The following is a 115,526-nucleotide window of genomic DNA, read 5'->3' as shown; positions in this document are numbered from 1 at the left end:
ACCCTTTTCTCAGCATCCCTTCTCCTCTCTGGCAGGTGTTTCAATTTGAGAGATGGGTCCCCCTCTATAGGCAGAAAATACATTTGCCTTTTGTGTGTGTAAACTGGAGCAGAGGCTTTGTTTGGAGTAAGAAAGCATCACAGCAGTCGGAGGAGATAGATTGCATATCTTGAAAGGTTGAGCCATCCCTTCTTAGAAATATCCACAGCCTAGCCTGAGCCCCAGCAGGCATGTACTTTATGAATTTTTCCTACAAATATTTAGACAAGAAACACTGTAGACAGGGCTAAAAGAAATTATCACTGTGCACTTACTTCTAAAGACCTGTTTCTCTACAGGAATCACCAGTCTGGCAAGATCAACAGTAGGACTGAAGGTGAGACTGCCACACTAAATAACTTTTCACCTACAAGACAGGCTTTTTTCTCTTTTTGTACTATTGAAAGGTGTTTGAAGTTTTTTCCAATGTATATTTCAAAGTAATTTTGATTCATTCATTGTGAAAAATCAGCATGTAGACTCCAGTTTTACCTGTCCCTAAGCCTTATCTTTTTATTGCTTTTTTCCTCACCTGTCATGCTGTTCTTATCTTACTAGTACTGTTGCAAACAGGTAGAGTGTACATACCAGCCACTTTCCTGTGCTCAAAGTCCTCGATGGGCCTTACACAGAATTGTTCTTATCAAAGCCTCCACGTTTTGTCCCTCAGAAGACATCTTTGCTATGATACATGCATACAGGCTGAGAGACAAGATACAGGCTTGCCTTTATTTGCACTGAGGCTTCTCTGTATGGAGATGGGGAGCTACAGAGACATCTGCACTCTTCGCTGTCATGCTCCACCAGTGGGGAAGGTAGTACAGCTTTCTGCAGCAGCACCATAGTACCTTTCTGCTTCTCCACTGCCTGTCAAATGTGATCTTTTTACATAGGTGAAACTGGCAAAGTCACTCTCAGTCTCTCTGACTGTGATTTTCTTTTCTTTGCTGTCTGTGCTGGCCATTGCAGTGAGCAAACTTGTAAATGCCAATCCCATGCCATTGCCACAGGACTCCAGCAGTGGTCTATGCATCCACTCAAAGGGAACAGGCAAGGCAGTCAACCCACACCGGTATTTTTTGTAAAACTTCTGGGATCCTGAGTTATAAAGAAATATGTAACAGCTGTGAGGTATGACATGAAAACAAATAACTGTTTGCTTACTTAATGGCCATCAGTCTTTATGGCTCTTCTAGTTCATTTATAGCTCAGGACTAAGATAAAGGTTGGCATTGACCATACAACAATCAGCTCTTGTATGTGGCCAATACAGTTGCTGGGGAACACAATGCCAATATTTTCTATGTTGACACCAGCACCTGTTCTGTTTCTTAAGCAGGGTGGCTTCCGTGCAAATAACTCCTGTGAGTGTTTGCATCAACTGGATTCCAGTTTGCTCTGTGGAACTGAGCATAACAGAGTAGTAAAAGAGATTTCCACATTCATTGAAAAAGAGCATCTTGTCCACGTAGATACCATATATTCCTCTTGTCTTATGGATTAGTGACTTTGGTACTGTTTTCCCATCAGTTGCTAATGGGGCCAGAAGAGAGCAGGAATAATTTGAAATTGAGAGAGGGTTGCTCATACTGTTGTGAGCGGCAGTGAATGCTTCACACACAGTTCTGACCTGTACTTTCTGTGGCATTTTGTTATAGTCAGTAAAGATCAGCAAACAGTAATAAGAGTTTATAGGGGGTCTTGCTCAAAAGCACATCTGATTGTTTTTCTGTAATCCCTCTGCTGATTGCACAGGCATAGCCCACTGCTGTAAATCCATGATGGGATTTAATGTGATGATGGATACATCCGCTTGTCTCTCAAATCTCCCCCCCTCCAAAGGGGATGGGGAAGCCACCAGTCCTGAATATGTCCCATTCATTTGGAGTATCACAGAAGATATGGTATTTTCAGCCTTTCCTATGTTGAGTGGCACAGAGGAGATATTTTAAGGTTACAGTAAGTTCTCATCTACATTCTAAACTGTGGTGTAGGCCTGCTTTGGGCTCCTGGCTTTCTCCAAAACAATGCTGCTGGCTAAAGCCATGTAAACCATTCCAAGTACAACAGCAGCAGTAACTACAGCTGGCTTTCCCCATAACAATTTTGTTGCTGAATGAACACACAATTTTTTACCCCTTGTGACTGAGTTGAAGAGGAAGAGGAAGACAACTTTTGCACGTGGAGAGATTGCTGTCGTAATAAACACCTGAGCAAACTTTACCATATCCTGTCTTGGCTGTAACTCTGCACATGTGCCAGAACTTACAATGCCAAGAATTCTATTAAATTTGTTCTTCCACCTTCACCCGGCCAAGATACATTCCCCAGTTCTCCCCCAAACCATTTGAATTTAAATAAGTATAAGGAAATCTAATCTAAAATGATGGGACCTCTGTTTTCTGAGAAGCATGGCACTGAAATCCTGGTGGGGAGAGATACCTTCTCTGGGTAATTCTGGCCTAAGCAACCGTCAGCCCTACCCACAGCTGCTCATATGTGCCCTGCGTCATCCCCTGCCTCGTGCTGCTACAACTGCTTCCTTAGTTGGATGAGGAACTAATCAGAAGCACAGATCCAGATGGAAAATAGCCCAGGGAAAAGGGGTGAGGGAAGGAGTTTTCTGCCAGATCAGTTCCTCCATCTCATTTCAAATGCGTGTGTTTACACCCTGCAGCAATAAGGGGAACAAATTCATCTGGGGAAGGGGGGCAGTCAGGGTGGTGACTGTTTAAACCAGTTTTACCACCCTCAATGAATAACAAGCTATTGCTTCAAGTAAAAGCTCCTCCCAAAGTTCCCAGTGTAAGGAAATTGTCTGATTGATTTCCCTACTCCCGCTTTAGTCTGTGTACTACTTCTTGCTAGAGCTTTGATGCTTGTCACAAGTGTGCCACCAGTCTGTCCCTGCCTACGCCTCTCCCTGCTGTCACCACTGCTTTGCCTTTCAAAGAACTTTTGTGGTCTGACTTGCAGAATAAAGAGTTTCTTAGGAAATAGCAAAGAGGAGGCAGGACGTAACACATAAATTGCCTATGTAATATGTGACTTCTCTGTGTAAGCACAAAGTCTTCCCAGTATTCCCCTCACCACTTTATTCCTCTGCCAGGCTGTGTTTGGGCTGGACACTTTGTGCAGCACTGGCCTGGTGCTGCAATTTGACGTAGTTTATTGCTTAACAGTTTCATAACCTCTTATTTTCACTACTGGGTAGAAATGAAGGGCTTTGATGAGGAGATTGCATTACAGGACCCGTTTTGTAAAGAAAAACAAAACTTGGGAATGAGGTTACACTACTACGTCTCATCCCAGCTTGTTTTTTACTAGACAGTCCTTCAGGGACATAGCGTGGCAGCGCTAAAGCCAAACGCTCTGCCAGCCTCTGTCAGAGGACATTCGTTGTGTCCCCTGGCAGATGCTGTGGCAATAATTGTGCGTGAGACTGACACCGATTAGGCTGCACCACAGGGCTCCCACCAGGCATTTCCTACAGCAGCCAGGGCTGCAGGATTGGGTATCACAGCAGCGGCAGTGATTGCTACTGATGGCTGTTGGGGCTCTTCCCGGGATAAGTCCGGTCCAAGCGTAGATGCCAGCAACTCCTGCTGTTTTGACATGAGCTTGATTAGACTGGCGCTACAGAGGATCACTAAGCAGTGCATGTGTGCCAGAGGCCATTGCTAACAGACAGGATAATAAGATCTCTTCCAGGGGCTAATCCAGAGGTATTATGAGCAGGTGTTTTGGTGTCCACTCCCCTGGCTATCACAGCCTGGTGGTTAGCTGTGCTATCCTTCACCTTCACAGGCCCTTGGCAGGCTTTCACTTTGGCCTGTCTATGCATAGTGTAGAGCAGGGCAGAGCCTGGTTTGAGACAAGCATCAGCTCCAGGCTGCTTCCTACCTCCCGGAGGGGCTTTCATGTCCTTCTCAGCCCTTTCCTTTATTGTCCTGGGGGTCTGGTCGCCTTTCAAACCTGTAGATCCGGAGTTTCCAGCCCAAAAGCTACACCTCTCAGTGGGGTCAGGAGACTGGCAGATGCAACTTGATATGCAAGGAGCCGGGGTCCTGACCAGGCTGCCGGACTGAGGGTCGAGTGGGTGGCTGGCCTCCCCACTGGCCTTGCTCTCCGCTTCCACCCGCCCGGCAGTGCAGAGAGGGAAGGGGTCTGCCGTGCCACACTCAGCCATCTCCCTGCCAGAGCCGGGAGGAGGCAATTCCCGCTCCTCTGTGCCGGCACCCCGGGCCCTGTGGCGGGGTGAGGAGCGTGCCCTGCAGCAGGGAGAGGGCCGGGGAATGGCTGCGGTTTGGGGCTGGCTCCGAAAGCGGCCCCGCCAGGCGCGCTTGCACACAGGGCAGGTGAATGCAAACGCTGCCCGGGGCGGCAGCTTCCCGGGGGTGGAGCTGCTCCGGCACAGGTGGCAGGGCTGAGCCCGGGGCCCTGCGGAACCTGGCCAGCCCTGCTGCAAACCCTAGCCCAAAGCAGCCAGCCTTCACCTGGGCAGGGAGGTCACCTTCCCGAATATCGAGCTATTGTCCCCCCTCCACCACCAGCAGCAGCACGCAAGGCTGTCCGGGGCGAGCATGGACTGTCCGGGGAAGGAAGGCACCGGGGGAAGGCTGAGGAATTTGACTCTGCTAAGGAACAAGCTGTACCTGGGGCAGAGGAGGAGGACGGAGCCCGTGGTGGAGAGCACCACCACCGCCGGGGACCACGGCAACTTGAGGAGGAGTCAGTCCGACAGGACAGAGTACAGCCAGAAACTGCAAGGTACTGGGGAAGCTTGTTCGGTGCTCTGCTGCCAGGGATGCTCTGAGCTGGGCTGGTGTCTCCGTGCCCTCCAGGCTGCAGGCTTCAGATAAAGAAGGGAATGGCAGGCACTGCCCCCCCTCCACACCCACAGCTGGAATGAGCAATGAGCAATGGCCCCTCTCAGCCTTGCCCCCCACCTCCTGGCTGTGACATGTTTCCCCTAATTTTTCTAAATGGTGTTTTGTAGACGGGACACGGAATATAATTGAAGGTTTTGATGAGTGCCTGCAAAACTCGTATGCAACCAAAACCTTTCTCATTCACCAGAATGCATTTGCAACACAAACAGTAATGTGAAAATAGGATGGCTCCATCCTATCTGTCTTTGGCTGTCTGGCTGTCGCATTAAGCAGGGTATGTGCCAAGTCATTAGAAGCATCAAGGACTTCTTTTTTTCTCAATTAAAAATATTGTGATCTATAAACTGTTGCATAGATTGTACAAGCCTGAACTAAAGTATGTCCAAATACATGTTCAGATGGATATACTGATGAAAATTATACCATTCTGTGATTATGGAGAGAGTTGCTTTGCAAATAACCAAATTGCATATGGAACACAAATTGTAGCAAAGTATGTCAGTACTGGGTTTGTCAATCAAAAATTAAATGTGATGCCACAAATTGAGGAAAAGCATGAAGAATGTGAATAGCAATTTCTGGGAGTGCTCTGGAACACCAACTGATGAATTGCTGTGGGTTTCCAGGGTCTTGAACAACAGGGTTTGAGTATTATTATACTATAAGTGTGTATTACTAATAGTGCTATAACTGCTTAGTGGCAGTCATTCTTGCAACCATAATCCTTTATGAGGAAATAAAATAGAAAAATACTTTGGATTGCTGTATTGTGGTTTTGATGCACTTAATTAGGAAGTAGCATTGCTTCAGAGAGACAATAAAAGCAGAAAATAAAATAATAAGCCTGAAAATAATAGGTGTTCTATGGGGACTGCATATGCTGAAACAGAGAGGTTCATCAATTGTGCTCTTCCCTACTCATGATAGCTAATCAATGAGAAGGTGAAAAATACTCAGATAGGTCAGGCCCACCATTCAGGAACCTGGCAGGGGTGTTTCAGGGCACAAGCATGGATGGCTGTGGCAAGCTCATGGCACAGTCCCATCAAAACAGCAGATTTTAGCTCCTAAATAGGGTTGGCCAGGTGAGGTCAAGGTTATCAGAGAAGTATCCAGCAAAAAGGTGTGAAATCTTTCTGTCCTGTGTCAGCCACGTTCAAGCCATGAATGTCTCCTGTTTAAAATCTGAAGCCGAGGAGGTGGGAAAGCCCAGGAAGTCATGGCAGAGCGTGAGGTTATGGTTTTGGCAGCAGTCCAAGGAGACAGTAAATCCAGCTTTACAGCTCCTGCCACATGCTGGGACTGCCATGGCCGCCTATTGCAAAGCACGGGCTGGTATCAGCTCACTCTGTTTGCTTGTGTTTGTTTGAGAAAAACAGTGTCGGGTTAAAAATGTACCTGCAGCCTTTGCATTGTATTAGAAGTTGCCTGTCCTCAGAGTGAAAATACAAAGGCAGTAGAAATTCCTATAAAGTATATTTGCAGTTGCCATAGAATTGCAGTTGTGTGCCCAGGCCTGACCTGGATCAATTTTTTTTGAGGAAGATGAGCCTGAACCTGATAAGGAACACGGATCCCGGACCTAATGTGCTGCCTGCCAACACTGACGCTGTGCTGTGGTTGGGCACCTTTGTGTTCTGCATTTTTCTCGTAGCACTTGGATGCAAAGCAGCTTATAGCAAGGAAGTGGTTTTGTTGGCACAAAGCTTTTGAGTTTTCCATTCTTGTTAAGAAAACCAGCAGCTCTGTTGGTGGTGACAGCTTTTCTGGTGTGTGTCACCCGGTCGGGACTTTCTGATCACCCTAGAGTGGTAAATGCTTTGTAAAACGATACAAATGGTAACTTGCACTTGCTTCTAATAGGAATTGTGGGAAAAGCTCTGTGTTTAGTTGCCTCTCCCTTCTATGGCTCCTGTTAATATGTTCTCTAACACATAATCTGCAGACCTGGGGTAGGTATTAGCACGGACAAGGATGTGTAAAACACAGAGATGCAACAGCAGCAAGCCCTGCAGAAGGAAATCTCCCATGAGTGGGGCGGGTTTCCAGGGGCTGCAGGACCCTGCTCTGTGCTGGTGGCAGGCAGCCTAGGCAGAGCTCCGGGACCACGGTGTCTTTGCACACCCCGGCGCCTGCATCAGCATTGCAGTCCATTTGTGCAGGGTGAAGCGCAGGCGGGGCACCTCCCAGTCCCTTCCAGCCCCCTGCAGACTCCGAAGGTTTCCCTGAGTAGGAACCGGGCTGTTCCTCCACAGCCGTTCCTAGAAGCTCTGAAGTATATGCTCAAAATGCAGCTCGGTGTGGTGGAAATAGAGGCCCTCAAATCAATGCCTGTGAAGAAAACAAAACAAAAAGCCCAAGAGAGCAAGCAGTCAGGCATAAAAACTCCTAAGAATTCAATTTCTGCGCTTGGATTTCTTTAAAGTTTTGTTTTATACAGTAGACCGATGTTTTCTATGAAGAGTGAGAAGGAGCCTTTCTCACTCTAGATCTCCAGGGTAATCGAGGTGGTTTGTTCTATCATTCTACAACAGCATTGCCAAAGGTGGAAACTTCTGCAAGTGTTTTTCACTTTAAAATTAAGGATTCGTTAAGACACAAGAAAGCATTTTCATGGTTAATGACTATTGTAGGTGCATCTATTCAATAGCTTATCTGGTGTGAATGGCCACGAAACATTTCCTGACTTTACTCTTTTTAAAAAGGAAATAAGATGCAAAGTAACTATTATATTCTCAAGGAGCTTGGCAAGCATTTGTGCCTGTACTTCAGCTCATCCTGTGAGATAACCAAATGCCTGCCAGCCCCATTTTAGATAGGGGAAAATAAGGTGATTGCCATCAAATACCAGGTTCATGATAAAACTATGCAGTCATTTAGAACTCAGATTCCGCTTACATACTTGGAAGATCCCAGGAATACCTTGATCAGGCCATTGATATTTCTTCCATCAACTGGACATTACTCTTCTGAAGAGGGAAGAGTGGGGTTGAGGAAGATATATTCACTAGCATCTGTGGTGGAGATGCAGAAATAATATCTAGGATCATTATAAGAGCTAAGGCAGAGCTCCTGTGACATTTCTATGCATTGCTCTGCTCTACATTCACTAGAAAATTCAGCAAGTATGTTCTTTCAAGAGGAATGAAGACGTTTCAAAACAAAAAGTGATATTTATCATCTCTACTTTCAAATGTATTATCTATAGCTGGTTAGCTGGTATGAATTATCTTTTCTAAAGTGAAAATTCATCAGTAGCAGCTTTAAAAGTAACTATATTAATATTTATGTATTGTATGAATGTTGGGATCAGTCTTTGAATTAACCCAAAGCTTCCAGTCTGTGAGTACCTGTGCATTTCGATAAAAGGGGTTTGCTTGGTGCAGTTACTGGCACACAAATGTTTGCAAGATCAGGGCAGATTAGCATACAGTGCGTCATGGGGATAGATGCTATTAACTAAAAAGGGCACACCATGAAAAGGCATTCGAAGCATAGTTCACTGTCTGTTAAGTTTTGGGCAGGTTGCTGTTTTTTTGTTAATAATTATATGCCAAACTTGTTCTTGCTGTGAAAAATAAGCTGGTGAAAGCAGTGAGTTTCCTGAAGGAATCAGAGATCATGTTTTCAGTGATCATGTTTTTGCTCAGCAAAACAATTAATGCCTCAAAAAAGCACCTTGTCTTACAAATTATTACATATTAACTCCCTTACAGCTTTGGCTGTGAATGGGTCAACTGCCTTGGTAAATGATTTGCACACACTTCAATTTGAAATGCATCAGGGACATACCTGTATTAGGTAGTGATTCAAATCACACAGCTACCACAATAGTCTGCCTCAGAGCTCATGTCTGAACCCTGAATGCTGTGTGTTTTCTCTGTCTAATGTAGTTATGAGAAATAACTAACACCAGATATTCTGCACCAGATGATTCAGAAACCAGCAAAATTATACAAATTCTTGAAAAGCTACTATCCCTTGGTGTACAAAAGCCCAGCCAGAGGCAACTCATCCACCTTTGCTCCATCTCAGGCAGGGCACCTTTCTTCATCCCATCCTCCTCTCTGCTTGCAGAGCACACCACCCCTTCCTGCATGGGCTGCCCATGCTGTCAGCTTCTTACACCTCCCACCAGGTGTAAAGATCCCCTGTGCCACTCCCCAGTTCCTTATTTGCTTTGTGTTAGCTTTCTATGGACTACAATGCAGATAATATCTTATTTCACTGCAGAATGTATTGATCCGTGGAGCGGCTGGCTTGCTAAAGTACAGTAAGGAGTAAAATTTCAGATTATTTCCTGACATGCAGGAGATGGCTTGATGAAAAGTCTTCCCCCTATGCCCTGGGATGAGAAGTCACGATCTAACAAATACTTCTATTTTCTCCCATGCAGATTTAGGCTCAGGGGATCTAATTCTGTTAACTTGTGCTGCAATAAAGCTGGAGTTATTCCTTGAACTTATTGCAGTGTCTGTCAGGGAAGTGAGCTCATCTTTTCAGAGCAGAATCCATTTTGTGCCGCAGTGTTTGCACAGCACTTAGCACAGCCGAGCCCTGCTGGGGCTGAGGACTCTTAGGAGCTCCCACAGCAGAACTGGGAACTGCAGCCGAAGGGAAGACTGGGACACAAGGAGAGTTATAGATCCTCCTCTGAGCATATTAGCAAACATTTTATTAATTGGGATACTTTGCTTTGTGGGCCACAGTTCATACAGCTAATCCATGCCAAATCCTGAGGTGCTTGTGTCCTGGAGGGAGCAGTGCAGGTACAGCCCTTCCTCAGTTCCTGCTCTATTAACGTATGAGCTCAGTGCCACAAGGGTGGTGTATTTATACCGGTGTGTGACACCCTGGGAAGGTTTATTTGTAAGTATTGGAGCTAACAATAAGGGCATTCTTCTGTCACCTGATGATAAGCTTTCTTCCCTTCCACCACGGTCACATGGGAGCTCTCTGTAGTCCTGTCAGCACACACATAATTAGAGCGGTCTGCTGTCAAGGAATTGAAGAAAGAACCTGCACGTTGAATGTAAATATTCTCTGTACCTTATGGAACAGAAAAATGATCAAAGATTGAATGACCTAATTGCACAGAAGTCTCTGATGCAGATTTTATAAGCAAACCTGTTGCCCAGGAATACGGGTGCAAGGTCATCCTGGTCCTGCAGTGTTTTCTTCCTGGGTTCAGAAAAGGGGCTTTTTGCATGTGTTACTCACAGCCTGTGCACAGCAAACCCGCTCCTGAACAATGCTGCTGGCATGAGTCTCTCAGTAAAAGAAAAAAAAAAAGGTTTTCCTCAAGTCTCTCCCAATATTTTTCTATTTCAATGCCTGACTTGGTCTTCAGTGGCCTAATTTGCACCATGTTTGCACCATATTGTTGCACTGTAAGAACTCTGGTGGGAACTGTAAGGACACCCCATGTGGTCCCTCACAAAGGGAGGGGCATCTGGAGTAAAACTCTGGTGTGTTATCTAACGTGATGCACTTCCTGTGCACATAGAGTCACACTCCATCTTTCCTCACTGCTTGTCCTGTTTCAGGCTCCCTCACTTCCATGGATCCCACTGTCTCAGCGTCCTGCAGCCTTCCCAGCTCCTGCAGTGGATGCAGGCGTGTAGAAAACAGAGCCAGAGCGACAGCATGAGGGAGGAGAGGAAAGCTGCCACGGCAGCAGTCTCTGGACTTGGCTGCCTGCATTTCATTCCCAAATCCAGCTGATAAAAGTCGGTGTACATTCCCTTGTGTAATTGCTAGGTTATCTGAGGGTAAAGGCTATCTGAGGACTTGCTTTCACAGAGGAATAATTTATCCAGGGTGATACAAAACTCATGTTTAACATGTGAAAACACAGTCATTCTGTAATTTGTTTGTTATACCTTGATAACTTATGCCTTCACCAGTCCCTTGTGCCAGGCAAAATCCTTGTATCTGCACAGTGTGAGTGTAGAACTCACCTTCCTTTGGCATCTTTCAAATGCTGCCTAGGTAACAAAAAGGTCTGTAAGTCACTCCATGCACCAGCATCACTGTACTTGTTCCTGTATTCTGTGCTAGTTCCTTTGGTTCCCCATGGGAACCACTGGATGGGGAGAAATCTGGGTCCCCACACCAAGAGCAAACATAATATGCAATCAGAGCATCTTACCTGGGAGAAAGGATGGATAGAACAGACCTCTTGGAGCTGCTCACTCTCTAGGCATGAAAACCAGGGAGATTTATGCACGATCTTGCAGCCCTGCTATGGCTGTGCCTCCAGTCGCTTGCTGTGGGTCCCTGTAGTCAACTAGTAAAATGTAAGGAATGTTTCTCCATTACCTCTTCTAAGATAAGGGTTTGAAAATTAAAGTATTAAGTTACCTTTAACAAAAACTTTAGAAACTGCTTTATTTTAGAAAATGAAGCATCCTGTTGAAAGTTATTCATAGAGCTTTTAGTTGATACATTAAGCAAGCAGCAGACTTTTGTTACACCAGAGCAGCAAGCAGCAAACTTTTTGATACGGCAGGGAGCCAGCCAATGAATTTTGTGAAGTGGATGTGACCATTGCCTCTTTCAAAACCCTCTAAAAAAAGCAAACGCCTAAGCTGTCACTGGGGGCTGTGCTGCAAATATCTAGCCAGTGCTGGAACCTTTGCTGTCTGTGCTGTCCTTCGCTGTCCTGGCTGCTCCAATGAGGCTGCCCATGCTCTCCATCCCGGTCTGGTCCTGCTGCTGTGGCGCTGCTGCCTCGCTGGGTCACTGGGCTCCTCTGGGAGAGGCTTCATCGGAGAAAGACCCACTGCATCCACGCGGATCTCCCCCATCGCACCCTATCAGCCAGCGCTGGACCCATGGTGGTGGTAACCCCTTTCCTGTGCTTCTTGTAATTATTCTGGCAGTCTCCTACTCTTTCTTCCCTCTGGTTTTCTCTCTTTCTTCCTTCTTTTATGAAAAATAAAGTCGTGTTATTGCTCTGGATCCCAACATTTAACCTCATTTGTGTTTTAATCTCGCTTTCAGGTATGTTTAGAGCCTGGTTCCTTTCTGCAGTTGTGGCTTGAGGCAAACCTGCCTCTCCTCCCTTTAAGCAGATTGGAACAGTCCCCCAGTACCTGCCCAGGGCCCAGAAGAGAGCTGCTGCATTTGCACATTGCAAGCTCTGTTCCTTCATGCTCTCACCACATTGTGGCATGTCTTCATCTGAGGGACATCTTTAGACTTCAAGCTTGCAAGAAATTGTTTTTGTAAGATATTTGGCTTCTTTGTCCTTGTCATCACATAGTGAACCTCTTGTTTCATGCAACTAGAGCCGTGTACTTCAATACACAGTTGAAAAACCTAAGTCATCTCCAAAGGAATGTCCTCCAGAAAGGCAACTCCTGCAGACAGCTGACATCACAAAAGCATTAATTACAAACTTTGCCTTCTACTTTTTATTCTTATGTCTAGTAAAAGTACCAGTTAGTTTTTTGTAAACTGGGCTTAAGACACAATGGTTTAACAATCTATTCAACAGACTATTTTTTCATTTTTCTATACCTGGTATCTCTGAGGACAAATGAGTCAAATTCTTACTGTAGCAGTTAATACTCAGTGATGTCTTTTCCTGCTAATCCTCTCTTCAACTATTCCAGGGCTGGTACACATTATCAGGTAGAAATGAGTTTGATTATATTCCAGATATGCTCTCACTGTTTGTGCATTCATTAAACTTGCATTTACTCCACAAGGATTTCAGCAAACTACTAATGTTCTCAAACTGGTCAAAAGCAATCAGCTGAACATGAAATCATATGTTTTGGCTGTAATCATCACTTCAAGACCTTGCTGTTGTGTTCTATAGAGACAGATATGCCTGAAATGAAAAAGTGAACATATTGAGTGAAAATGGAAAATTATATTACACTTAACTAAAGGAAACATTTCTTAAAAAACATGTTTTCTATAAGGAAACAGCATCTAATTGATATTTCCCATGATTACTTCTTCCTGTTGAGAATAATTTTTATTTCCCGGCATTATAATCTATCGTGCAATAATGATAATAGATGAGCCCTGACATAATTCAAGAATCAAATTTGATCAGGGTTATCTAATGACAAAACTGGAAGAACAGCCTCTCAAGAGATTGTGACTTCCAGCCTGAAGTGAAATACAGTGGCTTTATTTTGCTCATATAGTGGCCTCCCCTGCCACCAGTATAAAAGATTAAAAAGTTTTTTTATACAGCATCTTGTGTTTACCTTAAAATTCCATCTGATATCATAACATCTGTGTCTGAGACAAAACTACACTTCTGAGATGTTCCTCTCTGTGCTTTCTCAGGAGTTGCCCCAAACTCTTCACACAGTTACATGCATGCAAACAGTTTCACACCCAATCTCAAGAAAAGTCCTGCTTTTGGTGCAAAAGTGAAATAGAAATGGATTGCTCATATGGTTCCTTGTGAATTTATAAATGTGGTTGCATACTGTAAGTTTTTAGAATAAAAAGTACCTGCTGCTTTAGCACGCCAGCAGCAGGCAAAGTGGTCCTGTTCTGCAACCCTAGCAGTAAATTTCTCTGAGGGAGTTGTGGAGTGATACTGGTACCAGTTTTGCTCTCCTCCTCACTAAAGAGCAGAGTCTGTGATATTCAGCACACAGCACCTTTGGTGGATGAGCTCTGCAGCAGCACGAACTCATCAGTGCAAGGTTAAGCCTAAAATTCTTTTGATAGCCAAGGCCTTGCAGAGGAGAGACATTCTCTTCATGTTTCTGTTTCATTGTCTCTGTACAAACTCGAGGACAAAATGTGCATGCCTGTGTTATACACAAACTTCAAGGCTAAAAACTCCAAGCTGAAAAGTGTATCTAAATACAAAAAAAGTTTGAGAAAACAGCTCCCCTACTCCTTTGCCTTCCATTCCCCCTTCCAGATTTGTTTAGGTTCTTGGTCCTCACTGTTTAAAACTAGTGGTGTAGAGACCGACATGCTGTCCCAAAAGCAGCTATTTAAAACTATCTGTAGTCACATCAGTCTCACTTGAAAACCTGGTGGGAGAGTCATTAATAAAAACCTTTCCTTTCTGAGTATCACTGGTCAGCATAATTGTAGAAGGCATGGGCGAAGACGATATATTTGATTTATTGTATTTTACACCTCTTGTTGTAAGATGGCTCAAAGCCCTCTGTCCTGAATGCTGCTTGGCTCCCACAAGTCCAGCTATGGGCTATCCTCTACCCCCTTGGCTGGTGTTGTATGGGCCAGTTGTGCTGTTTGATGCACACTGGAGTGCCCATGACCTTACCCTTAACAATCAATTCAAATAACTGCAATATCATCAGTGAGCAAAGCACCTGATGCTGCTTTTTATTACCTCCTTCAGTACAGTCTGTACAAGAAGCTGACTTGAAGGTGTAGCGGTCTGATTGTCAGCAGAGATTCCCATCCTTTGCTGCTGAGCAATAAAAGCCGGGGCTGTCAAAGCTCAGCCTGACTGATGCAGACTTGAGCACGCTAATGATATGTCCATCTTTCTTGGTACTCTGCACCATCTTGTGGCTAGCAGAAAAACACCAGAATAGCCTCTGAAATCTTCCACTTGAGTCTTTTTTGCTTTTGTTTTTAGGTTTTGTGTGTGTGTTTCTTAATGAAAAATATGAATTGTCAGTGCCCTTTTTACAGCTGACATGCATCTCTGCAGACTGGCTTACAGACCAGCAGGTGGAAAGACCATCATTACAGATAAGTAGGTTGTGTGCAGGTCTTGTACATAAATTGCCCATCCGTATAAGAGTCCCTTGCATTTTCCTGTATTTGAAACAAATCAGATATCCTAGGTGTTAAGTACTGAAAAGCAGTGAAGGATGTCCTAATCCCAATGAACTCTCTTGTTCGTAGAAATGGTTGTTATTGATCATATTCTTCTTGAATTCCTTTGGCTCTTTCAAAAAAATATTTTTAAACAGAGCTGGAGGATTCATCATCATTGTTAGTAACATTGTCTTCACTTGAAAGTTTGTCATTCGGTACTTGCAGTCCTCAATTTCCCATGAATAGACTCAATGTTACATTGTACAGAACAAAGGTTATTATTGTGAAGCTTTTTTATGGTAAACATCCTTTTTCTTTCACAGGAGCACATTTTTTTTCATCCCCCAAATCATAATAGATGTCAGACCACTACTGTTTTCAGAGGAGTAGAAGGGCATCAGCTATCCTGGAATTTCAGTGTGACAAGAATTAGACTCTCCTGTGCTCCATAGAAAATTTCTGCCTGATACCAAACATCTAAACCAGAGGAGCCGGTGATGGATTATCCCCTTAATGCCAAATGGACGAGTTGCTTGGGCATACCCCTGTCCACTTTTAGAAGAAGGAGATGGGATGACACTCAGTCTGATTTGGGTTCACCATTTCTTATGCTTCTTTTCCTGCTTGCCATGGCTGTTTGTCCACCACCCACGGTCATGCAGGGCAAGCTGGATGAGCATGTGGAATTATGACACTCCTCACAAATCTTTTCCTTTTTTTACCAGAAAAAATGGCTCCACAGGCGGTGTCCTCAACCCCTGCCACCCCGCTGCAGGAGGACAAAGAGGAAGAAGAAGAAGTAGTCAGGCAACGCATGATGGCCAGGAGGGTGAAAGTCATCGCAGAACTCCTGCAGACTGAGAAAGACTATATCAGTGACCTGGATCTCTGCATCAAGGAAGTGATTCAGCCCCTGAGAAACATGCAGGTGAGTGCTGGGGTGGAGGATGAGGGGATGATGCCAAGGTCTCAGCTCAGCCATGTTCTGCTTGTAGACAACATCCATGCAAGCACAAGTGTCAGCAGGAGAGTGACTTGGTGCTGGGAGCGGGTCTGGAGCCAGTGCTCCAGGATGTGATGTGTCAGGGCTCTGACAGTGAGGAGCGTGGAAGGTCAGATATGCTCCTGAACCCTTGTGCTGAACTTGCATAAAGCCTGCATCGAGGTGCTTGTCCAGAGGTTAGCTTGGATATTATATCCCTGCCTATGGGCTGCAGCAGCAGCTTCCAGCTCTCCCTTCTCCTCTGTAGTTATAAGCCTTGTTACGTGCCACAGCAGATGCTTACTGGTACCTCAAAATGAAGGTTTTTCCCACAATAGAGACTGGAATGGCATGAACCTCTGCAGCAAGGTTAAATTCAATTGTTAAGACAACTTTATTCATCCTTTCAGACAGTTGTAGTGGATAAATACCATGCTTGACAGGCCAGTGAGGACTTGGGATATTTGTATTTCACACAAAAGAGGTACATTTAAGAAAAAAGGCTCATAAACTACCTTTCATGGAAAAGACTTTATTAGGCCAATGATACCTATTTTCTTTTTCAGTTGAGACTTCAAAGAGCACCTTTTCCTCAACAGTATTTCAATTTGTAGATGAATGGTGCTGGAAATAGAGGAGATTGTCCAGACAAAGATTTGTGTGTGTGAGGCCTGAAACCTAGCATCCAACAGAGGCTGCACAAATGATATCTGCTGCAGAAATAGAATAAAAATAATTTTAAACAGACGTTAACCCACGTAATCTTTGTGTAGGCTTTGTGGTGACAAAATACAGGTGCAGAGGCCAAAGTGTCTTCAGGTGACATTGGCAGTGCCTCTTAACCTGTGCTGCTGAAACTTCTGCAGGACATTTTTGCTTTTCTAAAAATGTGTCAGAATTTGCTCCAACCCATTCTCAGAAGAGCTGGCATCTGCTGACATAACTTTAAGGAGTTCTTGACTTCTTCTTCCTCCCTCACTCATTCATCCACTTAAAAGTAGTCTCTACTTGACTTCCTCCCCAGCCTGACCAGCACGGAGCAAGAGTATTCCCTGGTTGAACTTGCTGAGATTTTTGACAAATGTGCCATATTCTGTCACTCTTTTTCACCCAATGAAAAACATTATTTTGATTCTGTCCTTTGTCACTGCGTTAATGTGTGGAAGTGTCCATGCATGATGTAGTTCCAAATACTATGTAGACATGCTGGGAAGGAGGTCAGAAGTCCTGTGCTGGATGTATACAGGAAAAGTAATTTAGAGATTATACCCGTCTTAAACTAATAACCTCTTCATTTTTGAAAGGCTTTCAGGAATGTTATATGTTTTTAATGCTAGCTCTCCAATAAACTACCATATTGGAAGTTTATAATGTATTTAGAAAATTGGTCTAGGCAATGAATCTGTTTCATATTTCCAAATGGATAAAACATGTTTTAGTCCCTATAATGCTTATAAAGAAATTAACTGCATCAGTACTGGAAGTGTATTTCTGATTTTGTTACAATAGCATGCAATTTGATCCTCCTGGCATCTGGTAAGCTGCTATGTAAATCAGCAGCTCTCTTCCAGGAGAGGTAGGCTCAGAGAGTATTGATATGGGTGATGAAACTGGTCTTGTCTTTGTTCTCAGTATGAGCACATTACCACTGGTTATCTCCAACGACCCCCAAATAGTAACTATTGCCCTGCTGTGAAATGAAAAGTACATGTCCTGGAAATCTTTTACTTCCTGTAAGATGAGGAGGGACACAGAACCAAATTCTCTGTTGGTAGAAATGGATACAATTCACTGAAATCCATGTTGTGTGCCCAGGCTCTGTAAGAAGTTCTTTAGGTTGTATTAATATTCCAAATTAGAAATGTGTTTCTTTTAGTGGAAGTTATATGATCTTGACTTTGGATTTATAGAACAACTAATTTAAAATGGCAACAGCTATCTTGGAGTCTTTGTACCTGGTAGTTGGCACAAAAGTGCCAAGCTCTCAGTTTACGTAGTGGCCTCTGATAGTGAGTGGCAATCAGGGAATCAAACCTACTGCCAACTATTGTTTTCCCCAGTGGGAAAGTAAACAAACATTTCAAAGCCAGCTAAGGATCTTTTCTTTATTCAGATGATAATATTTATTTCCTTCCTAGGTAAACAGTTTCAGATTAGTGATAGTTCAAAATACAGTTAAAAACACTTGATAACATACACTTTGTCAACTGCGTCAACCATATTATACTAATGTGAAAATTGTGTATGTGTTCTTGAAGTCACAAGGAGGATGTTTATATGAGGTTTTGCAGAAGTGGTGCTTCCTGGAGTGTTGAACACTCAGGGCATAGCAAGAGAAGCTGTGTAATACACAATGTCCTTCTTTATCCTTTGTCAGTAGCTGCTTAATATTTGTATTCCATTAGATTGCTCGCTTTGACGTGGATGGCTTGTTTAGCAATGTTGAATTGGTCCATCAGCTATCAGCCAAACTGCTGTCATTGTTGGAAGAAGCCACAACAGATGTGGAACCACCCATGCAAATAATCGGTATGTTTACTGTCCTCTTGAGTTCTACAAAGCTACGTGAAAGAATAAACATAACACTCTCCTGTCCTCTGCTCTCATCAGACTTAGCTAGTACCCCTCTCAGAGGCTGGTGTGCTAGAGGCTGTCCAAAATGACACAGGAAAAATGACATGTGAAACCTGTCCACTTGCTGTACTGTACTTGTATGATTATGATGCTCTTTTTTTTCCCATACATCTGGGTGCTGAGGAGAAAGAAGGAAGGAGAAAATGGGTTTAGGATGAGTAAAACCTGTTGCAATGAGTTATACAAATTACTGCTAGGATCTGTTTCATCTAGTTTGATATTGCCTACCTAAATTCACTTGTGCTGACTCAAACTCCTATTTTGCATACTCTGAGTTGTGCCATTCACAAAAAGCATTAGAAATATTTGGAATAACAAGCATGTCAAACCTCAACCCCTCCCGACACTCTAAACATGTATCTACTGGTGATACAGTTCCTGTAGGAGGTGGTTAAATGTGCTTGACAGGGACATGGACAGCAGAGAAAGATGTAATGAATCTGAGGTGTGTGGGATTCTGTGTGGGAATATCTGTAGGAATCACAGGTATTTTCAGCAAACAGGTTGGCCCTGGATATGTCACAACAGTCACAAGTTCTGCAGGTCAGGTCATGAACATTAAGGCTGTGATTCATGTGACATTCTGGCACAGCTGGAGAGATTTAGGAAATTACCAGCACACATCAGCTCTCCCATGACTGCTTTGTCAGTTCAGAGTCACCTTAGGGTGAGCTACCTTAAGGGATCAGGTGAGAATTCTGAACTTGCTTCTGTGCAAGTCAGACAGTTTAGTTAAAAAAATTAAACAGTTCAGTTTAAAAAATTCCCAGCTGTGATTCAGAGGTCAAGAGAGGTTCTTTCTTTCCTAGCCTGACCACATACCACAGGTAACACCTTATTAAAAGCATCCCTCTTCTCTCAAATAATTGGGTAAAAATATCAGTTGCCACTTTACTAAGAAACAGGATATTAAAGCATAAGAGGCTTGGGAAAAGTATTAATTCTAGGACGTCTCAATCTGGTTTGCCAAGGCAACAGCTTAACGTAGTTTGATGCGTCTCTGTTGTTTGGCAGTATTTCAGTAAAAGTGCATCATGATGAGTCATACTCTTAATAAGCAATGTTCTATTCTAGCAGGAAGTGCCTTTCTCACAGCCAAGAGAATCATTCTATTAGTTCCCTGCCACATTCAGAAGTAAAGACAAACAATTTCATCCATCTATTAGGGTGTATTTCTCCAAATGAGACAAAGAACCATGAAAATGCATGGGATCATTGATCACAGAGTTGGCTAACTTATGACAGGAAAAAGGTTGTCAAGTAAGGTGTGAGACATTCTTCTGAAGGCTGAGACAAAAATAGGGAGAATAATTGCATCACTACAAGCAGTTAGTAGGTTTATTGTCCTCTGAAAGTACATCAAAGTAATAATTTTGTTTTCAGGATCTTCAGTGTAAAAGTTTTTGAAACCAGTCTATAGAAAAAGCACACTCATCATATTCTGTCATGTTTAATTTATTTAAAAATCTTGTATTGAAGTATCTTACTTTGGAACCCAGTCATGGTGAGGTTCAAAAGAACTGATAATTCACTGCTTTGAAAGCAAAACAATGTGGTTGTTCATAGTCAGTCTTATTTTAGTCTGTGTTCTCCACATTTTATCCTATGTCCACATTGACAAGTGATAATGTCCAATAGGAGGAGACTTGCAGAGTGAGAGTTTCTGCTAAGGAGATGGTATCCACACTATACATTTTACAAGGTCTTACTTCAGCTTGGCTGTAGCCTGTGCCTATGGATTGAGATGCCCCTTATGGCTGGACTGCATAAGATGTGCCCTTGGAGTGTGTCTTCTGGTAATTATCATCCTCAAAGGGATCCAGTTTGTATCACTGTGACTGCTCCACCACACAGCCAAGGCATGGGAGATGAGGACTAATGAGTGATTGGTTTCAAAATCCATCTCCTAATCTGAGCTAAAATAGGTTAAATACCTTTTGTAGTTCTTCCGTGATTTTTTTTCTCCTCTCTGTTCTGGATACATATTCTTCATATTCCTCTGTATATGGAGGAATTTGAAGACTTAGCTTTAGCTATTAGACTCCTTCCTCCCTCTCCTACTGCTGCCTGTAGTGGAAGCACCACTGAGAGCAACAGGGAGAAACTGCTTTGTTACTCAAGTCTTCCTCCTAGGAATCTCTCTTTGAGACTGATGACCAACTCAAGAAGAGGCCTCGAGGAGCTTTGCATCTCTCAGAGTACTTTTAAAGCTGTGCCAAATACAATGTGGTTTTAGTTCATAAAGCAAGCTCCCACACTGATATGCCCAAAACTCATCTGATTTGGTTCATACAGCTCAGAACCAAGACAGGCTTTAGGTTTTAGAAATCCACCTGCTGTTAAAAGGCCCTGTTAATGAAATCAGCACATGATTTTTCTCATCACTGAGCACCAATGGAAGTATCTTTCACTGTGGCACAATACTTCAGTGAACAGAACTTGCCCAGCTCTTTCCTTCTGGAGAAGCTAATTTTCAGCCTGTAGTATACACTGAAATGAGCTCTAAGGCTACATTGCATTTTTCCTACTGAAAATGTGACCTCACTTGAGGGCTTAGGATAACACAGACCATGCTAAGCACTTGGAGCTCTGCTTAATGTTAATGCAAATTGTGAGAGCTCATGATCTCTAGAATTGGGTGCCAAGCATGCAGGATCAAGGTTGAGGCTTGTTAAGGTTTCCTCTTAGGTTATTGGCTGATAAAGACCTGCATAGAGTTCATGGGAAAGCCAGGATATAATGTGCATTGTTAGCCATCAGCATTAGCAGTAAGCACAAGGCAGAGAAGACAGCTAAAGAGCATTTAACTGTAGGATGCTGGTGCTTTTCTGACTGTGCCCTTACAGTAACTAAAATGTACTGTGGTGGTCTTAGCTCCTCATTGTTTTTTCCCTTATTTGCACCCTGAAACCAACGTGCATTAGACAGCCCAGTTAACCTTCGCTGCCAGGGCAGAAAACCCAGGGCTGTGTTACTGTGGTAACTGAATCATTTTTCACTTGAAGATGGAGCAGTTCAATGCAATGTATTATGGAACAGCACACTCCGGTCAGGATGAAACATGCAGGATGCCTGACAGCTCAGCGCTTGCTCTGTGAATGAATAGAGAGCTCCCAATTAATGCAGTGTTCAGCTTTTAACTTTAATAGTCATTGCTGTAACTCAACAGGAATGTTTATAAACATCTATTTGGACTGGTTGCCACATAGATATAATTTTCAGTAAATGCCCGACAGGACTTCTCAGCATTGCTGTTTTTTATTACACACATTTCCAAAGATGCTGATCAGGGGGCTGCTGCAGAACTGTGTAAGAACTGAGCTAATATCTCAGCAGAAGAGAGGAAGCATGCTCTCCCTGCTCAGATTTCTTACATATACAGAACCAGACACAAGAGTTTTAGACTGAGAGAATTAGGCTCCAGAAGTAAATGGGAAATGAGTGTAGGACTACTTTAGTGCCTCTAAAATTCCCAACTGTTCTTTATGGGAAAACGGTGGTGTGGAGGACTGGAGATGGAGGTGTTCTCCCTCTTCAGCTGTATATAAACCTAGATATTATATAAAAATGGCTGTAATCCATGGTGGTTTCATTTAATTAGGGGGGGGGGGTTGGAGGTTTTTCTTCTGTCGTGTGGAGAAAATTCTCTATTCTAGGTTGTAACAATTGCCATTTCAAGGTTTTGCAAAACAGATAAAATTGAAATGGCTAATGGAAGATAGAGTCATTATTCCTGTTATTACCCATTTAAGTTCATATTCATGAAAAAAAGTCAAAAGGAAAGCTAACAGGCTTACATTCATCCCTCCTGCCAGCCCATGACACAAAAATGGTCTCCCTTTATTAGTTAAGCTCTCCTGTGTGTTTTCCAGCGAAGGGGTATTAAGCTGGGCAGTGAATTAGGAGGCTGTGTTTGAAGGGGTGTGAGGTATAGGGATTTCATGCTTTTCCCCTGAGGGAATTTTTGTGCATTAACACTGATATAATGGTGCCTGGCTATGACAAAGATGAGCAGCTGAGAAATACATGTAATAAATAATGCACATAAACACACAAGATCATTTCTAAGGGAAGTAAAGTGGAAGCCAGCCTTTTCAGCTCACAGCTAATGTGGTGGAATAATAAAACTCCTTCTGAGATGCTGTTGTCTGACTTGACATGCTTTGTTTTTCTCCTTAACAGGGGAAGTGTTCTTGCAGATAAAAGGCCCACTAGAAGACACATATAAAATCTATTGCTATCACCATGATGATGCACACACCATGCTGGAATACTATGAAAAGGATGAAGAACTGAAGCAGCATTTAAGAGACTGTGTACAGTCCTTAAAGTAAGATCTTTTCAAATGATGATTTCCGTCCATAGTCAGTTGCCTGGCAGGGAACATTTTAAATGGATGTAGATGAAAGGTCCCCTGTAAATCCGGAGTTTTATAAGGCTTGCTGGGAGCTCTGGCTTATGCTGCTTTCATGAAAAGATGACAAGCCAGGGGCCATGATTAGATTTTTTTCTCTCTAAGATGGCCAAAAATAGCACAAGAAAGGTTGCTCTTTCCTTAGTTTCAGTGCCCCATACTGGCAAAAAAAAAAAAAAAAAATTAAAAATTGCTGCATCATTTCATGGGCTATTAGGAACACCTTTTCCAGCTCCCAGGAAACTTGCTGCCCCCTGTCTTCAGCAAGTCTGCTCCTTGAATTGGAACAGGCTGTTATGGAGCTACTCAAGTGCACCAGCAGCTCTGGGCTGCTGCTACAAGGCCCCAGGGTCTGGAGCTGCTGTGTAGTTCCCAGCTCCTCATGATGGGGGTCTCTGTGAGAGCAAACAGTGGTGCAGCAAGCTGCCAGTTCCCACCAGAGGCAGGTGCTTTGTGCCATTGGCTCCAATGCCAGCCCCTTGGGAAAATGTGCAGAGAACTGGGGATGTTGCCAAGTAATGGATCCATCTGTCTTCCAGCACAGCTTCCTCCTGCAGCTAGTGGCAAGCATCAGCTCATCCACTCCATGGAGAGTGCTTCTCTTCCCACCCATAAATCCCCTTGCCCCTCACTTTCCCAAAATCATCACACAGAGCTGTCAGGAGTGAACATGCCACAGATTCAGACCAGAGGTCTGGCTCCAGCTCCAGGAAAGGCCCATGCTGCACGCTTGTACGAGAGATGTAAAGTTATCACAAATAAAGGAGTGTACAACAGCAACAGATATTTCAGCCACACCCTAATTTGTGATTGGTCTGCAGAGATCTGTTAAGATTTAGGAGATGGGAACTATGTCCAAGTGAAATCTGGAAAGAGTGGTGAAGGAAAATATTAATAACATTAAAAGAGAAGTGTTTGCTTTGAAGATAGGTTTTGTTGAAAATGAAGCTTATCTTGTGCAACATGTTTGGCTCTTAAATATATAACAAAGTATATGTACAGGGTTCTCAAGTTTTAGCCACCCTGGAAGTTGAAAGAAATAAATTTTCATATAAACTCATGCCTTCAGGCTAATGGATGGCCAGGTATTTCCCCTAAGTGGGTGTTTTGGTGCTGATGCCTACAATAATCTTTCCTGACTAATCAAGAGAAGCCACTACTGTCGTTCATTTATCCATGCTGCTGAGGCAAGGGGACATGGAAGGAAATAAAGATAAAAAATAATGTCCATGTACATCCTAGTGTGGATGTTACCACTTGTATCCCAGAGCTAGCAAGAGGTGCTTCTGCTCCAAAATAACAGCTGGGCTTTGTAAAGAGAAAGGATATTTTATGCTGAGCCACTGTAGCCTTTGCTAGAAGGAAGTGACAAGGACTTCCTTACAATGAAGCCTTGTTTTGCCTTATTCTTTCCTGATTAGCCTTTAAACAGGAGCCAACCATAAAAGCACTGGTGTGTTGTAATTTTTCCCAGTGCCTAAGGATTGCAGTCAATTCAACTATTAAGACCTGAAAGTGCATGCTGACATTCAGAACTGTGGTCATCTAAAACTGTTTCTACCCAGTGGAGAATATTTGCCCTAGGAAGAAAACTATGCAAGATTGTTACCAAATAAGTTACAAGATGTTTTCCATTGTGAGACATAACAAATGTGGGGGCTGGTGCTATCTTTGAAAAATGTTTACTTGTTAAAGAATTTTCTTTTCCCTTGGAAAGAATATTGTTCCACTTTAAAAAATCTTAAACAAGCTGACATTAGTAGGGGCTTCTGTGCCTCCACTGAGTAATATCTGACACGTGAAATACAAGTTCTATATCAGGAGCAATTTGAGAGTGGCACTCTGCACATCTGTACAGACAAATCAGATTTAATTAGCTATGCTGAGATTCCTGTTCCTTTTGACTGAAGAGGAAAAAATCCATCCCAAAATGTAGGTGTCTGCATTGGAGACATGTGCAAATCCAATTTCTGTAGAGTCCCGTGTTTCAGCAGTGATTATGCAAACTGGGGATGCTGTTTGCTAGCCTAGCCAAAGAAATGCAGCTGGTAAAAATGAAAGGATGCTGGCAACTACCTGCTCAGCTTTCAGCCTGAAGTAGCTCGGTCAACTATTACAGGGGCAGAGGGACGTCACAAGCACACAAAATGCTGACAGTGCAGAAGCAATGAAAGCAGCAGCAGCTTCCAGATGCTCAGCTAGGCACTGGGGGCCAGGAGATAAGAGTGCAGGCAGTCAAAAAAGTGTGGCTGAGGATGTGATGTCAGGAAAGCCTGATGCAGAGATGGACACGTTTGGGTCTCTTGCATTTGAGTTTATTCACACCATAAGAAAATATTCTATGCACAAGTTTGCAAACTACAATTTTAAGTCCCTGAAAAGGGACTTAAAGACTTTTGGTATATGCATCAACACCATTCTACTCCAGAGAGGTTTCAGTTATGTTTGGTCTACAAAAAACTTCACAGCTTCATTGACTCTACACCCTAAAAGGCTGAAATGTATTCTTTTTCTTTTAAAACTATATTTCTGTTTAAAGAGAGTGGACAGAGATGTATGTAAAGTGTAAGAATGACGTTTAGTTTTCCTTTTTGTATCAATGGCTTGATGTTACCTACAATTGTTAGCAGAGTGTCCAAACTTCCTTCTCTAACAGTGTGAGGACAAGGCTGGGTCTCACAGCCAAAGCAGGTTTCTTACAATCCTTTTGCATTTGGGGCTGTCCATTCAAAAAGTTACAGAGTCAGATTCACCAGTACCCTCTGGCTGCTTTGTGCAGTTCTGCTGACACACAGCAGCCATAAACCTAAGTTACCTTGCCAGTTATGGCTACCCTGTGTCACTGAAGACTATCTGAGAATCTCCTGGTCTGTATAAATCCTTTTAGGAGGAATCTAATGCATGTTTTGTTTTCTTCTCTTTTGCAGAAAGAGATATGAAGAAGAGTAAGTACTATGCCTTTTTTTACATGTAAAATAATCTTTAAACTATCTTTGATTTATCTTTAGTATGTTTAGAGCTGTACAGGTAGAAATTTTAAGAACACAAGCCTTTTGTGTCAGTATATCCTGGAGAATTTTCCAGGAAATATGCAGAATGCTCTGATTGTTTGTCAACAGCATAGTGTCAGTCTTTGGAATCCAATTTCCTGCTACAATTCAGGCAGGCTTTCAGGTAAAGCTATTTCTACGCTGGCAGCCCCTTCAGCATCCCTATGTGAGAAGCCCACTTTAGGATCTGCCCCCAACAGCGGCTGGAAGAATATCAGAAAAGAACAAGCTCATTGAAACTTAGCTAGGAAAGTCCCCCAGCCACTGATGAGTTGTGGTTAAGGGACTTCTGTGCCACATGTGACATCTTTGAAAAGCTGTAAAGGAGAATTTATCACAGCTGCAGCCTCTGGACATCCAGCATGTTGGCTGCATTGAAATGCAGCACTGCCTGTAGTTACCTGCAGTGAGAGGTCAGAGGAGGGGCTGTCTGAACTGAAGAGAAAGATTACAACCCCAGACCAAGCGTTAGGAGAAAGGAGGAGAAGTGGGGTCTATACTGGCAGGAGAGGAACAGACCTCAAGTCAAGTCAGACAGTTTGTTAATCAGTCAGTTAATTGCATGTTGTAACTATGATCTGCATAAAATACACTTTGAAAGATTTGCATGTTGAAACTCTGCTTTTGGAGGTTTCAAGCTTTTGTACTAGGAAATAGTTTCTCTGCAGTTTGTTTTGATAAGGGATATTCCTGTGTACCCCTGTCCCACAAGGAGTGTGACTCCAAGAGATACAAAATATCCAGAAGGTCACAATATGATCATGTGAGGCAGCAACACATACAGAAATCACCCAAGACTGGCTGTTCTGCCTTGTGTAACCCTAACAGATATGAAAGTCTAGTTTTCTCCTTCAAACAGTTTCCAGTGGAGTGTAGGAGACAGCTCACTTTCTGAGTTTAAAAGGACTCTTACAAAGCTGTGCAGAATGCAATAAGCAGGTTAGCTGTGGGACCCTCACAGGCAGGGCACTCAAGAAATCCCATCACCTGCAAATCAGAGGTTGCAGAGTTGCAACAGCCCTTGGGCAGGACTGCACCCAAAAATCTGATTACTCTTGAACTGGAAAATACAGCGTACCTCCCCCCAAATGGTCTGTGATGTTGCTGCTCCCAGACTGCTTTTCATTCAAGCATGATCAAGAAAACAATTACATAAATACCAGACAGTGCTGCCCTTTGCTAGCAGCTCAATGGGTTAAATTCTGCTTGGCTTAACAACCGTGCAGCCTCAGTGAGTTCCCTGGGTTTGCCTGAGAGACGTATGGCACAGTGAATTGTTTGCCCTACATGTCTTGTACTGAAATCAAGGCATGCATAGTAGACCATGAAGCCCAAGATCCTGAATCCTGCTGCAGCCTGATTCCTGCTCACCATCTCAGAACTGGCAGCTGCTCATCACACCAGCCTCAGCCCGCCTGGACCATGCTGGCTGTTGTGTTTGCCTCTGGACCAAGCTGCCTTGCAGTGACAGCAAATGAAACTAAATCCTGCCTTCCCTGCCTTTGTGTGGCTCACCACCATGGGCTTTTTAAACAAGTGGGAATGTGTCTGTGTTAGTGACTTTGTTTTGTTGGGAGGCAGGAGGGAGGCTGTGCCGTGGAGCTCACTGCAGTTTGCCAGCTGCATTTACTGCAGCGCTATGGCAATCATTTGCTGTGGGATTAGTACAGTTACATGTGGCTTAGAGTACTTGCTAAATTCAAAATCACGTGGGGGGAAGGCTGAAGTAGCATCACAAATGAATTACCAACTTAATTTTCTGCACAGTAGATGTCACAAGGTGTTACTCTCCTGCTTGAGTCATGTGGCAAGGCCATGTCCTGCCCAGCAGCCTGTGGGTCCTAACAGGGTGCACTGCAAATGGGACTGTCCAGGGAGAGTGGCTATCTCAGCTAATCTTGCTGGGGAGAATTAGATGAGTCAAACTTTGTGGCATTTAGTGCCCCAGGGAGTCATTATCTTCTAACAAACCTGCTATCTCTCACACCATATTGCAAGACTGTGTCATGCAGATACAGAACAGAGGGCTGTTTATCACTTGGGCAGCTGTCCAAAGTGCAACTATGTAAAGAGAAGACACTTGAAGATTTTTCCATTCATGAGGCAGCTTTTATAGATTTGCATTCATAGGGCTTTTCAGAGAAAACAATAACAATTTAAGATTTTTTTTTCATTATTGCTGCCAGAAGCTGAAAGAAGGAAAAACAGCTCTCTATTTAATGTAAGATACAGGGGAAATGAGGGGAATTGAAATGATGAGAATGTTTCAGGACATGAGGAAGCCTTAAAAGGCATCTACTGTTAATTTTTTTTCATGCAGAACTTTTTTACAGATAATGCCTGTTTGAGAGAGATGGTTTAAATATGCAGATGTCTCTTCTCAAAGGCATTCAAATTGTTAGTCAATTAGTCAGCAAGTAAGGATTGGCTCTTGTACTTTTTACACATATAAAAGTAGGAATGAAGGGTTTTTTTTTTCTTTTATGCTTTCTGTTGCACAAAACAATAGATGTCAGCCTGCAAAACCATGTGGCTGTTCCCTGTTTTTTGTACTTTCCTTCTACATTGTGTTATTTCATCTTTCCATATGCAGAAATCCTTCTTTGTCTACCCTTAACTCTTGCACAGTTAATGTCAGAAAACCTTTTCTGCTCCAAAAGAGCCTTTCTGGGCATGCAAATGGAAAGCTTGCTCTGCTTTACTGCCTTTCACACTGTCACCAGGAGCTCATGTTCAGTTTCAATGGGGAGGTGCCAGGTAGCTGGTGCTGGAGCTGTGCCTGGTTTGCTGAGGATTGTGCTGACATGAGGGGAGACCATGGACATGTCTGTCCTGCTGCTGGAACCTCAGCAGTGGCTGGCCCTGCTCTTGGCCACCTGGCGGTTGCTGTTACCTGTTCTGGGGAGACCCAATGTTTCTGGGGAGACCCACATGGAAAGTGATGAAGGCACATGTGACTCAGTCCTTTCCTGTTTCCTTTGAGGATGTTGTGGCAGCCCACAAACTGCACAGCCTCTCCCATTCCAGCCTGGAGAGTGTAAGCAAAGTCTGGAGCAGGGCTGGAGCATGAGTTCAGCTGGCCCAAGAGCTCAGGGGGGCCTTCATGGCCTGAGCCATTGAATGCCTGGGGATGCTGCTCTGCTGCCCCAGCCCAGCCAGTGGGGATTGAGCCTAGAGCCACAGAGCATCCCTGTGCCCATGCTGGAAGCTGGGGCTGTACTGCTCTCATCCTTCTGCCACCCTGGCCAGTTGCCTGCTTTGCCTTTATGTAAGGGAGTCTTCCAGCAGGTTGGATCAAGCCTGTGTGAATATCCTGTGTGTTCAACATTTCCCAGGCCAGTTTTGGTACTCTTTGGAAGCTGAGGCATCTTTAGAAATATGACTGGCAGCCAGCAAAGTAAAGCCACAGGTGAAAGGCTGTAAAGCTTAAGGGTCTCTGTGCCAAGTCAGGGGTGTTGTGAGAAGGGATGCACTGTGAACAGGCATCCCAGTTACCCACAGCATGGAAATGTTGCAGTTTTAAGCCTGAGGGCCCAGAGCAGGATGTAAAAGCCCTGCTCTCATATGCATTTCTCACACTTCCTGTTATTTGTTCTTCCACCTACATCTCCCTTCCTGGGTGTTGTGATGTGTGAGTTATAGCACATGCACCTTTAGACTGAGTGGGATGGTTTCAGAGCTGATGTCTGCTAAATTCTGAAAACAGAAAATTCAGAGAGCTGGGGTGTATTTCTCATTGAGGGGGCCACAGCAGGGTTTCGTTAACAACACCCCTGTTCCCCCACAGATGTATCTTATTTATATTTATGCAATTTTTTCTGCAATTACCACTCAAGTTTTTGACTTGAGTGGTAATTGCAATTCAAGGAATTTCTAATTTTGTGACAATTATTTTTGTGTAAATTACAGAGGAAAGCCAAATCTAATGGACCTGGGATCCCTGTTGATCAAACCAGTGCAACGGCTGATGAAATATCCCTTGTTACTCCGGGAGCTCTTGAACTCAACTCCTGCTTCTCACCCTGACCACGAGGCACTACAACATGCCCTTTTTACTATGAGAACCATTAATTGGAACATCAATGAACTTAAAAGGAGGAAAGATTTAGGTAAGAAAGCACAGAAAGTTCTTTGTAGGTTTGGGCTGGCCATTACAAGATATATTTCAGCTCAGATATTTCATTATATAAATTTTAGCTGGTGCCACGCAAGTTGTGTAATACATTGAGTTTCAAGAGGGTAACAATGCCTTAATGTCCCTTGTCCTCAGCCAACTATGTTACCTGACTGGTAACTCCAGTATGAAAACAGGGAAAGAATTAATGTTATAGTGTCTGTAATGCAGTTGCAAACACTGATAATAATTAAGATGCAGTAATGGCAATATTTTTTTTAGATTTACCAGGTTGAAGCCCTAACTTCGCTCTTCCCAGGGTTACTGTTGATAATGGGGTTTTCATCCTCTTCAGCATTTTACAAGATTACCCCAAATTACATCAAAGTGTCTGCTTTCAAATAGTTTCATATTTGTGTGCCTGTTCTGGTGAAAAGTCCTGTGAATACCGACTACTGATGTAATGAAATTCCTTGTCTGCAGTGCTGAAGTATAGGAAGAATGATGATGATGAAACCCTTAAAGAAAAGTTTGCCCGACTGAATATTCACTCCATTAGCAAGAAATCCAAGAGGGTCACCAGCCATCTGAAAATACTGACGAGGGGAGAACCTCAGGTACTTACTCATCCAACTGTAGATTTGCATTGACAGCTTCAGTTCTGCTTTTGCACAGGTTGTTTTTCAAAACCTGTTGGAAATGGAGTTTGTGGTGCTGCTTTTTTTCCTACCTAATTTATAACGTCATTTTCTGACTGTCACAGAAGACAGGAAAGATTATTGTGATTGAAATAGAAAATAATGTAATGTGTTCTCCACCTTTTCCTTTTTTACACAAGAGTTTCTCAAACTTCTGGTCTTCAGCAGAGAGGAAGTGAGAGCCTGAGGTCAGCATTTTGCAGATACCCTGGCAATAATTCTTGTCGGGGCTGAGAACGTTTTCAAGTCCATCTTGCTCATGTTGTAGCATTAAAGGCTTGGAATCCACCAAGGAAGATGAGCAATACCTCTAATTAGGAAAGGTCACAGGGTTTGCATCTACATGTGCAAAGACCTGGAACTCTCAAAACTACAGAGAAAAAGAACTCTGTGATGCGTCTGATGGGTGTTGGGTAGCCTAAAGTAAAATCCTCCTTCATAATTTCAAAGTTGTAATTCAAAACCTAGCAGGATAAACATTTTCAGGAAAGCTTAAATCGAAATCTCAAAGAAAATCAATTACAAATGACCTTGAAAGTGATATCCAGTGCACCTCACTGCATGAGATGGCTGATTATACAAGGTCACTTGCCTTTCTAGATGTGACTTCACAAGATACATGCCATTTTTTCCTGGTTTGTTTTTTATCAGTTTTTCTCTTCTTTCTCTGATCCAAATCACTCACATATATTCTTTTCTGTTCATTTACTTATACAGTGGAAATTTTTGTATTCAGAATGTGACAGACACCAGCAAGACTGTAAAATCAGAGAAAAAGGGAATTAAATTTGATTAAGAGGATATGTGATTTTTATTTTCCCTTTTATTTTCTTTAGAAACTTCTGTTTTATGTTTTTTTGGTTTTGTTTCTAATTAAGCTTTAAACGTTTAGGATCATTTTAGTATCAGAATGCATCTGTTAGAGATTCAGCCGCCTCTCCTGCCTAATTAGACTGAGAAAGTTCCCGACTCACGTCTTGAAACACGCTGACACCCCCACGGCAAAAACACTAAGACGTGACTTGAGATTTCTGAAGCCCCTGCAGGAAAAGACGGGCACAATTGACCGCGTTTTCAGGGTGGCATTAAGAAGTTTCCCGAGGCCATCGGCGGCTGCCGGCGTTTCCAGAGGAGAGGTTGGCTCGGCTCTGGGATAACAGCTCCACCTGCAGCCGGCATGCGGGAGAGCGGCTATTCTCCTCCGGAATAGCCATCCCGCCTTCTCCTCCCGAATATCCATCCCGCCTTCTCCTCCGGAATAGCCATCCCGCCTTCTCCTCCGGAATAGCCATCCCGCCTTCTCCTCTGCAATAGCCATCCCGCCTTCTCCTCCGGAATAGCCATCCCGCCTTCTCCCCTGCAATATCCATCCCGCCTTCTCCTCCCGAATAGCCATCCCGCCTTCTCCTCCGGAATAGCCATCCCACCTTCTCCTCCCGAATATCCATTCCACCTTCTCCTCCCGAATATCCATCCCGCCTTCTCCTCCCGAGTAGCCATCCCGCCTTCTCCTCTGCAATAGCCATCCCACCTTCTCCTCTGCAATATCCATCCCGCCTTCTCCCCTGCAATAGCCATCCCGCCTTCTCCCCTGCAATAGCCATCCTGCCTTCTCCTCCCGAATATCCATCCCACCTTCTCCCCTGCAATAGCCATCCCGCCTTCTCCCCTGCAATATCCATCCCACCTTCTCCTCTGCAATAGCCATCCCGCCTTCTCCTCTGCAATAGCCATCCCACCTTCTCCTCCCAAATACCCACCCCACCTTCTCCTCCCAAATACCCACCCCACCTTCTCCTCTGCAATATCCATCCCACCTTCTCCTCCCAAATATCCATTCCACCTTCTCCTCCCAAATACCCATCCCACCTCTTCCTCTGCAATATCCATCCCATCTTTTCCTCCCAAATATCCATCCCACCTTTTCCCCCCCCCGTCCTTTCCTCAGGTGGAACAACAGCACACAGGAAAATGAAGCATTTTGTCGGCCTTGTAGTAAAGCAACTCCCTGCTCCCACAAGGATTAAAAATGGAATTCTCTGCCCTGTTGCCCAGTGGTTTTGACTTTTCTTGAATTACAGCGGGAGCTTGGGAGAATTAGGGGTTGATCTGTTTTCAAAGGGAGGAGTTCAGGGATTTTTCTAGCAGCACTTTGGATGTTTGTTTCATTAGCCAGGCTCCTTTGGGCTGCCAAACTAACAGTGCAAATGTCTATTTTAGGTGAAAGATGGAACTTTTGATAAGGAAGAAAAGTTGTTTCAAAGTCTAGAGAAGACTGTGAAATTGTGTGTGAAGAACATTTCTCTCTATTCACAACATCTCCAGGTGGGTACAGGCCTTTTTGCAATCTGTGGTCACAAACCCTGTCCATAACCAGTTTGACACACATTTCTGCCTCTGGCTGGGCAACACCAAATTATTTATTAGCAGAGCTGTCCACATCAGAATATTAAATAAATAAGCTTTGCTGCCACTGCCTTACTGAGCCGATGGCAAAGAAGTTTAAAGTCCACAATTGTGCATTTTCCCCCTGACAGAGGCAGGTTCTGTGGAGACTCACAGGTGAAGAGAAGAAGGTTCTGTCTGGTGGCACAGTCAGGACTTTCAATCTCTGTGTGAAGCTGTCACCCCCATCTGCTGCAGTGAAGGACAAACTGAGATTGAACCAATCTTCTCATTAAAGATTGAAGAACTGAGCTGCAGCCACATGAATTAAAACATCCTGAAATACATATTGTGGATGGAAAGACTCCCTCCCTTTTCCCATGGTTATGTTGTGTTGAGGGTTAGCATTAGATGTGCAGAGTGCTCGAGTTCTCTAAAATGTCTTTGCTTCAACCCTCCTCTCCAGAGCTGAGGGTTGGCTTGTGATTTATCAACCTGCCCCTCCCATGGGCTACTTGCCAGCTTTGTAGATGGCATGAGGCCTGTCCAAGTGTAAGTGTGCCCTAGCCAGGCAGGGAGGCTGTTTGGGAGATAGGCAAGATCAATAGCCAGCTGGCCAGGGCTTATGGCAAACGCGCCGTGTTTGGTTCTGCAAACAGGGAAAGGCCAGGGAGCTCAGCCAAGGAGGGCTGCTGCCTGCAGTGGTGCTCACAGCTCCTGATCCAAATGGATCCACACTTCATTGAGATTTAAATTCTGAGTAACTGAAATACACCACTTAGTCCTACTTAGTCCCCCAAAAGAGATTTTTGAGGATGCAAGGTAAGCTGGCTTCTTGCTGAAGAGTAGCTGAATTCCAGTGGGATATTCATTAGTTTAGGGCATAATTCTTATAGTTGAACATTAACAGCTTGATTCTTAAGTAGTTTACACTGAAAATAGACAAAGCAGAGGAAAATATTATCACAGTAATCAACCTCACAATGACTGGAAACTGCACAGCAACTGCACTGATGTCGGAGATGGAAAATATTTCTGATTCCAGAAGTATTATTGAGAAGCTGCATGAGTGAATGCAGCATATTAAACCGGATTGTAATAGTTTCATCGTCCTACCATCTTTTCATTTAGGATTCTATACATCTGGCTGCCCAGAATATAGTTGAGCTTCAGGAAATCCTGCAAGATAAAGATGACAAAGTCAATGACTGTTCGGAAAAAGAGATCAACACTGCAAATCCGTGTGAAGACTTTGTAAGTTAATGCAATGTCCAGTGTTACACAGCTATCTGTATGTCTGAGAAAACAGCTGTATGTGAGGAAGACTAGGACAAAAAAGAGGAAAGAAAATCAGCCAAGGAATCTGTTGGGAAAGATGAGTGGGGGTTTTGGTTGAATTTATGTAGGAACTAAGATAAAATACAATATAAATGAATTGTATTTTCCTTAGAAGAATGAAAGAAAACCGGTCAAGCTAAATTCCTGGGTTTATACTAAAATCTTTGTGTTAAATTTGTATCACCCGAACAATTCTGTATTTGTTTCATCTGAACTTCAGCAAAGAGCAGCAGATTGTTGCCTTGCTACTTTTGTTACCAGCACTTTCAGTTTGAGTGACTTTTGTGATTGATATTGTGCTTAGGTACTGTTAGCCTCCTGGAATCACAGATCTGTAAAAATCTCAGATTTTTTAACTGGAAAAAAGCCTTTCAGGTCATCAAGTCCAGATATTAACATAGAGCTGTCAAATCCTTCATATAGGGAAACCACGTAAAATCCAAATATAGCCCATAGTAATTAATAAAGCAATTTAAAAAATAGTAATAATTTTTCAACTAGTCTTCTGCTTTCAGAATTAAAATGAACTCTAATGCCTGGCTCTAATAAGGTACTTAAATATCTTTTCAAAATGGGACAGGCTGCTTATTCAAACAGCTGCTCAAGCTGGAAAAATTCAGAGATGGAGGTGCATTTGTCAATAATGTATACCTTCTTCTCTCATTAGATTTTTGGAAAATTTTCAGGGCAGAAATTCCCAGTAGCCTCTTTTTAAGAAATCGGGTCCAGCAGTTTGGAAGAATTGTTTTCTTAATGCATCAAAAATTGGTTCACTAAACACAGCCCAGTTTTTCAGGTGGAAATAAAATAGGAGCTATTTAGGCAGTGTGCATCATCTTGGCCTTGGAGAGCAACTCTGGGGCTAAAATGGATCTGTCCTCAACTCTGCTATGTTTTTGAGAATGCAGAGGCAGCTGCTTTTTTACTCTCACATCCAACCCAACAACTTAATTCACACAGAATGTCCAAGGGCTTTAATCTGATGATGAATTTCACTCACTACCAGCCTGTGCTGTATTTGAACAAATTACTTACAAAAAGAAATTTTATTTCATGCAATATTAATCCCATGAGACAATTAGAGACTAATGGAAAAGTCTGAGGAAGACTGGTTTTTTTACCAGGTGTCTAATTTTGTTGATTACTAGAGATAAAACCAACAAGCATAACCTAATTTAATCAAATCAAGTGATTGTTTGTGTTTGCTTAAACAGGAATTGAGTTACAGCTGTTTCCAGGAGAGGGAAAAGAAAAAAAAAAAAAAAGAAAAAAGCAGCAGCTTTCAGAGAATCAAGTCTCCCACTTAATAAGACCTCATTGGCTTTAGACTGTATATTGATGTGGGCCTTCCAGCCAAGGAAATCCTAGTTTTATTTGACCACTTGACCAATCCTTGCTGTTTTCCCCAGTGGCAGCTCCCTAGGGGCAGTACCTGAGGCTGCATGCTCCATGGCACCCCTGCCATTGGCAGACACTGAAAACTGAAAAACTAACATCTAAAAAATTGAACATCTCCCGTTATGAAGGAGATTCTAAGTCATGCTGGACCCTGCTTGAAACTGCCTCTGGCAGCAAAGCTTTGTGAAGAGTGATTAACAGATTGCTTGATGGGCTGCCATCAGGCTCAGCCCCTTATGGCATCTGATGGACTGTATGAATAAGGTAATGAGTAGGTTTGGTTTGTACTTTCCAGATGGCTCAGCTGGACAAGCTCGTCTTGACTCCTCTCTCAGCACTGCAAGCCCTGTTTCCAGGCCCCCAGAAGCTCATCCAGAAGCGCTATGACAAGCTGTTGGACTACAACAGCTACATTCAGAGGTCAGCTGGAGAAGAGCTGGAGCTGGCAAAGAAAGAATATGAGGCTCTAAATGCACAGCTAGTGGAAGAACTTCAGGCATTCAACAGAGCAGCCAAAAAGATCGTGTTGAACTGTCTACATTGCTTCATCACCCTCCTCAGGAATATTATGTTTGCAGCACTTCAATCAAACTCTGCTGTCGTGGTGCCTGTTCCAGTAAGTACATTAGAAACTGGTGTGGCTGTGTCTTAATTTCTCTTTTCTTTTTTCTGTATGCTTTGGCTAAAGTTATGTAGGACACATATCTACAAAGCTACCACCGATTTACTGATTTTGTGACTTTGTTTGTTCTGCTGAGCACAGTTAAATTTTGTTTTTTTTTTCCTTTGCAAGCTCAGTACCAATTAAGTTCTTAGAATCGAAATGGTTTAGTTGGAAGGGATCTTAAAGACCATCTAGTTCCAATTCCCCTGCCATTAACAGGGACACCTTCCACTAGACCAGGTTGCTTAAAGCCCTATCCAACCTGACTTTCAAAGCTTCCAGGGATAAGGAACCCACAGCTTCCTTGCAGAAGCCATTTCAGTCACAGTAACCAATGTAAACCTGTCCTCTTTCAGTGTAAAGCCATCCCCCTTGTCCTGCCACTACATGCCCTTGTAAAATGCCCCTCTCCAGCTTTCCTGTAGGCCCCCTTTATGTACTGAAGGCCACAGTAAGGTCACTCTGGAGTAAGTTTTGAGGAACTTCTGTTCTGAACTCTTGTCAGACCCGTGTTTTTCATTGAGAATGATCCGAATGGGACTGTTCCTGCTGTTGCAGTGATAGTAATGGCAAGAGTATTACAGGGAGGCAAAAAGAAGGCAGCTGCAAGCATATCTTAGCATGTACTCTGACTAACCCAGAAAACACAGGAAATTATAAGAAAGTACATGAACACCTCCATTGCTGCTAAACTGCAGAGTCACAGATGACTGCAAAAGAGAAACGAGATCTGATGAAATAGTTTTTATGAAAATCAAGGTGCTTTAAAACCCAAATATGATGCAGAAACTCCTGCAGATATCTCTCAGCAGTGATGAGTAGCATCACCTGGAGGACTTGCACCCCCTGAGAAACACAGCTACAGCAATACCTTCCACACATACAAATCCACTCACCTGAACAGAAGCAAGGCTGCTTGGGAAACACACTCTAGAAGGCAATTCTGGAGTATTCCTTTCCATCAAGGCTGGAACAGAGCACATTATAGTAAGGGGCAGCTGAAAAATTAAGCAAACAAGGTCAGGATCAAAACATAGAGCTATGGTGTTTAATGAGAGAATTAAGGATTTTTCTGCATGAAGAAATTTCATCCCTGTAATTTAATGTTTTCATGTGTTGAAACCTGTTGTATTGGGCATTGTTTTCTGTGAGGGTCTAGCTACAAAATTACCTTATTTTTCTTTTTTTCCTGTTTACATCAGCAAATGCATTTGGTATTAGGCATATACAAAAATCACTTATTCAGTGCCACAGACAGAAACTCAGTTACCCAACAATTTTTAACCTGTTTGCAGCTCTCAGTTGCACAAACACACAGCTGTGGGATAAACTACTCCAAACCTTGTAGCACATTGGCCACTCTGATAGCTGCTGAGATGCCCATTTGCATGTGAAAGCAGGTGGCTCAGTAGTATAAATGCAAGGCTCTTCATTTTCATCACCATTTACAATATTTTTAATGATTTAACTTCAATTTCTATGTCTTTTAATTGTAATAGAGTCTATTAGAGACTTTCTTAAAGCAAAGACCTTTCTTCTTTTTATATCTCATATGTAGAGATTGCACTGCTTATGGGCTCTGCAGAAAATAGTCATAACTTGTCAGATTTCCTGACTCCTAGCACTCAGCAAATTAAATTAAATCTGCTCTCTCCAATTTCCCTCCCATTCTGTACATGAGATCTAACCCACATTTGTGTTTGCAGCTGTCCTCCTCAAGCATCTGTGAAGTGCAGAATCAATTGATAGAGGAGGTTCACAAGCTGAATTTTGTAAAAGAAAACATCAGTACAATCTTTATTGAGGGAAAATTGAGCCTGGAAAAAAAGAAACCTGTTCCTTCTCCGGTGAGTACTATACATCCCAATTGTGTATGAAGCATCCTCTTTTGATCACTTTTGAAACAAATCCATTTTTATGCTACCTAAAGGTTTGGGCTTTGTCTCTCCACTGTGACTCTGAATCAGGTTGTTGGAGTAAAGTTTTCATTGACCAGTAAGCTCTGAAGATTTTTCACATTTTTCATGTTAATATCTTGAAAATCCACTTGAAATTACCTCAAATTGCCCTTAGCCCTTTAAGCACATGGTAAGGCTAAGGTGTATTTCTGGTACTTCTTTTGTTAAATACTCTTACAGTGCATCTTAGTCTTCTAATTCAGAACATTTTTTTCCTTGTGCTCAGCTGTGGTTATGTGCACTGGTGTTTACACATATATGCACAAACATAGACACCCACAGCAGAAGAATCAGAAAATCCACCAGGAAATCTGTGTTCCCAATCTCATCAGATGGTTCTGGAGGTTTTAGGAGTTTAGTTTACAGTAAAATAAGGACTTGGGAGCAGCCTTGGGACAAGAGAAGCTGGGGCAGTTGTAAAATTCCTTTCAGCATCAGTGAAGGCACAGGTGCTCTTGCTTCTGTGCTATGTTAAGATCCCACTGATGTGCAGCACCCCCCTCCCTGCCCTCTAACCAAACCCTGAAATGAATATGCTTCCAGCAGGTAATGGCATCTTGCCCTCATTTAGAGAGGTAATTTCACACAAAAAGCAGCCATTTTGGGTACCACTGATTTTTTTTTTTTTTGCCTAATGCCTTATCATACAAGTTTTTATGTGGCCTTAGCACACCTCAGCCCATTTTTGGATTATGCTTTTTCTGTGATATTACATCAGAATACAAAGGTCATGGCTACGGAAAACCAATTAAGCAGGAGATAGTTCACATACAGAACAGCACCTCTTTGAGAGCAGAGGACAGACTAAGAAGTCTTTAATTAGTGAAATTCCTATATTTCTTTGAAATCTGCCCTTTATTGCTCACCTATTAATATAGCAGTGGGACAGGTTCTTCCTGCATACGCAGAGGAGATTTGGTCCCGGTGTAACTCTTTGGTCTGTGGGTAAAAACGCTGGGTCAGTTGCCACATGCAGCATTTTTATCCAGATTTTTACCTGGAAATGGCCCCAGCATTACTGAGGATGAACACCATGTATTTCCAGCTGGAGTCCCCACGGCAGACAGAGGAGCACAGGTCCAAGCTGCTGGCCACCTACAGCACCGAGTCGCTGTACCAGGCTAAGCGCAAGTGCAACGCCGCGCAGGAATTCGATATTGACTTGCAGGAAGGAGACCTGGTGGCTGTTGTGGAGCAAAAGGACCCCTTTGGAAGCACAAGCAGATGGCTTGTTGACACAGGAAGTGAGTTCTCTGCACAAATATCCCAATAACAGCTTCCCTTTGGGATACTGATTTCCTTTCATTCTGGCCCCATCTGTTTGCCTCTGTCATACTGACAGCTGCATAAAGCGGTTGGTTTTGAAATTATTTTAGCAGCGTTTTGCTGTTTATTTATTTTCTGTCTCTTTATTCTGGTTTCTAGTCCTCACAGGGTATGTGTACTCCTCCTTCCTGAAGCCATACAATCCAGCCAAAGCACAGAAGGATGCAGCAGAAAATGGCTTTGGTGATGATGATTTTGATGACATCAGCCTCTTTGTCTCTTCACGGCCCCCTGCTGACAGCAGCACAAGCAGTCCAGGGTACCAGAAGAGTGACAGCAGCTCACCTTTCCACTTCCATGAAAATCCTGCAATTAATGGCATGGGGACTGGTACTCTGCAGGGTATGGATGATCAGCAGGTACGTATGATACACACTGTGCCTGTCTTCTTGTTGTTCCTATTTAAAATCTAAAATTATACTGTTAGTAATTTAAATGGTTTCCTCTCATACCAGAAAAGAGTGGCACCAATCTGTCAGTGTGACATAGGAATTCATTATTCTCTGCTTTTAAATAGCTGTGAGGTAGGAAAAGAGAATCAGTTAAACTGTGAATTGCAGTTCTGTGTCGCAGAAAACACACTTGCATTATCCCACCCCATGTTCTCATGGTTCCCACCCCACGCCTCAAGGTTCTCATACAGAGCAGGAACTTGCAAAATAGCTCAGTTTGGGGGATTTTTCAACTTACTGGTGACAAGAAAGCTGATCAGCAAGGCACAGAAGTGACCCATGTGCCACATTTGAGCACAGGATCTTTATGAGAGGTGATTTTCCATGAGGAAACCTTGCTGAAAAATTCTTCATGCAATCCATGGCCACTTGATGTGAGCTGAAAACCTTACCAGTGTTGCAAGGTGATGAGGTCTTGGAGATTGGTTTGTTTGTCATGCAGAGCTCCCCAGATGCTTCAATTTTACTTTTTATTTTGGCCCTGTCTATAAATTGCAGGCCATGTAGTTGAACACTGGCTTGTACATGTTATTACATCTCTGTATACAGAACTGCTACTGATACACAGCTACACAGTAACATGTGGCCACACTTCTCAATTCTGATTTTTGTTCATGTGGCTTTCCTTTTTCAGATCTTCTATGCTGTTTTTGCATTTCAAGCTAGAAGTGATCAAGAACTCAGCCTTCAGGAGTACCAGAGGGTGAGGATACTTCGCTTTTCCGACCTGAGTGGCAACAAGGAATGGTGGCTAGCTGAAGCAAAAGGTCAGAAGGGATATGTACCATCTAATTACCTAGGGAAGATGACATATGCTTAGGAGGGGAAGGGCCTTTTGAGCCAGACTCTCTGAAGCAGACAGAATAATCATCTGTTAGGTTTGCTGCAAGCAAAGCAAGCTCACAAGTGATTGACAGAAGCCATGGTATCCAGCACACAGATGATACTGAGAACCTCCATTCTCCAAAAGCCATCACCTTGTCAAGACCTGAGGGAGGAAACATTTAACAGGAAGACTGATTCTGATTAACATGCTGAAGAGCTTGCTTTTCTATTACCCCATAATTTTCTCTTTTGTCAAAGCGTCGTACATCAAGACTCAACCTACAAGTACAAATCACAGATGAAATTACATTTTTCTTCCATGATATTTAGCAAATAATATTCAAGATGAAGAGAATTAGCCTTGAAAAAGGACAAATTCAGTCATCAGGGATACTGTAGGCTGAGTTGTTCCTGAACTGTTATCTCAGTGAACACAGACACATCTTAAAACTTGAGCTTTTTTGATTGTCTGTTTTTCTCCTCAGCTGCTTTTGTGAAGAATCTTTTTTCTCAATGGAGATTATTGGATTGGGAAAAGAAAAAGCGCTTTAATTTTAAGGAAACATTCCAACATTTAAGACACACCAAGTGTGGTGGTACCAGTGACTAGTCCCAGGGAAGAAGGTATGTTTAGTTAAAGATGGAAATGCAGGAAGGAAAAGAGGAGACACTAGAAACAGGTACTGTGACATGAAGAAGTTATAATTTTCAAATGAATTACACAACTGCTTCATATGGTAGAAACAGTTTGTAGCAATATGGAAGTGCCCCAGGTTTGAAATCCACATATGTCTTCACACTAACTGCTTTAGTGCTAGATATGTGTAGTGAAATGAAACCTGTGTTATTAGCCTTGGGAAATTTACTGGTTAAAAAAAAAAAAGGAGCCTTGGGAAATTTACTGGTTAAAAAAAAAAAGGAAGAAAAAAAGAAGAAAAGCCAAGTGGTGCCTTTCAATGAATATTTAGTGCCTCTCTGATTCCTTAAGTCAGATGCAAGGACCATAATATCTAGTCAATAAGTTTCTTCAGGTTCACTGACTGCAGTGATTCCTAGGTCAGGCAGTGCCCAGCTCTTAAGACAGACTGAATGGTGACTGCAAACAGAAAACCCTTCCTTGTGATTCTCATGGGTATCTGCGTGCTCGACACAAGGTATTTCACCACAGCAATGCTGAGGTCCTCTAGTGATTAGCCAAAACCTGGTGCAAAGCACTGCAAAAAGGAAACAAAAAAGTGATTGTGCCTGCTGCAAATAGTGTAACTGAAAGTAAACTCCTGTCAGGTATTTTCTGGTTTGCATAATTGCTTGTGCTGATGACAAAAATGACAACACTGTTACAATTAAGGGTGGGAGAGCAGGTAGTGTTGCTGATCGAGGGTAAACAGAAATTGTTCTAAAGCTTTTGTCTTTCTACTTCCCATAGTTTGAAGAGTGGGGTTTGAAGATGAAATGATTCAAAATGCTTAGTGAGATGTAATAGAAAATAACCTGTCAGCAAAGAAAGGATAAGAAAAGTTAGGGCAGTTGCTACACACAATAGTTTCTGCTATGCTAATAAACCCGGTTTCATTTTCTTTAATGTCCTCAATTTTCAGATTATTTTCATAGAAGGGTAGAAAAAGTTGTCAGTCTTGCTCAGAGACTGAATGCAGCAGGGGATCACAGAGATTAAACCTGAAATTTGTGCTGGATTAAATCATATGATAGAGAAACTTTTACAGTTCTCAGAGATAGATATCCAGAATCTGGTGTGGGAATCTCTGTGTACTGCTGCTATCCAGTGAACATTATTTTGCCTTATTGTGCATCACCTCAGGCACTTAAATCTTTCTGTTCCCATAGCAAGCAAAAAGGGTTCTCAATCACTTAATTAGTGGATTTAGCTGCTTTTATGGAAAGCTTCACCTTCAGTTAAATGAAGAAAATAAAAGTGCAGAGGGAGTATCAGCTTGGAAGAATGGACTGAAAGACTTATCGCTACCCAAAGCATCGCTACTGCTTTGGCATTTATATTTTGAGATTATGGGGAAGATACACACAAGAAGGTTTTCAGCTCTGTCTTACAATTTAGAATATTTTACTTGGAGAAGATCTATATTTTGCAATAGTTGAAACAGTTTTAGAAATGGCTGAATTGTACTTAATAGGCTTAATGGAGTCATGTAAGCACAATGATGAAGTTTTTTATTTCAGACATTAATTAATCAAGGGAAAGAGGAAAAAAAAAAGATTTCTGAAGTCTTAGCACTGAGAACTCCGCTTGAGTCACAGGAGAGCTCAGATTTTGAGTGTTAGGTACATTCTCCATGAAGAATCAGACTCTGTGAAGGTGTCTCAAAGAGTACTCAAATGCTTCTCTCCAAAATATTCGCTAGGTATCCTGATCCTGAAGTAACAAGGAATGAAGGATGAATATACTGGAGTTGACCACCTGAATTTCTGGGGGACCTAGGAACTCCAAGCAGGCCAAATGAAATCCCTGTAGGATTAGGACCCTAATAATTTTTATATTGTGGGATAATTATATGACTTTATTATAGCCCCCTAACTTGGGATCCAGTAAAAGTATGTAATTAGGTACTCAGGTGGATTGGCGTAGTCCATTTCAGAAATTCAAATTGTGAGCCATTATCATTTGATATTATGAATATGTTGCAAATTTTAATTTTTGTTTAAAACAGATCAATGCAAACAGCAATTGCAGGAAATTAAGAGATGCTCCTTGAATCTAAAGCCTTCCAAATTAAAGATTTACAACAACTCATATTAGACTTGCTCAGTCACATTTTTGTTAAGACAGTGCTTTAAATACTAGAAACGGAGCTGTGTTAGGACTCCAGAAATTCATAAGAATATACAATGGTTTTGCCACTGGATTTTTTTGATGTAGGGAAGGTTACTATATTCTAAGAGCTTTCTTATTCTCATTCTCATTAATGACAAAACTAATTAATTTTGATTGAAGCAGGGACAGGCTGCAGTTTACTGGATTGATCTTGCATTTGTTCCAATGTATGTTTTACTTGAGCTGGTGTGAAAATAAATATGTACAACTACTTCCAAGATTGGGTCCACTCAAACTGAAGTGCTTTTCCATTCAGGGAATATTTTTATGTGTTGCCATTGATAACCTGGAATCCAGAAAGTGTCCAAGCCAGTACACAGCAGAGTCCCAGGCTCTGACCTCTGGCACCTCTGTGCTTCACCATCTTCCCTTTGGCTGGGTGATCTTCCAGCAGGGGTTCAGCTTTTCAATGCAAACACAGATTGAAGAATTATTCCTTCTGACTTCTCATCTTTGGAAGCTTCACTGGGTAATTACCTCCTTCAAGCAATCAAGTATGCTTTTGCTGTCATTTTAGGATAGCTTTATAAATGAAGATAGATGAAGTGGACCTACCACCTGCACTAGGAAACACAGCCATGATAATCCTTGCTCCCATAGATCTGTTACTGATAATTCCTATTACAATATTGTTTGTTGAGAAATAGTAAAAAAAAAAATCTTCTTTTAAATTATTGTAATAATAAAATCTATTTTTGTAAAGATGTTTCTTCTTCTTTATTTTTTTAAATATTATGTTTTCCAGAAGCAAAGAGCTTCATATGCTATCCAAGATCTGCCTTCAAAGTTAGCAGAGGAAATAGTTAGTTGCCTCAGATAAAATGCTGCATTTCTAGGATGCATCCTAGCTTATTGATAAATACATTAGAACTTTTCAAGCACTATCAAAAATACTAAGAAAGTTTAAAAATACACTTCAAGGTTCCAAATGTCAGCATAGCTCTGTTCTTTTCCAGCTGCTCCTGAGATTGTGACCACTATGAGCTGCAGTAGATAAAAGTTTGTAAATCGCAGAGCCTTGTGTTAGACCTTCATTTTAAGAGACAGGTATCACAGCATCCCCTAGTCCAGCCAGAAGTAGCACTCATGGAACCAGAGTAACCTATAATTTCACATTACTGAGGGTATCAGAAGTTGGGCATCTATGAAACAAACCATCCTATTTAAGTGGAAATAAATTACAACCACACCAATTTCTAAAATATTTAAGAAAAGTCAGGTAGCTATTTTTACAGTAAATCACAGAGCAATTTGGTTTGGGGATAGAAAAATCACAGGACTATTCTCTGTTATTTTTACTAAACAGGAGGTATGCTTCTCAAATTTCAGATGGGCATTCCTTCTTCCTGCCCTACACTCCATTCCTCAACCTGACACACGACTTCAGTCAAACAAGCCTGTAGAACAGACTCCTTTCCTGAAAATACAGTTGTTAATTCCATCCTAACTATAACATCAAAGCAGAAAGCAACTGTTCCCTTCAATCTTCTCTGTTTTTCAGCAGTGCCTATCTTACATATTCAAGCTAAACACTTGTTCTAAAAGACCTGGTCTGTGCTATAAATCCTTTCTGATATAATACTTCAAAGAATCACAATCCTAACTGACATTTTTATACCAACAGAAGATGACTTTGTATTTCATTTAGGAAGCTGGGAAAGTTACAGTGGAAGAATGTCTTTTGCTGATGCAGACTGTACCTGTATTGCAGATTTTCCTAATGCAGTGCTATTGATGAGTGCAGCCAGACTTTGGCCTTATTAGACGGAAAAGAAAGGCACAAAAAGCACAGCATCACTTATTTCATTCTGAATGGAGGGACCCTACAGTCAATCCATGCCAGAATTATAGATGCAAAGACATCAGGGCACACTTGGATCAGTCTCAGGAGTATTCTAAATGGCATAAGCTACCAGTATTTGAAAACAAGGATCATTCCTCTGCCCGTGTTCACCTCACTGGTGGTACCTAAGGTAATGGGGACAGTTGAGATGTAAGCTCCTGCACTCTCACCAGCAAAGCTTTATGTCTGTTCAGAGACAAGACAGGCACCTAGCACCTTGAACACTCCTCTGGGAGCAGGTTTTACTACTGGAATGAACACTTCACATAGGAGCACTTGGCCATTTAAAGGATCTATCTTCACACTACTTCTTAGTGTAGGCATCAGTCTTCTGATTAACACTTAGGAAGAAAATATGCCTTCTGTTTGCTAATGGAAACTTCATCAGTGTCTTTTCCTACTATGCTACCATTAAAAACCCTCTGTGCTGGAAAGGAGGAAGGATGGGCTGATCAAAAAGCAGTAAAAGTTCTGGATTCCTCCTCCTCATGCTGTTATTTTTACACAGCCCTGGAAGCTGCAGGCACTACAAAGATAAAAGCCTTCTTTTTTTCCCTCCACAGGAAATACTAGCTGAAAAAATCTGCAAATTTTCCAGGCAGCTGAGGCAATCCTGAGTAAATTAAACTATTCCTTTGGCTGTTTAAGGAACTATAGCCTAAATCTTAATTGTGGAGAAAGGAAATGAGGTATGGGAAACAGCTAACATGTATCAAGCTTTATGCACGCTTAAAATACAGGATGGCAAAGAGAAACAGTAGCTTTCACCTACCTATGCCAGTCTGTGTCACCACAGACCATGAACAGATGTCAGGTGCCCACTCCAGCTGCTCTGTCACTCACTCCCCTCCTCAGCTGGGTGGGGGGCACAGAAAATACGATGGAAGGGTCATAGGCCAAGATAAGGGGAGTGAGAGATCACTCTCCAATTACCATCATGGAAGATTAATGAGACTTATTACCCATCAAATCAGAGTATGATAAGGAGAAAATAACACTGGCCATGCATACCTAATACAGTCCAAGATGTTTTCATGTTTAGAGATGCTCCCCTCATCACAGAAGGAATGGAGGGAAATTGCCATGTGCTAGACACAGAGAGCAAGACTCAAGGTCATTTTCCAGTGCCCACCTTGAGCCAAATCTAAGCTGAACACAACCTGGAGCAGCTGGGATGAAGAGAGCGAGCACAAACCATGAAGAACAGCTCAGGGGTAACTGTGGAGAGCTGGAGTACCTGATACTTCTCAAATACAGGACGGTTCTCTACATTTTAAGAAAACTTGAAGACAGTTTTGACTCTCTTCTGTTTTTTTAGTTGAAATTTCTCACTGTATAAAACCAAAACAGGCCAATTTAGCAAACTGCCAAACTAAAACTCTCAATCTAAATATACTGTTGTCAAACAGTTAAATTTTGAAATTAAAGTATTTTTTCCCCTAACAAGCTTTACAATTTGAGGCAATAAACTCTGCACAATATTGAACATCTGAAGCATTTTAAGTACTGGAATATGGGGCGAAAGAAGAGTGGCATTGACTTCCCAGATTAATAATAATTTTATTATTAACATTTAAGAATGATGGTTTCAGCAAGTTCAATTTATTAAGTATCTACACAAATGTGGGGGGTTTAATATCAAAAAATACCCAACATCTTCAATTTCAAGTTTCAGTGCTTTGAGCTACAAAACCAGGAGCACGTAATAACCAATTCCTCTAACATATTCAATTCACAGATTTGGAGAGGCAGAAGGATTACCGGAATTATTAAGGTTTGACCTTCTGTATTACATAAGGTTTGGGCTTCCCTGATTTAACCTCTTCCAGTCCAGTACCGGGGGGATTTCCTTTAAGAAAAACACCGACGGTGCTGTCTCACGGAACACAACCAACAACATCAGCAAGCAGCCAGACTACTTCTTGAGCTTCTTTTGAGCAGCCTTCTTTTTAACCATTTGTAGCCGCTTCATGGCGTTGAGCTGAGACTCCTGCGAGGTGGGGCCCTTCAGGGACGCGGGCTGGTTGCCGGTGTCAGCCGCGGCTTTGCCAGCGCTGCCGCCCGCGGAGGAGCCGCCGCCGCCGCTGCCGTTGCCGCCGCCGGCCGCGCCGCCGGTACCGGGGGCGGCGCCGCTGGGGCTGGGCAGCCCCGCCTTGCTCACGTTGTCGCTGCTCACCGAGCGGCTCAGCGTCGTCTTGCCCAGGGTCAGCGGCGGGGGAGGCTTCAGCTGCACGGGGTTAGCGCTGTTGTTGGCAGAAGCTATTTTGGCCCCCAGTCCCGTCTTTGAAGTCGCCAGCCCTGACAAACCCACGGGTTTCTGGTTATTTGAAGAAGCTGCAGGTTTCCCGCCGGCACTCTGTGCTGTCGATCCCAGTTTGGCAGTGGATGGGTTGGCAGAGGAGGTTTTGGCTGCAAAAGCAGCCCATCCTGTAAGGCCACTCGTTGCTGAAGAGGAAACGCTTGTACTGGCAGAGTTCCCCGAAACTGCTGCTGAGGTCTAAAATAAATAAGCATTCTTATTATAGAGCATCTATTTGTGTAACACATCACAGCAGGAATACACCGAACCTCCGATTCAGTTCTTTTCCCAGGAACACCCAGTGGACAATATTTCATCACTGGTCACCACAGTTGAAAAGTACTAACAAGAACAGGAAAGGATGCCAGGTGCAGCCAACTTCAATCTCCCAGGCACACAGAACATAGTATATTCCTTCTCCCCTTCCGTCTGTACACTTAGCAGACTACCACACAGCACTGGGATCCCTCCATAAACAATAAAAGCCCAAATTTGTGAACTATATAAAAGGTGGTGTCTTGGCTTCTCTTTTATTTGCTTACTGTTGTTACCAGGTGTCACTTTTCAACCAGCTGACAGATGCTCAGACAAAAATCAGATACTGAGCAATGAAGTATTGCATTTATTTTAGGAAACTGTCCAAGTAGCAGTATCTAAACTGTTTCCTTTCTTCTTGGTTCTTAGCAACTTGTACCACAGAGAGAATTAAAAAAAATAAAATATTATCCTATAGTCTTTTCCCATTCAGGTACTGCAAAAGACAAACTTTCTGCAAACATGGGTTCCCTTTGCCTGTGAAGCACTGTGCTATCCCCACACTGAGTTCCCACACCTTAAACCCTGCAATCCCCAGGCTTCAGGTGAGGATGATATGTTGATTTAAATCAGAGTTAGACCAAATGGCAGAGTCAAAACAAAAACGAAACCTCTCTATTCAAGTAACACTCCTTTTATAGTATACCCAGACAACTCCTAAACAGTACAGTTGGTGGAAGAAATCAGGCCCCAGGTCTTATAACCTGTTTAGGCACATAAATAACTCTGCTGAGGTGAAAAAAGTCATTCACAAGCACGAGTGCTAGAGCAGTACCCATCCTAGTATTCATGATGGTTTGCATCCAGGCAGAGCAATGGCAAACATGACTTTGAGCACATGAATAATTGCTTTGATTTTCAGATAAAACTGTGTTTTCCTAAGAAAGGGTCATGCTTTATGAGACTACTCTGTTATTTATTACACTGCTTCTGGTTTACCACCTTTGACCAATTTGACCTTTTGACAATATTTTAACTTGGAAAAACAGAAACATGAAGCAACAAAGAATCAAAGAAGAGAATCACAGAATGGTTTGGGCAGGAAAGGATCTTAAAGATCATCTTGTTCCAACCCTCCTACCATGGGCAGGATGCAGCCCCTAGATCAGATTATATTTAAGAAGCTCCTAAATTAAATCTCAGAGTCAGCAACACTTTCCCTACAATGGAATCACAGAACCATCTAGGCTAGAAAAGACCTTCAAGATCATCAAATTCAAGTGTAAACTCAGCACTGTCAAGGCCACTGTTGCCATGAGAAAAAGGCTTCCAAGTGTCAAAATACACATAAGTTACTTGGCTAGTGAGGGTACATAATGCATTTTATATGATTCATAAACCATAGAATGGTTCAGGTTGTGGAAAGGATTTTGAAATTATCTAGTTCCAATCTCCCTGCCATAGGCAGGGATGCTTTCCAGTAGACCAGGCTGCTCAGAGCCCCACCCAGCCTGGTCTGGAACACTTCCAGAGATGGGGCATCCACACGTGAAGTGAGTTTTTTCCTCCCATTCTTTCAGTGTCGTTGCAAACCCACGATGCCCTGGTACTGATGACTATTTTCCAATAGTGTACTGATGACTATTTTCAATTATGGATCTTATGTGAAAAGATTGGTCTAATTGGAAAAAAAAAACCATTAATCTGTGCAGTACAACAAACTCTTCCTCTGGTAAATTTAAACTACATTACCTTGACTTCTGTTCTCTTGAATGCCAGAAAAGCTGGTGGGGTCTCAGGTTTTAACTTGATTTCTGGTTTCTTGACCAATGGATCCTTCAAAGCTGGTACAACTGAAACCACTGCAGGAGCTGGTTTTTGAGGTGGTTTTTGTGTCTTCTGAGCCTGTGTAAGTGGTAGGATAAAAACATCCTAAATAAGTTATGGGCCACATAACACGGACTGTTTTGACTGTTAACAAAAAGCATGAGCATTTTAAGATTGCAATCTAGCCTTTACAATTTCAGGTTTAATGGTCCCTGAGAAATGAGGCAACAGGGGATGTGGAGATGTGCTGGGTATGGAACTGAGGTCAGGGTCCAGCCAAAAAGCAACCTGAACAGAGCTTGCTACTTCAGTGTGGAAGAGTGGCAGTGTTGATGCTTGGAGAGTAGGAAAGCACTGGGCCTTTACAGGAACAAGGCAAAGACAGGTGAACTTGCAGAAGACAAGACACAGTCCAGCAGTACTGGGATGTAGGCTGTAAGAGCCTGCTAAGAAGTGGCAGGCAAAATGGCAGAATTCATGCCAAAACGAAAAAAAAGGAAAGGTAATACTGAAGGCAACTGCTCAATGGCTAAACTGGATACCCTATGCAGGAACTGACCTCAAGCAAACACACCTCCGAGTTCAAAGGCCTGAAGATCATCACAATAATCACATATTTCAGTCAGTGTTGGTACATCCTAGGCCAGGATCTTACTCTGCCTTCTTTCCTTGTTTCTTAGTGGAGCCATTTCAACAGATAACACTTGCTCAGTTATCAAAGAACAGTTTCAAAACACATTTTCTGCTGTATTTTTCTGTATTCTGGGTGTGATTTTAAAACATCAGAACTAAAGTCACTAATGCTCCATGCACTCAAAGCTCTTATGTTTCTTTCTCATAATGAGATGAGTGGGAATCTGGTAGGATACTGTTCAGTCAAGCAGATAAATCAAAATAAAGGCTTTTTTTTAATCTCTTTTTTTTTTAACTGGAATGTGCTACCCTCAGCTTATTTTTGACCCTGAGAACATTCAATATGTCAGATTGAAATTGGCAGTCTTGTCCTACAGGAAAAGAACCATTCATATCCAAAGCTGAGAAGAAAACTTAAACTGCAGAGCTATTACTAAAAGCTGAGTATCACCTGAAATAAAAAAAAAAAGGTTTTAACTTCTGCTTGCCAAGCAGGAAACAATCCTATTTCACTTTTCTTCAGTCACCTTCTGATTTTTAAAAAGCTTTGTTTCAGAAGTGCATTACTGCATTACAGAATACTCTTTGAGATGCTACATTAAAAACCACAGCTGCAGCAAGGGTAGCACTGCTGAAAAAAATGGTTCTCCAACGTGCTTCTTAAGACTTGTCTAACCCAGGAAATATTCTCACACAGTAGAAATAGCCTGCTGTATTCAAATAGAGCTCACACGAGACAAAAAACTGACTCCTACCATTCTCTTCATCTGCCTGGTACAGCGGGCACAGTACCAGACAAGTCGAGGATCATTCACTTCCTTGTCTGTCACCTGAGGTTTATGGCAATCCTGGTGGTAGAGATTATGGCACTCCTGACACTCCACTAGCTGATTCACAAAAGTAACTGTCATTTGCCTGCAGAGCAAATAGTTAAGAATAGATTATGGGAGAAAGCACTTAGAGGATTATCCAATTGTTAAAATTTTGCAAGGCTTAAGATAAAAAATAAAAATATTTTTCTTTTCATATATATTTTCCACCTGTGGCAAATCAAATGTATTCCTTTTCTTCCTGTATCAGTTCTTCCTAACTAATATTTCAGAAATTTGGTATTTTTAACGGTAATTTTTTTCAAGAGATTTGAAGACTTCCATTCTATTAAACATGTGTATTTGACAGTCTTGATTTCTCTGTTTAATTTTTAGAGCAGAGATGTAAGTCTTGCCCGCTTTGGTTCACCTGGGCATTTTATGGATACATCACAGAACACCAATTACTTCCTCATTATAATAGCATGTGAGGGACAGTCTCCATTTGGGTAATTTTCCTGTCAGCTGCAGAGCAATACAGTTCAAGAACAAATAATTTCTCAATGACAAGCATGTAGGAGTGCTTTCTGCTGCAGGATTTAAAAGCATCATCACCCAAGCTCTACGCTACTTTGAAGATGTTTTATCAGTCATCCCTTTGGTCTCTATCCCATAAACAGACACGTGGAATTTGAGATAATACCAGAATCATGGAGAGATGGAATAGAAAGGATTAATTGTGCAGTCCTGCCTTGAAGCAAACATGCAAGCTGGTGATGAGGGCTTCATTTTGCGTGGGCCTTGCTGAAAGTAATCACGCTGTATAAATGACACATTAGTGATGTATACATGGCTGGGAGTCTGCCTGTGAATTACCCAAATACCATTTTCCTAACGATTCCTCCTTTCAGATGACAAATCAAGCTATTTAATTGCTAAGCTGCTTTTGCTCATATCCCCGAGGAGCAGGTACCCAGGTAACCATGGAAACTCTATTTGTAGATACATGGGGAAAGGTAATCCCTTATTTCTTTATATAACAGAAAAACAAAGTCTGAAGGTATTGTCCATATAAGTACTGGAACATTTTCTAAGAAAGATTTCTCTTTTAAACAGGCTACTTAAAAACAGAAAGGGAAACCTTTCTGAAATTCTAGGGTCCATTATTTTACATTCAGGATATTGAAAAGATGTTTTGTTTGGTTTTTATTCCTAAATAAACTGAATCAGAACAAATAGTCTCAAGGACGGAGACTCACGCTACTTTAAAATTACAAAACCTCACCCCCAACTGGTTAAAAACCCATGAACTCTTCATGCTCAGAAACAAGTTACTTTTAAATTATTAGATTACTAAGAAACAAACCTAATGATTTTTTTCCTTCAAAAAACCAACCAACCAAACAAGTATTCATAGAAAATTAGGTTCTTATTTCCAAACCAATCTTTTAAAAATATTTTTTGGGAGGAAAACTTTACTATCATCTACGTGTTTCATGTAGCATTTCCTCTTTCTACAACTGAGGAGCCAGTGAGAAACCTCCATAACTGGTGAGTTGTCCTGTTTTTCCCAGCCTACAAGTACTGGAGAGGACAAAGTTATTTTAATACTCCCTCCCTCCTTATGCCTAACTTAGTAAAAAAGAACAACAAACTTGATATAAAAGAACAAGAAGAAAAACACCACAGGCATCAACAATAATTACTCATAATTACTATGAAAATACATTTGACACTTGGCAAATCTTGAAGAAACATTTCATGCCTCTGCTTTAGTTTTTACATCTCTAAAAAGGAATAGTTAATATTCAAAAACACTTTTTTGCATTTGTGAACTCACAGCTGGGTTCTTGTTATCTTGCCTTCTTAAGCAATACAAATATAAATTCTTTTGCTATGAGCTCCACCTACTCTGCAATTTGACTTTTTCATTCACAACTGTTTGAATAATTGAGTTATTAAAAGATGTCATTTTAAAAACATACAGGGATTTTATTATTTTGGCTCAAGATGTTACCCCAAAAAGGATGCAATAAATAGAGGAATACTGTCTGACCAATGTGCTGGATTCAGAACTTTAAAGCACAAGTCCTCTGAAAAAAATCCAGTCCAGTGTGAGCTGGAGACAGACAACCATGTGACATCAGTTTCAGCAGGTTCCATGTAAAATGAAAACAATCCAGAGTGTTGGGGTGACTGTCACCACTCTCTCTCTAATGAGTTGTTCCTTCCCCAGCAGTGCTTCTCCCTCTGTCTGGCATCAGAGATATTTTAGTTAGCCAGGGTAGACACATCTTTTACAAGAACACTTGAGTTGGTGACCATGAACAGGCAGAAGCAAAGCTTCAGCAGCCAGGTTAAATAAACACGGACTGTGGAACAGCTAATGGAGCCCTGTATCTGGCCTGTGCCTTTCAAAGTCTTGGCTACACTGGGCACAGGAGTTGCATTTTCTTTCTTCTGTTTGTTTACTTTGCAGGCATTTCTCATTATGCCTGCAAGCGTTTTTCTTTGCCAGGGAAGACACAGAATTAATCATCCACAGCAGTCAAGACTGTATAAACGAAACTTCATTATCCCCTCCTGTCAAACAAGGTAATACCTTACTATTTTTAGTAGCATTTTAACATACCACTGAAGGGGGCTTTGCCTCTTTTAGGAGACAGCAAAAATGGAATTTGCAGGAAAAAAGGTAAAGTTCAGATATTTCTATTTGAGCTAACACATGGGAGTAACATGAAATCCCATCGGACCCCAACTGGTCACCAGTATAATCATCTGTAACTACAGAAATTTATCCTCTGTGCACTGACAACACTTCCCTATCTTCACAACAGGAATAACCATGGAAATGATGAAAGAATAATATTATAGCACACGCTTCCCAACTGACTCAAGCTGAGTTAAAACACATACTGCTGCCAAAAGGCCTGTGCCTCTCTCTGTCCTGGCTCTACACACACATGCCAGCATAAGCATTTACTCTTACTGAGCTGACTGAAACCCAAACCTACAGAAAAACCCATACGGAGAGTTGATCCAGGGGCTGATTCAGCTGATCACAAACTGTACTGGCAATACACCCTCCTAAATAGTCCAGGGAAGGAGGTAAAATTGGGAGAGCCAAACTGTTCCTTTTGGCAGCACTGGGGCCTAACAAGGATATAAATGATCTGTGAAACAAAATCCTGGTGTGAGTGATTTGATCTTAGGGTAGTTATTCAAAAGAATTTTGCACATCTGTTAACAATAAATGGACTGCTAGTACCATGTTAATAAGTCCAGATTAAGAGCCCTTACTGGAACCTAAAAACAACCTGTCTTCACTGCAAGATATATTTGCTGAAAAAACATGGCTATGTGTAAACTAATACCAAATGATTAGGAAAAGAAGAGCAACACATACAGATCTCATATTAATACCACCTAAAAGTACTTTCGGATAAGAACTGATTTTTAAAAAAATGCTTATTGCTAGCCACTAATATTTTGTTTTGCGATAATTGAAAAATGCATTTGTCATGATAGGTTTTGCATCTTATCTAGTTTTATTTTCACTTGTCCATTCCTGCAGAAGAAAAGCTGGTTCACTCTCTAAAAGTTCCATTTTCAAGAAACCATTCTTATTCATGAAGAAGCCTTAAATGTATGATCAATTTTGGATATTAAGCGATTAAGTTGTTTCCGGAATAAAAACTTTGAGAAGCATTAACTCAATTTAAAAAAAAAAGGTAACTACACCTAGCTAGAAAGAAGCAATGTTGACTTACCTGCAAACAACACAGGCTAATCCCATTTCCATGGCAAAGTCATCAGCACTGGTTTCCTCAAAGCTAGATAAATCAGGCATGGATAAATCCTTGCTCGTCTGAACTGTAATAGGAGAGGACCGAGCCTCTTGCTTCTCCACCCTGGGCTTCTTTGGTGCATCAGCTCCTTCAGCAGGATCCCCTTTTGTCTATTAAACACACACACAGAGAATGTGAAAATGCAACAAGCTAGCAGATTATTAAAATGAGTTAAAATGGAACAGTTATATTAGCAGTATAAGAAGGTGTACTTTATGCAGCATACACACAATGTATTTTCTTTAATTACATATTTTCTACAAAATATTTATGAAATAGAAGCTCAAGCTCCCTTTTTGTACTTCACCTCAAACTCCTTGAAAAAACTTTGGGAATATCACATTTCAACTTGCTATATTTTAGTAATCTTTTATGAGAAAATCTCCTAGGATTTAAAACACAGAATTGTTTGGAAGGCATCCCTTAAGTCCAACCTCGCCACAATGAGCAGGAAAAATAACCACAGAGTAATTACAAGAAGACATTTATTAGATTGCCTAAATGGCAACAGGACTCACTAATGTAGCTCACAGGCTAGAATGAGTTGAAGATACAATGAGTTCAAAAGGGGAACCTTTGTCTAAAACACCTTTGAGTTCATTAACCAAGTTATTTCACTAGAGAACAAAAATAACTTACTTTATCTGCAGATCTCTTTTCTGTTTCTTTTTTCACTTTTTCTGATGCAGTGGGCTTGCCATTGTTGTTGCCAGAAGGCAAACTGGATGAAGCTTTAGGCTCTTGCTTAATGGGTTTGGTGACAGATACTTTTGGTTGCTCTACTTCCTGGAAACAGAAACAAAAATTGAAGCCAAATTCTGCTGTTCAGTTCCTACCTAATTTGCAATTAGTGAGATAACAGGACAGGCAAACAATATGCCATACAACACTGATCTACATATACACTTTCTATATAAAAAAAACATTTCTTAAAATATTTTCATATTACATCAACAAATTAGTGCTTAAATTGCAGAGAATTAATAAAATCTTCCCTTACCACTCACCTTTCTGAGGAAAAGGTGCGCCTTTTCCAAAGACAGATCCTCTTTGGAACATTAATTAAAATGGAGACATTTCTGCTTTTAAAATTCAAAGAGATAATGAACATGAATTTTCAGATAGTTCTAGGGACAAAATTCAATATAAGCTAGAAACACAAGCTAACAACTGATATAACCAGACATCAATAATTCATTCCTTCATGGAGAGAAATATTGACCTCCGCTTAATCTCAGTCCATATTTGTCTATCAGATTAATAAATATAGATATCAACAGAAATCAATTGTTCTCATTAAAGACACATTAGCGTCAGCAAATGGATAATAATCAGGAGACCCTGTAAATGAGTGACAATCACACTGATGGGCATGAGCAAGGTACCCCCTCCCAGCTGGTAAGGTGGGAGCAATTCTCTGCTATGTACTGGGACAGGTCCTAAGCCCTGAGCTTCAGCCCTCCAAAGTTCCTTGACTTGACTGTGGTAATCCTGTGCTCCCTACTCTCTTCTTGGATCTCATGGTCAACCACAAATTCACCCTGCAGCCTGCAAATGCAGGAAAGGAATACTTGTACTTTTTTTCATTTCTGACCTTTGCAGTCCTGCTGATATTGGATATATCCTGAAAAGAGAACGAAAGATTTCTTCCTCTGGCCTGAGCTTCAGTTTCACATGAGGGCAGGAGACTTCCAGCCAAGCTGTTATTACAATTGGCTTCCCAAACCTCTTTGCACTGTTATTTGGCTCCCTGCTTCCTCTTTAAACCACGCATTTATTCTTTGAGCCCTGAGATGAAGGGCACCTGAGAGTTTTGAGACCTGTGGTAGGTTTCAGGTTAACAGAAAGGAGTTAGACCACACAGTAAAGCATGATGTATGCTGAGCAGTACTAGTTCCTTTCAGTTATTTGGAGCCACGTAGAAATGAAATATTGCAAATGTATCAGCATACAGACCACCATTAGAACACAGCAGGCTGACATGCAGGCCTCCTAGGGGAGAACAAGACCTCATTATCCATATGGCAATACACAGCAGCATGAGGATGTCCCTGCTTGGTTATTTCCATACGCTCATCTCACAGTCAAATATTCTCTCTAGCAGGTGTTCAGTGATTTTCAGTAGATGAAAAGTAATGTTTGTCCATTGGACAGCAATGGTTTCAGCCTGCAAATAATTTCTGCTTTGAACCATTTGGTGGTTTTCTCCTATGACTTCAACAGAATTTCAAGGAAAGAGATACAGCTTTATTGGTAAATAGCTTATTTTGTTTCATTTTTCTGTGGCAAATGTAATCTATATCTTAAAGAACTTTTAGCTCTGAAATGTGACTGCAGAAATATGTAAATTTGGGTGCACCTTACACAGCATGTCTGATATAATGCTGAATATCTCTTTTAAGTATTGGTGGATCAACAAGGTAAAGAGATTTTTTTCCCATTAACTTCCATTAATTGAAAGGATTATGTTGTATGGAAAAGGGGAATGATGAATATGAATACTCCATAATTACTTTTTCCTCAACTTCTGATTCTCTTTTAACTTTCCAGCTGTAAAAGGGTAACCAGGACTAGCAGGAGCTTTATTAAGGCACACAGAAAGGAGCCATGCTGCCCAACACCAGTACCTTCTGAGAGGGACGATAGCTGGAGTCAGTTCCTCTGGCCAATGACTCATCAAGAAGTGCTTTCAGCTTTTCAGCAGAGTCCTTACTCTTGGAGTGCAAAAAGCCCAGGGCCTTCAAAAAAATGGGATCCAGCTCCAAGTTCACTGTAGCAGCCATAGTTGTGTCTTCAACACGAGTTAAAAGAAAAAAGAAAAACAATGACAACTTTATTCACATGGAGCATAACTCAAACAGCATGTGGCAAATAAAAGATTTATTTACTTTTAAAAAATTAATTATATTAAACCGCAGCAAGGATAATATGGGAATTAATTATCATTAGAAGATGGCTGTGAATTTCAGTGCTGCAGAACTTAGAATATGACTGACATCTGAAATGTCAAATTCATTCTCTGGCAGATATGATATTCAGAAATGAAACACATCATACTTACGTAAATGAAAAAAAACCTATCATATTTATCATATAATGATATTTATCATATCATATTCTTGATATTTCATATATAAAAATACTGAAAAGTATTCAAAATAAATAGTAACTTCAAGAAAAGCAATTGCCACCTGTTTCCTTAACGCTTTTTGCACATAAAGTGATTTCTAACTTGCTAATTATTTAAGAGCAACTAGGAAAAATCTTACTTGTAGAAAAAATAAGTTTTGAAACTTCTGAAAAGAACAGTTCATTGTAGCATGTAAGATATAAACAGCTAGTGTATTTTTATATATATATATATATATATATATATATGTAAAATAGCTGAAAAATACATTCTTAAATTTAGCTGAAACAGTGAAAAGATTTGTAATTCAGACTGTGACCTATCCACATACTCATGTGACAGTCTAAGTGTAATGTCATATAATGACTATCCAGAGCTGCGAGACGCCACAGTGTCCATGGAAATAGAATAAACTAAGGAAAACTCTTTGCCTCATAGCAATATATTCCTGCACTCTGGAGCACTGTGTTAATTTCTTTAAAAAACTCAGGAATTTACACCAGAAATTGTTCCTACAAAGATTGATAGCTAACTTCAATCAGTAAATGACAATAATTTAAGAAATAACATGGGAAGTTTCCTGATCTTCTCTAAAAATGTATGAGAAGTGTTATTGTTATTAATCCCTTTAAGTCTCATTTAAAACACATCAGGATGTTTGTGGGTTTGGGTTTTTACCTACAATAATCTAGAAGACATTCTTGAAAAACCTTTCATCAGTTCTTTCATCAAAAGCACTGTTTGGACAGCTTTTTCAGCTGAAGCTTCTAAGGTTTTGGCTGATTAATTCCTTTTGATATTCATGGCAGTGAACTTTTACCTCTCTGGCCAAAACACCAGCACTGGCAGGCTGCTCCCTCAACACCTGCCTACAAGCCCCCAGGAACCTTTATCTCATGCTGAGCTTTCACGAGACACCAGAGAATCGCTTGACTGAGATCATCAAGGAGTTCAACGTACAGAAGCTCATAGGCATTTTATCAATGGACCCAGCAGAGAGTTAAGAAACCTCTTCAAGAGCCTCCTCTCTCTTCCTTAATCTTTGCTACTTGACAAATCATTTTCTGGTGGCCACAGAACTTCTGCCAGGCAGTGCTACCCACCAGCTACTCGGCTGTACCACTGATCAAGCACAGACTGCAGCGGAAGCCCTGTCCCGGCAATTCGGTCTCTCTCTGATGATGACAAAAAGTGAATTCACAGAGCACAGAGAGCACGTAGCCTCTTTTCTTTATCCATCTACCTCTGATAAATGTTCAGGCTGCTCTTGAGATCTGTGGGTAGGTTATGTCCCACTTTTCTTTGTTCTGTGAACATGCCTTCCAAGTGTCAGCACCACAAACTCTTAAACCAGGACTCTGCTAAACCCTCTGTTGAATGAAAACCACAGAATCGGAACACTAATTTCAGAAATTTTGTAGAACTCCCTGTTAAAAAAAAAATCCTTCAAGTTCTTCTCTGAGGGAAAGAGGAATTCTACTAGGAATATATACTTGTGTACACGGGAAACAGGCAGCCTCAACAGCCATCCACAGCCATTCTCTAATATTTTGAGAATAAATAAATCTCTCTGAAGGTAACACTTCCCAGATTTGTTTCTAGCTCTAGCTTTTTGAAGACACATATTGAAAGGAACTGTTAAACCCCAAATTTCAAAAGGGCTCTCCATACTTATTCCTTTATTTGCTATGTAATTGCAGCAATTCTTCGTCTGTTCTTGAGGACAATTATAATGTCCCAGGCTACTACACTTACGATTAAGATTTCACAAGAAATTTCTCCTGAGAAGAGAGGAAAGTGGGCTTAGTAAACAGTCCAAGTATGCTCAGTTTAGGAATGTATTTTCAAATTAAAAAAACCTATTATTGAGTTAGAGGAGGGAAGTATATTAAATGGAAAAATGAACACATCACTAACTGTCTTAAAAACAGCATCATCTGAAAAAAGCAAATTGATAATTATGCTCTCCTTATGGGACCATAATAACACTGCTGTCAAACAGGTTACTAACAACGTCTGTCCTGGTCCAAAAGGCAAATTATCGCTTTTGGTAGTGGCCCTTTCCAGATGTTCACAGCTCAAACTGTTTTCAAGTATCAAACAGTGGACTGCCACTTATAAATCTAAGGTCCAATTTCATTCATTCATGTTTTCATACACAAACTGCTCCTCTGGCAGTCATGTCAGCATACAGCAGTGTGACAGCCTTGAGACAAGGACAGCAGAGTGTTTCAATGATGATGCCACAGGCTATTCTGTAAGACAGACCTCCTTGACTTTCTTCTTGAAGTGGAATCTTAGTATAGGAAATAAAAATTAAAATGGTGTTTAGAAAAGAGTGAGTATGACGCTGTCTTTTCTGCATTAGATTGATAAGAGCTGTGAGATCAAAGGGCTGTGTTAAAACCCTTGAACCCCGAGCAGAACAGGTTTTGCACCAAGCAAGCACATCCTTGAGCCTAATCCTAAAAGCACCTTTCTCAACGTAGGTCTCTGTTACCTTCCAAGGTGGGCTATCCTAAGTGATTTAAATCTATGGGGAAACAGATGTTAATCAGTGAGTTGTTATTCTTAAAACACCCAAGAAGTGTAGGATTCTTTCATTTCTTGAGTATACTATTGTCTTCTGCCAAATACAATTGACCTTAACTGTGCACTCTACAGAATACCTGGTCTTCTAATTTAAAACTTACTAGATTTATAGGGTGCAGGAGCCCTCTTCTTTTTTCATTCATTTGCCATCCACTGTCTTGCATACCTGCCCGTGTATTATCTAATTCATCATAACTTGCAGCTAAGTGGATCTACTTCCATTATATTTTCAGATATGGTCATATTTTCAACCATTTGTTTCTGAGCTCCTATTCCTATTATTTTCTGAGGCAGGTGTACTACTAAAGATGTTTTTCCAACAAAGTACACCTCTTCTATTTATATTGCAATGCTATTATGGACTTCTGCTATTATGCCATCCTTTTATAGACTCATCAATATTTTTATTTTTTACTGCCACTTATGATATGTGCCTTTCACTCACATATCCTTTTCAGCTACCTTCAAGATCTGTAGCAGCTACCTTAAAACACAGTCACATGAATCATCAGCTTATAAATCCTTCCAACACATTCACTGCACTGTTTTTCATTTACTACCATATAATCAATTCACTTTTCCCTGTCACTTTGGATCCTTTTGTTCCTCAGAATTTACCTCCTTCCTGACTACATCTATTAACAGTGACAGTGGCAGATTTTGCTTATTTACCAATAATGCCTCTTACAGGTTACTTTCAGACCTGATGAGTCTTAACAAAGTAGATCAAGGAAAATCTTAAGAGTAGAAAAAAATGAACTTCTATTTTCAGTTTTTGCTACTTAAGTATCTTAATCAGCCATTGATTTATGACAGGATAATTTCTCAGTAACTTTCCACAAGGGACATTTCAAAACTCATGCACTTCAGTAGTCTGGATAACTGTATTAATGAGAACAATTGTATTAATCAGTTCTAATTTCCTTGTCATCATCTTCAAAGAATCTTTTAAGACACGTATGAGATCTCTTGCTATGGAGTTACTAGTACTGGCATCCTTAATTTTACATTCTATTCTACAACATATTTTATAATGTTCTTTTAAATTAGTATTCCAATCAATATCACTGTAACCAGCTTATCCAATATTTTAAAAATTACATTAATGCCCTATATTTTCTGTTTTCTCCACAAAAACAGAGAATTATTTCAGGATTACAGAATCATGCCTTGTGGAAGGGACCCCACAAGTCACCCTCTACAGCCTCCTGTTCAATGCAAAGTCAACACTGAATTCAGACCAGCTTGCTCAGGACTTTTCTAGCTGGATCCTGAAAATCTCCAAAGACAGGAATGCAGAAATCTGTCTGGGCAACCTGTCCCACTGTCTCACTGTCCTCATCTCCTTGCTTTGAATTGGAGGTTTTAAGTTGTGCTGTCTCTCATTCTCCCACTGTGCATGTGAGTACGAAGACTGGCTCTATCTTTCCAATAATATCCTCAGGTAAAGGAAAACTTCCATTATATCTCCCTAAGCCCACAGCAGCTGGTATCCAACATCCCCTCCATCTCCAGATCTAGCTATTTAGTCACAGAGGACATGCCAATTGATCAGACATGATTTATCCTTGGTAGATCTGGCTCTGCCCAGTTTTTACCTTCTTATGCCACAAATGGCTTCCTCCACAATCCTTCCACAGCAGGAAGGAATGAGGCTGACCAATCTGTAGTTCTCTTGCTTGTCCTTCTTGCCCTTATGAAGATAAGATTTGCCTTTCTCCAGTCTTTGGGATGTCCCTCAGTCTCATGGCCGTTAAAAGATGACAGAAAGCAGCTTTGCGAAGACAATGTCAGTTGCTAGCACCCTTGAATGCAGCCTACCTGGGCCCACGGACTTATCAGGGAAACAATCCTGCTTCAATCCTCTTCCACAACTTGTAGTTCCTCCTCTCCTTAAGCTCTGCCTTGTGGCAAAAGGCCTTGGGACACCTTACAGGTCAAGTCTGTGGCAAAGAAGACATCAACTATTTGACCCTTATCTGTTTCTGCTGTCACTAACACACTTGTTCCACGCAGCAGAGGTGACATATTTTCCTTGTGAATCCTTTTCCTGATAAATGGCGTGATCCTTGTGAGTGCCTTTCAACTCAGGATATTTTGTGATCATTGTACCTGCACAACTGAGATTTGTTAAGCCCTACTACCACTGAGCTTCAATATTCTGCAGAAAATGGACCTGAAGGTGTTTCAACACGTCACTGCACATTAGCTTAAGCCGCTGGTTACTTGAGTACACCCCCACTACTGTTTTCACCTTTGCATTACTCAATGTCCACACCAAAACTTATCAAGTGTACAAATTCCTGGGCATCATCCTCCTGGTAATTTCTCAGAGAGAGAAGCAAACTTCAATTAAATTTCTGAAACAGATATGCCAAAGCCACGATGCAACCCTCCGCAACATACTCGCTGCAAATTTCTCCCTGGGATTTCTTTTTACTAACGAAGGAAAGGCTTCTCATTTGAAAGCAACACTTTAGAATGCTCAAAAGAATAAAATAACACCCTCCTACAACTATTACCGCCCCTCACGGACGCGTGCCCAGGAGGAGCCGTCCCTTGGCACCCCCGTGTCCCACAGGGACAGCGCCGCTCCCTCCGGGCCCCCGGGACGCCCAGAGCTCACCCGGCCCGAGGGGAAGAGCGGCCAGGTGTGCCTTAAGCCTCCCTCTTCCTCCCTCCTGCCAAACATCCAATTTCTCCCACCCAAACTTATCCTTACTATCCTCTCCCAACCCCTTTTTTCTCGTCCCAAATGCCTGTTCCCCCTCCCAAACCCCCCCTTTGCCTCCTCCTAAATCCCTCTTCCTCCCCTCCTCCCAAACCCCTCTTCCCCTCCCAATCCTTAAATTCCCTCTTCCTGTGGTCAAACCCCCTCTTCTCTCTCTCAGCTCCCCTCTTCCTTCATCCTCCCAGTCGCTCTCTGCCTCCTCCCAATCGCCCTCTTCCTTCCCTCAAATTTCCTCTTCCCGATCCTCTCTCCCTCCTCTTAAGTGCCCTCTTCCCGCCCGCTGGTGTCTCACCGGAGACGAGAACGACGAGGAGGAGGAGGAGGAGGAGGAGGAGGAAAAGGAGGAAGGCGCCCCGGCAGGTCCGCCGCCACCGCAGTCCCCGCGCAGCGCGGGCGGCGGGCGGCAGTTCCGGGCGGTGCGTGCGGGCCGGGGCGGCGCAGGAAGGGGCGGAGCCGGGGCGGAAGCGGCCGGGCCGGGGTAAGGAAAAGGAGCGGGAGAAAGGGCAGGATCCAGGGAAGGTGGTGGTAGCAAAGTCCTGGGGATGGTTTGGTAGCGCTGCCTGGGCACCGAGAGCAGCTGGGAGCAGAGCCTTTAGCGAGCGGGGCTGCCAGGGAGCCCTGGTTCGGTGGTGTTGCTCTCAGCTGTGTGGAGCCGTCCCGCGGGGTCCCGGCTCCGTGCCGCGGGGTCCCGGCTCCGTGCCGCGGGGTCCCGGCTCCGTTCCCCCGGAGTCCCAGCTCCGTCCCCCCGGGTCCCGCCCGTGTCTGGCTCTCCAGAGCCGTCCCCAACTTCCACTTCATTCGTAGAGCTGCCTGAAGCTCGGGTCCGAAGCTCTTCTGTGTTTCCCTCTTCTGTGCAGTGGTGGCCCTGAACGCATCCAGTAAATGGATCGTCTTGGATAGAAATGTAACTCTAGGCTCTCAAGTTATGCGCCTTAAAGCACAAATAATGCTGTGCACTAAGTTAAATATTTGCTGCGTTTTTAAGTGGCATTGTGTTAAACATTTCTCGAATTCCAACGTGCCTGCTTAACAAAAGTTCCGTTTTACTGTGTAGTAATCAATAAATGGAGTCTTTTTCAAGGACTAAAAGGAAGAGGATGTTTATGTACTTATTTATTTGTATTTAATTTTTATGGGAAACCCTTGTTTTTAAAGCGGTGTTTTTCTTTATTACCTTGTTAACAGGGCAGCTGAGTGAAACTTATTTAACTATTGTTTAGTGCATTTTGAAAGGGAAGAGAAAATGGTAAAAAACATCACTGCTAGTGAAAGTTTCACTTACATAACGTTTGTAATTTTAAAGTAGGTGTCTTTTATACCAAAGGTAGGCAACATTATTTATCTTTGTCTTTTAAGTTTTGGTACAAATCCTGTATTGATCATTGCTTTTCATTTTCTCTCTTTCAAGCAGTGTCTACTGTAAATATGGTCAGTAAAATAAAAATTCATCTCTTCTCACAGAATTTATGGTCTAATTAGAGAAAAAAGTGCTGGGAAAAATACTGTGAGCAAATAATGCAATGTCTTATTAGATTTGGTTAGTTCTGTATTGCACATTTTATTTTATTGTGTATGTCTGCATCTGCTTTTGCTTTTTACCACAATATTTAGCAGTTTTGCACAGCATGAAAATGACCAAAATAGCTGATTGAGTCCAGGAACATCAACTAGAAGAAAAAATTGAGTGAGGAAGTGAATGTGTATGTCTGAGTGGTTTGCATGCCGAGCAAAAGATGGACTTGTGAGCTCTTTGAGTTCACATGGAGAACAAAAACATTAACCCAAATGCATATAAGAGTACTTTTTAGTATTGAATGAGATACTGTAGTCAAGAAAAGGAGTTTAAATGCTACGAGCCATGAGTGTGACTATGGTAGTAGTAACTCTTCTTGATTTACCTCTCTGGCAGTGCCTTCAGTGGATGATTTCTACCACAGAGGTGTACTTAGGATATAGAGTCTGTCTCAACTTCCATGGTGTCAAGATTTACCCAAATAAAATATGTTGTGGTAAAGTAGGTATGGCATTGTGTACTGTCCTGTTCTTTGTGTGGCAGTGTATTAATCAAAGAAAAGCAACAGTACTCATAGCAGAGCCACTGTTGTTGTAATTTAATGGTTTAAAAATGTGTCACTGTAGCAGACATTAGTATTCTTAATGTCAGGTGGACTTGATTTTATTCTTCCACTCCCTTTTTGGGCAATTTGTTTTGGTCTTGTGGTAGGTAATACAAAGTAGTAAGTGTGATGTACATATCTACATGAAAAAAAAGAAATTGAATAATCAAGGTGTATCAAATTAAAACTTTATTTTAAAATACTTGCATTTGTAAAAATGCAAGCAATTGTAATTGTGCAAAGACTTTATTAATCTAGACAGTAATGTGAAAGAGTGATGCTGTTCCAGTGTCACTCATGCTTTATATATATGTATATAAAACCCTATTCTGGCCTCTCAGCAACATTTAAATTTCTCTTCCTCACTGCTCGAGCTGTGCTCTGTGTCACTTGTGGTAAGAGGGCCATCTAGTGTCTGTGGCTTTTCAGTGCCACCTGTCATCTCTGAGGGAATGGGCAATTCTGCTGAGTGATGGAGCAGAAAAATTACTGCATCAGTGCCTTATGTTAAACTCCTATGGAATACTGTAGTAGGAAAAATGTAGCTTTCAACTCAGTGTAAGGAAAATTAATTTGAGTTTTTAATATACTGAGAAGATATTTCATCTCTGCTACTGTTGAATTGGACTGGTTTAAAGTAGTTGTGTGTTTGAGGTGTTCATGTAGCATCATGAGATGAATGTTTATTTGCTTATGAGTCCTTCAGTTATTATCTCACCCAACTCTAGATTAATTTTTAATACAGAAACCAGTATTATTTCCTATGGCCTAAACACCTGCTATAAAAGCCTTTTAGCAGTTACAAAAAGACAGATTATTTTATTGGGGAACTGACTGTTGTGGATATGTGCTCAGGAACTTTTTTTTAATAATGCGTGGTTAATATTGTGGGAGGTTTTAATGTAAAAAAAAAAGCCTTGGTCTAAAATGTCTATGCACTTAAAAATTGAAAATTAAGCATTTTCTTTAGGTTTTGTTTGATGTCAGAAATATGCTCAAATGTAAAAAAATATTTACAGAGGTAATTTTCCTATCCATGATCTTGTGTGTGAAGAGACAGTGTAGATGTGAAATCATTCTTTTCTCTCAGAAAGGGGCCTGCCAATTATTCATGCAGGATGTCTTTAGTAGTGTCTTATGTTAAAATCAGTTGTAGCAGATAGTGGAAGAACCAGTGATTTAAATTTTTTTTTGATTTTTTTTTTTATTCTGTATTCTTTTATGGATGTCATACTCTGATTTCTATTTCAGGAACTTCATCTCAGGAAGAAGATGAAAGATAATGTCGCTGAAGAACATTTATATTTGGCTTTTTCTCATCAGTACAGAGACAGTATCTTCCCTCTTCATACATCTATCTCACTGTTTTTGCTATCCTACTGTGACTGCAAACTATTTAAAGTTTTCTTAGTGCCAACTGGCGAAGATGTGGGTGATCAGTGTGTGACAAAAAACCTCGCTGGTGACCTCGAGGTCCACTTAATCTCCAGGTGTCAGCTTCCAGTGGTTGTGCAGAGCTGCAGTTTGCCTGCTGTTCTCGTGAAAGATGAGAAATTCTGCCGAGCTGGGCTTTCTGTGGTCCTAAGACATATAATACAGAAAACATTTGAGGCAGATCCATCTAAAAAGGAGGTTTTGGAACTCTTGGGCTTTAAGAAGACCTGCTTAAAAGCCTGTGCTGAAGTGAGTGTGTCTCTCTCTTAGATACATTGATTGGTTTTTTAATAAGCATTAAATGCTCTGAAGTAGACTCTTAATATTGATGTCAAGTAAGTTCTTTTAGTAAAATATTAATTTGCTTAGAAAATGCAATTTTCTCTATGGAGAAGTACCTGTATATTGGCACAAAGATGAAAAGTAATTATTTTGAAGATACTACTTTTTAGCAGCACAAAAAGAACCTTAATGTTAAAAAGTAGGTCAGATCTTTGTTTCATGTCTAGTAGTATAAATGAGTTATAAAATTTGAACTAAACTAAGAAATACCTAATTTCTTGCTGATTTTGATTTTAAGAGCACTATATATTGTTTCCCTTCACTATCAAGGTGGCTTTTGTTTAGCTTATCCTCACCAGGTTGTCCAGTGTCTTTTCAGCAGAATGGCTACCTGGCCAGGTGGTCAGTCCCTAGCCTGTACCATTCCAGGGGATAAGTCCCTCCTTGGTGTGTGATATTCTGAGTTTCACATCAGTTCCTCTCAGCTCCTTCTCTAGTCTGTGCAGGCTCATGTGAATAGCAGCTCTACCTTGGAGTTTGTTGGGAATTTGTTGTCTGCTCTTCTCAATTCCCTGTCATCCTTGATGGGAGTGTATTCCATCTCCCCCCTCCAGGTAAAGATGATGAAATGGGATAGGCCACAGCATAGACCCTTAAAGATTTCCACTCCTGAGTGGTCTTCAGGTAGAGTGTGAGCTGTTAACCAGCACTGCCCTTTGAGTTGAGATGTCAGTCCATTTATCACACAGCAGTTTGCTCATCTGGCAGCTCATCCATCTAGCCTTGCCTTCCTCACGCCTCTCAGAGGCAGAACTCCACCCTGGCATGATTGCTGTTTCCATGGTTGCCATTGATCACCATGCCACAGCTTTGTTTCTTCTGAGTTACACAGCCACCCTAATTTTATGTCAATAATAAGGAAATAAAAATATGCTGTACTGGATAACCGTTCTGCTGTATATAAGATTTAGCTTCCTAACTCTGCTGTTGTAATAGCAATACAGAAATATCTTGAGTTTCTCAGATTAACAAAGAATGTATTTAAAGCTGGAATTCCTTTGCTTGAAGTGATTAAGTAACCAAAGTAACCCTGGATTTTGTTTCTCTTCTCTTTCTGTAGAGACATTAATTACGTAAATGTATTTGACAGGTTAGCCAGTGGACCAGGCTCTGTGAGATCAGCATACCTCTGGCTGTTGAAAGATTTTTGACAGCCTCTCCTGAGCACTGCCAGGCTATTCCTCCTGACATTTTACTGCTGGAAAGGAAGCTTGGAGAACCTGTCCGAGTACATAATGATGACAAAATTCGAAGGCAGAAGCTTCAACAACAGAAGGCAGGTGCCAAGGCTGCAGTGCCCATGCTTGGTGAGGAAGCAACAGAGGTATTAAAACCAGGAGAAGTCCATGAACATCCACCCTCCAGTTTGGAACTGAGTGTAGCTTTCTCCAAACTACTTGCCCAGGAAGCACCAGATGCAATCAACAGGGAGGCCCCTCACATCAGGAGAACAAAAACCTCTGACCTTCCTGTCTTGGACCACGTTTTTGCAGAAGGACTTTATTTTACTGTGGCAGATCTAGTGCTTTTGCCATGCATCCATCAGTTCTTGGTAAGCTGACAAATTCTGCAAATATTAATTAGTGTACATGTATGTTTTTTAAGAACCTAAAAGTTGTAAAATATGTTAGTTTGAACCTATAATGGTGTTCTCAGTAATCTTAACCTGAAATCAAAGATTTGTCTTGTTTTTGTACAAACACAAAAAACAGGGATTGGTGAGGTCACTAAAGTTACTTCTAGATACAAAGCATATCAATGGTTAGTAAACTCTGTTAACTGTTAAAATATTATAATGAAATATTTTGGCACCAATTGGCCCAGAAAATAATAATTTAAAAATATTGGTGCAGGTGACTTGAGCTCAACTTAAAAACTAGTTCTACAGTGGGAAAAACTTCTGTGGCAAGACTGTGCAAGAGTCTTGCTCAGCACAATCTGTGTATTTAGTTTTATGGGGATAGACGCATAGGAGAGATTTAAGGAAATTACAACTATGTCTTTATTTCCCATCACAGTAAAATGATACAGTGAGTTTGCCTCCTACAGTTCTATTCCTGCAATTACTCTATGAGATTTACAGCTAAGCTGGTGTCTATTCCAGGAACATTTGCATTTTGATTTTGCAAGTTGGTTTGCCAAATTTCCCTTATGGTGTTTGGAAACAAATGGATTCCTGGGGAAGATGCTGTTAGTCAGATTGAGGATAACAGTCTCAAAAATAAAGATAATGACTATCAAATATCAATAATGTGACAAATGTCCACTTTATAACTTCTTTAACCATTATCATCATCCTCAGTGGATTTCTGTATGATGATAGCAATATGCTGCCTTTGAACTGAGATGATAAGTTGTTTTACAGAAATGCTTCTTAATTCACATCTGCTTTGTTTGCTTTGCAAATCACATAATTGGAGGTGAGCAGCAACTTCTGTATGGATGATACTGAACAAAAGTATTAAGACAAAATGCTTTCTTACTATTTAAAAGAACTTTCATGTATTTCAGCCTTCATTTTTCCAATTTAGACCTTTCTAAATAAGAGCATAACTTTTTAGAGTAATATTCAATTTACTGATGCTAGGCATGAGAAGATTTTTGCATCAGGTGCTTAATTGATTTCAGCAACGTAGTTGGGATCATTCTGTGGATGTACTGTGAGCAGCCAAGAATTTTGTATTTATTGACTTTTTATCTGTTATCCTTGAGCCCTGGTGTTCTGCAGCTCATGAACTAGGTATTTTACAGTACACTTGTGTTAGCTGTCAACAAGGATTGCCCTGAAAACCTGGCTTTCAGTTTCATTTTTACCTAATTTAAAGAGCTCTAGGATAATGTTTGTTTATTTCTGTTGTTGATCATTCTGGTGAATGATCATTTTCTAAGCAATTATACCTTGATGCCTACAGTTGTCATCAAAATTGAAAAATGTGCATCTGAAAGCTTCTTGCAGGCCATGAGTTGAAGCTGTTCTTGTTGATGGAAGTCCCAGAGTTCAATTCTGTATTCAAGTGTTATTTGTCACTTGTATAGCTGGACTTCCTGAATTGTGTTTAAAAAAATCACCGTAGTTGCAGTTCCACTTTGAATTAAGGGCGTGAATACTAATGAAGTCTTAAGTGAGTATGTGTCTGGAAAATATCATCCTATAAATATGAGGAGACCTGACTAGCTGATTGTAATTATAATTACCAAAAGTAAGATAATGAAGCTGAAGGGTTGTTTTTCATTACCTCATTTCAATGCTGTTATCATTCTGAGGTTACCTTTGTTATGCCTTCTATTAGTTGTAACTGTTGAAAATTAATAGAAGTATAACAAAAGCTCATATCCTCATTTGGGAAAAACACTATTCACTTTTTAAAATACAATTTAGAACACCTGATAACAAGTGCAACAGTGCCTCTTAGAATTGCTTTCCAAAAGACTTTGTCCTTAACTGAATTAATGTGGCTTTGCCTGTGTTCCTATTAGGTTATTAAATTAGATACTAAAGTTGCACAGTTCATCCTTTTGCTCCTTTAGCTATTGCTAATTACTTGTGATTACCCTAAGCATATTATAAACACAGCATACAGGAGAGTTGGAAATTTAGTGTAATTTCAAGTTTTCTTTACCAATTTCTATTTCCATTCTTCAGACAGCTGTGGGTAAGAATGTTGGTTTTGCATGGCCTTTTCTGCCTGTTCCTGTAATTGTGTTTTTTAATTTTCTGTTTAAAGCAGGTACAGCATCACAGAATAGTTGAAGTTGGAATAATTGAGGTTGGAAGCCACATCTGGAGCTCATCTTGTTTAAGTACCCTGCTCAGAGCAGGATCAGCTAGAGCCAGTTGCCCAGGATCATGTCCAGTTATATTTTGAGTGTCTCTAAGGAGACTTCACAACCTCTCCTGCAAGAGGATGATCTCCATTGTTCTAGAACATTTGGGAATCTAAACAAAAGTTATTTAATGTCATCAAATGCATCCTTTTTAAAAGTAGCTGGACTTCATCTTAAAAAGAGATTTGGGTATATTTTTTTTTAAATATGTGCAACATATTCTTACTTAGGAAATGTTTTTATTTCATTTTTTACACTTAAAAAGCTAGTTTCTGTTGGAGGCCACATTAACTCATAATCACATACACTTAGTTCAGAAAATAAATATACTGGTTACCATTATTGTATAAAAATATGAACTTAAGATTCTAAAAAATAATGCACGATTAAAAAAAAATATTCAGTACTAATTAAAAAAAAATCCGCAGATGTAGTGCAAAGACTTGAATATAGACCAGGGGTGATGTATGCCTGTTATCACATAGCCTAAGGTACAGGCTTGTAGTTCCCAGCAAAACAGCTGTTGGTGGATGAGCTTTTAAGGGGTACTTGTGGGGAAGACCATTCAGGTACCATAGTGTTATACTTGGAGTTCAGTATTCATTGCAAATTACTGCATTGGAGTTTTTGTGTAATGAGCAACCAAAACTAATTGTTCCTATGTTAGGAAATAGCACATATTTAAGGGTATTATTTATATGGAGTTTTCCTATTACTGACTGAAATTATGATTAAAGTTGGCCATGTAAACCTTTTCATCCTATTAAGCAAATGGGAATTGCGGGTAAAGTCTAAATGGCCAGCTGGCAGTTCCCCCTGGAGCTCTGAACCAGCTGATTTTTGTATTGTCATCATGCTGTGAGTGCTTGTGCTCAGCATGGAGCTGAGTTTACTCCTGTAGTTTGTGCCTTTTGGTGGCTTGTAGTAAGAAATTTGCTGTAGCCACTAACTTTCTCATTTTATTGTTTTAGGTTTCCAGCAAGAAGCAAGGCAAAAATCTGGTAAACTTGCCACTGATATCCAGTTGGTATCGAAGAGTTCAAGAAGTACCTGGGGTAAAGAAAGCTGCTGGCAAATGCAACATGGAGCTTCTCCAGCTTCCAGAGTTGGTGTCTGCTCCTGAGGAGCAGCTGCAGGACTCTGCTTCAGTTCCTGATGAGTTAGAAGAGGATCATGAAGACAGTCATTTTATAGGTGGTCCAAGGCCAACCATGACTAAGTTAATGGTAATTTAAGCTTTTTAATGAGTTATTTTTATAGCCACATTTGTTTGATTTGGAGTAGGTAGAGTTTATTAGAATTGTACAAGCTAATTTTGACAGCCTTGAGCAGTTTAATACCCTTTGTTCATCTTAAATCTGATATGCATTGACTTAGAAGTGATTCTACTTTTTTTCTTCTCTTCTAATATTTGATTCATTCAGGAATTGGGCAAAGATAGGACTGCTGGAGCCCTATCAATAATTCTGAATAATCAAAGTAACCTTTTGTTTGAATTGCAATATTGTATTTCTCTTTTAAAGATATTTACATAAAGAATGGCAAAAAACTGTTGCTTTTATGTTTAGCTTGATTATCCAACCTTTTCAATTGGGTTGGGTTTTTTTAACATCTGGGAACCATAATGAGTTTTGTTAAAGAAAGCTGTCCATCATATTCCATAATTCAATATTTTTTGCATAGAAGCTGACAGCATTTCCTAAAAAAACTTAGGAGAGCTTTTTTGTGAGAATGAGGGAAGCACATAATTTGAATGTTGTATAATGTAGAGTCATCTGCCTGTTCAGTTTCACTTAAACTGACAGTGTTGAAGTTTGATCTGGTGCTGTTAAATTTAGTGAGAATTTTGATACCATCTTAAGTGGGTAAATGGTCTTATTTTTCTCCTTCTTTCATGTAGGAAAATGGAATTGAAGCAAAGTTTTCTCCTCATCCATGCCCCACCTGGACCCTAGACTGGACCAGTCTTCCATCTGCTGTCAGTCCTGGGGAAGGTGAGAGTTTGTATGTCTGTGTGTGCATTTAGGGTCTTGTTCTGGTGGAGTTACTTAACTGTTTCATAAGAAAATATGCCAGTTTTCAGTATGTTTCAGAGCTAAGACAGGTAAGCAATTTCAAATCTGTATTAAAATTCAGTCTGTTTGTGACACATGGTGAGATAACTTCCCTCGGGTCATCAGCAGCTGATGAGCAAACTGGGAACAAAATATTGGCCTTGATTTCAGTCAACAGTTGACACAACCCAAAAATCCTAACCAAACTCAGTGCTTGGTTGTGTTGAGTTTTCCATGGAAGCAAAGGCATCCATTGATACCTTCCATAGCAATAAAGTTACTGGAGTTATCAGTATGTACAGATGGTAAAAAAAGGGTGGCAGGTCAGAAGAAAAGTGTATATAAAAGTGTAGGTGGTCACAATGTGAGACAGAAGGAAAATCAGATACATCATGTGATTATTTCCCTGTACTGATGTGTGTCATCAAAGGAAGTGTTTTCATTTTTTCCCTAGCAAGGCAGAAGCTGAAAATTTTGGGAAGAGGGGTTTGTTGAAATAAGGCTGTTGAATGGACATACTGTGCAATTGCTGATTATATGTGAGGTTTGGGAAAGAGGAGATTATATTTAATTTGTGACCAACAAAGAAATGCAACATCTTTTCTCTGGTTTTATTAGGCAGCATTCGAAAGGGGGTTTCATTCCTTTTTGGAACTTCAGTCAGTCATGGAGTTTTTGCTTGTGTTCCTGGTCCTGTGTGTGTGAATGGATTCATTGTCTTCAGGTTCATTTCCTACTTGCTGCAAAGGCTTTGTGAATATTAAGATCAGTTTGGCTGGATATGGTTAGAGGTATTTCCTTTAGGCTAATCCAAAGCACATTAAAAGGAAGGGGAAAGTGTGTGAATGTGGGGTTGGATGGTGATAACCCTTGTTATTTGCTGCTTTATTACTCTGAGGATATATGGAGATAGAAGCCTTTGGTACTGTTACATGTTTTCATCAAACAGTGTTCACTGTGAAACAAACAGAAAAAGATTTTTTAAAAACGTGATTTTTTTTTCTTTAAAACAGCTTTTTATTAATTAACTTTTCTTACCCAGCTGTGCAATTCAAGAATGAGAGGTAACTGACCTACAGTCTTAGAAAGCCTTATTACTTTTCTCATGAGTCGAAATACTTGTTAAGCAGAAAGTAAAAGAACTTAAAAGAAGTGCTTTATTTGTGGTATTTCATTTGAAATGAACCATCATTGCAGTAACAGTATGCATGAGAGGGTATTTACTTACAGAGTAAAACAATGTCTACAGTTGTAATTTAGAAACATCTTTGAAATTTAAGTACCTTTGAATAACACAGGCTAGAATGGTAACACGGAGCATGGTGTTCCAGTTTTGTGGAATTAATTGATGTTTTGATTAAACAGTCTTGGTGGCTACCAAACAACAATCCTGAAGGATCAGTATTAGCTTCAGCTTCCAGAACTGTTATTAAGTAAAGGTTACTTTATTGGACTGTGGCCTCTCAACAGAGAAAAGAAAATTTTGAAAATTTTCTAACCCTCATCATAAACAAAATTAGTTTTAATGAAAGGAACAGCACTTAATGATGTAATTGTCTTCTAACCAATATAAAAGTCTGTGACTTTGTGTCCATGTTAAAGTTGTTTGTAATTGGTCATAGAATTGAATAATATTATAATTGTGGAATAAATGGTATATTAGCTGCAGAGCTATTTGATTTGAAATGGTCAAAATTGATTCAGTATATCCAGGTTGTTTCTGGGATATTTTTGTGAGGCTAGGTCACTCTTATTTTTATTCTGCTTTTTATATTGGTATTACCTTTTGAATATTTTTACTTGAAAGATGCTTTCTGAGTTGAGAATACACTATGCTTAAAAATCAAAGATGGTTTAGGGGATCTGACATTTTATGAAAACTTTTGCTAATCAAGATATGCAAATTGTGTATTTTATTTTGAAAGTTAAAAGCCACTGTATTTTTAAAATTAAATCCAGACAGTCATTTATTCTGTAAAACAAAAAGAGTTTAAAGAAACACTTTAAAGTTCTCTATTTCCCTTTCAAGCCTGTCAGAACTCTTTCAAAGACTTTGAAGATTTTTTTAATAGTGTTTTAGCCTATTTCAGTGAGTCAGGCAGGCATGCTGAAGCAGGAACTCATCCTTCTTCTTCAGCTGATCTTTCCATATCAGAGAGGTCTTTGCCTGCAAGCCACATGGGTGTAACAATCCAAGGGAAATTCAACTGAAGCTGCTTCTCATTAACTTCCCCTTGAGTTGCAGTTTTCCTGCACTCATTTAAATAAGTTTAAACCACATTTGTGTGTGCATTATATTTTGCAGTTCAAGATTTGGAAAACCTATCATGGCAATACGGTCAGGTTGCTTCATATTCTTGATACATACTTGAGAAGTAAATAACTTTCAATAACAAAGAGAAAGCAAAAATGCTCATTTTTATAATATAGGCAATACTGGTATATCTTCTTTTACCGGCTTGCCTTAAAAAGAGTATTCTTGCAAAACTCTGTATTTTGTATGTGACTCCTTGGGATCCTTTGACTGTTCAGGGATATAAATATAACATTGTGTAGCTGGCCTGTGGACAATTTTCATGGAAGTTTGTATGCAATTACTAATTTTTAGACAAAAAATTCTTCTGGTTTAACTGGAAATAATAACTTAGGCATGTCACCAAACCAGATAACTCATGGATGACTATATACACTGTTCCTACTGTTACTGTACTCTTCCTCCCTTTTTCTTTTATGATTGTCTTGGGTTACCAAGCAAAACAAGGGAAGGGAGTTAATTATTTTATATTTTTATAATGCCTATTTGGAAACAGGAGGCAAAGCTATTACATGTTAAATTAGTATGTAGTAATGATTTACTAAAATGAACAGTCTTTGAAAACATAGCTAGTTTCCCTGCCTCAAGAAATCAATGCATATGCATTATAAGGAATACAAGTTCAGTATATTTATGTTTGCTTGGAGTCTGTTGCATTTTCTTAAGTGATGTTTTGATCTAAATGACAAGCCTACAGCCTCTGAAACATTCAAAATCTGCAAGGAAAAAAACAACACTTGCTAGTGTATCTTATTAAAAGTCATACTGGAAAGAATGATACCAAGTTCTAACAGCCGCATTTTGATTCAGTTGAGGACACATTCTGCTTGGTGTTTGTCCTGCTCTGTAAAATCCTGTTGTGATGGACTTCATGTGCCTGACAGTCATACTGGAAGGTGTAAACTTTGTTTCAGTGCCTTGCTTTGTGGAGTAAGTGTAAGCCCTCAGAGAATTACTGAAGCTTTAATGCTTCATATTGAATATCTCCTACAAGAAAGTTCAGGTTTTGATGAGGTATAATTGCTGGAAGTTTGATTTTTACAGTTCACGAGTCCTTGTTAATTGGGTGTTTATTAGGCTTTGGAGAGCTTTGTTTTGTAGATACTGTACATAAACTTCAGTGTAGGCTTTTTTAGTCCTGTTGTGGTTTGTGTTTGTTTACTGAACATACTAAAGAATTAAAATTAAGTACTGCAGTTTGGCAGTTGAAATGTTTTACAGATTTATGGCTTGAGCACTGAAGACAATTCATAATGATTTGTTTTTGTAAATTCGCAGTTGTCTTGGTTCTGATGGTTGAAGCATGTTCTTGATTAATCCACAATTAACTTTGACACAAAAATATCTGCACTTGACAGTCAGTGGCCTAAACTGACTTTACCTGCGTGGAATTAGAGTGTGATCTGCCCTAGATAGAAAAATAAGTTTTATTTGTTAGACTGTGAGGTTTTTCTCTCTTGTCTCTGAAGTTATTAGACATGTGGGAAGGCATAAACCCCAAAAATATTAACTCATAGGTGCCTAGCAGATATTTTTTAACAAGGGTCTTAAATTAATTTTTCATATCTTAATCAGAAATCTTTAATAAATGTTAAGTAGCCTGCTAATTAGCTCTGCCCTTTGTTTCATTTAAAATATTTGGTCTTTCTTTTACTCCTGATATAATTGCAGTAGAGTTTACTAGTTTCCTTCTCCCTTTTATATTTCTGTTTTCCTTATTCATGGGATCACAGAGCCCCAAAGTTACATTATTCATCTCTTAAACCAGAAGTTTAGAGGTTACATTTGTACTAAGTACTCCACAGCATGGAGGTGCAGGTCATTTTTTGTGGAAGATTACTGTTGAGGAGTGAAGGAATGCTGACCCATTCTAGCAGTTATGGTGTGGAACAGTGTCCAGCATGTTATGATTGATATGATTCAAAAAGACATTTTCTTTTGAACATGGCTCAAAATCATCATCAGAGGTATTTCTGGGTAATAGAAATATAGAAATTAATATCCTTTAATGGTCAATAAGGTGTACTTAAGAGTGATGTGGTGCTACAGTGTCACTTTGTAGAGAAGAGAGTGATGACATATTTATTTTATTTGTATTAATTAGAAATATTTAGGTGGAGGAGGAGTTAACACTTTTCTGTCTCCAAATATTCTAGATATGCTATTGGATAAAATGTTAAATTGCTGTTGGCATTACTCTACATAATCTTTTTCCAGAGTATACGAATATCTTAGTATTTGCAGTTATTGTAAAATTTTAATTGATTTTCTGTAGCACCAGTCTTGACTTTAAAAGGGATATTTGATCTGCTTCAGTATTCTGGTATTTCTTGCTGTAAAATGTCTTCAGTGCTTATTTGAAGATTGTTCTGTATGTTGTGTCACTAGACTTAAATCCCAGTTACATCAATGGTATGGTGTACAGCTTGTGTCCTTTAGCTCTTTTGTGTCACCCATTTGCCATATCCCAGAGTGTGGGGATTCATCATCCACTTACCTATGTGGCATAATCAACACAAGGATTTAAACTTCTGGGGATTGTACCCATTTTTGCAGTATTTTTGTAGGTCACTTACATTGCTGTTTTGTGCACGTTGTACCTGAGGGACAGGTGAGTTGTAACACGGCTGTTCTGGTTTCCTCTGCAAAGCCTAAGCTGTCCTTTCAGGCAGAGGCATCAGGAGACCTTTGCTACCCCTGCAACAGCACTTTGGCTTTTTTACTTTCTTCAAAGTGTAATGTTAGCTATGCAACCTGTCTTTCAAGAGCAGAATCAGAGTTTTTCTCAGATCTATGTGTGACTTCTGGAGCTTAAAATCTTCACAAACCACAGGAGGGCAGCACAGTCTCTGGATATGGAGCTATGCCCTGGACTAAGGAGTCATCCTTGAGAAAGATGCTTTGTATGTGGCAGTTTTCAGCTCAGTAATCTCTAGTCCCAAAATATGGAATCACCTGTTGTAAAAAGTGATTTAAAACATGTTTTTCCTCCTCTTTGAATTAGAGTTGGTAATTTAACAGTTGACACATTCGTTGTGCTGGATTACACCTGTAAGCAATAATTGCTGAGGCTGTATAAACACATAGCAGAGTAACAACTTCTGCCTTGAAAGTTTTCAAATCTGAGAAAAAAGGTAACAGCTGAGCAGGGAGTGAAGGAGAGGGAAAGTTGATCAGCTCAACTTCTGCTGAAGTTTTATATTCTTTGGGGAAAAGGAGTAATTCTGGGAAGATATTTCTAAGGAAATGAGGAGCTTAATGAAAATTTCTGGAATTTCTTTTTCTGGCTTACAAGTGACAAAATACAGATATTTATGCAAGAGATTTATTGTTTTTAATTGGTCAATAAATACTGCAATAGTTCAAGAACCAATGTTTTGGAATTAAAAATCATAGTAGCATCGTAGGCTAGGTTATGGCTGGAATTCAAAGGAAAGGGAAGTAACTTATTGAATATGTTAGAAGAAAAAATAGACAAATGAAAGGATGCAAAGGAACTAACCAGTAACTCACTAATTTTTTATTTTGTAGCAACACTCTGAGCACATGAAAATATGTGAGCATCCTCGTTAGGATGGGAGGAAAGTAGAAATGGAAGTCAGAAGGAAAGAAAAGTCAGAATGTGAAGAGCTGTGTGGCCTAAACATTGCACAGGAGCAAAATGTTGAAAATGAGCCCCAGAAACAAGGCAAAAAAAGATTCTCTCTCTTAATTGAACCTCTTATGAATTCTCTTCCCGATATAATCTTGCTTTCAGAAATAAAAGCACTGGGAAATTACACAGAGGATAAGATCAGATTGACTAAGTGTGAGAAGGAAGGTATAGTCTCTGAGCTTATGCACAGAAAAGATTACAACCTAGAAAGCAAATGAAACTGAGCCCAAGTGTCTCCCCTTCTCTTTCTCAGTGACAAAATAGTGCAAAGACTTCAAAAGAATTTAAATTATGTTCTCACTCAAGTTTATTGACACTCATATTTTGTTTTGGGGCTAAGTCCTTTAAAAACATTATTTGTTGTTTCTTTGGGGGAAAGTAGGACTTGCTGGAAGTTGAAATATTTCATAGATTATTTAATTCTTTTTATTTGTAATGATCTTTGGAGAACCCATTAGATTTTTTGTGAATAGATAATTCAAACTGTGTTCTTAATTTGCAATTTTGATTTTACCTGATTACTGAAACGCTATTAATCTCTTCTACTTAGTATTTAATATGCTTAAGTAGTTATTTCTAGGGCTACTGGTAGTTTCCAGAGTCTGTGGTTGCCCAGATTTTATGTGCATTCATAAATTATCATAGTAAATAAAATGGAGTTTTATTTTGTGGTTATTAAAGTAAACGGTTTCCTGCAGAAACGTAGGCAAATGTGTTTTGAACAATTTATTTTCCAACATCAAGATTTTGTGCATTGCAAATATAGAACAAGTATAGAAAAGTACGTCAGAATCATTGCCGAGGTATTGTCAAGTTTTGTGCAGCATTAGTGAATTTCTGGGAGCTGTTCAGTGACATTTTATAAGGAGTTGATGAATCACAGGATATTTCATCCCATAAGATGTACCTTGAACATAATGTTAGTGCTCAGAGGTGAGCACTGTGCAAGGGGCTGCATTCACCTTCTTCCCTCCCCCAGGCTTGCTGTGTTGCAGAGTTGAGGTACGGAATTCATTTCCAAACCATAAATCAGCTGTGACAAAGTGTGAGTTAAGGAGGAATTTTTCTGTGTCTTGGAGTTGTTTATGGATTCCATCTGCATTTTCATTGGTTTTGGATATTCGTGTTGAGAGTCATGAATGCATTATTTGATTTGGATACAGTTTTACATTGGATAAGGTCACGAGTTTGATTTTGGCTTTTCCTGAAGGCAACTTTTTATGCACAGTTGTTCATTTAAAGTTCTAATCAGCAATTTCGAGGAAGTCAGTACTGCTGTGTTTAAGAAAAAAACCTCAAACCTCATAGTGTTAAGAAACGCCATAAAATTACTTTGAATGATTCATAATCTGTTCTGAGTAGTTTGATGCTTTCAAAAATTTTAATTACACAAAGGAAAGGCCAGACTACTGTATGTTTAGTGTTTTATTGAAGGTGGTATTAATTATTTTGTACTCTAAATGCCTCTTCTCCAGATGGTTTGGAAATGCTTCTGAAAAGTTAATTTTTGGCTCATGTCTCATGTCAAATTTCTGGCATCTTACCATTGCTATATGAAAAGGAGTTCACATCCTTTAGAAACTTTTAAAGCCTTGAAGAGCAAAGGCAAGTAGGAAGTTCATCTGTTTGTAGAATTATTTTCTAAGTGTAGAAGAATTGGAGAATAATCTCAATATTAAAATGAGTCAAACCTAATCTGAAGCAATAAAATTTGTCCCCTCCTAGTGCGGAATATTGATCTAAGCATCCAGATATAATGGAGAGAGATATGGTGCTTGTGTTTCAGCTTGGGCTTTAAAAGTTTTGCAGATCTGTCATGGAGTTGTTGGTCTTTGTGTTGGCGTTTGAATGGCTCATGTAAGTAGTGTGAGTAGACCAGTTGAGGTATCATCAATGTAGTCATTCCATTAGTGCACTTTCCCTGGAATTTTCTAATGTGTCTGATTGGTGAAGGACTCTTAAATCTGCTTAAATGCTCTTGAATATCTTAAATCTGCTTAAATGCTCTTGATCCTCCATGTGTTCTTGTGTTTTTAGTGACAAGAAATAAGAAACAAAAGAACATCCTCTCACCTCAAAGTTTAAGATAGATCTGAGTGCTTCCATGAAGCTCAGCTGGACAAACTTTTTGCCTTGGCTCTTGGTTGCATTGCCTGTTTTCTGCAGAATTTCATTTGTTAGGAACCAGAGTATGTTGGACAAAAGTAAAAATGGACTCTGAAACTCTGCTGTTTTATACAAACACTCCTTGCTGTCCAAAACTTTGTACCTGATACTTTAAGGCTGCACTGAACATCAGCTCAGGTTGAAAATGGTTCTAGGCTGGATATGTAACGTTCAAGGCTGCATATGGAAACTGGTTTTATTTCTTTATTTCTTTAATTCTTTATTTCTTTTGTCCTTCATAGCTTGAGACAGGGAGAAATGTTGGTGCATGTCATGGACTGCCATGAGCTAGCATTTCATGCTGCATCCTGGATGGGGTCATGAGTTTAGGCACAAGTTCAGGGGGATTTAATTAACCAGTGTCTTTAGCAAACAAGACAGTGCTTTTACTTGCACAATATTTGCTAGTTTTGTGCAAGAAATAGGTGAATTTGTAGATGAATATCTTGAATCATGCCTCATATTTCTATTACAAAACTGTAAGTATTGTGAAAAGTCTTGTAACCAGGAGGTGGTTTATTTTTTGTTGTATGTAACTTTTAGAATCAAAGGTTAAGAAAGGATATTTACTCTTGAACAGCTTCTGAATTTATTCTTGTAGCTAATTTGGTTCTTTACCCATCAAGTATAGCTTTTCTATGTGTGCTAATGCTGAATTTGAGGAATATGATTATGAAAGCCAACAGAAATGGATATATAGCTATCTTTCAAAATTGTTGGTATTCTATGATGTATTTTTTTGAGCACAGTTTATTACTTGACAACTTTTGTGAAACACTGCCATTATTTCTTCAGTATGCTCTCATCATTTTTGAAAGCCTGAAAATGATTTCTTCATTAAAATAATCTGCTTCTCTAGAAACAAAACAAAGCCCCCAAAAACCCAAGCTGAACTGAGACAAAACACTGCTTAATCCTCTATTTTATGCTACTCAAAAACATCTGCCAAATGGATTACTTTCCATCTTATCTGCAGCACAGATTTGACATTCCTCTGCTTGTGCTTGTTACCGGATGCTTTGGCCCACTTGTGATCTCACTTGATGTATATTGGCATTGTAAGCTCTCTGTAACTTAGCTGGATGATGTTAGGTAAGGCATAATGCAGAAAATAAATCATACCTTCGGTCAATCTTTCTTGACATTTTGGATCTTAATTGTTTTGTAAACAAACGTTAATTTCTTCTTGTTTGTATCACCCAATTCCCTTTTTTTTTTTGTGGTTGATACATGCATTTTGCACCTCTGTATGTTTTTAACTGTGCCACGAAGATCATGGTCACTGCTGATTCCCACTTGTAGGGAGCAAGCAGAACAAATGGCAGAGATTATCAATGTTGAACTCCTGTTTGAGCCACAAGGTCAGAAATTTCGTGTAAGGATCAGGTTGGTAGGTTGTTGCAATGACAAGCAGTGGGGCTGAAAATCACAGGAGTAACTTTCTGCAAAGCATTGGAGTTGCTTGTAAATCGCATTTTGCTTGGGCTTGTGTCACACTCAAATATGCAGGTTCAGGTGGACACACTTGTTCATGATTGTGCTGTTGGAAAGATGAGCAGATTTTGTGGTATATTTTTTCCTGAAAGTCTTGCAAGGATAAATTAATCTTGATTAGTTAGGTAGTATCTCATATCTACTTCAAGACTCTTTATGGATAGAGCTTTTTTTGATACTTTTAATAAATATGGAAATAGCTGCTTAGAAACTGTCTGTTTTTTAAGCCAGCTAAACAAATATAAGGAAACTTCTTTCTGACTTTGTTTTTATTTAGTAAATTTAATTTTTGCAGGGGCTTGCAAAGCTTACTCTTCCTCACTGCAACCATATGTGTACTTTGTTTCAGAGTAGAAATAGTCCTGCTGAGGTAATGTAAAAATGGAGCAACAAGATCTTCAGTAGAATCATAACTTTTTTATTTTGTTATTCATTAAGATGACTCAGATTTGCTACTGTGCAGTATATACAATACCAAAGAAATGAGCATTAAGGCTAGTTATTGCTTTTGTATCAGAAATATGATACATAGGTGAGTGCTCCCTACTGCAGGAATTTTATATTTAGTTTAATTTTGTTGTGTGTCAGAGAGGGACGGAGCACAGCGCTCAACTAATTCTTCTGAATTATTTTCAGTACTAATTAATTAATTAAAAGAAAAACCCAGCACTGTAATATTTTAGTTACTAACTCAATACAGCTTTATGGAAATTCAAATCTGATAGAATGTGGTCTGTTGTCCATTTGTAAGACATCCAGTGGCTGCAGCATGAGTAAAATTAGAAGCATACTTTGTTATTATATTTTTTTGTATAAAGCTGCAGTACAAGAGAAGAAATGGGCTTTACAGACTTTGATTTATCAAAGGATTTTGAATTCCTTTGTACTTAAGGAGGGAATTGAATGGAAAACCATTGATTCTCTTCCATCCTCAAATTTAAATGCCTGTGGACTATCTTGCATTTTTCTGCCAATTTTATTTGCCATTATGCAGGTACACAATGGAAGTTGCGATTACTATTACTATCAGGTTTTCATGTTTTTTTTTAATTAAAAATACATTTTAAAATTACTGGATACTCAGTTAAGGATCCTTCTGTATTCCCATACAGTCTTTTTCCTCCATTGTAATAAACGCTTTTCCATGTAATTGCAATATAATTTTAATTTTAGATATGCTTATTTTGACTTTGGATCTTCTCAGCTTGGTTTACTCCAGAAGTGGTTTAATGTAAGTAAAATAATCCCATCAAAGTGCCTCAAAATAATCCCACTCTTAAAGCAGAAACACCCATTTTAAGGATTTTATTTGTATAATATTATTGATTTGACTGATGAACCTTCTCACTGTGGGTTAGCCTTTGTGCTGTGCTTCATTAGTTACTGTCAGAACAGTTTTGTCCCTTTGGCTTGAGGAGAATTTGCACACAACATCCATACCCCATGGGCTCACTGTTCTCCAAATGCTTCCCTTGCTCTCTGGGTAAATAAGGGCTGGAGCATCTGCAGAACATCTGTCTCAGAGCTCCCAACAGGAGTGTAGATGTGCCCTGCTCTCAAAGGTGGGGTCCATGCAAAGGTGAAGGATCCCTGTGTTTCTCAGTTCCTTTCACCTACTTAGGGGAGCTTTTATTTCCTTGAGACCATTGTTACTGGGATCTTTCCTTCTCAATTCCCTGCACAGTTATAAGTCCAGAGAAAGAATGCTGGCTGGCAGTGTGTACATTTTATGTAGAATGGGATGCAGTAGGAATCTTGCAGAGTCTTCTGTGTGGAGTTTGTCAATAGGAAGACTTAGGACAGTGGGGTAACAGAACATGCAAACTGTTAACCCCATTCTGAAGGTGACTATTGCTGTCTGAGTTTGATATGCATTTGTTTGAGCCCACTTTGTGTGTGTGCATGTGACAGGCCAAATTTGTTCAAATATACCAGATAATCCTTGCAGTATAGAGGTTTTATTTTCCTCTTTATGTAGTGATTTTAGAATGTCCTCATTTTTAAATGATGTGAAGCATTCCTATAGTCATTTATCAGAAATGTGTGCTTATATACATTAGAACATGTTTTCTTTTTTTTTAAGAATAGCTAGCTGAGGCAGTGCCTAGCAGATGCACTGCTGAGACAATTCTTCAACAGGTACTGCTGTAAAGTCTACAAACTATTAATTTGTTTCAATGCTAGACATCCCCTCTTACAGTTTATTAGGTGATGATGGGGTTTGTAGCTGCAGATACTTGGTGACCTATCAGATCAATTTCTGCATCAGCATTAAAAGATGATGACAGAGTAAATGTGTCTCTATGACTTCCAGCACCACAACTCTATCCACTTTTGGTGGTGGTGAAGGAAAAGGAGTTCTGAGATGGTTTTTGCACTAGAAGGGCAGTAGGGCTTCCAGAGGTCTTACCCAAAAAAACCTTGCTGGGATGACTTTTTGTGCTGGGCTTTTTGTTTGTTTTCAGCTTTTGGCTCCTTTGACATTATACTGGCACATAAAGTTTGTGTCAAAGCTCATTTGCTACGCAACAAGCTACAAATATCTGTTGTTTGAATATCTTAGGTTTATAAGTCTATGCTTAGTTGTGTATTATTTTATTAAGGCAGATGTTTCATGAACATGCCTTCTGGCAGTTAGTGGGAGATATATTTTCTTTTTAAGTTTCTGAAGCCAGATATTTCTTTAGTCTGAGTCTTTGTTTAGTTGACAGAGCTGATTAATTTCTGTTGGAAAAGAGTTCATAATTTTTCATTTCTGTTGGCTTCAATTTACAGAAATTCAACAAGCTGTTTGAATTCACTTTGGTTCCTGCTGCACAGTTTTTCTTTCTCCATCCCCTCAAAACTCTTATAAAGTAACAAAATGAGGACATGAAGGGGATACTGTTCTACATTTTCTCCCCTTAACTAATTAATACAGAGGATTTGTGTGGGAGATAAATTTATGGATGACCTTTCTGTTTAGTTAGATGGCCTTAAGTATGCTGGTAGTTTGTAGAGTAAACAGAAGTGATGTGTAAAGCAGAAAGTGCTGCCCTTTGTCTGCAGCCAGCTGCTCCAAGTCTCTCTCTGTGGAAGGGCCAGATGAAGTCATGACTTTGTTTCCCAATGTTCCCACTTGAAAAGCCTGGGGAGCTGGGCTGGTGCTGGGCTGGTGCCCACAGTTTTGTTAACCTTTTTTTTCTCCCCCATTGAAATCCAGGTCTCTATTTCAAAGGTGGTTGAAGGGATTTATGGATTTTCTTGATTATTTGCTTTCATAAACTATGTAAGAATAATACAAAAGGCCACCTGGCACAAAGCTGCTTACAGCACAAGAAAAAGGAGCCTTTTATTATTAGAACCATTGATTAGACAACAAGTGCCAATTTTATGTATTTGTTGTCTTGGAAACTCACTTTTGCCTCTGCTTTGGATTTCAGGAAAATGAATTAACCTGTGACAGGTATTTTCAAGCCTGGGTACTTTTATTCCTTATAATAACGGAACACCCCCTTCTGCTCTTTTGTCAAGCATGTATGTAGGTAGTGGAGAACTGTGTGCACAACTAACTTTTCATCAGTGTTTCTGAGGTTATCTTTCATTGGATTAGCCAGATTTTTTTTAAAAATTCCCCATTAGGCAGCTTTTGAATTGATATAATCAACTGGTATTTTATCCATGCTCTGAAAACCTTCTAGGAATGTATTTGTGATGGGTTGTGTAGCATAAGCTGACCAGTTCTGTGTTATTTGAGAGGCATTTCCCGCTTCTTTTAGTGTATAGTCCTTCAGAAATGCATTAAAACACATTGAAATTTTATTTAATTTTCATCTTCTAAACTTGATGTAAAATGTTACTGTCTTCATGTTGCATGTTTTTGACTTGTCATGAAGAATTTCTATTTATGACAGGATTGTTAAACCTCACAATCTTTCTGCCATAAAGTGTGCAATAAAGTAGCATTAGTTGGTAATGAGTGGTTATTGCTATGTAATATGATCCGGATGACCACACCATCATTTTTATATATTAAAAGGAAAGGAGTGGATATTTATTTTGTTTATTTCATTGGTTTGTCTTCCACTCCATCATAATTTGTTTGTGCTGATTATTGTCAAATCGTGCTTTACCTAACTTGGCAGGATTTGAATGGGTCATTTGGATTACTGACAACAATGAAAAGGAGCACTTTGAACAGAAGCATTCTGCAAAATGCTCTGATTCTGTTAGTGTGGATAAATATCTGTTACAGCTTTAGAGGTGGTGGGGGTACCAATGGCCTGGCTGTCTTTAGGAATACATTTGTTACAAAGCCTGGCTTATTTTCTCTAATAGTAAATGTCAGTCTTGATTAGCCAGTGGTCTGGTTCTTTCTACATAGTTACAGCACTTCTCCAAGCTGAGAATGCTGAGATAGATGTTGGTTTCAACCCTAACTGGTTACTAAGAGCACCATGAACATTTTGAAGGGCAGTTTCGGAGCTGTACTTGGCTGTGGCCTGCTACCTGCAAAGTTGCCCAGCAGGCATTCTGTGACAGGCACTTAATTGTGGCTGAGAGACTGCCATCTCAGCAACTTGGGGCTTACTCATTGTGCCTTCATAGTCTGAGAAAACACTGGAGGAAAAACACTGTGGAGAGAGAAATGCTGGTTGAAATTTTTTGTTAGTGGTGGTTTTGTTTGTTTGCTTTTCTAAAATCTGTTATGCAAACTACTAATGGCAAAAGTGTATTTATTCTGGAGGTTAAACAAACTTTAATGTTGATCATCAGCATTCACAGTGGTTAACTGGGAACCTGGCACAAGCAGATACTGATATTCAACATGGGAGATTAAAAGAACACTTACCCAAAGCTCACTTAAATTGTATAGAAAATATCCTACTTAGCTATGTATTCAAAGGAAATAATTGTGTTTGCTATCTAAACTGCAGTTCATTTTGATTCCCCTCTGCCCCAACTTTGCTTTGAAAATTAATTAGAAAAAAAAGAAATGAAAGGAAAAAAGCTGAGTGGTCAAGCAGTTACTGTTACTGAATTAAAACCTTATGATGAAGTTCAGTAATTCCTGTATTTCCTCTGAACTCTTGAATGTTTTTTCAGCCCTTTTAGGTAACATAAAGCACATGAATACCAAAGACACTTATTTCATACAGCAAATTTGATTGAATTTCCTAAAATTTTCATAAACTCCAGATTTATACAGGATCAAGCTATAAGTGCTGTAATAATTGCAGTGTGTAGATCAGACAGAACTCAGAGAATGGAGAAATGTGTAAACTTGGCCTTTCCCTGTGCAGCTTGGATGCCTTTGTTTGGAAGTTATATACAGCCATTGTGAAATGATGTTATTTGCATTTTGAAATGTCATCAAACCTTTGCAGTGTGGGATTTAATTTTTGTGATGACTGAAATTCAGGATGAAGTTTCAAGGATGAAGTTCCTTTTCATCAGGATGTTCTGGGGGAATTCCTCCAGCCATTCATCTTTGTAAAGTAAACAGGCCTAATGTGTGAAGTTCAGCTGAAAGTCCTGCTGTTTGTCCTGCAGCCAGTTGTCCAATTACTTGACACATAAGGGCTAAATGAAGTATGTCTGTCTTCCAAGCAGCTTTTTTTTTTGTTTCTGATTTATTGTTTCAGACTCTCTCACTCTTTTTGATAAGCAAATCAAAGACAGGAATCATCCAAATTATCCATATAGCTAATATGTATTTTTTTTTCTTAATTAGAGGTGGCGATGGGAATTCATGGGTTGGTGTATATACAATATATGAGAAGGGGTCTTTTGGACTTTCCTTTAATTCTGCAATTCATGGCTTCCTGTTCAGAGGCAATTCAGTCCTTACCTTTTCCTGACCAATCAGTTGTAAACAATTCAGCACAAGGAGCTCAGCAAGGGAAATCCCTGTTCCTGCTGCCTGTGAAGGGATGAGAGCTGGTCCCCTGCAGGCAAGCTGCTGCTGGCCAGCTGGGAGTGGGAATGGCTGCGGCTTCTGGCCCTTGCTCTGACCTCTGGTGCCTGCTGGGGAAGGAGCTCTCCTGTTTTTACAAGGACAAGCACTCCTAGTCCCTGGTGAGAACTGGCTTCAATTCCCCTTTCTCAGCAAGACAGTAGCTGGTAATCAGTATATTAGGCTTGTGAGAGGTAAACAAAGCATTTGATTCTGGTTTCCTTGTCAGGCAGTGACATCTTCATTTGAAGATATTTGCAGAAAGTGAGCAACGCCTGCCTCCCAAGCCTGGGTGTTGCTGACATGTGGTATAATACTGTGCCTAGCTAGAACAGCACTCCTTTTGGGGTTAGAGACCTTTCCCCACATTTAGTACAGTACAGGCTGCTTTTCCCTTTCCTTTATTCTTCCCCAAATGTTTTACCATCTTTCACTTTTAAGTTTTTTATTGCTGTGCTTTCTTCCTCACATCTTAAACACTTCACCATAAGTGATAGGTGGGTTTGGGCACCTAAGGAGCCTAAGATAGAGGCAAAATAGCTGGCTTGATGGAATCTTGACCCTAAAGGAGTGAAGGTAAGGCAGAAAGGTGAAGAAAGAGGAGTGTGAGAGAGTGTATGAATACATGAGCAAAGAAGTGGAAGAAGGGAGACTGCAGAGTCTTTTGTTTCTGCCCATAATTCTGTCATGACATTTAAAAAGAAAATAATTCCCTAATCTTTGGGATCCTAGAAAAATAGCTTGAAAGTATGAATCTCAAAGGCTTCAGAATGAGAAGAAGGGTGACCAGACATTGTCATTTAGTTTAAATATGTAGGAGCTGAGAACTTTAGAACTAATCTGATGTTTTGGGAAAGGTGCTGACACATGATTTTTGTGAAGATTGCTGTTGGCAATATATTAAAATGTGAAAAACTTGGAAGAGCATGGCTAGAAAAAAAGTACTAAATGTGGATAGCACTCATTAATTTAAGTACATATAGAGGCTTCACAATCTAGTACAAAATCGTTTAAAAATAGTGTAAACAGTGGATTAATGTGTTAAACTTATGTTAGGTCTTTGTTTTCTAGTTTGCTTTTTGCTGAATATTTAGAAGAAAAGTTTTGAAGATAATTAATTGGGAAAATACCAAACCACAAGTCTTTTTAAAGTAGAACATAGTTACATTCAGGGAGACCTCAACATTAATTTTCATTTCTTTTTACTAGTGGCTGTATGTCTTTATGGTTTTTAAAAGTGCCTTATTCTTTTCCTGCTTAAAAGACCTTAATGCAAAAAAAAAAAAATAAATAAAAGAAGAGAGCAGGCCAAGTTCCTGCTTAGATTGTCAAGGGTCAGTTTTCATAGCTGTCTGACCTTTTTTAGACTACACCAAGATAGTGTGTGTGAGATGCAGGGGGTTTTTGTGCCTGAAGTGATAAAACTATTTTGCACAGCTTGCTTTAATAAAGAGCAGATTGGTTAGTAACATCAGGAGGGACTCCTATCTAAAAAAGCCCAATAAAATGTTCTCATGGAGTGTAGTTGTCTTTTCTGTCCTTTTGATTATTGCCCAATGTATTTTAAATCATGCATTGTAGCATTCTCTTCTCCTACTCCCTTGGCTGTACCTAAAACATCGTCACATTTTATCATAAAAAATTTATGTAATAAAAAGTAATGTGGCCTCTGGGATTTTCTTTTCTGGCCTTACCTGTTGACCCAAAGTGCATGCTGCACATTCTCCAGAGGGGTAGTTTATAGGCTTCATTTGTGATCTTTAGGAGGTTTTGTTTGTTTGTTTTCCCCCAGCCCAGTGAATGCTAAGGCCATTTTTACAATATGTGCACATGACTTTAGGAATGCTGCTCATTCTCTGAGGCTTCTCAGGAACTTTCAAGTGTTCCAAGTCTGGTCTTTGCAGAATGGATCTGATGCCTTCTGAGCTGCCAAGTACAGAGTAGCCATGTGTTCTCAGCTGTAAGGAGGCTCCAGGCAAAAAATGTTGGCCATTTGTTAGTCCCAAGCTTCTCAGAGGTTAGTTAAAAAAAAACAAAACACAACTTTCCTGAAAGCCTAATAATTGTTGGGATGAACTAAATTAATGCAGTGCTCTGATAGGAGATGGTGAATAGACATTCCAACTAGAGATGCCAACACAACTTAATAGCAATTTTGTTCATTTAATAGAGATTGCTGTTTTTAGAAATATGTGATGCTGCAGAGTTGGCATGTGTGCCTGTTACCTCTTTAAAAAGTAAGCTTTTGCATGCCCTTTTACCAACTAGCAATAGCTTGTGGGATGTTTCCAAACCTCACAGTTCCAGAGTATGTTTTGATAAGCATCCAGTAGGGTGGAAAAAAGCTTACAAAAACAACAACAAAAAAAAAGCCCAACCACCTACATCAGAACTGAGTGGATAAACGTGACTGCTGATTGCTTTTATTCATAAAAATACACTCTGGTCTTCAGGATATGTTTGCTTCTGCTTCAAACAGGCATATTATAAAACAAGCTATTCCATAAAGAGTTAGTATTAAAAAGAAAGGAAAATTAGGTTTTCTGTATTGAACCTCATATATAAAACAGCATTTTCACTGAATCTCTAGCTCATATTTTAGTTCTCTAAGCGAGAATGGAGAGAGAACTTAAAAATGGGAGGAGGTGAGGTCTGGAGGACAGTAATAAAAGCACAGCCCTTTGGTTAGTGTTGCTGGGTGTTTTTTTTAATGTCTGTGATAAAGTGGTATATTTCATTATAGGACTAATGCATTAAAACTCTGATGCAAAAGTAAGGAAATACTTATACAATCAGAACTAGATGGTTTTTTTTAGTTTGCCCCAACTCCATTACTTTTAAACTTAGATCAGAAAAGTGATTTTAGAGGAAATCGATATTTTCATATCAACTGTGTTAAAAGACAGATCAGAATAGCAATTTTCAAATGTAAAGAAAGAGCAAATGAATCAATAATAACCCTAAACTATCTGATCTTGCATGTGATTGAACAAATGCTTTAGCCTTTGTAAACAAACACATCAATTTAGTTATAATGTAATAGATTTCTATTTCATTGAGAGCTAAAATGTAATGATTGATTGTTGTGAGTCATCTGTGTTAGCAGAGTTAGGAAGCAGGCAATAGGATAGGTGCTATTCTGCTTTACACTATGATTTCTCTTGAGAATTGTTCAGGGAGCAAGCTTCCTTTTGTACCTTGCAATTGTTTTAATATAATGTCCAAATTTAGGGAAAAAGAAAAGGTTGGTAAATGTTGTCTCTTGGTGACACAAATAATAAAACATATCCTTTAGTCCTTGCTATAGCAGTTTATACCTGGTTAAAGAGAAGAAGTGAGTTACACTCTGAGGACTTCACTCATGACCATGTGCATTAAAAACCCTACAAGAATTATGACAATCTCTCTTTGTAAGTACAGAACATTTCTGTTTGGTGCCAAAAGCTGTTTGGCTTTCTGGGCCAGTGTCACAGTGCCTGGAGAAGGCCAGTGAGGAAGCTGAACTGTACATATGCTGTGTACATATGGAGTGCAGCACTGGGACGTGGCTCAACAAGCAGTGAGAGAGCCACACCATATGGAGTGGTGTAGCACTCCACAGAGAGCCTGGGCATCTCTAGAAGCAGTAGTACAGACAAGGGAATGGTAGAGAAAGGAATTCTTTGTTTACCTCTACAGTAACAGGGCTCAAACTGCTCAGAAAGCCAACAGAGTTGCCACATCATCTTGCGTTAACTGTATTTTTCTGCTGCAGCTCATAGATGTGCCTTTTGGAAAGGTGTGAGCATTTAGTTCTCCTGGTGGTATGCAGAGGTCTCTGGCCCCTCTGTCTTCATAGCACATTGTAACTCAGATTCTCTGCAGAGCCAGAAAGCACATACTTTCCCACTTACAGGTTCCTTTTGGGTATACTTTGGGAATAAAGTCTTGGTAAAGCAACAAGATCAAGAGAATGAAAAAGAAAAAAAATTAAGATTTGCTGTAGTTTTCTCTAAATAAAAAAAAAGTCCAGCATAGAGCTTTGGCTGCTAGGATAGTTGGTACTTCATGATGCTTCAAAGTGGGTTTTCTTTTCTTTCTGATGATTTTTCCTCCCCTGGCCTTCCAAAATGTGAATTAGATTTTTACATTGCTGAAGGTAGGATAACACAGAAATATTATCTCAACATAATGAAAATGCTGATTAAATACCTACTGTACAATTTCATGAAGCTGTTCAGAGTTAAATGTTTCCATTTACTTTTCAATTAGAGTGATTTTTGGAATTTCACCTATTGTGTAAGTTAGTTGCATTATATCGCCGTCCGGGGGTCTATGTACAAATCACAAACGGGACGGGACTGCTGTGGAACGTGCCTTGAGCTGTTTTATTTTTCAGCATCAGTCTCATTACATGGTTATGACAAAGGGAAGATGCCATCAGCATCTTATGCCATTAGATTTTGGGGACTCTGATGGAGTGGAAAATGTAAAAGCTGTGAAAATTTTTTGATAATTTGATGATGTTTTCTTTGTGAATTCCTGCAGATTAGGTATCCCACATTATAAGAAAGACTTTAATGATCAAATTCAACAGGTTTTTTACAACTGCTCTTTTAGAGGCCAGCCTTTGAATTCTGCATTCAGGTCAGAGCTCAAAGTTCTGACCCTTAGGCTTAACACACATGGTAAAGAAGTATATTCTTTGTAACTAAGTGGCAGACTTCCAGTGACAGATACTTTTTAGTCCAGTATCACTCAAACAGCCAGACTGAATTCACAACTGTAAGGGAGTTGGATATAAGGAAAACAATTTATACTGAACCTGGTAAGTGGAGAGCCAAAGTCAGTATCATTCTACAATCTAGATTGCATTGAGGAGTTGGTTAGAGACATTTTGTGGTGTTAATTGTTTTATGACTACTCTGGAGTGAAAGTCTGCTTTGTTTCCAAAGCTGAAGCCATAAGAATGTAACTTTTTGGTTTTAAATGGACAGATTTATGTCAATGAGGAGGTATTCAAGTCCCCGTTCAGGATGAGGTCCAACTTCTCTCTCAACAGCCATGCTTGCTTGGTTGAGAGTTATGCCCAAGTGAACAAGCCACAGACACTCTATTTCCTGTATTGGATTCAAGTAGTGCTCAAAAAATATAATCATCCTTTTTTCCCAATCAAAGTTGTCTCCCTCCACTATTGCAAAAGATAGAGGAGAATTGAGACACATTTGCCTCCTGCATGTCTCTTGGCCTTTTGATGTAGTGTGTATTTCAGACTGTGATTCCACTGGGTCTTTGCCAGGGCATCCTTGGAAACGATGCTGAGGCTGGCTGGCCCATCTCCTGATACCTCCCCTCTCTCCTCTGGTGCGGTCATGCAACAAGTAGGGAACAGATGTTGCTGAAAGCTGACTGGTTGCTGCTTGGGAGGAGGGGAAGGGAACTTCTGGAATGTGGTCCCAGGCTGGAGAAGGGGAGGGCAGATCTTGAGCTTTCAGCACTGGCCCACACAGATTTAATAAAAGCAGCTGAATTTGAAGAAGAACATTGTTCAAGTAACCAAGGTGACCAGTGGACCTCAGGAAAGTTATTGGCTTGCTAATTGTATTTATTTCAAGATTTGGCAGAGTTCATTGGAAGAAGGTGGTATTATTTTTGACTGTTGAGAGTATTTGTTTGTAAATAAATGTCAGCTGAGCTAGATTCCTTACGTCTTTTTTGAGTTCTGCTTTTTCTAGTGGTTGCATGGGAACCACTGTACCACAGTATTAATGTGACTAATAGTCTGTGTAGACATGAAACACCAGCCCACAACCCAAAAGTACAACAACCCCCACAACAAAGAAGCAAATAAGACCCCCTACCTGCCAACAGGTATCAAAAAGAGTTTAGCAGAAGATATTGTGGGTGTTAGGAAATAATTAGAATATTCTGATTTATCATAAGGAACTACCATTAAAAAAAACATTGGTTTCAGAAAAACTTGTTCAGCTCAGAATAAAACAGCATCTGTTGTTTTGTAGTTACTGAACCTTTTTGCTGTACTTAAACAATATAGCAATGAATACACTTCCCCTAAATTTCCATGAAAAGTAGAATTATGTTGTCGTTTGAATTAGTTAAACAAGGCTTATGTAAAATGAAAAAGATATTTGTGCTGAAACAATAGAAGTATGCAAGCCTACTGTATGTAATAGGAGAATGCACATGCTGTGTTATGTGTATGTGTTGGTAGCTGTGTGTGCAGATGTACTGTGGCAGGACTTGGTACTTGAATAGGGTTAAATTCTTAGAGGTGATATATGGGGCGTGGCTTTTTTAAGGGTACTGTAGTGACTTTTCAAGTGTAACTTGAGAAATATGAAAGAATTATTTGAGGACTAAAGGATTATACAAACTTGAATGCTGACCAAGGTAATACAAAAATAAAGGGGGCTTTGCCTTCTGAAAAGTTGATATTTATTTGTATTAAAGTACAAGACCTCTGAATGCCACAGAAACTTTAAAGTTCTGCTTGACATGGGCTGAATTAACAGTAATGTTGGATTTGTGAAACCAAATAAAATATTTTTGTTGTAACCATTTATTGAAAATTATTTTTTCTGGGACTCTGGCAATCTATTAGTTGGGTTCTCATGAAGGAAGCAAATAATTTTGTGGGGGCCTTTCAGTGTGACGTATAAAAACTGTCAAGTTCTTCAAGGTTTTGCCTTATAGGGCTAAATTTCAAGCTATTTTTTCTTACTGTTCTTGAAGACAGCAATTAACATTGTTTACAATCACAGAGCTTGTGAAATGTGAAGTGAACTGTAGTATTTTTAGATGCAGAAATTTTGGTTGAATTTATTTCCTGTTTGCTGCAATGAAGGACTCATTAGCCATGCTAACTAACATTCTCTGCAGGCCACAGCACAGCTTGCTGTGTTTCTGTAGTTCTGGCTACCAAGCTCAAAATACAGAGGTAGAGCAGGCAAAAGTCCTATTGATTCAAGCTTGATTTTATCCATCTTTCAAGGGAGTATTTACTACTTATTGCCTGCACAATAAAGGAGGAGGAACCTTTTTAGGTGGTGACCATGAAGAATTAATTGCTAGAGTTTTTGAAGACTGTAGGCTAATTCTTAAAAAAATATTTTTCTTATTAATTTAATACTCATGAAGTCGACTACCTGAGTACTAAGTAGTGGATCTGGTTTTTCTGAAAATTGTTGCTATTTTACTCTTTGATTTTTAGGGATCCTAGAATCTATTTGCTAATTTTGCACAGTATGAAAATTTGAAGTTGTTTTCAGGAGTTGGACTTAATACTAAAGAGTTGTTTCAGTACTTTTTTCTTACTGTGAAGATGAGCTGTCAATATCTGTGTCAAACTCTGCTTTCTGAACAAGCAAAAGGGGTCTTTAATAGGTCTGTCAGCACTCAGCCCCACTGAGACAAAACACAGCCTTACATAAGTGCTGACTCAACAATTCATTGTATCTGAAACAACTCTGTGTTGGACTTTTCCAAGCACATTTGAGAGAAATTATTAGTTTTTCCTGTTCTGGTTGTTACAGACGTGATGGAAAGCCAGTCTTTACTATGTAGAAATACTCACTTTGAGAAGTACCTCCTTGCACATGCAGTCATTTAAATAAATAGGACTGGTTAGTATGAAAGTAAAAATTAACAACAGAAAGTATAAGTTTTAAAACCAAAATGCTTAAGGATGGTGTGTATAGATACAGTAAATGAGGATTTATTTTGGCAACCTTACTATGAAGGTGTTTGAACTCTGTCTCTGGGCATGAATCACGGGACTGGAGGAGAATTAGGCCAGAGCTTGCATGAGTTTGATTGCTTTACATTAAGTTTATATGAGTTTGTTTCTAAAGATACATTAACAGCAACAACTAGAAAGTTAATTTTGGAGAAGGTTCTACCAAATATTTAATATGTTAAATATGAATTTTGCTTGAAGTGGAGTAAGATGTGCAAGTGTTCCTGTCATTTTCAATCTCAGCTATCAATTGCATTTGCAGTGCTTTGCAGTTACCCATGTAAAATTGTCAGTGTTGAGAGCTTCTGATCACTACTTAGGCATTTTCTCTGTCATCCCCAGGAAAGATGTCTCGAGACCGGGCTCTCAGGAAGCAGCAGCAGCTGAACAATTTGGTAGCAGCAGTGACAAAGCTTGCGAAACCTGGAGATTTGATTGTGGATTTTTGCAGTGGAGGGGTAATGTATGTTTTTGTTTATGTGGTGCAATGTCTTTCACCTTTCATCTTTGCAGTGCTAGGTGGTTGTTGCTACAAAGAAAAGCAGAAGTGCAGATGCTGAAATTTTAGCTGCTTTCAAAGGTTCTCTGATTGGTATGGGGATGCTCATCACATAATGAGTGGGCAACAGGGAGCACTGAAAAGTGACTCAGATTTTGTTGTTTGTTTTTGTTTTCACAGGGCCATGTTGGAATTGTTCTTGCTTATATGATGCCATCATGTCAGGTAAGTCCTCAATAAAAAGATTTCTGGTAGTCATCTTAAAAAGATGTGTATGTAGGGAGGACACATAGAAGTCACAGTTGTCTCAACAGAGGACTTAGGTTTGAAACATGCAAATTTTTTAGCATAATCCCTAAATGTGTGTGGTGCTTTCCAGAGAAGACAGAAGTTGTAGGAAAATATAAATATTTTCAAGCTGATTAATATTGGCAAGTATTAAATGCCTTTGATTGTTCCTGGGTTTCCAGCTAATCATTTTGTAGATCTCAGACGCTGCTGCAAGTGATTCAGAGGTTTTCTCAACAAACTACAAAGTTTTCTGCTTAGTAATGTTGTAGTTTGATTTCTCAGTATTATTTTGCCTTACTTTCTCCTATGTGTGAAATTTAGGTGGTACTCATAGAAAATAAGGAGTTGTCTCTGATCCGTGCTAAAGACAGAAGTGATGAACTAGGTTTAAACAACATTTGGTTCATTCAAGCAAATTTGGACTATTTTAATGGGACTTTTAACATTGGGGTAAGTGATGATAACTTTTCCACTTCAAAACTTCAGTGTCTGATTTATTATTCTTAAAACAACTGATATACATGAGAGAATAAAATTCTGTATGTCTTTACAGACTGTGAAAGTAAATGAGATTAATGTCCTGACTAGAATTTTGCAGCCCTAGTGAAGAATAAGGCATAAATAGTATTTTGTAGCTCTTTAAATATTCCTGTCATCCATTTTTTTATGCTGTTAATAGAATATGAACCTCTGTGGCAAGATGCAAGCTTTCCATGCAAGACTGACTGTTCTTTAAATCAGCCATCTAAAAGCCTGTTTTGACTGTAGCAGAGGATGGGTAATGCTGAAGGTTTATGGTACATGAACAGTGCTGTTTAACTGTTTGGTTGGTTTATTTAAGAAAGGAGAAGAAATTCAGGGCAGACGAAAGAGGAGAGAATAAATAGTTTTAGCCCAGTCCTTCCAAGTGTAAATTTCCAATTCTCTAGCTTTATTTTTCGTGCTACATTGTCATATAAATTTCAGTGGGTGAACTAGAGAGCTATTTCAAAATACCAGGATCTCATGAATAATACACTGAATTGTGTGTGTGAAATGCTTAATAGTTGTTTTATGAAGTGAGTCTCCAATTTTGTGGTCATTGGAATTCCTGTCTTGATTTCTGGGGGCCCATTTTAAAGGTTAATACAATGTTAACCCTGTGGAGTTTTTATTTAATAAAAAAAGTATTATATTCTCTCTTTCAAGTTTTGTGACAAGGGAGATATTGAAGTATATGTCAGAAGAGTTCACTTGGAAATTCTTCTTTACCAGCTCTTCATTACCAAATATCTGCATAAGTCTTCACATTTTATTTTGTTTCAGATAGTGACTTCAATATATAGGGTTTACTGCAAAAGCTTCGTCTTTAATTTTATTTGGGATTTTTTCTTAACTAAATGGGTTTTTAGAAAGCCAAAGAAGAAATCATTTGGTCTAACAGGTCACACAGGCTCAGCAAAGCTACTGGTTTATTGGCTGCTGTTTTAAGATCTCTTTTTCTGCAAGGAAAGCAGAGAGCTAGCTTTGTTTTCTACTTGGATAGATGAGGAAGTAACTATATTTGCATTCCATGATAATCTGATAGCTGTGATATTAAGATTCTATTTCTGATGTTAAACTATTTTTTTTTTGTTAAATTCATATGAGCAGAAAATTTCATTGTGCAATTATTTTCTTGTTAATTTTTTAGTGTTCTGCCTGAGACTAGAGTATTTGTTTCCATCTGTATGCAATTATAGTTCAGTTGATGATTAATGGTCTCCTCAGCTGAGCTTACAGCAAGCAGACTGGAAACAAAAAGGACTTTGTTTTAATCTATATCTGAAAGCAAAGTTTTTATCTTCCAGTTGCTCTACCTTGAAAAGCAGCTTTGAACCCTGAAATCTGAGCTGTGCAGTCTTAAACCTCTTCTCTAAACGTACAGTGAACAAAAAGCAAAGCAAATAATGTAGTTTTATAAATCCACACTGCTGCATAAAATCAGAAATGTGCCTCAAAAATGTCCTTAGTCTAAGTATGCACCAGACCTACTCTTGGAGGTGCTGAGCACCTGGGAGGAGGCAGAGGAGGTAATGCCCCATTTCAGTGGTGCATTTGGCATCCCAGGTAGAGACAGGAGAGAGCTGCCTGTGTTTCCTTGCAGTATATTGAGTACTGCAGTCATTTGCTTTTCTATAGGAGAGCAGAAAGAATTTGGGTGCAACCTCTGTGTTACCCAAACACGTCAGTGCTCACAGGTCGTTGTGATCAAATGTTATTTTAGTTTTAGTTGAAGAGCCCCTCACTAAGGAAAAGAAATAAAAGAATAAGGAGAGGAAAAACAAATTAAAGGAGGGCAAGTTGTATTTGATGTCTCCCCCAGCTCCAGTGTTTGTTTCCTGTAGGTTTTACTCAGTACTTGAAAACCAAATTATCTACATTTTTATGATTTTAGCATAATTCCATTAAATGTGACCTTCAGGTATATCTATTTCTTCTCATACTGCTTAGTTGAAATCCAGTTTTGATGTAGTTCTTTGTATTTTTGAGTTCTTTTTGCTTGACAAAAGTTTTTTACAAATCACCATAATGTTTTTCTGTTATTGTGTATTCCACAACTGCTATTTTTCAGGAGATTTGTGTTTAGTTCATTTGATATCACAATGAAGTGCACCTGCCTTTTGAGTGCTTTTGGTGAGCAACCCTTCTTCAGTGTTGATTCTTTGTTAGTGAAATAAACCCTAAATTTTCCTCAACATGGATATGAAGGAGGGAATCAAAAACTAGAGAATTAAGGACCAGGCCTTTGGTGTAATAGCTTTAATTGCAAAAACTTCCTCATGCATTTAACTAACTAAGTCAACCAAAAAAATGCTGGATTGTATTTAGACTGTTCCAGTGATGAATTTTCCTGTTTCCTTGGTTGTTTTCCTGCTCTAGGTGGCCCTGCACGCCTGTGGGGTGGCCACAGACATGGTGATTGAGCATTGCCTCAGGGCACGGGCAGCCTTTGTCATCTCCCCCTGCTGCTACGGCTTCATTCAAAATACAGTCAAGTTCAAATATCCACGAAGGTAAACTAAAGCTTGCAAGATAAGCCCTAAAATATCAACTTAACTGAAGGAATAAAATCCTAAAGGAGTATAGAATTAATCATTTGAGGGTCATTGAGAGTGACCAAGCTAAGCTGATTCACACTTACAATGAAACTGTTTCCTCCTTTTTGCCAATCCATCCTCACGGGCAGATTGGTAATTCTTGGATTTTTTTTTTTCTGGATTTATCTATTCATGGTTCAGACTTCATACAATCAACATAGTAGATACAGTATCTTATATGCAGACCTTCTACCTTAAAATCACAAAGTTAATAGAAAACTCATGAAAATTACTCTAAGAAAGGGAATTGACATTTTAATGTTGGAGGAAGATGTAAGCAGTCAGTTTAAAAGAAATGGGTCTGCTTTATGCCACAGTTTACTGCTTGTACAACTCCTTTGATTTATTCCCAAGTAGATAAGCTCTCCTGTGTTTCAGTTCATATTTTTAATACTTTTTCAATGGATTATGTACATATTTTGTCTTCAAATCTGCCTCGTGGGAGATACTAATATATCTTATGCTTAAGAATTTTAATGCCTTTGATATAAATGAAATGTAAAGGATAAGCATAAAGTGGCAGAAGATAAGAGGTTAAACAGCCTTCTGAGTCAGAACTAGGTGGGGAAAAAGGGTTGTGTTTTGGTTGGCTTTTTTTTGTTCATAAAACTGAACTTTGCATTTTGGATATCCAAGATGAAATATATTTAATTCTACCTGGAATTACATCAATGACTTAAGCATGTATTTGCTAATATAAGAAACTGAAACATGCAGTCTTAAAAGGTATCAACAAATCTAAAGAGATATTATGCATTCATATGAAATATTTTTCATACTTTTCTATAATATCAAAGTGTTCTGCCACAGAAGTGCATAAAAAGCAATTCTTTATAACTTGTCAGTTTGATAACCTTTGCATTTAACTGTTCTTTCTTAGTCAATTTGATACTTCCATCTCTTTTGTTTTCTCTTGTGACACAATAATACATTAAGTCTTCTAATGAAGAGGCAATAAAATTCCAAGCCTTCTAAAATTAACAGGCATATCATTTTTCTCAGTAGATTTGTTTTAAAATTGGCTGGCTAATGTTTAACTTTTCACCAGCTACATTTTTAGACCACAAAGACTGGAAATGATCACTTAGAAAACTTTTTGCTGTGGATGTTGCAAGAATATTTGTGTTTGCTGAAATTTTCAATCTAACCTCATAAGTCTATGAAAAACTATTAGCCTAGTCTTGAGCTACATTTTAGGGTTTGCTTTTTCTTCTTTTCCTTATGTTACATGATCATAGAGCATGATAGCCTGGCCATATCCCCATAGTGGCTCTGTTCTGTACTCAATTCCATTGTAAAGACCCTTTAGCTTTGTGATATAAACAAAATATATGTGTGTATTATTAAATATATGTAAAATGTTTGTGTGACAATGAGAAAACCACAGTACCTGTTAGCATTTATAATGATTTAAAGAGAGAGTTTTTATTAATACTAGGAAAAGAAACCCCACTAAATACACTTTTCTAGTGAACTGGGACTGTAATGGGCTTTGGTATTTTTTAAAACCTTTCTGTATGATAAAGATATGGCTGGTTTTTTTTTAAATGTGTTCAAGTATATAATGATTGCTTCTGTTTTCCACCTTTGCTGTTTTCAGATGTGAATTGAATTGATATATTTATTTTTTTTCAGTCATCAGTTCAAAGAAATTTTGTCCTACAAGGTATGTAAAAGGACAGAGGGAAGATATTTATTTGCAGTTTCCTGCATTTCACTGGGTCTTCTTATCAAATGAAATATAGGTGGTTATCTTCTAGAAATAGGAGGGGCATGTGTTATGTGAAATGTTCATTATTAGTGCAGGTGCCATTGTGTTTTCTCTCCACCATCCATTTTAAAGGCTTTTTTCTTCAACAAATTTAAGTAGTTTCTCCACAAAAAAACCACCTTTTTTGTCATAATGTATAAGTGAGCCATTCCTAAGGTACTTCAATGTGTATCAGTTAAAAATTACAGGATACCAATTTGTTTAGATGTTAAATACAACTGTTGTAATAAACATTAGATGCCTCCCTCTAATTTATGTCTAAAACATTGGACATTGTAAGTGGGAAGAGCTTAAACAGATCAGCAAGATTTTAATACAGTACTTGTATTTTATACAGTCTCTAAATGTTGTTCAAAATTACTTTTAAAATATTGAAGTGTGTTTTGACCCTGAGCAGTTGGGGTCTGTGGAGATAATCTGAGAGAAACACAGGAGAAATTATCACTGAAGCATACTGACAAAGTGAAGGGTAACAGGAGAGTGGAAAAGGACAAGAGCAGAGAGGTGGGCAGCAGAAATCTGGTACTGATCTGCTAAGTTTTGTCTTGTGAGTTTAAACTAGTTAGTGATGAGCAACCCGAAATTTGAAGGTTAGAGGCACTTAATGTGGCATGGAAAAAACATGCTTCCTTTTCAGAGAAGCAAGGTTATGTAGGAACTTTACTAAATTTACCGCTCAAATCCTAGACAGGACTCTTGGCTTTTACAATATAGAAGTGATTTTTGGAGGTGCACAATAATTCTTTGTAACAGAAATATGGAAATGAAGGAGGGTATTTCTAATATCCGGATGCTTTTGGAAACAGTGGGCAGTGCAAAGATAATGTATGTGGCAGGAAAATAGAGATTATCCTTTTTAATCCCTAAATTAGAGTGAGTTTTAAAAATTCAGAAAATCTCCAGCCATCTTATAAGGGAATAGTTCAGTTATCAGGTAATAAATGCCCAAAGATTGAGGTGCCAAAAGCCACATGATGGATGTGGAGCCGCCATTATTTTTTCCCATGATTAATGTTCCTTTCAGCATCCCTCTGACATAATCTCAAAGAACTTGGGTTTCAGTTCAGAAAAAAATTATTTTCTAGCATTATTAAACCTGCTGACAGTGCAGATAGAGATGGTGTCAGTTATAAAGTCAAAGATGCCTAGTTTAGGATAGTGTGTATAATCTCATTGCAACTCAGTGAATTTCTTCTTAATCTCTTAAACCATGGAGATTTAAATCACAGGGTTTGTCAATACTGTAGAAGCTCCAGAATTTTATTAATTGTGTTGCAGAAGGGCACAGGAGTCCAAGATAAGGCTAAAAATATTGCTACTCTTAGTAACTTGAGAGTCTATACAATTGGTCTAGGCTGGTTGGTGCCTCAAATAATCCTAGTTATAAATAACTTCTACTATGCAGCTAGCTGTATGTGTTTTTATATTTCATATTAATAAATTCTTACAGGTTATTGGCTAGCAGCCAAAGTTGCCATGTGTTAGCCAGACATTGTCTGTGTCACCCACTCCAGTTCCCATTTTAAATTAATTTCTCTTATCTTTCATTTTAGTGATATCTAAAAAGACATCCAGAAGTCTGGCATTTCCAAAACTTTTTTGATGAGAACATTATGCTGTAATTCATTTGTTTATAGTTGCAAGGAATAAGGTTATGCTAGCTGTAATTTCTATTATGGTACATTTTGAGACTCTGTCAAGACACAAGGAGAATTGGAAAGTAGAACTGTATAAATTTGCAAATACAGCTTTGGAAATTTAATAGAAATTGAACAGATAGATGTTCTAGTAAACAGGTTAACTGTTTATGCACACTTTGGGAAGTTTCTCATCCTTACTTTAGAAATGCTTCTTTTAAATTTCAGACAACAGGGAGTATGACAATTTAATCATTGTGTCAGGGGGAAACAATGTAATCATAACAGCCTCTAGTTTATCTTTTTGGATCACGCTGTAAGAAGCCAAGGATTGGAGCCAGTCCAGATGTTCAGGTCAAGTGACAAGACTTACCTTGGCTCTGGTCTGCTCCAAAGAGCTGGGAACTTGCTGTTGCAAAGAGCCAAATTCTGTCAGGTGCCTGAAGACTGGTGAGGAGTTGTGTGCTAACATGGGTCTTCTCCCTCTCCTCTAAATCCCTCTTTTTCTCCCCAACCTGCCTGTCACTCCTGCTTCTCTCCAACAGTGGCCACATTGTCCGTGGCACCCCTTCTCCTCCATTCTTCAGTGGTCATATCTGGGTTTAACATTTTCACCTCCTTTGCACTACAGGAGTAGCCACATTTGAACTGAACTGACTGGGTGTAACATGTTTAAGGCCTGAATGTGTTATGACATGTTTTTATTTTGCTTTCATATTTTTTACGAAGCTGTGAGCTGGAAACCTTCATGTCTTTGTGCTGTACTAGGGAACAAATATTCTTGCATCAAGATATTATGAATATATTTAAATTAATAATATTTGTGTATCAAGCGATGATAATGTTTTATTTTATAATATATGGGAAAATTTTTTGCGGTCAGGTGTCTGTTTATGAATTGGGTGGAGTGCACTGGGGGAATTACTTCTTGATTTAATATGAAGGTTTTTTGTGGAGTGAAGGCTTGGATGTTTATGGCCCTCTAAAAAAAGCTGGAGTAAGTATCCTTACTTCAGAATATTGAAAGAACCTGAAGTATCCTTAGGTGAAGTTGCTCTCTCCACTTATTATAAGAACCAAACCTTTAAAATTGTAATTTTATATCAGGTAAGAATAAAAAAAATATTTTTTTGATTCAAGACACATGTCCTTGTTTCAGTACTATAGCTCTGGAAGCTTTGCTTAGGCGAGCACTTTGTGTTGTTGCCCATTTCTGTTTTCTCCCCATGACATTGTGGGTGACTTGGGAAGGTTGTGTGATTCTAAGATGGCTCTGATTTACTCTGCCCTATACTGAGCATTGCAGCTGTCCCACAAAGCACAGCTGTCATCAGAGCAGTAATTCCACTGCCACACCTGCAAGGCTCTTGCTCTCTCCATCTGGCTCACCTGCCTTCCTTGCCTTGCCTGGTCTTTGAGGTGCCATTGTGCTGGCATTGAAGGCAAGTGAGGATGGGGCTCTGCTGCTGCCCTCTCCCCTGCACCATCCCCCTGGCTGAGTGGGCAGGGAGAAATTCTTCTGTAGAAGTGTCTGCAGAAAATTTTAATGGAACAGGGGTAGTTTGAAAGTAAATTGTGCTCCTTTTGTTGCAGACTTTCCTATTCACAGCCAGATATTTTTTGCCTTCAGGATCTGATTGGATTTGGTGGGGCAGAGGGAATTTGACCCATCACCTTATCCTGAGATTCAAAATCACTGTTTGGAAGAAATGTTCAAATCAACTGTTAAAGAATTTTGTCTCGGCTACTTATTGATGCAGGGAGGCTGCCCTATTATGACTGTGCTAAATGATGGCTGTGTTGCTCATTAGTTATTGAAGGCAAAATTAGTCTGCAGGATGTCTTTGAAGGATGCTGTCTTATATACATTGCATCCCATTCAACTGCTGCAAAGAATCAGGAAGTTTAGCAAGAAATAAATACTCATGAGGAGAAATGAGGCAGTGATTACAAACACTTGACCTACACAAGTATTTGCAGTATAAAAATTGGGATTTCCACACAGGTGAATTTTTTTAGAAATACTGTCTTCAAAATGTGGTATCATTTCTGATACTTTTAAGCATTTAGTCAGATTTTTCTTGATGATTTTTTTTGTCTTTTTTGTAGGAGCACATGATCCTTTGCAGATTTGCAGATCAGACAGCTGTTCAGCTTCCACCTGAACACAGGCAAATTGGTATGAATTTCTGAAGCTGTTGTGTAAACCATCCCAGTAATGGTTTTACCTTGATACATAAAGGAAGAAGTAGGACATTTATGAATGGGACATTAAGTAGATGTCTTCAGATAACAGTTGAAAAATTTAAGTTTCGTCACATTTCACATCTAGCTGTTCTCTTCTTGCTATAGAAATGTCTTTCTTCATCCAAAATCATCAATATTAAAGTGACAGTTTGGTATTTTTGTTTTGATGAAAGCTGTAAACTAGCTTTCAGGTCAGAAAAGGCAGAAGGGGCTAGGAACTCTAAGTCTGCTTAGAAATAAGTCTGCTTTTTTGGCTTAGAAGAAACATTTACAAAGTATATGAAAGCAGTACTAGCTAATAAGCATAATGTTTTTAAGAAGCTTAATTTGAACAATTGAAAGTATTTCTTATATTCGCTGCACAAAAAGAAAATAATAGAAATCCTGTATAAAAGCTGACAGTAAATTTGTCAGTTTCTTTTGTCATCATCACAATATTTGAAAAACAAATTTCAAAAAGGTCAGTATTCATTTACTAGTGTTGGACCCCGCACTGTGACTGAAAATTGAAATAGGATCAAAAAAATTTTTTTGAAGGATTGTAACTCTTATCTGTTCTCAATGTCTGAAACTGCAGGGTTTTTTTCCACAAATGTAACTTTTAAGTGTTTTGCCCTGACAGTGAGTACTATTGTAATAATAATATTGGAGTCAGTGGCCATTTTGTTAAACCAACCACAGAAGGTGGTTTTCTATGAAACCACAGATGTGGGAGGATAGGACTACAAAAGGTGATTTACAGAGTCTGTCTGGTTGGTTATATAAACTAGTGATTTCTCCCTGCAATATACACATCCATACAGGACTGAGTTGGAAAGATCTTTTTCAGGCTCTCCCTTATCATTGTATCTTTAAATTGTCTCCAACCCAATTAGTACTCCTCTCAAATCTCAAGCTACCCAGAGAACTGAGGCCAAATGTCATAATAGTGAATTCAAAGCAGTGAAATTCTTTTGTAACTAAGGAATCCAGCTGAGAAGGAGAAGACAGTCCTCGCTGGAGGCTCACTGTGGATGGACAGAGTAGGTTGGACTGAGCCCTGCATTCAACTGTGATGTGCACCAACTGCTCTGAAATACAAGGATACTGCAGGGTGTGTTGGTGCCACCTGCCCAAAACTTCTAAAGGCACCTGACCAGGGTCCCTAACAGGGCTGGTAATGATACAGGCACAAAATCTGGTTATATATTCAGGGAAGAGAGGCAAGCTGTTCCAGAGGGTGGTTTGGAATGCCAGACTCCTATTCCAAAGGCAAACAGGATGTGCTCCTGTCTCTTCATCTCAGACCCCAAATACATTTAACTGTATAATTCTGTCAGGAACAAGGGAAGAGGCAGGATCATTGTGTTTGAGACTGAAGCAGGATTGTGCCCTGTTGACTTGAGACTGTAACTACTAGTGATAAAACATTTCAAAGTAGCATTAAATTTTCCTTTCAGTAGAGTTTCAAGCTGCTGAAAATACAATCTGACAAGTCAATTCTGTTTTTCAGAACATAATAATCAATTATAATGAGTGAATAAGTAAAGACAAATGGTCCTATCATACAGCCCTTGTCATGGCTGTATCATAACAAAAAAATTTCTAAGCAGAAAAAAACCCTCTATCCTTCCTGGGTTTTTTTTCTGCAGATAAATCTGAAATAAGCTTATTTTGCATTACCAGTTTAGTATGTTTATTTATAAGTAGTTACAGTAATATGTCTCAAATCAATTACACTTTTTGGTATTTTAGTCTGTTGTTCAATAACCAGAGATTTTCAGATTTTCGGTGAAAGTACAGGAAGGAAACAGCTATGGTTATAAAGGGACTAGAAGTCTGGCAATTCAGAGGGCTAAGGGGTAAACTAGGCATTTTTCTTCTTCCCATTCACATTAAAGCATGTTTTTTTCTGTAAGTTTTGAGAATACTTTTAAATAGTTGTGCCTTTCTTCATATTAAAGAATTAATAATCTCTTCAAGGTCTTTGCTAAATGAGGGTTACAAGTTACAGATGTGATTTGGAACGTAAACCAGATTAAGATGTTTTTTAAGTAGATTTGGAACTTATTTTCTAGATGGCTTACTGATGTGTTTTCCTAACATTACGTGCACATTTCTGATAATATTTCTACATGTTGAGTTTGTGTTCTCCCTTGCTGTCATTTTAGGAAAGCAGTGTATGGGACTTGTGGATCTGGATCGGGCCTGGGCAGCAGAAGAACATAACTACTCTGTCCAAGTTATATCTATGGAGCCAGAGAGCTGCTCTCCAAAGAACAATATGTTTGTGGGCATTCCTACTTAGAGTGTGAAACTTGCATTTGATTTGAAGCTGAGCATAAATCTTCAGTGCATAATGACATGCAGCAGATAGAGGCAGCGCTGGGAAGCAGACATCCCGCATCTTGAACGCATTGCCTTCGGAAAGGGAAGCAGCCCCCAAAGTCCTAAAAAGCAAACTGCATGCAGAGCATCACAAATCAACTTGTAATGTGTCATTAAGCGACTTTTGGTTCTCATACTGAGAAGTTTCTGGATCTAATGACTGTGCATGGAATTATATCCATCTGTAAAAGTTTATGAAAAACTGGCTTTGTTGAAGGAAAGGTGATTTCCTTTTCAGTAAAGCTGTGTCTTGGCTGCTTGGAAATTGCGTTCATGGTCAAAACAGCATTTGTGTTCATAAGCAGAGCAGTTATCAGCCAGCAGTGCTGATCACCAGAGGGACAGAGAAGATCAAGTTTATTGTGTTACTGAATATGGCTGTGCAACAGGTGGTGGCCTGACTTTGCTAAAGAATTCCATACTACTGTAGGAGATTATTTGTAATAAAAGTTCATCAGAATACTTTGGGCCTCAATCTGCTTATTAAAAATGTATTCTACCTTGCTAATAACTTTTTTAAAAGACTTCAGAATTACCTTTAAATATTATGCAAGGATTCTGTAACCAGGCAGTTGACGCTTGGTTTAAAGAAACCAAACTCCTCATTATCCATTGACCAGAAAGTGGGAGCTAGACATAATGTTAGTGAATGGACCCTTCACTGTTGCATTGGTAACAGAAGTGTGTTGATTCCTATTCATAAGAAACTTGCCATCCAGAAGAAATATTTATGAACAGTTCATGTGTCTACATACACCGTCTTCATTGATTTTATATTCAGTTTAAAATTTGACAAAAGTTGCAGTGTGGAACCATTTGAGAAGATAATCACGGTTATGCTGCTCTAAAATAAAAATAAGTATTCTCCTGTGCTCCATTTTCCCCCTAATTTTAAATCACCTGTTGACACAAACATAATGGAAGGTAGCTCCTAATGAGATTTTTACTGCATGTTTAGGGATTTTATTCATCTGTGACTTCTGCCATGTTTCAGTTTAAATTATCTGAAGTTTGAAAACTATGAACATAGCTTCCAGACATGGCTAACTGAATTACAAACAATAGGTATTGGAGCAAAAAAAGAATCCAAAAGTATTTTGTTATTCATGAAATGTAGATATCTAAAAGATCGAAATATCTGGGTTTTTTTTAATGTGAACACATGGAACGCTACCCGCTTATTTAAAAAGCACAAAAGTGAGCAAGTAGGAGTGAAATCCTACCTTTAGCATGAGTTCTTCCTTGATAATGATGAAATACTTTTTCTGCAACTGTTTGTGGTTACAGGAGGAACTTGAGTTTTGAAGAATGTATGGCAAATACAAAATACATGGCGATACCAGTTGTCTCCAGAGTTTTCTGCAATACTTGCCCAATGGGAATTCAGTTTCTAAATTAGTGGTATGTCAATCTGAACATTAGTCATGTTAAATTGCTTTTCTGGAGTGAGCAAATGTCTCTTTATGACCTTCTTGTGCGAAGGAAGAACTCGTCAAGGTGAGGCAGTTGGAAACTGATGCTGTTTACAGTAAGAGTTTTCACACTTCTCTGCTCCAGGCAGTGAGTAGCAATATCAATGCTTTAATTATGGTGGTGTTGAACATTTGGCATGGTTTGATACTGTGCAATAAAACAGAGCTTTCAGTAGAGCAGAATTCTCTGCTCTTACATGCTTCACATCTTTTGCAATATCTGTGTCAATTGTCTGTAATAGTTTTTGGATCTACCTGAAAAGAAGGAATACATTTGGGGTCTACAACAGAGAACATGTGTGCTACTGGATAAAAGATAAAAATGGTTTTTTTAACAGGCAAAACCAGGATTTCTTAAAAAGAGAGGTGGAAAAGGAACCTTATTTGGACAAATGACCAAGTGTTTATTAGGTGCTTCAGATGGTCTAGAAAAACAGGTAAAGTCAAACAAGAATCCAAATACCAATCTCTCTTTCCCATTTTATTAAAGTACCTGTTTTCATGTTGATGACAGCTTCCCACAGGTGTTGCTTTACTTGTGACTTAAGTAAATTATTTTGTATCTGCTACCCCACAAAGAAACAGGCTTCACAGGAAGAAAAGATTTATAGAAGCAAGGGAGAAAACCTGCAGAAGTAGTTCTGTGTTTATATGCATGATGACATCCCATTTTTTCTTGGATGAGCCAAACTATACAAAGTGAGTTTATGACAAATTTTTTTCCTTCCCAAAATCGGGAATATTTTAATGGCATCTCACAATATCCATCATCTTGATGGCTTACAGGATTAGTGAGGCTGCATTCCATTTGTGATACTGGTGTGAGCTTGTTGCTGTTGGCATCAATGGGCTCTGGTTTCTTCTCAGGAGAACAGAATCAATCTCATGTCCAAGGATGGAGTTATGTTTCTATACTTCAGATGAACTGATGCTTATTGAAAACTGAAGAGAAGCAGATGAAAAAAAAGCATAAAAATCAAGATTTGCAGCAAGAGATAATACCTAATTCACCACAGATTAAATTGCTAAACTGTGGCATGCACGTTCTGAAAGATGAACTCAATTATATTAATTTTTGGGTATGTTACTTTCCCCTATGTTTCTGCTGTATAACTAAATGGTATGGAATTAATAGAGCCTAAAATAGCCTAAACAAGGTGAGTAGACAGTGTGGTCCTATGAGTGAACAACTGTTGTTCTAGCAGCTAGTTATGCAAGGAGCTATCTTGATGTCCAAAGTGCATCTTCAAATACTATTTGTGTTTTTCATTTGTCTGGCCCATTGGGACCAGCTATAGGGTGAAAAAATTGCTGTCCTAGCATAGTCATGATTTTCCATTATCTTGACAGTTTTCTTTTATGTTTCCCCTGTAGCCTGTAATGCTGGTAAAAGTAACCTTATAACAGGAAACAGATGACCAAGCCATGTTAAAAGTTAGTCATCTCTGTGGACATGTATCCTTATTTTTGGTTTTTCATTTTATTCTTTATTCTGTTATTTTTCTGCTTATTCAGCCATATTTCAAGAGATCTTATTATTGCTGTATTTAGGCAGGGGTAGTAATAAAAAAAGGACATTCCTAGTAGGTTCATTGTGCTGCCTAATTTTTATGTCGCTTGACCTAAACAAAAAAAAGGTAAAATGTTACTATTATTTTGATAATGGCATTTTTTGATTTTTGCAGTTAATGGAGCCTACTCTAGTGGTCAAAATTACTCAAAGATAATCCTTAGACAAATACACATAAAATTATTTACTTATAGAGTGGCCACAAGTTTTAGGCCAATGTTTTCTGCTCATCTTTTGTAGACTTTTAGCTACTTGGTGGATGCAACGGCAGTAAGCAGAAATGTCTTTCCAAAAGCTGTATTCCTAGGTGATGTGCATTGCCAGGTGTTCTCATTGAAAAGAGCATTTAAAGAAACCATTTATGGTCAAGTAAGTTTTAAGTAACCTGCAATGAAATGACACTGAGCTGATTTTACAATAGGTTTAAACAGATGTTAGTATGGCTCCAACACCATAAGCTGAGGTGATTTGCATTTAAAATTTTGGTATAGGGTTAGTAATTAACCCTTTAAATGTGTATGTGTGTGTATAATTTTTAGAAAGTATTGGCCTAGGAAAGCACTGATTAGCAAAAAGTAACTGAAGAGGTGAAGCATTGGTCTTGGTGCATAGTTGTCAGCTGAAGGAAAAGCACATTTTCCTTTAAGCATAATCAAGTACTACTTTCAGTGCTCTTGCCTTGGACCATTTGCTTGTCTTAACAAACTCCTCATGTACAGTCTCAGTCTAAGTTGCTGAGGTTTTATTACCATTTTTTAAACAAAATTGAAACCTAGGTATCATGCATTTACCTGTCAATATGTCTAGTGTTACTCGCATGCCCCAAATAAAAAAGAAGAAAACCTCTGAACTTTCCATGCTCAGACCTGCACTTAAACTACGTGGCTACCAAGGTTTCAGTTCAGTAGTTTGTGCTGAGCAAGTTTCAGCTTACTACAACTATCATTAAAAGAAATTCAATTTTCTAAGTGAATAATATATTAAGATTCTATACAAAGACTGAAAAACTGAAAGCAGCTTAATTTTCTTTGGTTGTAGCTTTTATTTAATTAGAAATTACATGAGTAAAGAAGTACCCTTCTCTGCAGTCTTCTCATAGTGAATTTAAGAAAATACTTGAATTTTCAAAATAGAGGAGGGTGCTGAGGATAGTTTTATAATAAATCACTTAGGTCAATTTAAACAATAAAACGAGAGGAGTTAACATTATCCCAGTATTAGCCTCTAAAAAGGTGATCAGCTGTTACAATTTCCCCCGTTTTCTGCCTCAGCTGCAGGACTTCAGGCCTGAAATGTGTTTTCCTGGGCATGAAACCTGCAGAGCAAAGCAGGAGTGAGCCTTGGATGGCTGCTCTCCCTGTCCCCACCACAGGCATGTGCCATGCCTTGGCAAGGTGAAGCTCTTTTACTCTTGTTTTTCCCCCGTGGTAACGTGGGAATAATGTCTCTCGTTTTCTCTTACAAAACACAGACTCCAACTATTCATGTACTCTGTTGGAAAGAGACCTGTGAAAGCTGTGAGATTATTTGATCCATAGTAATAAAATATTAAGGTTTCTTCCCAACCTTAAATACCTGAAATTCTTCCTGTAGTAATTTTAGCCCTTACGTTTTCCTTATTTTGCTTTTCCAGGTATGCTGTCTATACATTAATTACTGCTGCTTCCGACACACAGGGGCAAGATAACTAATTTTTTATGTCAGACACAGCTATGGGAAATAGAAATATGTGCTTAATGACTGAAGCTCAACTAAGGTTAGTGCATTGTCTTTGCACTGCAGCTCAATCCTAATGACAGTGTCCAAAATTGGCACAGTAAACCAGTGTGTTACATGTCCTCATTTAATAGATGGGGAAAGAGTCTGGAATATTTTTAATCAAACATTTCTGGATCTAGATGTCACCTTATTTCTGCAATCCACAGCAAGGCTTGGAAAGCTGCAGTTTTTCAGACAAGTTTGTTTCCAAGTGCAAAACAAAGATCTTTCTCTCCTCTTCTGACCCACACCTATGTCAGCTGCAATATTATCAGATCACCTGGTGCAATTCAGGAAAATAGAGGGTGACATGTTTTAATTTTATTCTCCTAGACGAAGCATGAGTACATAAATTCACACCTGCTTGCCCCAGGGATGCAGGTACCCCACTGGCATTTTCAGTGTCAGGATTCCTCCTTCATGTACTTTGGACTCAATTTAAGACCTGTGTGGAGGTAGAAAGCTGAATGTGTACACAAAGCATCAGCACAGCTGACCCAGCCCTGCTGTGTTAACAGGGCAGTTTTTAACAAAGCCACGTGGAGAAATGCATGGATGTGTTTTCAGACTACAGATGGCACAGCAATGACTCCTGTGCAAATTCTTCCAAGGAGTATATGGTGCACACCCCACAAAGGGGATTTGGGGGAATCCCCAAACAGATAATTTCATCATTGATCTGTAGGCATAGAAGTGGGGTTTTTGAGCTTTGAAAGCCCAGACCAGAGACAGAGTATATTTGCATGGTTCATTTCTCATAATCAGTGCTTTGGGAGTCATACAAGGTGCTTAATTATTCATATATTAAATGTATGTTTGGAATTGCTTTAGCATCTTAGCATTTTTATGTAAAGTGTTAAATCTCCTTTGGGATTTTTCAAAAAATGGAAAAGTCATCCCTCCCATACTTCAACACTCACCATGCTGTCAATTACCCAAAAGGATGGATTGTAATAACAGAGAAACTTTTGTAAGAAATGAGCCGCCTGACGTAGAGCATGAGCGGAACAAATCCCTGTGCTCTCCACAGCACTGGGTCAATTCCCACCATTCTCCCCACAGCACAGAGCACCCAGCAGGACCAGGGCCTGAGGAGCAGCCCTGCACCTGGCAGGGCTGAGATGGGTTCCCTGCTGCTCTCAGGAGCCCCAGCCCACCCTTCTGAATGCAGGTGCCGTGGCAGAGTGGCTGGAAGGAAAACTGAGCAGTAATTCTGCTGCTTCTGCTGTGTCACCTTCCACAGCAGAGCAGGGCCTCAGGAGGAAGGTGCTGTCCCCGGGAGCAGAGAAAAACTCCTCAGCCCTGTTGGGAAATTCTGATAGAGGAGTAGTTGAAGACCTGAAAATGTCAAGACTTCAGAGACTTGAAATAAGGATCAGACTGCTTAGATCTTTTCATCAGTTTGGAAAAAAACCCAACAAACTTGGATTTTGTTTTATTTGCTATTTACTAGGTTTAAAGTTAAAACACTCTGGTAGGAGTTAAAATAGCAACAGACTAATAAACCTGGAGGAGGAGGGTTAAGGAAGGGTTTAACTTTCCTTCTGATTGGGGGAGGTGTGGTTTGGTGAGGTTTCTTTAGCCACAGAAGACTCCAGTGATGCCTGGGTTGCTCAGGCTGAGGGTGGCGGGAGGTGCAGCTCTGTCCCTGCTCTACCCCTGAGGCCTCACGTGTGGAGCTGTGCCCGGCTGTGCCCAGCAGTGCCCAGCAGGATGTGCCAGTGGAGCTGTGCCCAGCAGTGCCCAGCAGGATGTGCCTGTGGAGCTGTGCCCAGCAGTTCCCAGCAGGATGTGCCTGTGGAGCTGTGCCCAGCAGTGCCCAGCAGGATGGGCCTGTGGAGCTGTGCCCAGCAGCAGCAGGATGGGCCTGTGGAGCTGTGCCCAGCAGTGCCCAGCAGGATGTGCCTGTGGAGCTGTGCCCAGCAGTGCCCAGCAGGATGGGCATGTGGAGCTGTGCCCG

At 39.8% G+C, this 115,526-nt stretch overlaps 3 protein-coding genes across 9 annotated transcripts; 2 read left to right on the top strand and 1 right to left on the bottom strand.

Annotated features, from left to right (window-relative positions):
• The first annotated feature begins 4,622 nt into the window (after positions 1-4,622).
• On the top strand, positions 4,623-40,944 carry ARHGEF38 (Rho guanine nucleotide exchange factor 38). The gene is made up of 14 exons (XM_036382307.2): positions 4,623-4,809; positions 15,437-15,639; positions 18,099-18,222; positions 22,510-22,657; positions 25,669-25,686; positions 29,701-29,900; positions 30,389-30,522; positions 32,824-32,928; positions 34,120-34,242; positions 36,020-36,340; positions 38,095-38,235; positions 39,392-39,590; positions 39,772-40,031; positions 40,759-40,944. The coding sequence occupies exons 1-14, from the start codon at positions 4,623-4,625 to the stop codon at positions 40,942-40,944; spliced, it is 2,349 nt and encodes a 782-aa protein (XP_036238200.1).
• A 6,236-nt stretch (positions 40,945-47,180) lies between these two features.
• On the bottom strand, positions 47,181-64,162 carry INTS12 (integrator complex subunit 12). 4 transcript variants are annotated; one of them, XM_036382886.2, is made up of 7 exons: positions 64,057-64,162; positions 57,939-58,102; positions 55,951-56,097; positions 55,234-55,421; positions 51,410-51,569; positions 49,947-50,099; positions 47,181-48,137 (listed from the first exon to the last, which is right to left on the bottom strand). In XM_036382886.2, exons 2-7 carry the CDS (start codon positions 58,092-58,094, stop codon positions 47,556-47,558), a joined length of 1,386 nt encoding a protein of 461 aa, XP_036238779.1. In that variant the 5' UTR covers positions 58,095-58,102; positions 64,057-64,162; the 3' UTR covers positions 47,181-47,555. The 4 variants fall into 4 exon arrangements, with proteins under 4 accessions (XP_036238779.1, XP_036238777.1, XP_036238780.1 ...); XM_036382884.2 differs by lacking the exon at positions 64,057-64,162 and adding an exon at positions 62,855-63,639; XM_036382887.2 differs by lacking the exon at positions 64,057-64,162 and adding an exon at positions 62,632-62,835.
• A 63-nt stretch (positions 64,163-64,225) lies between these two features.
• GSTCD (glutathione S-transferase C-terminal domain containing) lies at positions 64,226-111,824 on the top strand. 4 transcript variants are annotated; one of them, XM_036382827.1, is made up of 12 exons: positions 64,226-64,242; positions 67,133-67,564; positions 68,748-69,209; positions 72,454-72,708; positions 73,383-73,476; positions 97,178-97,293; positions 97,515-97,559; positions 97,947-98,075; positions 100,527-100,660; positions 102,380-102,410; positions 106,262-106,331; positions 108,550-111,824. In XM_036382827.1, exons 2-12 carry the CDS (start codon positions 67,154-67,156, stop codon positions 108,684-108,686), a joined length of 1,884 nt encoding a protein of 627 aa, XP_036238720.1. In that variant the 5' UTR covers positions 64,226-64,242; positions 67,133-67,153; the 3' UTR covers positions 108,687-111,824. The 4 variants fall into 4 exon arrangements, 3 of the variants coding, with proteins under 3 accessions (XP_036238720.1, XP_036238719.1, XP_036238721.1); XM_036382826.1 differs by lacking the exon at positions 64,226-64,242 and adding an exon at positions 65,610-65,778; XM_036382828.1 differs by lacking the exon at positions 64,226-64,242 and adding an exon at positions 65,710-65,782.
• Positions 111,825-115,526: the final 3,702 nt, after the last annotated feature.

The sequence above is a fragment of the Molothrus ater genome, chromosome 4, assembly GCF_012460135.2.
Source record: "Molothrus ater isolate BHLD 08-10-18 breed brown headed cowbird chromosome 4, BPBGC_Mater_1.1, whole genome shotgun sequence".
Classification (NCBI taxonomy): Eukaryota; Metazoa; Chordata; class Aves; order Passeriformes; family Icteridae; genus Molothrus; species Molothrus ater.
This window is presented reverse-complemented; position numbering and strand designations above follow the sequence as displayed.

What these genes read in the sequence shown, in the direction of transcription:
- INTS12 (XM_036382886.2), bottom strand. Translation starts at nt 58,094, where the DNA reads ATGGCTGCTACAGTGAACTTGGAGCTGGATCCCATTTTTTTGAAGGCC. An exon ending in AAAAGAGATCTGCAGATAAA is followed by an intron (nt 55,422 to 55,950) that starts GTAAGTTATTTT and finishes TGTGTTTAATAG; the next exon opens with ACAAAAGGGGATCCTGCTGA. An exon ending in TCAAGAGAACAGAAGTCAAG is followed by an intron (nt 48,138 to 49,946) that starts GTAATGTAGTTT and finishes TATTTATTTTAG; the next exon opens with ACCTCAGCAGCAGTTTCGGG.
- ARHGEF38 (XM_036382307.2), top strand. Translation starts at nt 4,623, where the DNA reads ATGGACTGTCCGGGGAAGGAAGGCACCGGGGGAAGGCTGAGGAATTTG. An exon ending in ACCACCCATGCAAATAATCG is followed by an intron (nt 18,223 to 22,509) that starts GTATGTTTACTG and finishes TCTCCTTAACAG; the next exon opens with GGGAAGTGTTCTTGCAGATA. An exon ending in AGAAACCTGTTCCTTCTCCG is followed by an intron (nt 38,236 to 39,391) that starts GTGAGTACTATA and finishes ATGTATTTCCAG; the next exon opens with CTGGAGTCCCCACGGCAGAC.
- GSTCD (XM_036382826.1), top strand. Translation starts at nt 65,611, where the DNA reads ATGCTACGAGCCATGAGTGTGACTATGGTAGTAGTAACTCTTCTTGAT. An exon ending in ATGGGACTTTTAACATTGGG is followed by an intron (nt 98,076 to 100,526) that starts GTAAGTGATGAT and finishes TTCCTGCTCTAG; the next exon opens with GTGGCCCTGCACGCCTGTGG. An exon ending in AAGAAATTTTGTCCTACAAG is followed by an intron (nt 102,411 to 106,261) that starts GTATGTAAAAGG and finishes TCTTTTTTGTAG; the next exon opens with GAGCACATGATCCTTTGCAG.